Source organism: Centrocercus urophasianus, unplaced genomic scaffold, assembly GCF_019232065.1.
Source record: "Centrocercus urophasianus isolate 14NV4802_14NV808 unplaced genomic scaffold, USGS_Curo_1.0 seq_16, whole genome shotgun sequence".
Taxonomy (NCBI): domain Eukaryota; kingdom Metazoa; phylum Chordata; class Aves; order Galliformes; family Phasianidae; genus Centrocercus; species Centrocercus urophasianus.
This window is the reverse complement of record NW_024884711.1, coordinates 27,440,101-27,564,534: the sequence shown is the minus strand read 5'-3', so window position 1 is coordinate 27,564,534 and position 124,434 is coordinate 27,440,101. Positions and strand designations below refer to the sequence as shown.

General features: G+C 38.1%; 2 protein-coding genes and 1 long non-coding RNA gene across 16 annotated transcripts; 1 reads left to right on the top strand and 2 right to left on the bottom strand.

The window, feature by feature from the left end:
* The first annotated feature begins 3,152 nt into the window (after positions 1-3,152).
* Positions 3,153-22,854, top strand: CROT (carnitine O-octanoyltransferase). 4 transcript variants are annotated; one of them, XM_042817139.1, is made up of 17 exons: positions 3,153-3,232; positions 3,791-3,914; positions 9,563-9,687; positions 10,208-10,389; positions 10,562-10,686; positions 12,700-12,808; positions 14,175-14,268; positions 14,362-14,487; positions 14,947-15,048; positions 15,637-15,720; positions 15,846-15,953; positions 16,205-16,335; positions 17,670-17,793; positions 20,043-20,121; positions 20,646-20,739; positions 20,873-20,992; positions 21,975-22,854. In XM_042817139.1, the coding sequence occupies exons 2-17, from the start codon at positions 3,800-3,802 to the stop codon at positions 22,093-22,095; spliced, it is 1,839 nt and encodes a 612-aa protein (XP_042673073.1). In that variant the 5' UTR covers positions 3,153-3,232; positions 3,791-3,799; the 3' UTR covers positions 22,096-22,854. The 4 variants fall into 4 exon arrangements, with proteins under 4 accessions (XP_042673073.1, XP_042673074.1, XP_042673075.1 ...); XM_042817140.1 differs by having other exon boundaries at positions 3,164-3,182; XM_042817138.1 differs by lacking the exon at positions 3,153-3,232 and adding an exon at positions 3,322-3,440.
* An 803-nt stretch (positions 22,855-23,657) lies between these two features.
* ABCB1 (ATP binding cassette subfamily B member 1) lies at positions 23,658-107,617 on the bottom strand. Of its 11 annotated transcripts, none has more exons than XM_042817129.1 (29): positions 107,464-107,617; positions 107,115-107,147; positions 106,579-106,710; positions 105,781-105,835; positions 103,616-103,763; positions 102,842-102,905; positions 98,478-98,669; positions 97,723-97,894; positions 96,758-96,882; positions 95,854-96,025; positions 93,978-94,091; positions 93,131-93,241; positions 90,923-91,048; positions 90,527-90,730; positions 89,968-90,138; positions 88,603-88,764; positions 87,047-87,217; positions 86,173-86,319; positions 85,752-85,856; positions 85,163-85,240; positions 83,685-83,768; positions 38,884-39,087; positions 36,220-36,320; positions 35,178-35,318; positions 33,748-33,904; positions 29,284-29,481; positions 26,962-27,168; positions 25,475-25,621; positions 23,658-24,028 (listed from the first exon to the last, which is right to left on the bottom strand). In XM_042817129.1, exons 3-29 carry the CDS (start codon positions 106,671-106,673, stop codon positions 23,822-23,824), a joined length of 3,858 nt encoding a protein of 1,285 aa, XP_042673063.1. In that variant the 5' UTR covers positions 106,674-106,710; positions 107,115-107,147; positions 107,464-107,617; the 3' UTR covers positions 23,658-23,821. The 11 variants fall into 11 exon arrangements, with proteins under 11 accessions (XP_042673063.1, XP_042673060.1, XP_042673061.1 ...); XM_042817128.1 differs by lacking the exons at positions 23,658-24,028; positions 25,475-25,621; positions 26,962-27,168; ... (3 more) ...; positions 36,220-36,320; positions 38,884-39,087 and adding exons at positions 73,035-74,096; positions 74,688-74,834; positions 75,639-75,845; ... (3 more) ...; positions 79,366-79,466; positions 81,897-82,100 and having other exon boundaries at positions 107,464-107,592; XM_042817126.1 differs by lacking the exons at positions 83,685-83,768; positions 85,163-85,240; positions 85,752-85,856; ... (16 more) ...; positions 107,115-107,147; positions 107,464-107,617 and adding exons at positions 39,940-40,023; positions 41,743-41,820; positions 43,356-43,460; ... (15 more) ...; positions 65,290-65,387; positions 65,743-65,845.
* Positions 107,618-111,626: 4,009 nt separating this feature from the next.
* LOC122159495 lies at positions 111,627-119,678 on the bottom strand. Its single transcript, XR_006168537.1, has 3 exons — positions 119,483-119,678; positions 113,199-113,338; positions 111,627-112,354 (listed from the first exon to the last, which is right to left on the bottom strand). It is a non-coding gene; the product is annotated as an uncharacterized LOC122159495 (long non-coding RNA).
* Between the last annotated feature and the right edge of the window lie 4,756 nt (positions 119,679-124,434).

Genomic DNA, 124,434 nt, shown 5'->3' with positions numbered 1-124,434 from the left:
GATATTACAGAAGTGATGAAATTTTATTCTGAGTGCAGCAGGCTATGTCACAGAAAATATTTTAAAATTGATTGCAGTGTCATAGAATATCCTGAGTTGGAAGGGACCCATAAGGATCACTGAGTCCAGAGTCCAACTCTTGGCTCTGCACAGGACCAATCAAAAATCAGACCGCATGACTAAGATTCTTGTCTAGACGCTTGAACTCCAGCAGCTCGGTGTCATGACCACTTCCTCGGGGAGCCTGTTCCAGCACCTGACTACCCCCTGGTGAAGGACATTTTTCTGATATACAACCTGACGTGTCCTGACGCAGCTCCATGCTGTTCCCTTGGCCCCGTCGCTGCCAAAGAGAGCAGAGCTCAGCGCTGCCCCTCTGCTCCCTGTGTGAAGCTGCAGCCGCCATCAGGCCTCCGCTCCTCTGCCCTGGGCTGAGCAAACGCAGCGACCTCAGTTGCGCCTCATACATCTTCCCCTCCAGACAATGAACATCTTTGTAGCCCTCCTTTAGACACTTCTAATACCTTTATGTCCTTTCTGACTGTGGCACCCCAGTATTCAAAGGGAAGCCACATGAAAGCAGGGCAATGACTTCCTTTGACCAGCTCATCCCGTGCTTAGGTCCCACGATCCCAAAATTCTGCCAGCGACACCGGCCATGTAGTGACCTCTTGGGTCTTCCCGTTCCTTTTAATATTGATCATCCCTGCTACTGGAAGGACAGAGGAAAAAACTACCTGTGCACCCGTCCTTTAGGCAATCTTCCAAAGTCCTAAAGTCCTTTTTGACCACCCTTGGACTTCTCTTAGCTATCTCATAACTGCCAAAATGAGAAAAACAACAATGGGTAATAATCAGAGGGCTGAACCAGGCAAGTGATTTTTCTAGTGGTGTCTCTTAGCTGGACTCTACAGAAGCAGCAGACTTCCCTATGAGTTTAATCTGGGCGGCGATCCTCAGTTCCCCTCAGATGGGAGTCCCTTACAACAGTAGCTCTTCTCTTCCTGATGAAGATTGCTGTGACATAGGGGTAGGCTGACTTGCCCCAGGTGACCCCTCCAACCTGGATGGACCTTCATCCACATTGTACACCTGGTGTGTAGGGGCACCTGGGAAAGTGACATAGGCAGGGAGAGGGCTAATCTGTCACACCAGGTAGAAACCTGCTTCCATTCCTCCGTCTCTTAGATATCCTCCTTTCTGCTGGTGGCATGAGAGTAGGGTAACCCTTGTTTCTTGTGTTATGACTGGGTAATGAGTCTGCCTCAGGGGTGGACAGTAGAGTATGACTCCACCAATCAAATCCTTCTCTGATTTCCTGAAGCTCCTCAGCCTGCCCACCTTCTCCGGAAGCTCTGCGACCAGGTTGAGCAGTTCTTCAACCTGAACAGATCTTCCACAGGTGTACTGTCATGGTTTTATACTGCTGCTGCTTTCAGGCACTGACTGAAGACCCGGGCACATCCTGCATCTCAAAACTCAGATGGCTGCATGTTCCCTCAGGGACACCCATCTGGGTGGCTGCATCGCTTCCTGTGGCTGGAGAGGCCACATGAGACTCAGAGGACAAGGCTTGTTGCCCACTGGATACCATGGCAGATCTTGTCAACAGGTTACAATCACTGTTGGAAACCACAGAGACTGGTGCCCAGTGATGCTAAAGCCATGAAGAAAGCAAAGAAAGGGGATATGGTTCCTTTTACAACATTTTCTGTCTTTAATATCTCTAGATATGTACAGTTTTAGATTATGATCCTCTTCTGAGGTTTAGCACAAGAGTAGGATTAAGCAGCAATTTAGCAGGTGAACAACTCATTTTTTCCCAATTTGCTTTCACAGTGTCCATGCTAGGTGTGCTCCTGTGTAAGTACAATATTGAGGAACAACACAGAAAACGAAATTCTCCTTGTTTTCATCACTACAGTCTAAACAGAATATTAGCATATCTTGCTGTTATCTAAAATGCGTGGATGGAAAATTTTTGGCTAGGCCCCAACTCAAATAACAGCATAGCAATACCCATTGCTACAACTAAAGGCTTTAAGGCAGCATTTCAAAAATTTGCCATTTGGGATTCAGTTTATGAAACAGTGGTCTCTCTTATTTCACAATTACTAATGCTTCATGGCAAGAATGATCAAGAGATAGTATAATTACCAAGGATTGCAAAAATCACACGCAATGTTTTCTATCACATGCTGACTTCGCCATGTTCCAAGCTCAATTCTCAACTGTGAAGTGAAATCTTAAGTAAGCCTTAAGTTTGCTTAAAAATAACTGTTGCATACTGCAAAACTTCTTCTTAAATTGTTTTGTTTTATTTTGTTTTGAAGAACGAGATTACATCTCCTGCCTCTTGAATGACGCAGATAGCCTAACATGCACCTCAGCCTCCTATCCGCAATAGCAATGTCACATCCAACAGCTTTTTATAAATTGCTGAGAGGCGTTCCTTGAGGCCTCAAGGTCTCAGCAGCTCTTCCAGGCAGTGATGTCCCCCAAGGACAAAGGTGTGGTACACCTGTGTTGAGCCATGGCTACCCGCTGCACATTGCTCATCTCTACATATGGGTAGCAGCAGCACTTCTGGAGGTGCCAAAGGGCAGTCCTGCAGGTGACTTAAGGCAGAAAGCTCATTAACCATAGCCAAGTAGGACTGGGAGGCCTTGTGTTGCTTGCTGAGCCATAAGCGTAGCGCAGCACTTGCTTCCAGGAGCGAGGGCTGCTCTTACTCCCAGTCTTAGCCTTGCTGCCCGTTCACATTCACCCTCCTCTTCTGCAGAGCTGCTCATCGCACCGCTACCCCAAAGGCTCCTCCGCACTCTCCCTGGCTGACCACTCACCCACGGCAGCGGAACCCCTGAGGACCAGCCTGAGCTCCTTACAGGTCCCACAGCCCCGAGCGTAGCCCACGGGGGATCTCAGGAGACGGCCACACACGGCCCCCCGAGGCACACCGCCGGGACCCCTCACGCAGGGCACACACGGCGCACGCCAAGCAGAAGCCGCTTCCTCCTTTCCCTCCCTTCCCCGAGCCCAGCAGCGCCCCCCGAGCCGCTGAGCTCCGCGAAGCCGCTTCCCCTGCAGTTCCACAGGGCCCCCAGCCCCGGTCGCCTGCGCACGGCCGCCCCGCCCCGCCCCACCCCGCCGTGTTTCCGGGCCCGCTTGGAAGTGGGGCAGAGGTAAAGGCGGGCGGGGAGCGATCGGCCGCGGAGGGCGGCGGCTCGGGGAGGTGAGCGGTGCTCGAGAGGGAGCGGTACGGGCCGGGCAGCGCCGTGGTTGGGCTGATTCCGTGCTTCTCCGGGCCGAGGCCCCGAGCCGACGTGTAAACTCGCCGTGGTGCGGTGGCAGCGGCCTCGGGCCTCGCATGGGCCCATCTCGCTCGGGGGCTCGAAGGTTCGGTCGGGTAACGGCCCCTCAGCGGCTGCTCCGCAGCGCGGGTAGGTAGGCGGCGGGCTGGAGGTGTGCGAGGGGTTTGGGGGACATAGCAGGGTGGGTCGGGGGCGAGCTGCTTGCGTTTTGAGAAGGAAAAGGCGTAGTTTTGAGTTTATTAGTTAGAATTAACCAAGAAAGAAGCGGTTGGGAGCCCTTTGGTCAACGTTCCCCTGATGTGTATATGCTTTTGAGGCTGCTGGCCAACAGAATCCTCAAGTTTGGGTGTTGTCCATAGAGATTCCTATGACGTATGCCTTTCACTGTGTGGATGAAATAAAGGAAAATAAAAAAGGAATAGGGAGGCAGTGTGTCATTTATCTGCAGCGTCATTAATAGACCTAATATCGTGCTGCAGGTCTACAGCATGGAAAAGCAAGTGCTCGAGTCCTCTGAAGAGCGAACATTTCAGTACCAAGATTCCCTGCCTCCGCTGCCTGTACCTCCTCTGGATGAATCTTTAAGTAAATACCTTGATTCAGGTAACGATTTAACAGTGGAGTGGTGTGTGCACATGGAACTAGGCTGATATTTGCCAAGCAGTGTTCGTATGCAGCTTGTACCAGCTGCTGTGACTCTGGAGGTTGAGGAGGGGGTTGGAATTTTGTCATGTTTGGGGCACGAAATCACTTTCAAATTTGGAAACTATGCCCAGAGCAACTTACGTAAAAGCTCCCACCTTAACCACTTGTCCTTGAGGGGAATTGGGTGTATAAGATGGTTACCTTCTAGTGGTTTTTATTTTCGTGTTTTTTTCCCCTCCAGAGGGCTTTTTTTTTTTTTTTTTTTTTCTCACAGCTATGTCTAATAAAAAATATTCTGCCCTCTACAAGTTTTGTTTTGTGTCATGACTACTTGGCCTGTTCATGACTGTGTTTGCACAGAATCTTTGTGTTTAAAGATTTTTTTAAAAAAAAAAGGTTAAAAAAAAAAAAAGTTATTTCAAACTTTTTTTTTTTTTGTAATTAAATGGTGTTTCTCACATTAATACTATTAATTACAGAGCAGTAGGAAAAAGCATCAATGGGCATTTTTTGGTAATTTAACTTAAGGAGATTTCTGCTGTGACAAGCCTAAAGAAAATAGCATCAGAGAAGTTTTGAAAACATCAGCGGAAATGTATCTAGCTTTGTTTATAAAACTAAGCTGACTTGTCAGAGCAACTTTGATATACTGGGAAGGGTGAAGGTAGCCATTATCTTCAGATTTCTTTCCTATGCTCCTTTAACCATTTTCAGAACTCAGAGATATTGAGCTTTTCTCTTGAATGTCTGCCATGTCTTACCGTCCTACCTGTAATAGAGAAATGGTAGCAGTAAAACCTGAAGTTTTGTCCCTAGCACGGTCCTTTGTTACATCATAGTCTCTTTTCCCCAAATCAACAAATCCCTAAATTCAGAGTTCTCTTTTATCCTGGGCATAGTAGGAACCTCCCCATCAGAGGAATAGTTGATAGGTTTTCTTTGTTGTTCCTAATTACATAACTTCTTGATGCAGAATGATGAAATAGTGTTTTTCGAGGGGTAGAGGTTGATGTCATAACAAAATGCTTTTGTTCTGTTGCAGTGTAGGTTAACTTAAATTGTGTTGTAATGGTACTGAATGTGCAATAACAATTACCCTTTAGAGCTTAATTTTGTAAATCTATCTGGCTTTCCAAGTTAATAAATGACTCTCTCCTGGAATGATGATACCTGGCTGAATTTGTTTGCTCTTGTTTTCTGCTTCTCATCAGTTTTTTCATAAGTAGCTTATCACACTTTTCCTCAATTGAATTTTTTTTTTTTCCATGCTGAAGTTGTTTTCTACTTTCTGGTCCTCGTACATAAGCCATCCTGTAATTTTGATTGCTGTTGTTGATCTTCTTTAGTCTGTCTTCAAGTTGAAGGAAAGTTATTTCAGTGCTCTTTCAATGCTGTCTCCCATTACATCCTCATAGGTAAGCTCAGGAAGTGTGGGGTGATGAGTGGACAGTGAGGTGGATTGAGAACTGGCTACAGAGCTCAGAGGGCTGTGTTCAGTAGCGCAGAGTCCAGTGTAAGGCCTGTAGCTAGTGGTGTTCCCCAGGGGTTGGTGCTGGTTCCAGTCACGTTCAATATCTTCATCTGTGATCTCAATGGAGGAATAGAGTGCACTCACAGCAAGCTTGTTGATGATACAAAGCTGGGAGGAGTGGCTGACATGCCAGAAGACTGTGCTGCCATTCAGCAAGACCTGGACAGGCTGGAGAGTTGGGTGGAGAGAAACCTCACTGATTTCAGCAAAGGGAGTGTAGGCTTCTTCAGAGGGATTTGAACGTCCAAATGACCCTTCACAGTGCTCTGAATCATTCCTTGAGAACGCTTGTCCTCTCTTGGTCAGAGGAGAACCCTGGGCACTTCACATGAGTCAGTGTGCCTGGTGGTAAAGCACTTATCTGTTTAAAGCCAGTCAACTGGAAAATCTGGATCTCAGATGGTATCCTGCGCAAAGCCTTACAGTAGCTGCCTGCTCTGGATTCAGAATGATTAACTTTGTTTTGAAGAAAGAAGTTGGATGTAACCACATTTTTTAGCCTTTCCGTTCAGGTGAAGTTTAGACTCAGAAACTTCAACTCAGTTCAAGAGTATGAAAACCCCAAGCCTTGGCCTTCTGGAAAGGTTCCTTAACTATACCCAACTGAAGCTGTCAGTCATGGGATACTTATTGTTCATGAATAGAGCTGATCTCTATGCAGAAGTGAAGACAAGATATATGGATCCAGAGACAGTCCAGGTATTTCACTGAAGTCTAGTGAGTGAGGATCTGAGTTTTGCTCCTTCCTTCTATTGCCTTTCTACATCCGACTGAGTTGTTTTTATATGGAAAGGATTCACACGATCATAGAATTGCTGTCTGAATGGTTAATCTAAATCAAATTCCTGTTCAAAGATCATTCAGTTGAGTTTGCTCCAGTGTTGCTTAGCTGTGTTTTGAATCCCTGCAATGCTGGAGATTCCACAATCTCCTTGTGCAGTCAGTTTGATCACCCTCAATTAATGGGGAAGGAGGATGAATAAAAACAAACAAGCACCACCATCAACAAATAAGCCCTCATATTTTTCTTGTCAGAGACTTCCTGTATTGCAGCTTGAGTCCATTTTCCTCTTGTCCTAATCCTGTGCACATGGGAGGAGTCATGCTTTACTTTTGCTATGTGTTGCCATTTGCATTCTCTTTGTAAGCTGAGCAGACTTGGTTCTCAGCCTCATCTGATCATCATGTCCACCCAATCCTCAAGACGTCTTGGTTATACCTCAAATAAATAGCACCTGTGCTGTCCATGTTTTGTTTCATTTTGGTTTTTTTTTTCCCCATGAAATCTGTAAAATACCAATAAGACTTGCACTGTACTGTTCTGGACATAAAGGAGCTAGGATGTAGCTCAAATGGGTCTTTGCTTTTCTCCTTAAGATAGGTAATTCAAAATACTGGAATTCTTTCTAAGATCACCTTAAAAATGAAATCATGTTGAAAGGAAGGCCTAGCCTTGGTGGAGGAGGATCAGCAGAGGGGATGCTTAGAGAAATTGGATATGAGTGATTTCAAAGGCTTGAATGGGGTGGATGTGCCTGTGATTGCTGAGGGAGCTGGGCTTTGTCACTGAGATACCACTTTTGATCATCTTTGAAAGATCATTTTAACTGGAGAGTGTTCTTGAGGAGAAACAGGCGAGTGCCTCCACTGCTCAAGAAGAAAGATCTGAGGAACTGCAGATCAGTCACCCTTGATCTCTGGGATGGTTATGTAGCAAATAATCCTGAAAACAACCTCCAAAAAAGGAGGACAAGGAAGTGACTGGGTCAGCATGGATTAATAAAGAGGAAATCATGCTTACCAACCTCATAATCTTTTATGATGAGATGACTGTCATGCAATTTGCTATGCTACTTGAATATAGGAACCTCACATAGAGCTTTCTTAACCTAAGAAGCTAAATTTGCCAAGGCCTAAGGGTGCATGCAGGCCACTGAACTTCTACCCACTTAGGAGCAGGAGCAAACTGAAATATAAGAAAGACTCCATTGTGCGGATTTAGCAGCCTTGAAGATGAGAGAAAACAGCGTGTCTAGAGACAGTGATGGAAGTCAACCCAGAGCAGAAAGACCCCCAGCCTTGGTATGGCTGGTCTGGACCCCCAGATAAGGGTTGGGGGATATACAGTACAAGGACTGTATAAGTGCCTAGGGATTTCTGTATTTGTGGCCTATCCTCAGAGGTGCCCGGCTTGAATTGTTGCTGTAATGTAAATTCTGCAGAAGAGATATATATGTGGCTTATGTCTTATTTACATTGTAGAAACCTATTGCTGAACAGTGTACATTGCTTATAGCTGAACTGGTAATATACGGCCTAGATAGTGAACAGTCAGGTGGACTGAAAACACTCTCAGCTCCTGAGCTCAAAGGTTTATGATCAGCAGCACACATTCCAGGTATAGGCGAGTCCTGTATCCTTAGAAGCATTAAAAGCCAGGTGGGATGGGATGGGACTTTGGGCCGCTTGATCTAGTGTAAGGTGTCCCCATTCCTGACATGGGATTTGGGCTAGATTGTCTTTAGAGTGGCTTGGATTGGAAGGGATCTCTATGTTGGAACAGAATGCTGTGTTCGTTTCTGGGCTCACAAGGACAAGTGAGACATGCACATGAAGGAGCAAGAGTAGTGTAGGGCCGTGAAGGTGATTAAGGGTTTGGTTTATCTGAGGTGATATTGTTCAGCCTGGAAGGACTTTGCAAAGTGTATAAATACCTGCTGGGGGTGGATAAAGAAGGCAGAGCCAGACTCATTGCAGTGGTGTTAAGTGAGAGCAAAAGGCGATGGGCACAGACTGAAATTCAAGGCATTCCATTTACATGCAAGAAAACTTACTGTACTATGAGGATGGTTGCGCACTGGAGTAGATTGCTACTGGGGAGGTTGCATGTCTATGAAGGTTTTCAAAGCCCATTAAAGCCCTGAGCAGCCTGCTGTGGCTAACTCTGCTGAGCTGGGGTGTTGGACTAGATGGTCTCCTGAGCTCATTCCAACTTCAGCTTCACAGTTTTGTGCAGAAGAAAAAAGTGGTTGCAATCAAGCAGTCATTATTCCAGTGGGATGTAGCAGGAGGACCTTGCCCTGCTGAAATTGCTTTGTTTCTCCCCAGAGGTAGATCAGAGATAATACAGATACTTGTTTAGTTTTTAGTAACTGTGTATCTTTCCTCCTTTCTTTGCGCTGGTAAGCTGATCACAAGTTTATTGCAAGAGAGACAGATGAGAAGGTGATTTACATCGGTGTTCAGCAGCCTCAAATATGGATCAGAACTCATTGTGTAGGCACTGAGTGAGCAGAACTGCTACACCCCCATTCTGTCTGCCTGTGATATGCCAATCTATGTATAAAAATAATAGAAAACATGTTATATGCAAGGTTATTTGTGAGAAAACACTGAGATACACCCATGTACTGACTGGCAGTGTTTGCTGCTGACCATAGATATCATTACTGTCATCAAAAAGCCTCCTAAAACCCTTTTTATCATGACATATTCTGCAAATGTTTACAGCCTATACTATTGTGTATGATCTGAGAAAAATCCAAAAGTATTTTAACACATAAAAATTGGGTAGCACTAACTGCCATTATCATTGAAGTGAGGGGAACATAGGAGAATTGATGAGTAAAGTGCTTGTAGTCTGTGAATGGGCTTGAATATAAGAGCAAGTAGCGTACAGATGGTGCAGTAAGGTAACAGACATGTGTGGCTCAGTGTATTAATTTATAAGCAAAGTTCCCATAAACTTACTTATTATTGAATTCAGCTGGTGGAAGTGCAGGGCTGCATAATATTTCCAGCCAGAGTTCAAAATGTATTGGATGTAGTTATCTGGTAAATATTTCATCTGCTGATCCCTGAATTTGTTTAAAAGTATGCATGTATGTCTTTATTAGAACACACTGTGATTTATTTACAGCTTTTAAAAGGTGTCCTGTCCACTCCATCCCCCCCAAAATGTGTGTTTTAGACAAGTAAATCTTGAGTGCTTTCGTCTACTCCCTTGCCTGTGACATCTGAATCCTGGAATAAATCTCAGCATGCAGTTGTTTTTAAATATATCTCCTTTTTGCAGTGAAGCCATTTCTAAATCAAGAAGAATATCAAAGAACAGAGGATATTGTTAAAAAATTTGAAAATGGGATTGGCAAAGAGCTGCATCAGAAACTACTGGAAAGAGCTAAAACCAGGAGGAATTGGGTATGTATGTAGATATGTAAATATCATAATTCAGCTTATTCCTCAGTTTTGTAGGTGTGTTACTCTGCTGCTAGGAAGGAAGATAGCAGTATCTTTTTGGAGAACAAGTGATTGGTTGCTGGTTGGCATATAATTTTGAGAGACACTTAGCTATGATTTTTTTTTAATCTTACAGTCTTCCTTATGTCTGCCACTTGTCCTGTGGATATGAATGTGTTTATCTGTGTGTGATTTTTTTCAAACGGGGGGATAAGAGTTCCTTTACTAAAATAGTAAGTTACTTACCTTCTATTACTTTAATCTACTTAAGCAGTATTGAATTTTAAGTTCTTGAAAATAAGAGCTAGATGTGACATTAGCATCAGCAATTGCTTTTTGAACTACTGTCCTGCCTCCTGTTATGTAGGAGCTACTGCTCAAAATATTAAAAAAATAAACAAAAATTGCACCTATCATGCCGTGATTATTAGAAAATTAGTGTCTGAAAATTATTCTGATGCTGAACATTTTTCATTTCCAGCTGGAGGAGTGGTGGCTGAATGTGGCTTATCTTGATCTTCGCATATCGACGCAAATAAACTGTAACATGGGAGGCCCTGGTCCCTACATTGAACACTGCTGGCCACCCAAAGAAGGCACTCAGATAGAGAGAGCGTGTGTGAATATATGGCACACCCTGAAGTACTGGGAGCTATTACGAGCGTAAGACTTTTAAGAAGAAGTAATTGTTTCTAAACATTAGCGGTCTGTGTGTACTTCAGTAGTGGAAATGTGCTTCTTGGCATCAGTTCTTTGCAGTGAAATATAGGCTTGTCTTACCGTGATTTACTTGGATAATTACCCCTTGTGCTTAGTTTTGGTATATTTCTTTTAGAGAGAAAGTGATTATAGAGAGATCTGGGAATGCTGTTCTGGACATGAGCCAATTTCGAATGCTCTTTAACACTTGCAAGGTTCCTGGAATTACCAGAGACTCACTCTGCAACTATTTTAAGACTGGTAAGTAAATGCAGATTGTAGGTTAATACAAGCAAATGATTTCGTATTGTGGAGCTAACGGAGTGGTCATTTTAACCATCAAAGTTGTCTTCAAAAACTAAATCAGATACTGGATGTTGTGTCCTTATATAAGGAAGCAATCTAAGCCACTGATTACTGTTTTCTTTTTTTTTGTGCCATATTTAGTCCTTTTTAAATAAGGTTACAAGAAGACTCTACCTCAATTTGTATGTTACCAAGCTGATATCTGTTAGAAGTGTGATTGCATTACAAAAGAGAAGAAGAAAAATTCTGTATGTTACAGATGTGAGCATATTAGATGCATTATTTGGACAGAACATCAGCATCGTTTGTAATTATCTTTTTCCCTAGGTTGCTTTTCTAGAGTGTGTTCCTGTACATTCTATTGGAACAGTTCTTATGTATTTTTCTATCACTGAGTGTTACTGTGAGTGTTACTGTGAGTGACACTGACTGTCAGTTCTTATTTTCTTATTTTCTTATTTTCCATGGTAATTCTTGAAGCCAATTTCTTAAATTTCTAACAGTTTTTTTGGATGCGTGGTCAAGAGATGGAGTAAGTGTAATATTCTTATTTGTCCTTCTTTGAAATGATTGTAATATTGGCAACCAGCAAATTGAAGTCATAACACCCCTCTGACACTTGCTCTGATGCCTCTAGAAGTGTTCAGGCATGCTGCTCTAGTTAATCATGGGAGATATGAATTCCTACAAGACTCAGGAATTTGAGAGGATAGAGGCTCTGCAGGCCTTGCTCCACAGAAAATATGTAAGGAAGTCACTGTGCCACTGGAAGTGTAGCAAAAATGCAGAGCAGAAGGCAAGTTTTGTGGGCTTTTCTTAGGGTTACATTGAAGAGGTAAATACCAAAAGTAGAAGAAACATTCGAGCAGTGAAAATTCAATGTTATGATCACACTTAATGAACAAAGGTGGGGTTTTGTGGATACACAAGCAATTCACATCCCTTTTTTCCTTTAAAATATTACAAAAGCTTTATTAAACAGTCATGTTTATGTTATTTTTCATATCGTACACAGCAGGTGAAATCCGTTTCCCTGCCTCCAGGGGAAATGCTTAGTCCAATTAGTTACCTTTGTTCAGTGTGATTCATGGAGTAATATGAGTACCTCTAGGAAAGGATTTGGGCTTTCCAAATATGCAGATATATAAGAGAAGCAGAAGAAATTGCTAGCTGCAGAGAGATCTGTTTCTCTCCATTGGAGGGAACTGACACAGTCTAAAAACACTTTAAGTAAGATTTAGGACACCTAAGGTTTGACAGGTAATGTCAGGTTGCAGTTAAAGACCACATTAAAGTGATCCCAAGTGACTTTTATCAGTGGAGCCTGGAGAGCTGCTTGGTTTACCGTGCAGCAGTCACCTTAATGAGAACAGAGAGCTCATAGATTTTGGTGTGTTGAGTTGATGTCCCTCAAGTGCAGTGTTAGGTCAGATACGTGATTCTAGGTATCTTAACTTCCAAACTTAATTCTATGCCTTGCTTCAGGCAACTGCACTTAGGAGGATGCTATCAAAAATAGCCCCAGTGGCTCAGTTTCAGAAAAATGCATTATGTTTCCTGCCTGCCTTTCACACTGCCTGTTTTTTAAACAAAACAAAACTTCATGCAAGAGAAAAATGCTTGTATCAACTTTCAGTAACTAACACTGGTTTTGGCAGAGGATGTTTCTGCTTACAAAATGCGTGAGTTACTTAGATTTACTGCTAAGTAATGACAGTGGCTTGAACTAGTTAATAATGGTGAAAATTATGTGCTTGTGTAGATTTGAGTCCTCTTAAAACTTCAGAATTGTAGTAAGGTTATGCAATCAATGTTGGACTTTCTAATGCATTCCTCTTTTTAACTCTATGGAGTCTTCCTCATTTTGAAAAAAGTGGATCTGTAGGACTTGCTGAATACTTTTCCTTTATCTGTTGCTCACTTTCTCCCTAGCGTTGGATTTTCATGTTTTACTTTGCTTTGTTTCAGTGACTGAAGGTGAATGCCCATCTCACTTAGTAGTCCTGTGTCGAGGCCGAGTGTTTGCATTTGATGCTATACACGAAGGCAACATGCTGACAGCTCCAGAGATTTCCAGGTTTTCAGACTACCTTGCTTTGAATACTCTGTTCTATTTGAGCACGTACTAAAGACAGTCTCTGTTTCTTTCCCTCTCACCCTAAAGAAGTAGGGGTGAGAGAGACTGCAGCTGAAGAGTAAGTTTCTGGTAGATTCTGATTTAGCAGGTGGCATCTTCTTGCCATGAATCATGGTGATATACTTCTGTAGTACACTCATAGAATATCACATGAAAGAGCTTAATGAAGGTGTTCCAGTAGGAAAGATCATGTATGTTTGAAGCTTCTTGAGCACAGAATTATCCGTCCTGTAGCATCATTTGTTTAAGGACCAGTCCTCACTGGTCATGCTACCAGTATCCTTTTGACTACACTACAATCCTAATGGTGTGGAGGGACTGGATTTCCTGTTGCTGAGTTCAGCAGCATCAAAAATCTTAGTATACATTGGCTTTTCTTACTACAGAGCAATACAGTTATATTTTGCTTGCATTTCTTGTCTTTTCAACAGAGGAAGAGTGACTGTGGCTCTTTTCATAGTCCTAAACTGCTGCTGAGAAGCAGAGAGAAAGAATCTCGCTCATTAAATAGTAAATTTCAGTAGTGACATTTAATAGGAAAGAGTGCCAGAACAAAGGACGAGCCAGATTAGTGTCTTCAATCTTAAACATCTGTAACTTGCTTGCTTTCTTTCTCTGGAACAGTAAGGGGGTTGAAAAACAGATTTACAAACTATAAGTTAGCTCCCTGTCGACACATGCATGTGATGATTTCTACTGAAACAACTTCATTTAGCCCTTCTGCATTATGTTCCAAGGATGTACTACTGAAGTACAAGATCATCCTGATTCCTATGATGGGTTGATGGCTGGGCTGCGTGGTCTTAGTCTTTCAAACAGACAGTGCAAGGAAAAGATAGGCATTCTTGTGTATCTTGAATGGAAAGACTCAGTTACACACTAACTACTGTTCTGCTGTAAGCTTCTGAGTTTCTGTTAAGTGGAAGTTTTGCCATTGTATACAGTTAGTTTATAAAGGCTGCAAAGCTGCAGTATTGCTGATTTTTGCTGCTCAGGAAAGTTTGATCTATGCTGTTGAAGTCTTAAATTCAATTTTGAGAACATTCATTGCACCTTAAGGTTGTGATTGTTTATGTGTAGGTCTGTAGTGAGCTGGTAGCTGCAGTTGAAGTTAACTTCAGCAATTGAAAACAAAGCAGACTTCCAGTTGCCCTTAGTATCTGACTTGTATTCCTTACATTTCATATTAGCTTGTGAATGTGAAAACAGACAAAAAAAAAAAAAAAAAAAGAGAGAGAGAAAGTGTGATTTTGATGCAGCCTCTGTATGTTCTTTGTTAACTTTAGTTTTTGAAATCTTGTTAAAGGCAACTTACATACATCCAGAAAAGATGCCATAGTGAACCAGATGGACCAGGACTGTCAGCCTTAACAAGCAGTGAAAGGACAAAATGGGCGGAGGTTGGAATAGTTCAACAGTTTTTTCCTCATACAAGTATTGTGACCTCTGGAAAGATGTCATTTCACTTAGCTCTATCACTTCTTGCTTTCTAGACACGTGACTATTTAATCAGTCTGGACCCAAAGAACCTAGCTCATCTTGAAAAAATACAGCAAAGTTTGTTTGTAGTCAGCCTGGATGATTCTAGTCCCCACGCAACTCCTGAGGACTACACAGAGGTAGCTAAGGATTTTTCATAATTCTTCTCTGTTCTTTATATATTCTGTTCTGTGTGTGTGTATATATTCTGCATCTGCTCTTTCTGTGATAAAAAAAATAGCATCTCTTGCTCCTTCATAACAGAGAATGAAGCAGGTAAATGTTCAGGTCACATTTCCTGTTGATCCATAGAAACAAATAGGTTGAATTGTTTGGACTTTGGAAGAGAGAACAGCTAAAATACACCTTTGTGATCTTTTAGATCTCAGTGTTTCAAGGTCCTTAGACATACAGTCAGCAACCTGTTCGGACTCTTGATTTAAACTTTTAGGCTTATAATCATGTTTCTTCTTCAGCTGGATGAAAATGTTTTCTCTCAGGTAGGCCTCACCGTGTTAGTGTAGATTTGGTTCAGCTGACGGAGGTTGGCAATGTGTTTGGGGTTTCTGAAAACCCACAGTGTGTAATTTCTGCTTTAGCTAACGAGGCTGGGCCTAACAGGTGATCCAACTGTGCGCTGGGGAGATAAATCCTACAATAGCATATTCTTCTCCAATGGAACCTCCAGTGCATTCTGTGATGTAAGTATGAAAAAAAAATCCACTTATAAACTTTCCAAGTACTTACTGAATAAGCTCTCTCTTTCAGAGTGTTAAATACTTAATGTGTTCCCTTTTGGTGTAGTCTGGCACCTTGCCTGGCAGGTTTCCAAAGCCAGTCTGTTTTTCCAGTGTTGGATATTACATCATACTTGAATTAAGGTCTTGAGTTCTGAAATCATAATCTTATTTCTGAAACTGTTTAATGAGGGAGTTCCTGAGTAAATAATAATAATGATAATAATTGCAGACAAAGGCTTAAAACGAGCCCTTTCTGTTGAACAGAATTATTTTTATACCGAAGTGGACAGGACAGTCTACATCGTGCTTAAAATCTGCTTCTCCATAGCAGTGCTATAGTGCATGTCTAGCTGCAGAGCAGTCAAAGCAGCAAGATAACTGGCATTAGTTGTTGCAGAAGTGTTGCAGAAGAACTAGAAAAACAAGTCCAACACTGCGCAGTAACACTGTTAGTCTTGGGGGGAATAAGTAGGCCAGGGATTAAAAAAAAAAATTAGATCCTCTTGCAGTCATGCAAATAATGTGCTATCTTGTCCTGTATGATTACAGCATGCTCCTTTTGATGCCATGGCTTTAATCACCATGTTATTTTCTGCTGAACAAAAGATTATTGAAAATGAGGGAAAATGGAAGGTATGTGTTCTTTAAGCTTCTAGATGTATTGGTTAATGGATTTGTGTTTTTTTTTTTTTGTTTTGTTTTGTTTTGTTTTAATGGATAACAGTTTCTCTTTTCTCTCTTTGCTTGTCTACTCCCAGGGATCAGATAAAGTGAGGGATATTCCATGGCCAGAGGAACTTATATTCACAGTAGACCAAAAAATTATAAATGAAATTGAACGTACTAAAGAAATATATAATGAAAAGGTGAGATTTCTTACTGTTTCTCCTAATCGTCACTGAATTTTTCACTGCATTTGTGCATTCTTTACTGACAGTCTTCATGCCAGAAAACAAGTGAATATGTTTTTTGGTTGGTGAATTTTGATTTGACCATGGTTAAATTTGTACCATTGTTTTCTTACATTGAATGTGTTGTATCTGGAGTGAACCAAGCTGTGATATTTGAAGTTACTTGACTTCTGTGGTGTTGTTTTTTTCCTCCTGTGATTTGCCAGATATCTGACCTGCAACTAGCGTGTTATGCCTTCACATCTTTTGGTAAAGCCTTGATTAAGAAGAGGAAGCTTCATCCAGATACATTTGTGCAGCTTGCCCTTCAGCTGGCTTATTACAAATGTCATGGCCGGTAAGAAAAGCTCATTACCCAGATTAGGAATGGAAAAATAGATCATTGAATAAAGGCATAGATCTGGAGACATAATGCAGTGGCCTCTTTGTAACTTGCTGTAGTGATAAAACAGTGAAGAAGTAAGATTTTGTTTACTTTGAATATTGTATACTTTTTTGCCACTGAAATTCAAGGGGCTTTTGCTCTTGACTTCCAAATAATTGTCTTTATGCCCTGTGGAGATGGTGTGTGTACATAGTGTGGAATCCATGAAAACATAGATTTGGGCTGCACAAAGTTAATTGTGGGTTGAATACCAAACTTGTAGTGGGTCAGGACTCTGTAACACTAAGTAGTTGTTCAGGTGGAGAAAAAATCTTTACCTATAGCAAATGATTAAAAATGATCCGTCTTCCAAATTTGTGAAAAGCCTCATGTCTCACTTCCCTTCAGCACAATTAGATGTGAAAGTCAGAGCAAAATAATAAAGAAAGTGACTTTCCAGAAGTTTGGCTCAGTATTTTTGTAATATTTTCATTTGTATTTTTGGGGAGAGACAGCATTCTTCCTGGAGTTCCCAAAGTCCTCTTTGCTGACTCTTCCAGATGGTGCCTCGTGTGAGTCACTACTGGCAAGTACTGTTTGCTTCAGAAGGGAGAGTTTCTTCACAGTCATATGATGCTTAATCACTGGAGGTGCCAGTATCTCAGGATGCTAGATCTCGTTTGCTAGACATTGGAGTAAATGATTTGACTTAGAAAAAACCCTCTTAAGTTTGTTTTAAGCACACTGGTATGTTGCAGTTAAACTGTGTATTAAATGTTAGAGTGGGATAGGACTGAGGACACTCCAGGGAAAAGCTAGCTGGGTATCAGTATGCAGCAGATTCAGCCTTGTCCATATAAACATAAGAGCATTGGGAAACACTGCCTATTTCAAGTATTACTTGATCTTTGAGGGTTTGCATGGTGTAGATGATTTCTTTGATGGCAGTATGTGGTGAGGCTGAATCTTGCATAGATTTAGCTTAATTATATTAAAGCTGGTACATGTGCAGTTAGCAGAAAATAGCCACAACGACCCGAACTTCTCAAGGTGGAATAACAGCACTGGCACTTCTTCAGTCATCTGTGTTATACAGAATCTTGCAGAGCTCCTCCGGCTCCTTTGTGGTTCCTTTTCAGACCTGTAATTAAAATAAATAAATAAATTAGGGCCTTACTGATGCTTGTAACTGAGCTGGGTGGATAGGATACTTCACAGAATATGGGGTTTGTTTGTTAGTTAGTTCTTCCCTGGAGAGAGCAGGTAGTTAAGTTAATGAGATTCTCTTCCTTAATTTTTCTTCTTAGCCCGGGCTGCTGTTACGAAACTGCAATGACCAGGCGTTTCTATCATGGCCGCACAGAGACCATCAGACCGTGTACCATGGAAGCAGTAGAGTGGTGCAAATCCATGCTGGATCATTCTGCCACTGTAAATATGGAAACCCTACTTTAATTGCAGTGTGTTTAGAAGGCCTGTCATTTTAATTGCTAACCCTTTGTTATACTACTGTCCCATTAATGAGAGCTGGCTTGTTTCCAGTGAGACAAACCTGACATACTGATGTTGCTTGAGGTCTGGCTGTGGTCATTGTGACAGAGGTGAGCTGTCACATGTGGGCTTGTTCTGATACTTTTTTTCTGTTTTGTTTTACACTTCAGTTTCAAGTCTGTCTTGAGTGATATTGTTAGAATTGGAAAGATTAACGCGGTGGAAGGGCAACACAGGAATGTAATAGCAAAGGGACCAGCGTAGATAGGATAGTATTTCACAGGAAAAGTAAAGGTGCTCACCCATTTCCGAAGACCTAGGCTCACAGAAAGGACTCCACAAGGGAGGGATCTCCAGAAAGAGGCCCTTCCCCTGTGGCAGTCAGCCCTTAAATGCGATCTAGGGAGAGGTGCACCCAGGCTCTACTCCTGCTAGTCACACAGCTGAATTGCCTTCACCTGTGCTGCCAGGGCTGACCTGGTCCTTTCCCAGATGATCTGTCAGTGGTTCAAGCCATGTCTCAGCAGTTCCCATACAGATATTCACTCTGATTTTCACACCTCAGAAAATAACTAGCTAGGAACTACTATATTCTGTTGTGGAGTGGTTCCTTTGTTTCAGTATTTAAGTGAAATGAGGAAATGTTAATCTAATTGTTGAGTTTGAGAGCAAGATTAAAATCTGCTTGTTGTCCTGAGGGCAACAGGGATGTATTCCAGAGTTTGTCTGAGAACAGCTCTGCCAAGGACCTTTTTCCAGTGACTGACTTGCAGACCCTGATTGGTAAAGGATTTCATGCTGCTCTTGCCAAGTGAAAGTTGTACAAAAACTCTCTGTTGTCCTCACCATGTTTCTTAGAGTTCTTAGAAATGAAACTAGGATATTTTGAAACAAAGAGCTACATATTTTGAAGGATATTCAGAGGTTCTTTATTTTTTTATTATTTCATACTGAGAAAAATGCAGGAATATAACAGAAATAATGTATGTGTGACCAAAAATTTGTCTTAGGTTTTTAAGGCTGGTTATTAGGAAAAATTTCTCAGGAAGAGTGGTGAAACAGGCTTCCTTAGGGAGGTGGCATCAAAGAAATGCAGTGATGCTGCACTGAGGGACATAGTTCAGTGGGCATGGTGATGATGGGTTGCCAGTTAGATTTGATCTTAGAGGTGTTTTCCTACCTTAATTATTCTGTGATGATTCTGTTTCCTGGTGCTGTTGTGGTTTTTTTTTTGTGTGTGTGTGATGAACTGTTGCAGTCTTGGTATGCTCTTCAATGGTATTGCAATTAAGAGGATCAGAAGTCTAGTTTTGAAGTGCACAGCCCCCCAACCCCCCCCTTTAGAATTCATGTACTTTGGATGAAAACCCATTTACACCATGTTTTCTACTACCTGCAGTGAACTCAGTAGCTAGGCTTTTGTCCAAATTGAGTGACTGCTGGCTGTGGTTCACATTCAGTGCTGCTGCCACTCATGAGGACAAAGGAGTTGTTCAAGTACTAGCAATTGAAGTACAAGCCAAGTTCATGGGTGTCTACAGGTGTTTCCCTAGGCCTCTTTTACCAAAACATATCTATATTCTGTTCTCTCTCTTTTTAATGTGTAAGTTTCAATTTAACATATTCATAAAAATCAGACAGTGATGGGCAGAATTATGGTTGTGGAAGTGAAGTTTTGATCAGTAGAGAATAGAGGGGAATGCAGTTGGCATCTGTGTGTATTTCAATTAAAGAGGTAAGATATGCTTCATGTTGGGTTTTTTTGATAATGATAGGCAAACCTGCTAACAGCTGATGTGTTTTCTAAGTAAGTGGTACTGTAGAATTTTGGGTTTCATTTCTGTAGTTCATGATGTCTGCTTTGCATTTGTTTCAGCTTGTATGGGGAAGAGCGTGAGGTTTAGAATATTGTTCAGTACAAAAGTGACACGGGTAGCAGAACAGAGATGCAGGGAACAAATGAGTAAGTTGTCATAAGAAAGGAATTTGGATGTGGGAGAAAAGAATTAGAGAAATTTAAGAAAATGGATGAGTCAGAAGGTTCTTATGTACCTTTCAATTCCTCTGTTTTCTTCTATTGCTAAAAATTGTGAAAGGAAGAGCTTGTTGATCTGTGTCTGCTGATGTGTTACTCATCTGGAATGTTTTCTTCTCTTGTTTCTTAACCTGTTTCCCCTTACTTTGTACAGAATTATGAACGCCTACAGCTGATGCATGCAGCATTTGCAAAGCACAATAGAATGAGGAAAGACTGTGAGAATGGACAAGGTACTCAGGGATCAGAAATTGTTTCCTTATGGGTAAAAAGGGAACATATGCTAATGTGTTTTCTGTCTCGTTTTCAACTGCAGTAAAAACTACCCATCAACACTTCATATTTAAACAATTTTGGAGAGAAACTAAAGGCTAGTCCTTGCATCTTCCTTCAGCCCTAAAGACCCGTTCACTTTAAATATTAATTCACTTTTTTTCTGCCAGTGAGCCAATTTCATGTGAAACTCCTCCTTGCAGAAATATTTTCCTTGGGTTTTGTTTTCTGGAGGATATGTGCTCAATTTGTACCACTTAGCTCATTGCATTTGGGCTCAGTGGTGCAAGCTTAAAGTGATGATGGCATCTTAGACCATGCTTTTGAGAAGTGTTTTTGTGTGCTGCAGTATGAACCTTTTTTTTCAACTGGACTCTGTCATTTTATCTGTCCTTCAGCTGCTTTTCAAGCTTCCAGAACTGAAACAGCCGAAAACCAAGAAATGCTGCTGTTAATGATGCAGAACTTGCATTTCTTTTGACAGGATTTGACCGTCATCTCCTGGGTCTCCTTCTCATAGCACAGGAGCAGGGACTGCCAGTGCCAGAACTCTTTGTGGACCCTGCCTTCACAGCCAGGTAACTGGTGGCCTTGTACTGTGAAGAGGTTGTACCCCTTGGTACCGAGGGCTCACTTTGTTACATGGCCTTAAGTGTGATGATCTCTTGATCTGTGTGACAAAATTCACTTTTGTTTTCTGATGTTTTACAGTGGTGGAGGTGGGAACTTTGTTCTTTCAACTAGTCTGACCGGCTACACCAGATTTAGTGGATGTGCACTCCCTATGGTACATCACGGCTATGGCTTTTTTTATGCAATCAGAGATGACAGGTAAGGATGTTTCATTTTGGATGTGGTTCTGACTGTATCGTGAGGGGAAAGGCAGCAAACACCAGGCTGAGGGAAGGAAAGGATGAACATGGCTGAACATGTCAGAAAAGGTTGAAAGGTGAGATAAGGGAGAACAGGCATTAACGTTCTGAAAAACACAAGTGGGAGGAAGGACAGATGGTGGAGGTGTAGTGACAAGATGCTGACAAGGCACAGAAAGCGAAGAGTGGGGAAGCTAAGAAGAGGAACAACAGGAGGAACCTTTAAAAATAAGTATTGCTCTTAGCCATCATCAACTGCAAAGGTGTTTGTAAAAAGAAAAAAAAAGTAGCTATTGCCTGGGATATGGGATAGACAGCTGCAGTGCAGGAGGGCATGGAGGATGGAGGAGAAGCTAACGCATTTGGCTTCACTTCTCATGAAAGGGTAGGAAAAATGCAACTTTGGCTTACCTTCTGGACAAAAATTACTGCTTGTTCAGCAAATGAAGTAAATGGAATGCATTGAGGTGACCTGCTTTTTTATGATTTAGTTTATTTTGGATGGGTTGTGTCTAAAGCTAACTGCAAATTTCATTGTAAAGTGGGTTCAGTTTGAGCGTACAAACCAATATACTTACACTGTTGCTCTGTTAAAATAAATAGATAAAAGTTGAGATGTAGTGGGTAAATAGAAAGAAAAAGTACTTTAACCTTAAACTAGTTGTAGAGAAGAAATATAATTGAAGCATTTTAAGATACAAGCAAAGCAGTGTCACTGTGCGTGTAGAAATCAAAATACCCTGTTTCAGGATCTGTAAACATTGTCATTACTGAAGGCCCCAGGACCCTGTATTTTCTGGATGTTGAGATAACTTGTTTATTTATTGGCCAGTTTTTGATTCAGAGCTTGCTGATAATTTGATATTTCAGAACAATTTGTATAACGTGTCCAAGACTGTGACAATTAAGAGTGGTAACTCCATTGTTTTCTGTATTGACAGGATCGTTGTTTTATGTTCTTCCTGGAAGTCATGCCCAGAGACCAGTGCAGAAGTGCTGTGCAGAACTTCATTCCAGTGTTTCCAGGACATAATTCAGTTAACAGTTACAGCTCAGCTATAAAATTGATGATGATAAGAACCTTTGCAAGTTCACAAGTTATTTGTAGTACTTATAAGTGAAATGCGGTGTAAGAGAACTGTTATATTCAAGCTAAGACTTCTGATAATTTGCATGAAGTCTTCCTCTTTTGGTGGGATCTACACTAAGTAATGTGGCCATTTGCAACAGCAATGCAAGCAGTAGAACTATGCAATATGATATGCCTCAACAATGCAAACACTTTTGAGAAACACGGTGTTGGAAATGGAGAACTTTTGGGAGATTTGTATTTATGTCTTAGTGGTAACATGTAGTCTAATGGTACTGTTTTTGCCAGTGGAGCACTTAACTGTGTACTTCAGAGCAACCACACGATTGTCTTAAGTGATTGTGCTGCCTGTTTGTAGTGGTTCATGAAGCAGCCTGAGGGGGGCAGCCTTCTATATGCTATTTTCTAAATTCTTTCGTTTCTGCTACCTGGATTGCATAAAAGGAATGCATCTCTGTATAGGGATGTTCCCACTGCATTTATAATATACGAGCACTACAATGTGAAGTACTTTGAATCTCAGTAATACAGAAAATAGCATATGAATTCAAAATGCGTTGGAGTTTACATCATCTTCTGAGCTGTGAATTTTCCTGTGCTTTACACTAGTAATACACAGTAACAGAGAGCACTGAATGCAGTTTGAGATTCTCGGGATTTTAAGACTTGATTCCTCTGTTCGAGCAGTTTTTCATCTTACTTCTCTTAAAAAATAAAATTATTCAAATAAATCAGTGTTGTATTGGTGGGGAACTGATGCTGAACTTGAAACTGAGATTCTAAAGTACCCCTTGCTTTCTTCTCGATTTTGGGGAGAGATTAGGGGTGATTATTTTTTTTACAGCAATAGCTGCATCCCTTCTCCTTGCCCCTCAGAAGCTCTGGTTGGTACAGGGACAAAGACATTTTATACAGCCTAAAATCTGATGAAGGGTGGAAAAACCTAATGAAGGTTGTAAGTTTGAACAAGGAATACATTGGTGCCTTCTGCCTGTGACTGCTGATGCATTCCTATGTGACCAAGAGCTATCCCTTTTCTTTGGGGAACCTGCTTTTCTCAAATTCTTCTGGCTGCCTAGTGGCCTTTGCCTCCCTGCCATAGTTTTCAGGCTGGAGGGCACTGAGAGTAGAAAGCTATAGCATGTAGTTACCATGATCCTGTAGAGACAGCTCCTGAATCCTGAACAGTAATAACTGGTTTTCATCCCTTCATTCACTAGTACCCTATTTAAGAGCTTCCTCCCACAGATCTGGACACTATCTATGTTTCCTTTGCTCTGGAGAGCATCTGTATTCTTTACATATCTCAGTCCTCAGCCCTTCTCCCTATTTTTATAGATAGGGGAGTGTGTGGCAGCAGTGCTCTGCTCAGAGCCCTGTGAGACAGAATGGGCTGTCTGCATCATGAGAGCTGTAGCTGGCAGACTTGACCATTAGCTGGGCTCTTAATTAGCTGGGCTCTTCTTAATCACAGTGTACCTTTAACTGGAGCAGCTATAAATTTTTGCACTGATAGAAGAACAGTCAAAGAATGTAAAGTTATTAAATAACTGAGGTACACTTTTTTTATTAGTCATGGAATTTAAGGAAGCTATTTACAGAATTTTAACAAACTAGAAGTACAGAAATACCCTACCTAGTTTCATACAAAATAATGAACCAGCTGTACAGCTGCACTTCAGCAGATATTGCCCACTGTCATACAACACGAGGCCCACTTTGAACATTGACCAGTGAATAGTAGAAGCCTTTTTCAGCCAGAAGCTGCTGATGAGTCCCTTGCTCTATGATCTTGCCGTTCTGGATCACAGCAATCTTGTCAGCATTCTGGATGGTGGACAGGCGGTGAGCTATCACGATGCAGGTGCGGCCTTCTCTGGCTTTATCCAGTGCTTCCTGGACAATCTGTGCAATGAACAAACCAACAGGAAGATTATCCATGCTGCAGTTCAGGTCTCAGGCTGCAGAGAGTGCCTGGCCCTGTCACTGCTGCAGGAGGGCAGCCAGGATACCTCCTGTGTGCAGTGTGAGCAGGTGGATGATCTCCTCAGCCTGGTGGTAGAGCTAAAGGAGGAAGTAGAAAGGCTGAGGAGCATCCAGGATTGTGGGAAGGGGATTGACTGGTAGAGTAGCACTCTGCCATCCTTACAGGAAGGGTGTGGGGGAGATGCTCCTCAAGCAGTAGGAGATTATCTGCTGTCTTACAGTCAGGTAGGAGTTCAGGGCACTGGGAAGACCTCTGAAGGGATTGGGAGCACAAGTTGTGTTCTCCTCTGGCCTCTCAGTTGGTGACTGGGGTCAGCAAAAAAGGAGGAGAGTGAATACACTGAGTGAATGGCTTTGTGAATGGTGTCACACACAGGGCTTTGGGTACAATGGCTTGGAGCCTTGAGAAAGGGGGAATATTGACAGCAGACAGGAGCCAACTGACTAGAAGGGCCACAGTATTCTTGAAAACAAGCTGGCTGGGCTGGTTAGCAGGGTTTTAAACTAAATATGATGGTGGGAGGGGGTGTACTAGGGGACAGAGAAGCGTGGGGGAACACTGTCACATGGGGAGGCAGTGAGACCTCAGACTTGTCCTGGAGGTGCTAGGGAGGCCTCCTCTGAGAAGGCAACAAGGCCAGCAGCTAAACTGAAGTGCCTCTATACCAATGCACACAGCGTGGGAAATAAACATGAGGAGTTAGAAACCAGGGCACAATTAGGAAAGTATGACCTAATTGCTATCACAGAAACATGGTAGGATGAATCCCATGACTGGAATACCCTGTTTGAGGACTACAGGCTTTTCAGAAGAGATAGACTGGGTAGGAGGGGTGGCAGAGTTGCCCTCTCTGTTAGGAAATGGATAGAGCAAACTTTCAGCTGCTCAATGAACTGCTTAGTGGGATCCCCTGGGAAACTGTCCTTAAGGGCATGGGCACAGAACAAGGCTGGCAGCTCTTTAAGGACCCCCTTAAAGAGGGCAACAGCCCTCCATCCCCCAGCAGAAGTTAAGCCAGGGAGGTAGGTGACTGTTATAGCTGGGCAAAGACCTACAACTTAAACAGAGAAAAGAGGGAAATGAAGAAGCAGGGATGCGTAGTCTGGGAGGAATACAGGGCTGTTATCCTTGTGCTTAGAGATAGGAAAGCCAAGGCACAGATGGAGCTGAACTTGACGATGGATGTGAAAGATAACACGAAGGGTTCTACAGGTACATAGGCAGGGGAGACAGGAAAAAAAAAATGCAAACATAAAATTCTTCTATATACCAGTTGGAGCTTTAACATATGGGTGACAACATCCCAACCACAGGTCACTCAGCCAACTTGCAAATCACAGTTCCAGTTTGCAGAGCCAACGTACCTTTTCGCTTTCTGTATCCAGTGCAGAGGTGGCTTCATCCAGCAGCAGGATGTGGGGTTGCCGTACAAGAGCTCGGGCAATAGCAATGCGCTGCTTCTGGCCACCAGAAAGCTGGACTCCTTTGTCTCCCACACGTGTATTGTATTTCTAAATAAAGAAACTAAGCATCAGTGTGGATTTGGATTTGATCCTGTTAGTATGACAGTTCAGCTGTGTTTCTACATAGGGACAATTCTAGGCAATCCCCAGTAACAGAGCAGGTGAGTGTGAGCAGCCCACATGCAGCACATCTCTCAGTGTACTCAGCTGCAGGGCACACCCTGCGGTGCTGAGCAGGAGCAGTGCTGTTTGGCTTTGGTGAGGGATTGGGATGAGAGGAGGATTGAGTCACTGCAGCCTTGGTAGTCTGGGCCCTTTGCTTGCTTTTCACCATTCCTCTGTAGAGGAGGAAAAAAAAAAAAAAAAAAAAAAAAAAGCAGCCTAAGAGACATTGTGAGTAACTGAGGATGAACTGGAAGCTGCTAAAATTCAAAACCCAATCCCTATTTAAAGCAAATACAAAAAGTTACTCAAGAAACTTGATTCCAACTCCGCACTCCCTTATTTGTTGTAGTTCTTGACTGTCTACTATGTAAACAAAAGTACATCTTGTGTCTGAGAGATTAGACCATGTCTCCTAAGCATGTGGGAATTCACTGCTTCAGAAATATGTCTCCACATTTTCTACAGGAGTAAGGAGACAGGCCTCAGCCTATTGAGCAGCAGCTGGGAGGCTCTCTGCCTGCGCTCACTGCAGCTGCTGCTCAGTAGAACACCTGCAGGTCTGGGATCTTTCCTCAGCATAATTGTTCACAACTAGAACTGTTTTCCCTTCAAGGTGCTGCTTAGTTTATACCAAAATTCAACTTATCAGAGCAAGAAAGGCAGGAGACTGAAGTGGTAACAAGACGATGTCTTTCTGCCCATTTTCACAAGCCATCTCCATGGGTGACTTCATACACTTGTCCATTGAGATGACTGTTGAAGCAGAGCTCTGGGGCTGCCTTAGCATTTTCCCGTTGCTTTCACTTAACTGGAGGAGAGCACTCATCTTCTTTTCCAGCACTACTTTTTATGTCTTCTGCTCTTCCATGCAGTGCATCTGAAACTTGCCAGAGTGCCAATACCAACTAAGCCACTATTTAACAGACACTACTCCTGGAGAGATGAAGACATCTCCAGTACAGGCATCGGCAGCACTGGAATTGAGTAATGCCTACAACCACTAGCACCTCCTAGGTTTCTATGTGCTTTTCAGATCTTCTAGGTGATTTAAAAAAAAAAAAAAAAAAACAAAAAAAACCACAAACCAAACAAATATGAATGTCAAATTCAGTAAACTGTGGGAAAATGAAATTTTTTTTTTTTACAGGTATTTCCTTAGAAAAACATGAATACAGGCACTATACTTTCCCCCAATTTGCAATGTGAAAATGAATACTAATTACCTTTGGTAGTGATTCAATGAAGGAATGAATATTGGCTGCTTTTGCAGCACTAGCAATTTCCTCATGGGACACCTCCCGACTGTTGTCCCCATATGCGATGTTTTCAGCGATGGTGCAGTCAAACAGGATTGGTTCTTGTGAGACAATACCAATCTGAGCTCTCAGCCATTGGATGTTTAGTGTCTTTGTATTTCGGCCATCCAGAAGCTAAAAGGTCAGAAAGAAGATATTATGATCACAATACTTTATCTTTGGCTTTACTACTATTAATCAGATATTTTAATTTTTTTATCTAGCAACACTGCAGCCTTTAGTGGCCAAGGCATTTCATGCCCTCAGTGTTGGATTACACACTTCCAGGCAGCAGCAGAGGTGGGCAGATGAGTGTTAAAGCTTATCTATGTTTACAATCAGCAGAATATTACCAGAAATCTCTATAAACCTAGACAAACTCCAGCTATATGAAGCCATTTCACTGCTCCCTACTTGTTTATCACCCCATCTAGAAGAGCTGATACGGATCTACTTTAGCTGCCAACGTAGTGTCACTACTACAGACATTCAGTACTACAGTCATGACAGAAATATCTATTTCAGAAACCAAAAGAAAATCCATACCACATGGTGCTTCTGCTCCCCTTATTAGCAGCTTTGTCCCATCTCTGTTTTCCTAATCCAGATGTCCTGGCTTCTCAAATGACTTTTAATGGGGGCTGTAATGGGCACAGAGTCCTAACCCCATAACTGAATATCATCTTCGCACCTCAGGGAGAAATCTTCTACTACCATTTGCTTGTGTAAAATGAGATACATGTGAAAGAGTATCTGCACTGGAGTTCCTTCTCTTCTGGACATCAGTATCCACAGTTCTATGTTTAACTGTCTCTGCTAGGGGGATGACTTATTTTGTCAAAAATATGGATCCATATTTCTACTTTATCCTGATGACTTCCATCTAAAGCAGAACTAACAAGTCATGCTTCAAGATCCAAGAAGAAACCTTTAGATTTTCTCTCCCCCCCACACCCCATCTCATTTTCTCATTACTCAGTTTGTACCTGATAGATGAAAAAGGACACTGAACTTCATCACCAAGTGCTGCTGTTAGAGGAGTTGCTGGTGCAGGAAAAACCCAACTGCAGTTCTCCAGCAATGAACTAATTAGTCTGGAACTCAATCCTGAGCTGAAAGCAGAACTTCTCTTACAATACTCTTCTTCCTATAGCCAGAGCTACCCAAATCTGACATAACCATTTCTGCCTTACAGTCAGGAACAAAATGGCTCTGTATGCAAGCAGCTTTGCAGCCACAGCTTCCTGGACTATTAGAAATCATGGTGCATTGAGGTGATTTGTGTACTATCAATAGCAGTAGGTGGATGTGAGTATAATTACTGTCTAGCTATAGCACCAATAAAATCAGAGATCCTTAACAACTCTCTTAGAACCTGTGTGTCTTAATGATTTTTATTTTTTTTTTTAAATCATAATTACCAGGCAGGTAAGAATTGGGAAAGTTTAAGTTCTGCTCTTTCCAGCAGATGCCACGTGCATCTGTGCAGCCTCTTTCTGAGGCTGGAGATGGATAAATAAATGACCCAGAGTACGTTTGGGATGGCTTCATGAATCTTGAAAACAAGCAGTCAGTCACAGATAGAACTGCATTTTATCAGCTGTGCTACTTTCAGAATGGATCAGCTGTCAAGACCTTTGCTACACATGTATGTTGGTAAGGGTGGTGATCATAGAAATGAACAGAAATAAAGTGAGAGAGTCTGCTTATGCTCTTTACAATTAGAACAGGCCTCAGCCCTTACAAATTTGCCTTGGTATCCTTTTCTTTTCTCTTTGTTACAGCACATATTCAGCATTACAAATAAAAGAAACACAAAGATCTGGAGCAAATAGCTCTAGGATACAATATAAAGAAGGGGCTGCTATCTACAAATTGTAACCTGCACTCATCTTACTGAAAACAGCAATTTCCATCAATTAGTCTGGACCGGGGCAAAAACTGAACCTCCATGATACTGCTTCTGGCTCTGGTCAGGTCAATGTAACAATTTCTCTCCACTGGACCTTGTTCTAGTAACTCGAAACAGCACAGGAAATCTAGAAATTTTACTGTACTTTCACCATGATTGCATAGAGAATATTGAAAATCCATGTAAGTGATATTAGAAATACCAACAAAAGTGAGTTGTTATACTAGCAAACACTTAAGGAGATTTAGAAGAAAAAGTACCAAATGAAGTACATGAGTAGAATTCATTAAACATGTACCACATACAACACAGCCTGCACTTCTACAGGGAACACTTACCACTTCTCCACTGAGCGGATCATAGAACCTCTCAAGCAGCTGAATAACAGTGCTCTTCCCACAGCCACTGCTACCAACAAGGGCCAGAGTTTGTCCTTTTTCTACTTCAGTGTTCAAGCCTTGGAGCACTTTGACCTCTGGGCGGGTTGGGTATTTGAATGCCACATCTTTGAATGTGATGTTTCCACCAAATGTTTTCTGATTGAAATGGTAGAAATAAATGAGATGTTTTTAGGATAATCTAACATAGAAACCTATACTGTAACAGATAATAAGAGTCTAAGAAAAGCATTCCTAGGAGAGACCACTGGGAGTTTTTCCTGTGACTCAGGCCTTTCTTTTCTTCATAGAAATTAACATGCAGTGAGAAGCTGCTACAAAAATACAAACTCACTCCTAAATATTCTACTCCGCAAGTATATTTTAATTAAAATTTGATTCCATAAACCTTTAAGTAGAATGGCGGTGCTTATTTCAAGTTAACTTACTATAAAATAGGTATTTGTGATAAGGATAATGCCCACACAATAAGCAATTTAGTTCATATAAATAATTATATGTAAAAAGAAAACATACACACATGCAAGCAACCAATTAACACTTTAGCTTAAATTTATATTTCATGAGACATCATTGCTAGTCTCCTCTAAAACACATATGTATACAAAGGCAAATGCATATATATAGATATATATACATGTATGTGCACGAAGGCAGCTCTGAAAGTAATGCCTTCTATTCCATTGCGTTGGCCAGTGATGTCAGAGGCAGATGTTGACAGCATATTGCAGTAGAAGTTGAATCTTCCCATCAATATCCCATTACATTTCATTGCCATATGACAGATGGTAGCAGAGGGGCAGGCTGACAAAATGGCACCTGACATATAAAGCAAATATGTGCAACTGAATTCCTCCCTGCATAAAAAATTTCATCCATTGACATTCATTGATGCTTGCTGAACATTTACAGAAACAAAACAGTGGATGAGAGCACAGCGAGGCAGTGAGTAGTGCGCTTCAGCATAACTACATGAAAGACAAGCCATCCTCTGGTCATGTACAATTTCCACACCACAAAATGAAGAGTCTCAATCCACACAAGTCAGCAGATTACGAGCAGCAAAATGCATACAGAGCTGAACATCAGCTTCAACGTGATGGAAACGATGGTGACAATGCCACAGTATCACAAAGTTTGTACCAGGTGGGTCCCAGAAGTGTTCACACAGGAACAAAATGAACACCGTATGCAAGTTAGTCAGGACCATTGAACCATTACAAGGCCTCAAGTATGCGTCAAGGTAAGTTTAGGCTGGACGTTAGGAAACACTTCTTTACAGAAAGGGTGGTTAAACATTGGAATAGGCTCCCCAGGGAGGTGGTTGAGTCACTGCCCCTGGATGTGTTTAGAACTGTTTGGATGTGGTGCTCAGAAATATGATTTAGCAGAGGGTTGTCAGAGTTCGGGTACTATGGTTGGGCTGTGGTTGGACTTGATGATCCTTGAGGTCCCTTCCAAGCTGAGTAATTCTATGATTCTATGGCTGAAGATGACAGTTTCCTGGATCATGTATTACCAGTGATGAGACACAGTTATCACCACTATGAGGCAGAGTCAAAACTGCAGACCGTGGAGTGGCAACGTGTGAATTCCCCATTGAAGAAAAAGTTCAAGATGTGAGTAAAGTGATGTGCACTGCCTTTTGGGATAGGAAAGGACTGATCCTACTTGATTTTCTGGGGTCAAAACAGAGCATAAACTCCAACCGCTACATTTCAATGACTAAACTGAAGGCTCCAAGTCCCAGAATCAGACCAGAGAAGAATACAGCCTATCTCTTACAACTTCAGGCCCCATACCCCTTTGAAGACAGCAGAACACATTGCCAATCTTGGCTGGACTGTCCTACAACACCTACCATATATTTGGATTTGGTGCCTACTGACTTCCCTCTGATTGAGAAAATGGACAGCACAGGGAACATTTTCTTAGCAACAATGTCATCATAGCAGCTGTGAAACAGTGGATCACTTCCAATGGTGCAAATTTTTAAGAGTGCAGCATACAGATTCTTCCTTATTGCTGGCAAAAATGACTAGACAACAGTGGCGACTATATTGAAAAACAGCTTTTTATACATGCCTGTATACACATAGGTGTAACATGATGGAAAGTGCAGCAATGACAGCAGAGCAGCAAGATCCCAGATTACAACAATGAGAATTTGCTCAAATGCAACAGCCATGGGCGCAGAAACAAAGAAAAGAAGCTGCTTACCTTCAGAAGGCCTCAGGTATGCAGGGATCTCCAAGGAAATACCTTTCCCTCCACTGCCAACCCTTAAATGAGGTCTAGGAAGGCGTGGATCCCTTACCGTTGATCACTCAGGTACATTGCATACACCTGAGCTCCCTTGGGTTGGCCCTGCCTTCCACCAGGTGTTCAATCATTGGTTCAAGCTATGACTTAGCATTTCCACTACAATAGGTCACTCCAAAAGTAACACAGAATCACAGAATCACCAAGGTTGGAAAATACCTTCAAGATCATCCAGTCCAACCATCCACCTATCACCAATAGTTCTCACTAAACCGTGTCCCTCAACACAAAATCCAAACGTTCCTTGAACACCTCCAGGGTTGGCGACTCCAGCTCCTCCCTGGGCAGCCCATTCCAGTGCCTGACCATTCTTTCAGAAAAGTGGTATTGCCTAACGTCCAGCCTAATCTCCCCTGGCTCAGCTTGAAGCCATTCTCTCTAGTTCCATCACTATTTACACAAGAGAAGAGGCTGACCCCCATCTCACTACAACCTCCCTTCAGGTAATTATAGAGAGCAATAAGGTCTCCTCTGAGCATCCTCTTCTCCAGACTGAACAATCCCAGTTCCTTCAGCCTCTCCTCATATGGCCTGTGTTCCAGACCCCTCACCAGCTTTGTTGCCCTTCTTTGAACCCACTCCAGGGCCTCAATGTCTTTCTTGCAGCAAGGGGCCCAAAACTGGACACAGTACTCGAGGTGTGGCCTCACCAGAGCTGAGTACAGGGGGACAATCACTGCCCTGTTTCTGCTGGCAACACCGTTCCTGATGCAAGCCAAGATGCCATTGGCCTTCTTGGCCACCCAGGCACACTGCTGGCTCATGTTCAGCCGAGCATCAATCAATACCCCAAGTCCATTTCCTCTGCGCAGTCTTCCAGCCACTCCGCCCCAAGCCTGTAGCGTTGCCTAGGGTTTTTGCAGTCAAAGTGCAGGACCTGGCATTTGGCCTTGTTGAAACTCATCCCATTGGCTTCCGCCCAGCCTCTCCAGATCCCTCTGTAGGGCCTCGTTACCCCTAGGCAGATCCACACTTCCAGCCAACTTGGTGTCATCCGCAAACTTACTGGGGGTGCACTACTCCTATTTATTGTATTTGCATGGAAACTACAACAGATACAAAGAGCACATTATTTGATTGAACATTATTTGATTGAACAAATTCTCAGCTACAAAATACTATTTTTGAACAGTCACCACCACTAGCTATGTGTTTTCACCAATGATGGAGACTGCATACTCGTAAACATCTGCACTGCCTTCCAAAACAGAGTTTGTGTTTTATGTTGCAGTTGCCACTGCTGCAATGCACCAGCCACCACCTAACTGTGCTCTCATCAACTGTTTGATCTACATAAACAATCAACAAGATTCAAGGAATATCAATGGGTGATTTTTTTTTTTGTATGGAGCAACTCAGTTCCACATTTTTGCATAATATTCACTTCTGTGTCAGACTCCATGCTGTCAAACTGCCTACCCCTATGCTGCCATCTGTCACACAGCAACAAAATCTTACAGGATACTGGCAGGAAGGTTCAACCTCTACTGCCATACCACCAACATCTGCCTTGACATCACAGGCCAATGCCATGAAATAGGAAGCATTACTTTCAGAGCAGCTCTTTTATGTGTATGTATATATAGTACCATGTTTTTATTACATATATGTGATTGTTTTCTGATACATTCTATCCTCTTCAGTACATGAAAGGCCACATATGAACATATATGTGTTCATACACATTGATGGTTATCAAAATATATGACAATCTATTATGGGCAATTTGCAAATTAGTTAGGGCTCAAAAATCAATGGTAAATATCATGGGCCTATTCATAGGTTCAAGATCCATGCTTAAGTAGCTTCAGACAAGAAAGGCTGTAAAAACTGTCTCTGGTGCATTAATCCTACTCTCAGTGCATCTTCAAGGTGCTTCATCAAGAGGCAAATGAAGCTGAGAGGATGGTAGGTGGTGAGCTAGAAAAACTTAAACCTCAGTTTGGTTGAATGACTCAGATGCTAACGAGCTCACACTGTACTTGTTCTTGGTGGCTTTGATGTGAATGACAGAAAAAAAAAGCAGGCTTGAAATAAAGTAGTGGTGCATGACATACTGCGCATAACACCGTGTTTACTTACAGGTTTCTCCCCTTCCTCACTGTAGCTGTCTATTAATGGTACTCTTTCAAACAACAGAAACAAGTGAGCAGCTGACATCTTGGCTTTGGCATAGTCTGGTGTGAAAGAAGTGCTTTGTCCTAATGCCATTGCACCAAATACAATAGCTGAAAACACACTGTAAAAATAAACAGGAGAAAACTGTTGTTACTGTTACAGCACAGGCACAAAAAGCTTGTATGGCCAGAGGAGGGTCTTCAGACAGATGACTTATCCCTAATAAGGGTGAGAGAGGGTAAAAACCTGAGAATTTTTCCTTCACTGAGAAAATCTATAATTTCTTTTCAGGGAGGGCAGTAGCTTCCCATTCTTGTCTACTCAGCTGGATGTATTAGAAGTTGATATTTTGCTTTCTATTTCTATTCTCAATGCATGAGGTGTGGTAGGATGTGTTGTTCCTTGCAGTACAGTCTCCTCATCCATAAAACTGTAGTTATTAGTTTTGGAGATTTACGGAGAAATTTGTCACTCAACATTTCCTTTGAAGGGCCCACAAAGTCCAGTCCTTGAGTTCAGGAACAAAAGGCAAAGGGGCAAAGGATGCAAGCATGAAATTTGGAGTTAGCAATGAGCAGTACAAGAATAGGCACACAAGAAGGGATTCACATGAGCACATAGCGAAAGGGAGGCTAATGCTTGTACATGAGAAAGTGTTGCTGTAATCAGGATAAGATGAAGGTATAGCTTGAGAAAGTGTTGCCGTAATCAGTGTAAGATGAACGTTTAGCTTCAATAATAATTTTTGCCAGGCAAGAGTGTGGCAAGTGCTAAAACAAAGCATGGGATGTGCATGGAAGACAACGTGACTATTGACAAATATAGATGGGAATTTCATCTGCAGGGAGTTGAAGGAAGACATGGTTAGATGTTGGAGATGAGGGAGGAGAAAGAGTGGAAAGGTGCCAGCTGATACAAGCAACAGCATCAGTTCACTGCTAGCACTTGAAGAAGTTTTTTCAACTCTACCTGGGCATCTTTTAGAATCGGTATTTGTTGAATCTTTCTCCTGCTCTCTTGTCCCAGGGCTCATAATTTCCTCACTTTTGTTTCACTCCTTACTTGCTCCACTTATCTTTTAGTCTTGCCCACCTACGCTCCCTACAGCGAGGCCATGTGATTCTGTTGTTAAAGAAAACTTGTTGGTCATGAAAACAAGGGATGGCTTCGCCTTGCCTAACATCATTTTGCCTTCCTGTGTAACCTGATCATGAGAAAATGCAGTCTAAAAGTGACACATTTTGGATTTGTCGCAACGTGAGAAAGGAGGGGGAGTGTAAGGATGGAAGTATTTAGCTGTTCTTTTTTTTTTTCAGTTGTACTTCATGATACCTATAGGAAAATCAAACATTTTCCCACATGGACCCAAAAGAACCTAAAGAGGAAATACTTACAAAAGCACATCTTTAAACTGCATATGTCCATTTTTTATTAGATATGCACCAAATCTAAAACATCCAGCATAAGTGAAGTACATAATAGCTTGTGTAAAGGCAAAAGTAAATCCGAAGATATGTGCCTTTTTTACAGAATTTCTGTAATGAAAAAAATATATTATTAGAATTTTATTGTGCACTCAGTTGTAGCAACCAAGAATGTGAAGAGTGTTGTATAAAACTCAGAGGAATCCACAAGTCTTTATTAGCTTAAAGTAAAATATCTCCAGTTCTCAGTCGTAACCTAAAACATTACAATTTCTGTTTTCTTTCTGCTTTCAGAAACTCATGACAATATTGGTACAGTAGAAAAAATGACTCAATATTTTGAGCATGCACAATTGGTATTGTTTTCACTGCATGCATTCAATAAAACAATGTAAAAAATAATAATACAGGTGCAATTTAAAGATTTACCTAACATGAAAATAATCATCAAGAAGTTCAGAATTTCTACAGAGCAGAAACTACTTCAACAGAACAAATGATTGTGCTTTTTCTTATGTTGAACCAAAAATCTTAAAATAGGTTGTGACATTCATGAGGTTTCACATGATCTACAACAGTACTTTGATAAAATATCAGAGCGTGCAAATAATTGAACTGCTGTGCAGCTCTGCCATTCAGGTTCCCTCCTGGAAAAACCCCAATGATTTTAACAGGGATCTTACCTAAGCCTACAGGCAAAACGTGACTTTTGGCTTGTTATGCAATGTATTCACTCAGAATGAAGGCCTCATTATAACTAGAAATATTAAAGGTTTGCATTTCAAGAATTATGGCAGCTAATAACCCTACTATCAGGGTTCAAGAAAATTGTTATTTAATCAGACTGCTATCTTGAATAGGAAGATAATCTATATTTTCCATGTTCAAGCTGAGTTTGGAATTAAAATCTTCATGATGCGTTGATAGAAAATAGATGTGATTCAGCTGATTGTGATTTGTGCTAATTTTAAAAAGAAATATTGTAATACCTTTCCAAGAAGCTTTTTATTACCTGTATGACACCTGCAAATTTTGTCCATACATGTACTCAAATTTTCTTTCCCGAGTCAAAGCAACAACAGTTCGAATATTTTCTATGGCTTCAGAAGCAATCTGTAATATCAGAAAAACAAGATTATACAGAAATTTTTAAGCCTAATCTGCAAAATAGAATTTAGAATGACTGTGATAGAAGTGGCAGAACATAACTACAATACTGTTGAAAGAGAATGATTGCAATATTTGTAGATGTGCCTCTGATAAATAAAATCCAAGAAGCATGTATTATAGCAGTGAAGTTGAGACAGCATACATTTTAGTACAGGTCAGCAATGGGAGCTTACTCTGCAGCAGGCCTTTGCAACTGCTATCCAGATTTAATTGCTGTTAGCACCCTGTCTGGCTAAACTGAACAAGCCTCCATCACCTGCAAATGGATTTGGCCACAAATCTTGATCTCACCCTAAAAGAAACAACCTTTCCCAGCTTGCATTCCCAGCATTTTTGCAATACCAGAAGTCTTTCAAAACTCTGACAGGATAAAATAAAATCTACTGCAGATTCATAAAAATATAAATATATATTTTCCTGGCCCATAAGACAGCTTGGCAGCTAATTCCTATTAATTTTACACCTGCAAATCTTCCCATTTTGCCACTGAAAAGATAAATAATAGGGGTAGAAGTTTCCAAAATGATTAATGATGTTATGCACTTGAACTTGACTGAAAACAAGTGAAAGTTCAGATCTTCATTTTCTTAATACTCCCCTAGTGTAAAGGCGAATTACTTGCAGTTAATTAATATTATCAGAAAATGTTTTCATATAGACAGTTTATTCAGGCTTAGACAACAATTCAGCAAAAAAAAAAAAAAAATCAAAATGTAAAACACATAGAAATGTGTTTTTTTCTAAGAAATTCATGAAGCACTAGCTCCAGCTAGTAATTTTGTTCCGATGTACTGATTTCACTAGAAAGAAAAAAAAAAACAAAAAAAACCGATCCTTATCTTTTCCCTAGAGAGTCATCTAGGACTTAAGCTCATCTTTTTACGTACTATCTCCAGTCTGAGATTTGTACGCTGTAAAATCCCACTGCCTCTGCAGAAGCTCTCTGCCCTAACCCTAAAACTAACTCAATCCCAATCCTAAATCAACCCTAATTCAACCCTAGCCTTAAACCAACTCTAACTCAAGCCTAACTCTATACATAAACCAACCCTATCTCTAACCCTAATCATAACCCCAACCCTAACTCCATGTCATATGCTCTTTTTTTGTATAAATGGAGATAATTGGTTCCATTATACGTGTATGAATAACGCTCATGCTGATGAGGAAAGAATGAATATTGATTCTGTACTACCTATCAATAATAGTTTATTTCTGTCCCTGATGTGTGAAGATGCCACTTCTTCCTTGATGTTCTTCCAGGAAGAAACTCTCTTCTAAAGAGAAGATTTTTACCTAGAGCTAAAATAGATGCGTGGTACTTCTTTTCTTTTTTTTCTCATTTGCTTGATATATTGAAAGTGAAACATTTTGCTGATTTGCTGTGGGAATGAATACGTTTTAAATTTTGCCAGAAACTGTGGAGCTGAAAAAAAATATTTAAATTTATAGTCTGTCAAAGGCAGGTATTCAGGTCATCGCCTCACAATCATGTAACAGTTCTTACAAATAGTCTCTAAGGCAGTTGGCATGCAACAATGATAAGCAGCTGTAATCAACTTGACTATGAAACAACTTTAAAATATTCCAGTGCGTAAGAAAGCATAAGGTTACTTGTTTGGCAAGACTGTAAGAGTAATCAGTGACATCATTTTGAATTTCTTCTTGATTGTCCTACCAAGTAAAGAATTAGTTGTTGTTGTTTTCCTCAATGTATGTATTATTTTAAAAATAAATACCTTTTAACTTCGTATTTTAATGTGTAACAGAATATCTCCGGATTTGTGAATTATCAGCCCTTACTGCAAAGGAAGCAAATGTGACTTCCAATCTTCAATCAAAATTCTGTGTCTCTTTCCAGATCATAGAATCACAGAACAGTTTGGGTTGGAAGAGACCCCAAAGGTCATCAAGTTCCATTCCCCCTGCCACGTGCAAGGCCACCAACCTCCAGAACTGGGAAGAGGCCAGGTTGTCCAGAGCTCCATCCAACCTTGTTTTGAACCCCTCCAGGGATGGGGCATCCACAGCCTCTCTGGGCAGCCTGTTCCAGCAAATCACCACCCTCTCTGTGTAGAACTTCACCCTTATGTCCAATCCAAACCTTCCTTCCTGGAGCTTAAAACCATCCTCCCTTGTCCTATCACTGCCTACGCTTGTAAAAGGTGATTCCCCTCCTGTTTTATAATCCCTTTTAAATATTGGAAGGCTGCAAAGAAGTCTCCTTGCAGTCTTCTCATAATGCAAAAATTGCACCGGATTCAAAGGAATACTCCTTTGTGAGACCTTGCTTGTTAAGTTTGAGTTGCACTTAACTTTTAACTCATGTTTTCAATTTTCAGCTTCACGTTTTCTGTACCATCATTTTGTCAGTACAACAATGCTTTGAGAAAATGACTTTGAGAAAAAGTATATTACTGATCCAACACCAATGTTCTATAATTATCACTATGTAGCACAGTATGAAAGTAGGTATTAAAAAAAACAAAAACAGCACTGAACCCACCTCTCCTAAGGTTTCTAGTTCCTTTTTATCTTTTTCTGCATGTCCAGCAAGCATCTTCATTTGAATCATTCCTGTAATAGTAATAATTGGCACGATGGCTAAAAGCAGAAGAGTCAACTGCCAGCCATAGATCAATGACAAAACAATCCCAGTCCCAAGATTAGCTATGTTTTGGGCAACTAATGCCAGTCTGGAACCTGTAGCCTGAAAAAGAACAAAATCATTATTGCAATGGCTTTGTTTTGAAACTGTACAAAATACTTGTCAATTAGGTAATTGTGATTTATTTAACAGAAGACATCTGAAAATACTTAATTTGTTTTTAAATAGTTTGCAAAATTGAATGATTTCTCTTAACTGTTTGAAAACTACTTAAGTATACAGATCATTCCCACAAGTCCTCTATCCCACTCTTGCTCCTGTTCCTATCTCTTCTCTCAGACTTACAGCCCTCATTTTCATGTTTTGCTCAAGAAAAAAACAATGGTATTTCATAACTCTCATACCTTTTGTACATGGATCTGAAATGATAATTTTAAAAACTTTTAAACTTTCAACTTGAACAACACACAGTGATGCAATGACAACAATCCTCATTTAGAGATGTATTTTTATGCATTTTGATGAGCTGGACATTTAGTATGGAAACGTGTGCTGTTTAGACATCTAAACAAGTTGGATAAATAAATAAATGAATGCCTTGGGTGGCTCATTTATACTGGTGTTAACAGGACTGAACAGTATGAACTAAATCTTTACCACATTATCATACTGCGAAGATATCTATCCATCTACCTTAACTATTGCTATGATGTTAAATTTTTGTGTGACACCAAACATAGAATCATAGAATCCTTACAGTGGAAGGGACCTCTGAGGGCCATCCAGTCCAACTCTCTGCAATGAACAGGGACACCACAGCTAGATTGGTATCCCAAACACTTTTTAAATAAGAGTTTCCAAAGAATAGTGAGCAGGATTTCTACCACTTATATCCCCTCTGTAACTTACTCTGTGCTAAATGAGGTATGAAAAATGCCAGTGCATGTTACTTACTCCTTTCACTTGTGAGGCATCATTAGCAAGTCTTGTAATTAATTCTCCAGTGCTATTTGTAGGCTCATCAAACCAGCTGATCTCCTATGATATGAAATACACTTATTATGTTCTCAAAAAATTAAGTCTCTACATCACCTAATTAGGCTAAAGATAACTTAATCACTTTGGCTTATGACTGGATGACACGTGATTCTAGTATTTTCAGTACAGCTATAAATTCAGTAGACCTAAAGGCTCAGTAAAGTTACAGGATCTCCAAACTCAAAGCTAAGCTAACAATATGTATATGCTTTTTGTAAGGACATAAACATTACCACATTATTTCATAATAAACACAGTTTTACAAGATATCTTTGCTTGTGAATTTAATGTATATTTTTTATGATCAGATGTTCACTAAAGAGGAATACCAAGGAATTTGCCATTTGGAGGAAAAATACTTGGATGTGTAACAGACATCTGCAAAGACTACTAACAAAAAACGTATTTTTTCTAATTACATAGCCTGAAGAGCTGCAGCTTGCAGGAAGCCCATGCAGGATCAGTATGGGAAGGGCAGCATTGCATGGGAGTGACCCCATGTGGAAAAGGGGCAGAGGGTGACCGTGAGGGAGTGGCAGAGATGAAGCACTAGAATGACCACAGGCCCATTTCCCTGCACTGCCTGGGAGCAAGAGATAGAAAAGAGTGGGTGGAGGGGACGGGATTTCAGTTTGCTTTTAGTTTCTCAGTGCTCTGTTCTGTTTGTAATAGGCAATAAATTATGTTAATTTCCTTATAGAATGGTTTGAATCATAGAATCATAGGATGGTTTGGGTTGGAAGGGACCTTTAAGATCATCTAGTTCCAACTCCCTACTATAATCAGGGACACTTCACTCTAGACCAGGTTGCTCACAGCCAGCTTGGCCTTGAGTGCTTCCAGTGTGGAGGCATCCACAGCCTTGCTGGGCAACTTGTTCCAATGCTTTCATAGAACCATCATCACAGAATCTTATGCCAAGTCTGTTTTTCCTATGACAGTAAGTATTGTGGCCTTCCTGTCCTTATCTCAGCCCACGAACTTTTATCATTGTATTTTCCCTCCATGTCTTTTTGGGGAAGAAGAGTGAGAGAGCCATGTGGTGGTGCCAAACTGCCCATCAGCACAAAGCCACACACCTTGCCACCACACTGACTGCTTAGCTACTAGAGACTACTGTGTTTGAATTTCAGGCTGGTTATTTTAAGGAGTTTCATTCTGCTACTGAATCTATTTCCACTGACAGCAGAGACCTCTTTCTGCCTCTGCCCACTGCTATGACCATCAGTGTCTCTTTGACTGCTGTGCTGGAGAAGCCACCAGTGCAGCGAGTGCAGCTAGTGAGATATCCTGGTCTTATGGCCGTCAGTAGTATTATTTGTGATCCTACATGGTACCAGATCTGAAGGCAGATCTGAATTTCAAATTTGGCCTCTTAAAGTACAGCCTACTTTCTCTGGGCCTCAATCCAAGGTGGTTTTGATTATATTAAATATGCTAAATAAACAGTACCATCAAATTGAGCTTTCTTATACTGGTTTTAAATGGCCTTCCTTAGTCAGTCACATCAACTAAACATTTAAAAAATATCTACTTGGACCTGTTATGAAGATATAATCCAGTCAGTTTTTAAACTGAATTTTTAAAAAGTCATTGTGAAATCTTTATAGATACGATCTCTGCATGTCTACTTAAACACCCAGTTTTGGCATGTAAACAAACCAGCTTTTCTAAAGCCTTAGAAAGCTAAATATATCATGCCTAGTAATGTACATTTACCTGTCTCAGAATTGCTCTAAATGCCATGGATCGAAGCCTCATTGTGAGGATTTCTCCAGCTTTACCAAATGTGAAACCCTGCATAAGAGAAAGAGTCTTTTTTAAAAAATTACCTAATTACAGTTTTCGTCTTTCTCAGGCAGTAAATCAACTATCTGCATACAGTATGAAGAAGAATATCACTACATAGAATATATTCTAGTTACAACTGAGGTAAACCAAAGAATTTTAAAGCTAAATTTGGAACCTGAAAGGGTACGGAGTATAATTAAGCTTTTCTTTTAAGAAACAAGTACAACTGTTGTGCATCACACAACAGTTTTCAAGCCCCAGTAAGCAATGATTTAATTGCAGGAATACCCAATCGTACCTGATCTCAAACCAAAGCTAGTCACAGGCTCAGTGGTGTAAGCAGTAAACCCCTACAATTATTTTAGGCACTGCACAAATACCAGGGATTTTGCTGCTCTCTAAGACCTCACAGTAAAAAAGCGTAGTGCTACTGGTTATTTTCTAGGGGAGAGCTCTGAGCCTGCAGAGAGCTCAGCACAACTCGGATCAAGGAGTAATGCTGGTAAATCTGTCCATTCTGGGCCAGGGCCATGCAGGATCAGACCATACAGGAGTGAGATGGGAGACATGAGAAGACATATTTTAGTGTGGAAATAACCATAACAGCTACTCCAACATTTTTTTTCTTTTTCCAGTGCACCACAGAAGTAGGAATTTTGAGTTTGGTTCTGCTTGAGGGGAGAAGAGGGGAGGAGGAGCTCAAGGGCACTGGGGTAGAAAGTGGAAAGATGGTGTTCAGACTTGTACAGATCTTAAAGCAAGACTGACACAAGTAGTTGAGCAACAACAGCTAAAGGGATTTGTGCATGTAAATTGAGATATCCATCAATTCACATGACAGATGACTTGATTTATCTATGGACATGGCAGTTTTCCCACAACACGTGTAGTTCCAGACATTGGTAAGCACACATACCCATGGAAAAATGGTGTGCAAATGTGAATTCAGAGTCTGTTTCAGAAAATACAGTCAAAAGGATTTGATCCTGTACAATGGAAACAGGCAACATGAAATATTATTTAACTTCCATGGTACAGAGCTGTAAAAAATCTCATACTAAGCATATGGTGTGTTTTTTTCCTGAGACTTCTGGTGCAAGTTTTCTCGGCAATGGAAGGGCTGAGTGCAGTTCACATAGGGGCACAACCAGCACAGATGCTTACAGCACTGCTGTACAGAACACGGGGCAGGTGATGAAGCATACATTTTCCCAGGACAGAAATGCTGCCCTACATCTGATCTGGGCCTGTGCTGCCAAATTGCTACCTGTATTACCAGTACTTTCTGTACTGTCTATTTTTCTCCAAAGGCTGTGCTAGAGGTGGGCCTCACAGCCAAAATTTCCTTCGCTGGGGAGACAGAGATCAGGCTACACCACAGAATACACTTCAAACCTCTTACAACCTTTTGAACACCTGGTAGTCAAATATCATCAGCATTTTTCTCATGTACTGCTCAATACCAAGGCACGGAGAGCTTAACTCACAATTGTGATACATTGTATGAAATATCGTGAGGACTTATGGTATCAAAAACTTACCTGAAGAAAAGATGTGACAAAAGAAATTAATCCAAAACTTAAAAAGAGCAACGCATATGTGCTATTTGTCTCTCTCATAGCAGCCTTTCCTTTTTCCACAAACATCTATAGGAGAAAATTTTGAAAATTAAATTTTATTAAGTTCACACACAATAGTTTCTCTTGTTGTTTTCACATACGTGCTGTATTCTTAACATACACTGAAAGGAAAACAAGTGCTTTTCCTTTGAAGACCATGGATCTGAAGTGATTATAGATGGTCTGTTTTTGACAAGATAAATCAGTAACATGTCAGCATAGCATAGCATGGACCTTCACCCACTCTTCACCTTTGCAGGCAAATTGAAAAAATGCAGCATTTAATTCAATAGTGCTAAACCAATTCAAGGTTTATGAAAACAATAAACAACAATGAAAGATACAGCAGATAAAGTTCTTGATTTTATACTTACCCCTATAACATCTGAAATCATGACTGAAAATACAGGTTGTAAGGCGCCATTGATAACTGCACATAAAGTTCCAACAACAAAGTAAGGCCATTCAGTTTTATTCAATTTCATAATTTTAAAAAATGAAGATGGAGGTATATTTTTATCCTAGAATAAAAAGATTCCATCAGAATAAATATAATACATCAATGGAGAGAAATGAGAGTTGTGTGTAATACTTCTGGTCTGCTCTCTGTCTCATATTCTTCGTAGGGAAAATCCAACCTATTAAACTTTAAAAATACATTAACTGCAGAACTTCTGTTACTCAGTAACCAACACTGATAATAGAAAAAGTAGAAAAAGATCAATGAAAGAATACATCCTCTCAAAGGCTTAGTCACAAGCTCCACCTACCCTTCGTGAGACCATCCTGACAAAGAAATTGGGAGTTTTAACTACTTTTTCCATTTGATGGTATTGAATGTTGTATAAATTGCTCCTTACTGCTGGAAATAATGTCTTGTAGTTTTAGCTCATTCATCAAAATGATAGCTGTACCTTCACTGTCAATAACTTATTTGCTAATGCATATTCATTTTAGACAAAAATAGTAAGTATTCACTATTTTTTATGACCGATTTCCTGTTTCTGGTTTGGTTCCACAAGTAAATAAATTAACTTGACACTTAAGCTATTCCCACACTGAAGTAAATTTGTTTCATAATATTGTTCAGTTAAACTGTTCTAGAATCACAATAGAATAGATTTCAGTTTCAGGGGAAAAGAGTGTTTCCAGAACCCTTGATTCTGTCATTTCATCAGTCCTTAGCCGGATAGGTAGGTTGGAGGTTGTGGTTTTTAAAAGATGTTGTTAAAAGTCACTTCCTGTTGAGTGGGATCATGCTTCTTTCTTGTCCCATTAGTTATGGAAAACATATGCAGGTAAGAATACACAGACACTCACAAGCTGATCAGCTTTTTCATCAAGCTCATCATTCCGTATTCTGAACCTTTTTACGCTTTTCCGAGTGGACTGTCTTTTCTGTCCAGTCAGTACTGATCCATTCAGTGCCCCTTCTGAGACACTTGATGAATTACTGTCTTCTTCCTGTAACTGATCTTCAGTTTCTGATGTCTGAAATGAAACACAGTGTGATGCTAAAAATCATTTCTGGTCATATTGTCCTGTACATTCAAATGTTGATCTGTTCTAAATAAAAACAACAGTTTTCTGTCAGATAAATGGAAGATTAGTGGGAACTGTGCAATTTTACAAAACCACAAGCAAATACTGACGTTTTATTAAGTCCTCTCTGTAGTCACTGGAAAAAACGTCATTGTGCTAACACTTAAAAGGAGAAAAAAAATTAGCCAGAATTTTTTTTCTCATTTGTTATCATATTAAACTGTTCTGACAACACATAGCTGGGGCACTCCCTAGTATTTATACAGACTGGGGGAAGAACTCCTTGAGAGCAGCCCTGCAGAGAAGGACTTGGGAGTCATTGTGGAAGAGAAGCTGGACGTGAGCCAGCAGTGTGTGCTTGCAGCCTGGAAGACCAACTATGCTCTGGGCTGCATTAAAAAAGGGGTGGCCAGCAGGGAGAGGGAGGTGGTTGTTCCCTTCTACTTGGCTCTTGTGAGGCCCCATCTGCAGTACTGTGCCCAGGCCTGGGGCCCCCAGTACAGGAAGGACGTGGAGCTCCTGGAGCAGGTCCAGAGGAGGACCACTAAGATCATTTAAGGGCTGGAGCATCTCTTTTATGAAGAGGTTGAGGGAACTGGGCTTGCTTAGCTTGGAGAAGAGAAGGCTCCAGGGAGACCTCATTTTGGCCTTCCAATAGTTGAAGAGAGCATATAAACAGGGGGAGGAGCAACTGTTTACATGGGTTGATAGTGATAGACAAAGGGGAATGGTTTTAAGCTGAGACAGGGAGGTTTGGGTTAGATAGTAGGAAGAAGCTTTTCACAAAGAGGATGATGAAGCACTGGAACAGGTTGCCCAAGGAGGTTGTGGACTCCCCATCCCTGGAGGCATTCAAAGCCAGGCTGGATGTGGCTCTGGGCATCCTGGTCTAGTGGCTGGCAACTCTGCACATAGAAGGGGGGTTGAAACTAGATGACCACTGTGGTCCTTTTCAATCCAGGCTATTCTATAATTCTATGATTCTTAAGTTCAATAAGAGAAGTCTTCAGCATGATGAAAGAGACATGAAGACTACAAGCTATTTCAAAGTTAAGACCTGATAGAAACAGATGTTCAGAAGACAGTTTGAAAGAGAACAAAAATATTCTAGATAGACTTGTCTGAATGACAAAACTGCAGGAGCCTGAGTCAATATAATTCTGGTGATTTGGAAAAGTACTTGTGTAAGAGTTTCTATTATCACAGTGAGGGTGATGAGGCACTGGAGCAGTGGCTTGCAGAGGGTGTGGAGTCTCCATCCTTGGAGGCATTCCAAATCCAACAGAACATGGCCCTGGCAACCTTGGACCTCAGATTCTTCCCTGTATTCTTGGACTAGAGAAAATATCAAGATCCATTAACCTGAGTTATTTCATGATTCTATAGGTTGGAAAAGGAATCTGAGAAGTTATCAGTTCCAGAACTTTATTTTTGTTACCACAATCTTTATTTTAATTTTCTCATATACTTTGCTTTTAATGTCATACTTCTTAAAAACTTTTCTCTTCATAATTACTGTAATTCAGAGCTTTGAGTTAAACTTGCACATTTTACCTTTATTTCTTTTTTCTTATGAAGTTCAGTACTCCTCAGGAAAGGTTTTTTTCCCTAGAGTTTTTCTACTGAGAAAACAATGCAATGTTGGAAGTACAATTCAGCACCACACAACATAATGAAAGTTATGGAAAAAAAATAATGAAAAAGCTACCTGCATATTAACAAGTTTGTAGTAAACTCCTTTCTGTTCCATCAGTTCATCATGAGTCCCCTGTTCTGTGATGACACCATGTTCAAATGCAGCTATAAGATCTGCGTTTCGAACTGTTGACAAACGATGAGCAATAACAAGTATAGTGCAGCCCTTCCTGATCTGCAGACATTATAACGATGGCTCCACATTAGCACTGTCAGGTACATTTAATATTTCCTCACTTCATATTAAGGTTAAACAAAATATTTTAACTGAAAAGAATTTGGTGTTCTAATTAGGATCAGAATTTTCAATTAAGAAATATTGAATTTCAGACTACCTTTCAGTTCTGAGGTAATCAAAAACAAAAATGTAACAAATAAAATACTGCAAAACATATTTAATATAAAACCATATTTAATACAAATCAAAGTATTCTGGTTTTCCCTGCTGGACTATTACTTTTTAATCTTCTAAGCATTAAGATCAAAAGGTTTTTTTTGTTTGTTTGTTTATTAATTGCTCATTCACTATTCTTCCAGGTTAGGTATCCAATTTTACTAGAAAAAAAAAAAAGACAACCACTTAGCATGTTAGTAACAATTATATTGCAGAGCATTTCACAAGTATTACAAATTAGTCCCTTACAAAGTAATTCTAATTGCTCTTGGAACCGGCTGCCCAGAGAGGTGATGGATGCCCCATCCTTGGACACAGTTGAGGTTGGGCTAGACAGGGCTCTGGGCAATCTGATCTAGCTGTAGGAATCCCTTCTCACTGCAGAGGAGTTGGACTAGATGACCTTTAAAGGTCCCTTTAACAAAACAATTCTGTGATTCTGTAAACTACATGTTTGCTTTTTTGGAAATACTAATCTAACATTGTGCTTAAAATCATGCTTCTATTACCAATCATTAATAATAAAAATAAATCCCATAAATATCTAGTTTGACATGTCAAAAACAGTTTTCCAGCACATTTTGACAGTGCACTCTGAAATAAATTGGTATTAATATCTAATAACTCAGTGAGTTAATCCAAGCTTTATATAGTTAAGTGAAAACTGTTATGGATGGAATATTCTTGACAGACTTTCAAACTACATCTGACAGTTTGATATTGTTGTACGATTTGAGAACTGGAAATTACACCCATTTAAACCATCCTATAACAAATCGTATATCTTTTCTTGGTAGTCTGAAAGCTTTGCTTTACTAAGGCAATCTTAAAAGGGTAAGAATCACATCAAAATGTAGAAGAAAATCAAGCTATTGACCTTAGTCATTAAAAGCAGAATGCTCCATCCATACAAATGGTAAATGAAGATGCAGCAGAGGCTTGGTAAAGACTGTAGGGAAAAGTGGTCTATGTAGTAGTCTGATGTAAACCTTTTATAGAGGTATGCATTCAGCACAGAAAGAGAAAAGAAAGTAGGTAGCAGGAGGACAAGTACATACTGGGCACATAACAGCTTGGCTTCCTCTTGCTTAACATTAGCAATTTCAGAGCTAGTCTAGTTGGAGCAAGCTTTTCCGGTATGTTCTGCCAGACACATCAACAGGGAGCGTCATCTCATCATATGACATTTTAAAGATAGGTTGGAGAGGTTAGAGGTATGTAACTTGTTTAAACTAGCTGTATAAGTCTTACATTGCAACAATCAGTTGGGATCCCATCAAATGTGTCTTAATCAGCAGTTCTCTGACCTACTGTCCCTGGGATTCACTTTATAGAGCATGGTTTGGGGGAAAGATCACTGAGCACGCCACATAGCTTAACAGAGCAGTGTGAACTGTCAGAAACTAGGACCAGTAGAAAGAGCCTCAGTCATTGCAGCTAATGGCAGTTTGGTGTTCAAGCAGAAATTATCAGAATAAAAGATTATCATAGATGAGAACTTGGATTCTGTTGTCTGATTCTCCCAGACATGACCATGTAGAGCAGGTAAAGCAAGTTACTTCTTCAGAGGCAAGAGAGTACAGGGAGAGGAAATCCTTTCTGAAGATACTGTCCACAGATAAACTGTGGTCAGTACTGGAAATATTTATGCAATGTTGATAATTTGTGTTTGCTTAGAGGATGATAAGCAGAGATGTATAATGAGAGAGAGAAATGGAATTAGAAAAAAAAAAACAGTGATTGATATGCGATTGATTCAGCCTGAGGAATAGGTGGAACTACTTTGTAAACAGTTCACATGATTGTTCAGAACAGGCGAGGATTGGCTATTTTTTTTCAGTTCTCCAGGTATTTTAAAAGGCATGTTTAGATGGCCTTCAACAAAAACTACCACTCTTGAAAACCCAACCAACCAATTACTTTGCTGTTAATAAGAACATAGCCCATGTGGATTCCTGCTTGGGAATAGTAGTCTGCATTGAGCACTTCCAACTTCCAATTTCCAAAAGTTTGTTTGGGAAAGCCTGGTGAAGTTCAGTCTGGCTCTTAACATCATTAACTTAATTCCATGGGCACATACAAAGTGCTTCCAATTCTTTGAATGAGCAGTGAATATTTGTAAGTTCAGGTTTATTTTAAAGTTTTTAGGAATTGCAACTTCTTGCAGCTCTTCAAATAAAAAAGCAATACTGACCTTATCCAGCGCTGCCTGCACAACAGATTCACTCTCATTATCCAAAGCTGATGTTGCCTCATCAAGCAGAAGAATTTTAGGATTGCGAACCAGAGCACGGGCAATGGCTATTCGCTGCTTCTGCCCTCCACTCATCTGTGCCCCTCTTTCTCCAACCACGGTTTCAAACTTCTGCAAGACAAGCACACACATTTCCACCAACACTCAGCTTGGTCCCTTCACCAAGGAAAGGCAGTGTGCAGAAAAGGCACCTCAGCATCTTCTCTTCCTCTAAAACACTGCATGTTAAGCATCTGCTTAAATATGCCTTCCTGTTTGTGTCCCTAGAACTCTCTCCGTTTCCTACATGCTCATCCAGCCATCATTTAATAATTTAAAGTTTACATTAATCTCAAAAGTGGTGAGGAAGCTCTGCACATCTCTGCATATTCACAGCTCCGGGAAGAGGTTCCTCTGTTCAGGAGACGCCCTTCTGAGAAACTCTTTGCTAAGTGAGTAGGTTGAAAAGCAATTGTTTCAGCAGGACACCTGGCCTGCTTACCTTGGGGAGCTTCATGATGAAATCATAAGCATTAGCTTCCTTGGCAGCTTTTTCAATTTCTTCCATGGTGACATCCTCGCGGCCATAACGAATATTTTCTGCAATAGTTGTAGCAAACAGCACGGGCTCCTGGTTCACCACACCAATAATCTCCCGCAGATATCTTACATTCAGGCTCTTCAGATCCTGCCCGTCGATGGTAATCTACAGCAGGGGAAGCAGACAAGCACCATTTACTAAGTGCTGTTGTCAAGAACTCTCTCCCCAGCCCAAAGCCTGTCTTTTTTAGGGGACACTTGGCCATGTCATTTGAACAGGGGCAGTGAGACCAGAAGCTGACTTCTTACAGCTGTGCCGTTAGAACACAGAGCAGTCTGCTCACTTGAAGAGTCTTACCGTGCCTTCCTTGGGGTCGTAAAACCTCTGGATGAGCTGAACAGTTGTACTTTTTCCACAGCCGCTGCCACCAACCAGGGCTACTGTCTGGCCACAATTAATCTTGAGATTCAAGCCTTTCAGTATCTGTGCTTGTAAGAAAGGTTGCCAAAAGCCAAACAAGATGTAAAACATCAGAGTAAACTTGCAGAAACTTTAAAGACTCCAGTGAAACATCCTTCACATTTACCAAACTGAGCAGAGATAACCCTGTATTCTTCATTTTGAATCAGGCTCTATTCCACTGATACATTATTAAACATCTTTAGTCATTTTTCTCTCATTGTGGCCCGTTTCTGTTCTATCAGTGACTATAATACTGATAAAGTTCGTATATGTCTGCAGTCATAACATTTGCTGTAATGTGATGATTGCCTAAGTTTGAACAGGCTCACTCAACATTTAAAAATGACAGCAGCCTCCACCAATAGAATTCTTAACTTTCAAGATATTATCAAGATATTAGAACTAGCATTGGAAATGTTGAATTCTTTTGTAGAAGATCTGTGAAGTAGATAATGCCATGGAATTAGACTGCTGATCATCCAAAAATTCTGGGACATTTTGTAGGAGAGCTCTAGCAAGGAAAGGGAAAAACTGCATGTGAAACTGTGGAAGGGAGGACTCTGTAGTTTCACTGCATATTGTGAAGATACTGTTCCTTATACTGCTAACTTCAAAATTCAACATTTCACATGTGTTATAAAAGTGAAGGTCTGCTTTCCATGCAGATGTACTTTCTCCTCCCTCCACTACTCAGCCTCAGGGAGGTGATGAAGGTGCCAACAGTCACAAGAAAGAACTTTTCTTTCCCACTTACACTGCTGTTGGCCTACAGGAGCTTTTCTCTGTAGCTTTCTCTAAAAGAAGATTCTCCAAAAGAAGAAAGATTTGTAAACTTCTGTGCAATGAGACAGAAGGAGACATTTTCTTGGATATTTCTTTTTCAGTTGTCAATGAAAAACAAGTATTTGTTTTTGTATATTTGCATAAAACTTCACATTATTTCACTACAAGTAACCCAGAAGGAAGCCAATGTAAGGAAGTTCTAAACTTAGAAGGCCCAGTGCACTACATGATGTTATGGTGCGGAATGCTGAAAAACCAAAAAACATAAAACCATGACACACTGATATTCCATTTTAACACACTTGCCAAGATTCTTCTTGTTTCAGATGAATAAGGCAAAGCAAACATTCCTCTATTTCAGTAATACTAAAATTCCTGAAAAGTTTCCATTTTGTCAAGAATATTTTGAATTTTGAGATTCCAGTGACATGAAAATGAGCAAGTATGAATGGAGACAATCTCTTTCAAACCCTCAAGATATCTGAGAAATCAGTCTTTGATTTAAAAGTTTTTACATGGAAATAAACTCATTACAGAGGGGTCGTTTACAGGGAAGCTCGCTCTGGGAGTAAGATGAAAGTTAAGAGCCTGGTCCAAAACCTGAAGATTCAAATGGAAACACCACAACAATTTCAGCTTTGGGCCAAATGCTGTTCACTGAAGTGAGAAGGATAAATTCTCTTCATGATATTTACTTACATATAAGCTTGCAAGAAAGATGTAAATTCTTTCATATTAGAGACAATTATCTTACAGGAAATCTGTATAAGTTCCATGCATAATACCTTAATATCTGGCCTAGCAGGATAACTGAAGTAAACATCTTGGAATTCCAAATTCCCCTTAATGTTGTCTGGTTTATAGCCAGCATTGGATGAACTGTCAATTTGAGGTTCCTGTGCAGATAAAAGAAAAAAAAGAAAGGAAAACACACATTGGATTGCTAACAACATTTTAGCATAATGCAAGGCTGTGAAATCTCTGAAGTTAACGTTACCATACATAAAGGCATACACAGAAAGCCTCACTGCAAACAGCAGACTGAAAATAACCACTTAATCGACTCACGAAGTTACCATTCCAGGTCATTGTGAATCTGCCAGTGACTTGGCAAATTACTTGTAAAATAGTATTTCTGTCAGTGTGGTTTGATTGTACCAAAATGTCTGCAGTCCTTGCCAGCCACTCCAGTGCGCACCAGAAGTCCTGTAAGTAACTGTTGTAGCTCAAATTAATTATTTTCAGTCATGCTACCCTTGTCAGCGTTATTCCAGGTAGTTAATTGAGTTAGCATGAATATAATTACTATTTCTTCTTTAATTTGAGTTTCTGAACTACCAAGTAAAACAATAACAGGTAGAAGTTCTCATCTTGGTCATTTACAAGCTCACATCCCAGTATCTAGACACTTGTCCCGCATACATAACTCCGTTAGGTAGAATTTCTAAATGTTATGACATTGAATGCACAGTTCTTTGGGCTTGCTCATTTTTCATTCAGAAGTGAAGTCTGATGTTCAATCATCTTCAAATGGCAGTGACATCCATGGCAAAGATACTTACATTGTCTATAATACTAAATATTGCATAGGCGGCTCCTCTCGCATTGGCAAATGCTTCCATACTTGGCGCAGCCTGTCCAACACTAAAAGATCCAACTAAAATAGAAAAAAAGACCTAAAAATAAAAACGAAAGGAAAAGATAGACTGAATACACTATGCATCTGGTATTCATAGCTCTATTTAGACAGCTTAATTTATCTGAGAAGCTCTTTTCCAGCTGCTTTCTGTGATGTTAGTGCTCCTCAAAGTACCTGGTACCTGACTGTGATGGAGCTGCTGAAATAACACAGATGTAAACTTGTTAGCTAAGAGGCTCTGATAGAGGTTAAAACTTCAGCCATATTGTTGCATTCCAACCTTTTCAAAAAAGGTCCACTCTGATATCAGCGCAGATAATGACTTCAGGTCAGTGAGCTGCAACTGAGCATTGAAATAGTTACAAAGGAAACTGTACCTGAAGCGTGCCTGGTCTTTCTCTCACGCTTGCCACCTCCTGGCATGGTCCTAGACTCCTATATGTCAAACCTCAGCCCCCTAGCAAAGATCCAGTGAATACAAAAAACAACAACTTCTACTTATTATTGATGCAGGCTGGCTTTTAACAAGGCACTTTGTGGTGAGTGATTTTTATGTTGCTATCAACTTGGAGAAATATATCCATTACACGTAGAGCTGTATTTTCATCTACTTCGTTAGCAGGGCTGAGAAACTGAAAAATGCAGTTTGGATAGCTAACATCAACCAGATTCAAAATTTAAACACGTTTACACAGGATCAGCTCAGAACTTTTCATAAACATTGTCCAGCTACTGGTGAATACTTACTGTAAAGACTTTTCCAATTGTATAGTCATCAGAGAGTACCAAAATGGTTCCATACCAGAAGGCCAGTGCATAGGATCCATATATCAAAAAGAAAGAAATACCCATGGAAATATTGGCTGAAATAGCTTTCTGGATACCAATACGTTTGGCATCTTCCAAATTTTTTTGATATCTGAAAGATAAAGCAGGAAAAAAGCAGAACATGCAGGGAATTACTCTTCTTTCTTTCATTGTGTATACTCATAAAATCCCCAAAGCATACATCAAAGCTAAATGAAGCATTCCAGTAAACAGAAATCAAATCCTGAAAAGATCATGTTGCAAGTGGAGGAAAATGTACTGACTGCCCTTCATGCTATGGCAGATTGAGCTGATCAGCTAAAGCTGGACCAAGTCCTGGATGAGTGGAAATGGCTGTGGTAAGATGCTGACCAGCTGCAAACTTGTGATTTTGCAGTTTTCCAAATGCCAGAGAACATTTTTGATGTTACAAGGAAAATGATGTTGTGTAAGCATTGAAGTATATCATAAAGAAAAGAGAGCTAGTGATATGAAGAAGATGGGATAATTTTCTGACAGTATCTCTTTGGAAAATGTGGAGGAGATTATTGGATTGGTGCTTGGATTTTTAAATGAACAGAGGGAATACACACAGTTTCACATGTTTAACAGTGAAAGACTAACGTAAATACAAAGACTAAAGAATCAAATGCTAGTGGTAGCTACATGACCCGTGTGCTCTTGGAGGTGATAACTGGCAAGTCTATTTTAGAAATAATTACTGAAAAAATAAAAGGTGTTCTAATTTTTTATTTAGTTCAAGCTTATTCACTTTTTTTCATTTTGTTCTAATTAGTGAGCAGCTAAGATAAAGCTGGTTATAGATGAAAATGAAGGATTTCAGGTTGAATCAGTTACAATAATTACAACTGAATGCACGCACACAAATGCCAGCAACAAAGGTTTTTCATCTCATCAATCCTGGAAATTTAAAAGTATTGAGATTATAACTGCACAAGCAATAGATTCAAAATTGTATTTCAGTCTCAACTTTCAGTAGAAACAAACACACAAACAAACCTACAAAATGTGAATGATGCCAAAAGCAGGATGGCAGTGTGAATCAATGTGTTTCCATTATCACACCTGACCTCAAGGTGAAAACAGTAAGAAAGAAATGATGAAGAGGGAGTCTTGACTCCAGAGTAATGAAAATACTGGCAAACCTAACAGTGGCCCAGTTGTGAACATCATTATGTTCAAATTGTGAACAAAGCCACAGGACTAAAGTACCGTTAGACAAATAGTGACCTGAGAAATTGCAAGCTTGTGTATGGACAAAAAATATATACTAGGTTAGAAAAAATAACTGCCAGAGAAAGAATAAAATAATAAATAAATGAAAAATAAAGTAAAATTACAAAAAATGAAATTTGTCATAGGCTTTGAAAGTGAAGAGTTAACCCAATTGATTTTCTTTAAGACTGTCTTTCCCAGAGAGGGCAGACACAGTAAAACGAATCCATTGGGGCTTCATTAATGCCATCTAATGCCAATTTATTCTGGAGGCATTAGATAAATCATTCATTTAACAGTAGTTTTAAAACTGTGAAAGAATTGTAAGGTAAGGAATCATTCGAAGGAAAACAGCGGTGTTCAGTGAGGAGATATCGTAGCCAAGGGAGTCAACATGAACTCTTCTGTCCGACTTGGGATTTGTTGTTTTCACACTTTTAGACTTGGGCATGTAAGTAATGTTTATGATAAATGAAATTTCCTGATGGTAGAAAAATGAGAGGATGAGATCAATACAGAGGATGAGTGAGAGGACAAAGGAATATCAGAATATCTTACAGAACTAGACACGTGATGTTAGAAGAAAAGGTGACATTGAATAGAGATGATCATTGAAATGGAAAGCCTATATTGTGTGAGAAAATGAAAAGAAATTAATTCAATTGGGCTAGCATAATGATACCTAAGAGTCTTTGGGATTTATTTCTACAAATAACACAGGAAAATAAAACTATGGGAGGCAACTACTAAAGCAAAAGTTCTGTGCTGGTACAGGAACAAACTAGTAGACAGGGACTCTGTGGATGTTCTGATGGAAACAGATGCCCAATCTTTGTTTAAGCAGTAGAATAGCCTCCCAGTATTTTTTTGTTTACTTCTTGAATCCACAGTTAATAGAAATGACCTTTCTTTCCCCAGTTGGTATGTCGTATATAAGATTTGCAGGACATGAAGAGGCCTATTCTCATCTCTCTTAACAAGCTTTACAGAAGCGTTAAGTGAAGATATACAGCACCATCAAGGTATTATTTTTTTTATTCCTCTTATTATTTTCCTCATTAGCAGCCATCAGCCCAGGGATGAGATGAGTTTGAGATGTAGAATATCAAGAACAAGATGGTCTCATTTGACAAAACTAATTTCCAATTTATAAATATCTATCTCATTGCCATAGATTCAGAATGCTTTGCAGTAATTTAGCATTTCACCATCACAACCTATAGTATAGTGTTACACTGATGGAAATGAGGGGTGGAAACGAAGGATGTGTGGCAGAAAGTACTTTAAGGACAAGTAGGAAAAAGAGCTGATGAGAGGTGTAAGGGTGATGAACAGCACTGGGTAACAAAGAAAAGACGCTGAGGTGAACTGGAAAACAAGCCATAGACATCCAAAGGGCTTCCTTTTGCTGACCAGGGAGCAGTGATAGCTGAACACAGGGGAGAAGCAAGCCAGGGAAGGGATGGTGTATGTTCTCAGTGGATGACACAAATGTTACTGAACTTTGCATCTGAAAAACTTCTGCGAACTATGGCAGTCACGATGGTTATCTGTAGATAAAAGATAAAAAAGAAGGCAAGCATGATGTTCCATGGTATAAATAAATACACCTGCATGCCTTTGGTTTGTGCCCTTGGTTTGTGACCTTTGCATTATACTTGCCTTTTCAAGTCACATATCTGTCCTTTTTTGCTTACAACTCTCACTATAAGTATACAAAACCTGAAATAGCATATATTTTTAGGGAAAGGGAGTCCATCTCTGCATCATCTTATGAGGTTCTTTAAAAATGATAAAAAAGAAGAGAAAATAAAAATTTCAGCAAAGACAAAACCTTTTTAGATACCGTTATAAAACAGCCAAATAAAGGGAATTTTTTTCTCACCTTTCAGTTTCTTTTCTCTGTCCTCCAAATGCTACCACAGTTCGAACTGCTGCCAGAACTTCCTCTGCCACAGCTCCTGCTTTTGCATACGCAGTTAGCTCTTTGCTAGTGAATGTGGAAATTATCTGTGTGGAAGTAAAAAAGAATTAACTCTCCTGCTCAAAGAAAAACAGAATGTGCTCAAACTTCATTCTGATGTCCATGGATACTTATTTTTTTGGTACTGAATTTCCTTTCTACTTTATTATATGTATATAGACTTTTAAAAGACAGCACATATTAAATAGAGTAACAATTTTCATTCAAGCTCTTAAGGGCAAGGCTGCCCAGTGTCACAATTCAATAGCCAGGCTGACTACTAAACATCCTGATGTCTCTGAAAGTTCTAGCCAAAAGCAGAAGCAGTTCTACAGAATCCATTTCTCTCTCAGAGGGGTTTGCATTTACTTCTCGTGTACTATTTTCACTAAGTTATTGGAAGCTGAGCAGATGGCAAAGAGACGACTGGAGCAGGGTTCATGGAGTGCTGGCTGTCTGGCTGTGTCTGCCTGTGCCCATACTCTGACCCCAGTGTCCTCCTCACCTTAACATCAGAGCCCACAGACAGCCGTTATCACAGAAACCTAATTTACTGCAGTTCCATACCAGAATTTACCTGACATAACCTCAGTTGTGCAACCTTATCTCATTTGTATACTTATTTATATTAACTGTCATTACTTTGTTATTTTGGTTCAGTTGTCATGGAAATCCAGTGAAGGAGGGGAAAGTACAGATTATTTACCCTTTATAGGAGCATATTTTATATTTATAAAAATTTTACAGCAACAAATGTCCATGGCAGATGAACTGCACTTCCTCAGCTATACCATTCCATGAACCCATACCTACAGCTTTCTGCATGTAGACAAGGTCACAGGTCTCTAGAAGCTAGATTACATTTATTCTTACAAATTCCAAGCAGAGCTGTAGGAATTACAGTCTTGATGTTTTTAGGAAAATTCCCACTTTTTGCCTACCTTTGCCCAGAGAGCTGAGGAGAATCCCAGAACAGGGCTGAGTGCCAGGATCACAAGTGTTAATTTCCAGCCTTTTGTAAAACCAACTATAAATCCAGTGAAAAAAGTAGCCACTGCCTGAAAGAACATTGCTATTTTTTCCCCTATTCCTTCATTAATCTTGGAGATGTCACTGAAAAAAACAAATGATATTCAAATAAATAAGGAAGTGTGGACACCATATAAATGAATTCTCTGGATACAGCACACTCTGGCAGTATTTCTTCATGTTTCTAACATCTTCAGTTCAACATAGCTCCAAGTTTGCGGCCACAGAGAGCATGGAGCAGCATTCTCCAACATCTCTGTTTCTCAGGATCCACCTAAACGAGCCCAGGATCTATCTACATGACAGTATGAGATGTTTACACTTATAGAGGTGTTCAATAAGATAAAATAACATTGTTTGGAAGGAGATATTACAACTGATTTGCAATAGTTAAATGCTCAGCAATTAACTGATATTTAATACTTACTCTACAATTCTTGTGTTCAGTTCACACACATCATTTACATCAAACCATCCAATCTCCTGTCTCATTACAGCATGAAAAAATTCTTGTCTGATTCTTTTTATTTGCCTGCCAGCAGCTAGTGTCCAAAACGAAACCTGAATGTAGGCAGCAAAAAGAACACCAGCTCCTATTCCAGAATAATAATAAGCATATCTGAAAAAAACAAAAAGATTTACAGCTTAATTCTGCTTCAAACAGGGCTCCCAGAGATAGCTTATTATTCAGTTCTTTACGTGTGCATTCAAAAAAAAATGAAGACCATTACAAGTATCTGCCATTTTTCTTTCTTCCGTACAATGAATATTTTTTAAGATCTTTCAAAATCAAATTTCAGCCTTTGTATTTTGCTACTTATTATACAAATTTCACAAATCAATATGAAGTTTTTAATTTAAAAATTAGTGGCTCAAAGTCCACGAAGACAGAGATTTATATTTAAAAAAAAATGCTTAAGTGATGTAAAACGTAAACTGTTTGTGCAAGTAAAACAAAATAAGGCCCCATGCTTACAAAAAAAAGAAAAAAAAAAAAAAAAAAAGAGGAAACAACTTCTATGCTTCTGTTAGAAACAACTGTCAAAGACCTTCTAATCATTATTACAATTAAACAAAATATATTGAAACTGAAAAATATTATTGCATTAATGAATGGCTTAAAAATACATGAGTGCTGAACATTGCTTGTAATCCTTGCTGCATAATAGAGAAGCTACAAAAAACAGCAAACCTGGGAGAAAAATGTTTGTCTGATCATGTAATTAATGGCAAAACACAAGGAAATGAATTCTGGCTGAGAAACTCTATGATTTATGGTTATTTTGTAATATCTTTGGTAAAAATTAATTGGAAAATAAAAATACATTATATTGTGAATTACTTCTGCAATGACAACTCAGAGAAAGTTATACCTTCAGTGTTGCCACCTTTTCTGCATGACAAATATGCACAATATTTATATTTAGATTCCAGTTCCAGAATGTAGCCATCTAATTGTGGGATCAGCAGTTCCTAATTCTTATCCTGCATGCTGACATTTGTGCAGAGTAGAATTTGCCGACTGTCGTTAGAGATAGTTTACAAGGAGCAGGCTGCCATGGCTTATTTTTCAAAACAAACACCATTCCCTGAGGTTGAACAAAAAGACCAAGTTTCTTTTTCCCCCTTCATTAAGAAGCATGAATGAAGTTTAAGAACTTTTTTTTTTTTAAAGTAATATAAACAGAGTATTAAAAAGAAAAAAGAAAGGACAAGTGAAGTGGAAAGTAGAGAAAAACCTGAAAAGCACAAAGAATGAAAATAAAAAGAGATAAGGCGTAAGGGGAAGAAAGAAAGCAATGACTCCAATCAAGTGTAAGCTCAGAGTTGCCCAGATGATGAAAGCATGTACTCTGACAGGCTGACTTCAAAAATTAATGGTGCTTACTACCTTATAAGACTGTGAAAAACACTGTTAGATTAACATGAAAGAACTTCATGAGAAGACAGTTTTCTCAGACCACATATTGAATCTCAGTCCCTACTTCAAATTTATCCACTCAAAAAATGTGAAGAATACACAATCATTGTAAGTACTTGACCCAGTTTATATTTCTGAGTTATGAACTCTGCATATTTACTGGGAACTATATAAAAATAGTTATTGAATCCATTTCAAATTTGTTCTCTCTGACCTTCATTGTTCATTCTTTTTCCCAATAGAAGGGTACAAAAGGATACTTGGTTTACGCTCTCAAGAGGCACTCATTGTTTGATTGACCTTAAGGTGGACAGACTTCCTGTGCTTGTGGTGGCAAAGACTAAATGGGAACTGAAAAATGGTAATTTAATGGAAATTCCATCATGCATGACTTCATAATCATCTCATTTAGTTTTAATTTCTGGTAGAAAATCAAGGTATATAAGCAATGTCTCAGAATTTCATATCATTACAAAAACAAACTGCCAATTCATTTATTGTGTAATGCATAATATTGTGTATTCTTACAGTGCAGTAGGAACATGGAGCCAATAAATGACTTGCCTAAGTCATTGCCTGAACTTTTGATGATGAGGGGGGAAGAAAGGGAGCAGGTTCTTTGAGTTACAATAAATTTGTTTTTTCTTTCTTTCATACAATTGGCTCTGAACTTCATTAGCTAATGAAGTTATGTAAAAGCAGTATCTACAGTTTCCATGGATGAAGGACCTGCGAGCAGGAGTGAGAGAGGTCATGAGAACAAGCATGGGAGAAGAAGCAATCCCAACGTGTGAGAAAAGGAATAATAAGCCTCTCTCTAATCTTAAAAGCTGTAGGTTTGCAGGACCATCTGGCACAGATTTGGATTAGTGAGAAACTACAAGATTCTCCTGACTCGTGCAGTGATGCTGGCCTAAAGACATAAAAAAAATGAGCTCCTTCAGTTGCACAAAGTATTTACAGTGAGATTAAGTATTTTAATCTTTAGAGGACAATTGCTAGAGATCTTCAGTACAAGGAAAGATTAGCCACAAAGTGAATGAAAACTTTCCCATTACCTGGTCATCTCTTCTTCCAATTCTCCCAAAATAAGAGAAGAAAAAAATTCCATGGAAAAATTCACCAATGTGCTGTTCAATAAAGAAAAATTTGCTAAAGAAAAAACAATAGAGAAAATCTTGTTAGTTGTTTTTACTGAAAGAGATAATAACTTCCTTCTCTAAAATCCTATCCACACAATGCTGAATGAAGATTAAGAGCTGTCAGCTTTCTAGTGCCTGAACACGATTAGTTTAAGATACACTCTACAGTACTAAGAGTTTTCTGAAGCCAGCAGTGAAAATGTTACCACAGATATAACCAGCAGTAAAAACACTAACTAAATTCAACTACTTTACAACCACTAACCACAGCGGAAACATCACCACCTAGGGAATTTTTACCTGGATAAGTGATGTTTTCTGAAGCAATAAAAGAATCTGTCATGTCACCAAAGACAATCATCATAAGGGGTAGGCTTGCCCCATGGAGTACTGCCATGGTAGTGCCCAGCGCCATCAGGAGTTTATCCTGCCGGTCAGAGTATCGAAACTGAAAATGGAAATAAACTGTGCTGAAATCTTCTCTTACAACAAATGCATCTGAGTGACAACGCCGTGTTAACAATGCTCAAAGAATGTGTCAAAATAAATGAATAAATTTTTAATATATAAAATAATAAAACTAGAGCAAACCAGAAACTTAATAACGTTTTTAAGAATAAAATAATGGTTTTCATAAGAAATTGTTCCATTACAAAACAAATTTTTTTTTCCTAAATCTATCTTAGGTTCTAGAAGATGCAGATTTGAGTTAAATCTGAATCAAACCCAAGTCTACCAAGAGTTACAGTTAACTGTTAAACTGAATTAACTTGTTAAATCTTATAGCAGTTATCATTGAGAGTGCAGCACTGAAGTTGCCCAATCCTCTCTTTTCCAAGCTAATTCAGATAGCTCATGCATTTTCAATTCCCCAGCAGGGGGGGAACATTGTTCTAAGCAAAGGTATAATGTTAGAAATTGTTATGGTATCTAATGAAAACTTCTTCAAATGATTGTTAAGCCCCAGGACTTAATTCTGGAATAGTCACTGCTGGGGATTTTCTAGACTTGCCTGGACAAGGCCTGGAGCAGCTTGCTCTCACTGTGATGGTTAGCCTGGCTTGGGGAAGGGCACTGGGCCAGACAACCTCCTGAGGTTGCACATAAAATGCAAAAATACTGTGGCCTGTGTATAAACAAAGAGATCGCAAAAATTAAAATAGTGTGCTTCTGAGTCATCTGCTTAAAAATGAGTGCAATTACATTGTAAAATCTGCTGTGACCCTCCTGTTTCTTGCTGGATGTAAATTTTGGATTTGAGTGATGGAGTGGCTGAGATACGACTAACAATTCATATAATAATGATAATCTAGAATCAATGGAGAAAGAGTGACTAGAATGTAGAAGCTCAAATTTTCTTGTTTCTGGCATGTCTTTTAAAGGCATTTCATTGAGCAGCTATACCAGGTTCTTAAAGAAGTACATCTAGTTTTGGAGACATTTTGTCTGGCATATGTTATGCTTACTCCTCATTTGGCGCTTTCATTTTCCTTCTCTCTGTGCTTCCAACCAGTCACATTTCAAGTATAAGTTACAACCCCTCCGTGCCTATCTACAAATACTGCTCTGTCTGCATCTGTTGGATGTAGCTGCAATAGTAAAAATTTCCAACACTGAGAGGACTGGGATTGCTAAATACACAAATAGCATTAAACTTACCACTGTTAATGGACTGACCATATTCATTTTTTCAGGTTTCCTCTTGTCCTCGCTGCTAAAAAATCATGATTGTATTTTAAGAAGGAAGAGCACTGCAAACATCAAAGCAAGCCTCATGCATTGTTAATACAACTGCTGTCTCTTAATTGTGTTCAGATGTAGGGAGGAGCCAGAAGAATATAAAGTCAGGATTTTCAAAGCTCTTTTAGTGCGTGTCTCTGAGCATTATCAAAAATATTCTCAAGAAGCCTTCAGGTTTCATATCATATTAACACAGTGTCTATCTGGGTACACATCCAATGGTTTACAATCTGCCTCTGAGACTTTTGTTTAAAATCACCACTTTTTAAAAAAAAAATATTAAGAATGACTGTAGCTAAATCTACAGTAGAACTCTGATAATGTAGCAAAAGTTTCACTGCAGACTCTACAAGTTCACTCCTATCTATTACACCCCTTCCCTAAAGAGGAGAATGGGAAGATCTCTGATTATTAAATGCTACCATTTGAGTCTTTCTAGCCTAGGCTAGAGCCTAATGGTAGCTACTAGCCATACTTCTAAGTAGCTTTTGAAAACAAACCTACTGTTAGTTCTGGTTGACAAAGGCCACTCATATGTAACTCAGTACTTAGATTTCAGGCCACTAGATTGCATTATAACAGACTGGTCTCTCTCATCACAAGACTCAATGTACAGAATTGATCTTGGAAGAAACTGCTCTATTAAAATGAGCAGTGACTGCAAAGAGGGGAAAAGGAAAAAAACTCGGAGAAGGTGGAGGTGGAGAGAATTCAATGCTTTGTAGTGATCAGATTCCTTGCACTAGCAAGAAACAATGAATAGATGGAATTTCAGAGAAATCACTGTGAGTTTGCAGGGTAGTATCTTGTCCTATCACAAGATAACATGTGAGTTATTAATGTGTCTCACTGAGCTGCAAGGTCAATGGCAACCAAAGAGATAAAATTATGCAGAAATTTTACTTCCACTTGAAAAAGTTAAAGGCTGTTTAAAGCACTAACCTTCTCCTAAGCCTATTAAAGGGAAAACTATGGGTTGATTGACTTGTTTGTTTTCATTAATTTGTTTGTTTGTTGTTTGTTCTTTTTTTTTTTTTTATAGTAAGCCTATATTCACTGGATTGCCTTTATGGGTGGCATTGGCCACCCATTTTCATCAAAAGATGAAAATAATTTGTATTTACCTATACGTGGACAAAGCAAACTGCTCTACTCATAGTTGACACTTTTGGATTAAATTGTGTACCTCCAACCTCCAACTGGGATATTCCCAACAACTGGAAGGCTCAGTAAAATGGGCAGTGTAATTGTCAATAAAAAAAGGCACTTTGTTCAAACAATAATGCTTAAGACTTCCATACTACCTCCCTTGGAGAGAGAAATAAGGCTGGTGGGTGTATTTTTTGTTGTTGCTTTTTTTGTTTGTCTGTTTTGTTTTTTTTTTAAGCTTCAAACAGAACAAAAGTTATTTTATTTTTACCTGACATTTTTGCAGAATTTGGTACAGTATAGCCAGCAGTGATAACATGCAATGCAAAGAATGCATGTTGGTGAACACTGAAATGTCAGAATACTATACTTCCATCCAAGGGCAAATTCAGGGCAATTCACTGAAGTTTTAAAACTCCTTGTCTAAACTGAACTTAAATATCTCCCCTTCAGCAAAAGAAAACAGGAAGATGAGCTTCAAAATTTGTCTTTGACTTAGAAACCATCTGACCAGTGGCATGAGAATGCTCTTATCTGAATAACCTAAGTTTCCCCTTCAAACAGTCCAGGTACAACTAAGCTCATGCAGTTCATTTCAAAGATGTAGGTAAAATGTCACTCTTACCCCTGTTTTGCAATGGGGATTCTCTTGACTTACAAAGTTCAATGTTCAATCAAATACTGATCAATTTCCACTGTAATGGGTGCAAGTTATTTTAAAGGACATGAAAAGGACAGTGCCAGTCAACAGTTTCATAAACTCTCATCAGTCCTAACTGGAAGAAGACTCTTTTTCAAGTGACCACATTCAAAGACATGTTTCTGATGACTGCAAGTCCTACTCAAACCATCTTAAATCCTGTCCTATAAGCCATGTGGGAATTAAGTGATTTCTACTGCATATGATGGCAAACAGTAAATTACAGTATCATGCAGTTCTTTAAATCATGGAATCCCTTTTCCACTACAACCCTTTTTTTGTTTCTTGAAAGGGATGAATAGGACAGAGAGGAGAGCATGCTGGACATCTGACCTGATTTGGCCTTTGATTCTAGTAAAAAAAAAGTTACACTATTTTCAGAGAATAAGCTACTCTCATTTCAGTTTTCTCAGTATTTTGGCTCAACCTTTTAACAAAGCAGGACAGATATGGCTGCCACTACCTTTCTGTGAAAGAATGATTGTAGCAACCAACTTTTCAAAAACCCCAACAGAAAATCATAGCATCAAGGTAAAAGCAAAGCTTCTACCAAAGCAAAGCTTCTACCAAAGCAAAGCTTCTCAGACAGCCTCTCCTGACCTGGATGTGTCAACTGCATGTGTCTGTTAACAATTCATCTATGTTTAGATGTAGTGAGATACATCGATATAGTGAGATTTACCTATATTTAGATATAGATATTTATACACTTCTACACCTATACTTATCTGTACTCTCTAAAGAGAATAATGGAAATCAAAGACTACTCCAAAGACAGAAAACATTGATTATTTATGTGTTCTTTAGCAACAAAATTTAAGCCTATGCATTTAAAGGTAAAACATTAATAGAATATTTTGAAATCAATGAGTGTACTTACCATTTGCCTTCAGATCCATAATTCTGATATGATACAGCAATATTATCATCCCTTCCATTTACATAATGCTTTATTTCTTCTTCAGAACCCATTTTAATCTGCACAAGAAACAAAGTACCTCAGGAAAAACTATCAGTAATACTTATTTGAGAGGATGTAAAGAAAAGAAATTGAAAATGTTTGCCCTGATTTGCTGTTTGAAACTAGCCTGTCATCAGATTTGAAGCAGGAACCCAGTGGCATCCTCTGCATAGGGTGCAAATGAGATACTCCTTGGAAGTATCTCATTTCAAAGCATGTGCATTTCTGCAAGGTAACATAATAATACAAAAGAAACAGTAGAATGCATTATAAAGTACAATGAAATTTCACTGGAAATTTTTGCTCATTTTTTAAATATTCAGTATCAGACACTGATCATTTATCTCAGACGAAGTAAATGTACTGACTTACCAGGAGGGCAGATTTTAATGTTTTCACCTGTTCTGGAAGGTTAATCAGCAGTCAGTAGGTCTAGCTTGGCTAGAACTGTGCAGTGAGGTTGGACTTTGTTCATTTTGTGTGAAACTAGTGAGTTTTGGGTGCTTGCAGGATAATGGGCGTGTGCCAGGATTTCCCCTGGAGTTGGTTAGGGTTGTGAGGGAGTATGTGCACTGAAATCCTCCCAAAGGCAGTCTCCGTATTAATGTATTCTTCACTCCTTCTATGATTACCTTCTATGGTTAGTGAGCCAGGCTGGCTGTGGAGCAGCACCCAGGGCATGCCAGCACACTGCGCACCGAACCCCACCTTCTCTCTGAGGCTGAAGCGATCAAACCAAATGGGAATCGCTGTGGTGATTGAGAAAGAATAGAAAGGCTTAAAAATGGCTCCTCCCTGCCTGCATAGCATGTTGTCCTTTCCCACAGGCTCTAGCTTAGCTGGGGGACTCAGCTGTGTCCTGCAGCACAGCTGTTGGAGCTGCCTGGAATTGGCTGGGTCTGGTATGGGGCCTCTCCTCACAGAGGCTGCCTCCACTTCCAGAACTGTGCTACATAAACCCACTGCACCATCATTACCCATTCCTGTAGCTATTTATTACTTGTATTGTTTTTTCTTCCACTGTGGAGCAGGGTTAACCTCCACAGTGTTGCTCTCTGTGTTGCCATTTGGGTATATGCCATTATGGGATATGCACAGCTGCTGCCCCTCCCTCCAAGTCCCATCGCTATCCTGGCTCTCTAAGAACACTCTCTTCATTTTCTTCAATTTTTCATGTTGCAGCTCTTATCTGATTGCAGGTAGCACATGAGCAACCTCTAAATACAGATGCTGGTTTACCCTTCTGCTTGAGAAACCTGTGGTCTTTTCATGGCACCAACTCACTAGAAACGTCATTTCTGTGTGGTTCTGGATTGTTCCTCCCTAAATTTTTTGAGAATTGGAAGGGAAAATGCACTCCAAATAACAAATAAGTAAAACAAATAATAAAACAAAGCAATCAGTGGTTGGAACAAGGGGAAAAGGCAATTGAAGATGGACAGGTAAAGAAAAGGACTTCAAACCAGAAGACATTTGAAGGAATGAAGAGTAGCATGGCGTCAGGCGAGGACTAGCTGTGAACAGCAAGTGGTAAGGGGAATTTAACACCAAGCCCTGCACACACTGTACTGTAACCTCTCCAGGATTCTGAGGGAATTCTGCTTAAGATACTGTTACTGGCAGATTTGGTAGACCCTGCTGTAGCACTGATCTGAAATCCAGGATCTCCATTAAAAGGTGGGGCAATTCATAAATGGAATTTATATTTTTCCTTTGATAGGAACTGACTTCACATACGGCACAAGGTTTCAGAGTGGAACTAATACACAATAAATGGAGATGACTAAAGAATGCACTCAGAACCATATCACTGATTCAAACCAAACCAATAAACTAGAAAATTGTAGATTAGTCTCTGCGTTTTTGAACTGAGTTCTGTAAGGGTAAAATAAATTAAACAGAAAAGGCCCTCTTTGCCTAAATCTCTAATTTATACCACTTCATGAGTGACACGAGTGATTTCACATTTCTATTGCTTTTTTTCCTGTGGAGAACCAGCACAGATTTATGGCTTTGAACTAAAGCTGTTAGTCCTACCAAATGAAGAAAACTGAACAATCTTTGGGACAAATACACACTATGATTTTATTACATATGAAATAATTATATGTAATTATTATATAATATATATATAGTAAGCAATATGTTTGTATGTTATTTATTATATTGTTATGACAAATGGAGTAATAACTAAAAGTGGATCAATTAACTTCCTCTTAAATGACGCACAAAGGTTAAACACAATCACACACAGAATCACACATCATCTGTTGATGATACTTTGATCTGAGAGGTAGTAAAGTATTTCTAACTTTTTTTGTTGTGTTTAAAGTTAAGGATATTTTTTGGGGAAAAAGCTGAGAAAGCAACTTTCTAGCATTATTCTCGTAACCGTTTTCCTCTTGTGATGAATTGATTTGTTTTGATATCCTGAAAGCTACCATAGGGAATGGATCTATTAATTGGTTGGATGGTTCACTCTAACTTTTCCTGCAGTCAGAGAATGGCACAGGTTGGGAGGTTTTTTTAATGCCATGTGTAGTCTGGTTTTGAATATCTAAAGGGAGGGACCGTACCCTTTCTGAGAGATCTGTTGTAGTGCTTAACTGCCCTCACAATAAAGAAGTATTTTCTCGTGTTAAAATGCCTGTAATGCTTATTATTTTGGAAGGGAAAAGCTTTAATGTAACTGTAGCATTTTATTAATAACCTATTTTTTACATTTTTATAGCTGTTCTTTAAAGACAATAGGCTGTCTGAAGGTCTATGTAGGATTAGAGCAGTGTTGAATATGAAGCTTTTTAAAGAAGTAATTCACTCAGGAAAATGGTACCTAAATTCTGTATCTCAAATCACATTACTGAAGCTAAAAATACTGAAGAGGACAAGATTCACATTTTGTTTATTTGATACTTCTCAGTCAACTTTTGTAGTGGAGAAACTATGACAGAAATAGGCTGAGGCTTGATACTTGAAGGTACTCATATGCTGTAACCCGATTTATGTGACTACTGTGTCATCACTTGAAGCACAATATATTACAGGCCATTGTTACTCTTGGCTGAAAGACTTGCCCGATAAAGGAAATTAATGGCAAAATATTGATGGCTGCCCCAGCAGTACCCAACTGTGGATCAGCAGCTTACATCTAACCATTTCACACACAAAAACATTTTAATCTCCTTTAAATGCTAAGATAAACTTTCTCTGTCCTTATTGCTCACCTTCAGTAGGAATACTTAACATAGTACAAGCTTGGAAGAGCAGTTAATGCCTGTAGTTCAGTTTAACACTATCCCAGATCTTATGAACTCCAACTTCAGTCATAGAACTTCCAGGACTGTAAACTGATGGAAAAGAGGAAAGAAAGGAGTGGAACAGAATAGGGTGGGGATCTTGGTCCATGACCAAGAGATCTTAAGAATATTGCTCTTTAAGTTCAATACAAACAATGTCTGCATAGAGTTGAACAAAACATGAAGAAAATAAAATCTAAAAGAAGATGCAGTTTAAAATAGTTGTGTCTGAGTAAATGAGGCCATCATGTGGCAAATTAAGATACAGCTACAGAGAGAAAAAATGATTAATGATTAGTTTTGATGACAGTCGGGAAAACACCTTCCTTCATGAACACAAAGGAGGCTGGTGTGAAAGTTCAGACATAGAAATTCCTCCAATCTTTCCTTTTTTTCATAAGAAATTCTAGAGAAAATGTGAATTATCTCTTAGAAATTCCTTATTGGTGAGAGATTCTTGGAAAGCACATGCGTTTTTTCTAACAAGTCTCATAAATAAGAATGAGAGAAGATATAATTACATCTTCAAAAGAAAAATAATAAAAATCTTCAAATGAAAACCAAGTGAAAAATTAAGTTTCTGATGATTTATCAAACTGCTGAGGAAACTCAGGAAGTAAAATTATAAACATCTGCAAAACTAGATTGTTGTTGTTGTATGCTTTATTGAATCTACTTTTACAAAGATAAAGCTTAAAATAGTAGCATCCTGAACTATGATCCTCAAATAGAAATTACATGGGGAGTAAAGTCTGAGTTGTTTATGATTTAGTAAATATGTTGGTAATTTTCATCTCTATTTACTCTTCTTTTACACTGAAGAATAGACATGCATATAGAGATAAATGATCTGTAGGTCTACCCAACAGAACCTCTGAGTTTGTGGTCGGAGAAACTTGTCACAGTTCCACTGTGCATTCTTCTATCACAGCCTTGGTAAGTGCCCATAAATTTTGTTTGTTTTTTGAACAGTATGAAAATGATGTGTTATTATGTATCATACATCACTATGAAGTATATGAATGTCAGGAATGACATAGGGTACAACAAATACAAGATAAATGTTGTAAAAGATGTCATATATCTACAAGCAAAGGTGAGAAAAAGATCGTATCGGAGAAAGTCAAGAGAAAAAATCATGTTTTTGACCAAATTAGCCACTAGCAGTAAATAGCAGATAAAGCTGACCTGTTGGTCTTCTCACATCTCTCAGTTCTGCCTTGAGTTGATTTTTTAAATATTTGCTGTTAACAAAACTGACTTAATTATGGGCATTTCAAAAGTAGGAGAGAACAAGAGGAAACTCTGTCAGACAGATCTCTATTCCTTCTCCCTCAGCATTGCTTCATTTTATCATCTTATATATTCTGCACTTACTTTTCTCTTTTCATAGATTACACGTTAATCTTGTTATTCAGTTGTCCTGTTTTCATTAGTACTTTATCTGAGAACCAATTCAGTCACATGGAAATAAAATTTCCTCTTGTTTGAGGTAAGAACCATGAACTTAAAACAACTCTTTGCTGTATTCAAAGATTTGTTAACATATTTGTCTTCTTTATTAAGCAAATGAATGATGATTTCTACCTATGAACACTTGAAATGAAACTATGAAGAAACAGATTATATGCACCTTGATATGGACAGAGAGCCTTTGCTTTTAAGTTACATAAAATATCAATGACCTTAAATATTTAGGCATTTTAAAGCACCCCACACATTTTCTAGTATTTCTATAAGAAATGTCTGTATCTTTGGAGAATACGAAGCTACAATCAAGGTTAACAGATTTTTTTTATGAAACATAATGTAGTCCAGGATGTAAGAAACCTATTTTAATGCCCTAGTCATTCAACATATCGCTCATTTTCTCTAAGTTATGGCATTGACAATGTAGGCAGTCATGGTAATCAACCTCATATCCTTCTATGAAGAGAACAGATCTTATTTAATTGCTAATCTGAGTTGCTAGTGACAGTGATTCTAGAATGGAATGAGCTGTGCCCTGGGCTTCACTGATCAGACATTTGTTAAACAAAGGGTAGAAGGGAAGCTTGCTTAGAGAAACAAGCTCAGGCATAAGCATTTACTTTTAGCTGTTTGCAGTCCTGTCCCAGCAGCAGTATTAGATTACTACCTCCTTAGCTCACAGATAGAATGAAGCATACAAAGACAAAAGGAAGTATGCTCACTCTACAATATAGGGACTTATAGACAGTTGTACTTGTGTGATCTTTTTCTCACTGTTCTCTACTATTGATATCTCTACAGTCTGTGCAATTCACTGCAAATTATTTGAAATGGATGCTCATTCTGTTTCTCACTTTCTGATTTTGGTTTGCTGCATTAGAATAGCTACAATAAAAGAAACCATCCTGCATTAGAAATATCTAATGAATGAGGAATTAAAGGGGAATTAAGTAATTCTAGACTATGTATCCAGGAAAAAAAAAAAAAAGCCTGGCCACTTGCCAATAGCAGTTATTCATGGACAGTATGGCATGTTTTTCACCTGTTGAAAGTTGTCTTCCTTTCAATGACAAAATCTGCAAGTTAGATTGCATTTTCAGGGAGAGGAATAGGAGGATGTTTTATAAATGCAGACTACAGATCTTGAGGAAAAGATTGGCTATATGTCTATTTGTACGTTGAATAATCACAAGGAATACTCATTAACAAATCTTTCAAGATCTGTGGAATTTTGCAGATATTAATGTTCTGTTAGACAAGTATAATAGCAAGAAACAGATGAGCATGTTAAAAGGATTTGCTTATAAGGAAAGGGAATTGTTTCCATTAAAGCTAGATTGACTGGGAGTCAACATCAGGATCACTGATCCCAACATGGGATAGCTAGGGAAGGAATATCTGATGAAGAGACTAGTGGAGATCCATAACTGTTTTACAGTCATTGTTTGAAGTTGAGACAGTCTGTGATCTTTGGAACTGGTGAATGATGCTCTTTCAGAGTTCTATGAGGAAAGAACACTAGATATTATTGGTGTTCTTTCTATATCTCAGGAATGAGATAAGGGCTTGTTAGTAAGGTATTTATTGCATGAAGAACAGCAAATTGCCATTGTAGGGGCAAGTATGCTGGTCAACGTTGGGCAATAGGATGATAGTATTCAACATACTGACAAGAATTTGCAGTTGGAAAAAGCTTGTGTACCTAAGACACCTTTTTCTTTTGAGAGCACTCTTTGGAGGACTAGCAGGAGGCCCATCATCAGGAGACCCATCAGACTGGTGAACTTAAATGCTTCTTTCTTGTTTTTTCCACAATCAGTGGCATACGCTTTGAAAGTCATTAGGATTGCTGAGGAGATGTCAATCCTTAAAACCCTCTGAGAGCTTGTTCCAAAGCTAGTGCAAGAGGCAGAAATCTGACATAAGAAATGTGTAGAAAAAGAATTCCGGAATATTTTCTTCCAGAAGGGGAATTTGTGCAGGTGTGTAAATACTCAGCATGACAGGGAAGAATGGCATCTTACTCCATAATAAGAAGACATATATATATCATCAAGTATCTTTGATTATTTCAGTGGGTATCCTACCAATGTGTATGAAGAGAAGGTGCAAAGAAGATGGGCCCAGGCTCTTTCCAGTAGTTCCCAGTGCTAGGAAAAGAGACAGTGGGCAAAACTGGAACACAGGAGGCTCCCCCCAAACCTCAGACAGTACTTCTGAGCCATTCAGTTTCTGAAGTACTGGCACAGACTGCCAAAAAAGGCTGTAGAGTTTCCTCCTTGGAGGTCTCCAAAAACCATTGAACATGGTGCTGGGCAAGCTCTTCAGGGTGATCCTGCTTGAGCAAGTGGGGGTTAGGCAAAGTAACATCCAGAGGTGCCTGCCTCTGCAATCTGATTCAGTAAACACTAATCCAAACATCAGAAATCCTATCATTACAAAAATAAAAAGCCTACTTTTAAAGATAAAATATTAAAATTCAAAATTTAGTCTAAAAAACAGCAATCTAAATATGTTACCACTTGAATCCTCGAAGTGTAATGTTAAGAAATATCAGTACCCTTCTTGCAAATTTATGATGTGTTTATATTATGATGCAGACTAATAGCCTTTCTCATGGACAAGGAGTTATTTTTTCAGGTTGCAGGAAACAAAAAAGTTTGGTACTCAAACTGGTGTTCAGTCCAACAGGCACAGAAGAAAAGAGATTGAAGAATGATCACATTAATCAGTATTCTGGAGAGCATTATTAATATAACGACCAACTTATCCATCAGCACGTTCATATATGTGTGTGTAAGAGTAACTATCTACATGTACCTAGGCAGGTTATATATATAAATCTTAGAGAATTAGAAACTGCTGACAGAAATACACAAGACTGATAAAACAGGCCAGTTTTAAATTTTAAAATAGAACTTTACTTCAGAGATATTCATTAACAATACACATTGCTAATGGTAAAATCTTAATTGCTATTATAACATATTCAAAGCAGTTAACTCTTAAAATTCATATAATAAATTAGCAGTTGATATACAGAACCACAGAGCTCATGCTGTGTAATTATAATTTCTTATCTGCTGCTTCTTTTCTGTAATATATTTAAAGCAATTTTTCCCAGCATTTAGTCACATTTCTTCCACAGTGAGTAAGTGATCACAAGTGAGATACTTCTTAATAGTTCTGGGGCCTTATTTTTCAACATGTACCCATATTTCCAAGACCATATTTGCAGTAATCCCAGGCTAAAGCTCCACAAGAGATATCTGGCATCAAGGTCCAGTTGGCCTGCAAGTTTTCATAAGTTGATAACAAGCCATAACTTGTCCTTGACCCATAACTGGGTCCCTACACAGTCAGCATAAGGCACTGTTAAGATAAGGCTTAAGGCTTGTTCCTAGCAATAGCAACACTGGTTTTAATGTGTACTACCTTGTTTACATACTGTTTACCAGATGTGCCTGAATAGCATGATTTTGCTAGAGTTCAAAGCAACTAACATGAATTAAATTTGGCTTAGCAAGCTTCTACTTTTATGGGTGTAATAGGCTTCTACTTCGGGCACGCAGTAAAGTAGTTTGAATAATGAAAACTAGTAGTGAGAAACTGGTACATTGTTATTTCTTGTTTTCATAGGATTTATAAAAAGTCTTTAGTTTTGGAGAAAAAAAAATATCAAGACTGACCAGTAATATTATGTAGTATTGAAATAATTTGAGTGACACTTTGGAGAGAAGTACTGCCTTTAATTTACATGTTGCAAGACCCACTTTGAACATTGACCAGTGAATAGTAGAAGCCTTTTTCAGCCAGAAGCTGCTGATGAGTCCCTTGCTCTATGATCTTGCCGTTCTGGATCACAGCAATCTTGTCAGCATTCTGGATGGTGGACAGGCGGTGAGCTATCACGATGCAGGTGCGGCCTTCTCTGGCTTTATCCAGTGCTTCCTGGACAATCTGTGCAATGAACAAACCAAAGGGCAAATTAGAATCAGATACCCTTTCCCCCTATGGTGCAGTCTGGGGACACCTGTTGAACTATGTGTAGTGCAGCAAAGAGTAAGATGATAATTCTATGGCCTAGGAGGCAGTGATGGGACAACTATTCAGGAAGTTGTATTACTTCAGTTGCTGTCTGGAATAAATTACAATGTAGTAGTGAGAGAAAGGGAATAGCTATGACTTTAGATTCCTGATTTAAATTTAGCCTGTGTTGGCAAGGAGTGAAAACTGTTGTAATGGACAATTTCTTCAAACAATTCAATTTCTGAAGTTTGTTCCTCCTAATTCAATTTTGGCAAACAGTTTCTAATTGAAACCAGAAAAATTCCAGGCAGAGAAAAGCCTTCTTCACTCACTGCTGTACAAAGACAGTGGTGTTTTGGGGGCAAAGGAGGACCTTAATATTTGTCTTTGACTAGTACAAATACATAATTTGCACAAAACACCATACTTCCAGCTTTAGGCATTAATCTATGGGGACAAAATCAATAATATGAATACAAACAAACGCGTTTAGATTCCGCTGCAGGCTCACAACCAAGTTACCTTTTCGCTTTCTGTGTCTAAGGCAGACGTGGCTTCATCCAGCAGCAGAATCTGTGGCTTACGTACAAGAGCTCGAGCAATAGCAATACGTTGTTTCTGACCACCAGAAAGCTGTGTTCCCTTGTCTCCTACACGAGTATTGTATTTCTAAAAAGAATACATTAATTTCAGTATATGAATGCAAATCCATCCTGAATTTAAGCTTATTGGCATCAGTGATCTTTAAGCTGTTTACTCTACGTCAATATATTTCTCAAAAAAGATGACCAGAAGTGCCATGCACCACAGATCTATAGATTTTTCAATCCAAGACTTCTTAAAGCAACAACCCTTTATTGTTGAAAAGAAACACTGTTCTTAATTCAGAGATTGAGAGCTACTGTAGGTCAGTTGAAAGTCTATGACTGGGGATAAACCCCTGACCTTAAACACCAAGCAGTCCTCCTAGCTGATCAGTCTAACCAACAGTCTAGCCAATCTAACCAGCATTTATTCATCCTAAAGAAAAAAACAGCAATGTCTAATATGTTTCAGGCCAAATAATATGCTGTTAATAGACACAGATATTTATATGCTGTCTCTCTATACGTATACTATGGATTTGGTCAGTTCTGCTGTTAATTTAGGTATCTCAGGGAAGATCAACCAGACCTCTGGACAAATTAATGTGTTGATCACAGTAGTCTGCAATGTAATATATATTTAGTTGCAAAAAGCACTAAAGTTTATGAGACATCAGTATATATTGCGACATTTCTTTACACAGGTTAGGAAACAGCATATCTTGATAAGAGTCATTAGAAACCAAAAGTGATCTGTAAAAAATTGACACTCTACACAGTTGTATTTTCTCTGTCATTGCAAAAAGCAGCTAGATGATGTGAAGTCAACTTCCAACAGCACCATAGGTTGCATGCAGTTCTGAATAGGAGAGAAAAAAATATCACTTACTTCTGGCAGAGAGTCAATGAAGGAATGAATATTGGCTGCTTTTGCTGCACTAATGATTTCCTCATGGGACACCTCCCGAGTGTTGTCCCCATATGCGATGTTTTCGGCGATGGTGAAGTCAAACAGGATTGGTTCTTGTGAGACGATACCAATGTGAGATCTCAGCCACTGGATATTTAGTGTTTTGGCACCTTTGTCATCAAACTCCTGAAAGTTAAACATTTTAAATTGAAAACGTGAATATATTTGAGACTTGCTGCAAATTTACAAAAATAATACAGTTGGAGCTTTCCCAAGAGATACCAGATTGAAAGCTCACACAATCCCTTACCCTTCTACCAAGGGTTCAGAAATTTCTAATGACTATTGTATGCAAGTGAGGCAGCTAGCCCCTTCTGTTTTCTCCATCCTTTTCTTTGCTTCCATCAAGATTTTGAAGGCTGCAGAAGATACTGGAGCTACTTCAAAGAACTTTAAGTTAAATTCTTTCTTTTTTTTGTTCTATTTTGCATATATATTCCCACTGAAGGGACAGATGGACAGTGATATTCCTTTACAAATAAAAAGGGGATTTGGATTCATTCATTCATACATTTTTAAACCACGGAAGCAATAATAAATTTAATGGTAATGTAATGCCTAACAATGGATAAATTTACTACTGGATTCCTGAAGATGTCATTTGTTGACAGTTGAGAACTGGCAACCTTGACATTTCTGCTAAACTTTGCTATGGGTTGCTATCATTTTCTGTTAGAGAAATAACAGATTTTTTTCTACTGAATAGATGAATTTCAAAGCTATATCATTCTTTTCAATCTGAATAAAAATATACCAAGAAATCTGGTATCTCTGAACACATAAACATCAAAGAGAAAATGGCAATAAATGATACTGTTACATGAAAAAAATATTTAAATTTGCTGAATAAGAAGTGTCATAAACTCTAGTAAAATTTTAAATCCAAATTATTGAAAACACTGCTACATCATACAGTGGCATATATACTTACTAAGCAACCCTTATTAAGCAACCTTGTAAATGTTTTTTTTTAAATGTTTTAAATAATGTTTTAAAACCTTACATAATTTGCTCTGTATTGAAAGCAGTCTTCCCACTGCCATCATTAGGCTGTGGATCAAGCATATTTTTACCACACAAATTTTGTTGCATTAATTCAATATAAAGTGAGTAATCAGGACTTTTCTTATAATACTTCACTGCATTTATACATCAAACACAGAAAATCCATTTCTTGTCCATAATAAAATGCTTTTAAAAGCTTTTAATCATCTGTTATGCTCTATCACATGACGTGAAATAAAATGAACATATCTTCACTTAAAAAATTGGTATAATCTCACAAAAATACTTACAATTTCTCCACTGAGTGGATCGTAAAATCTCTCAAGTAGCTGAACAACAGTGCTCTTTCCACATCCACTGCTACCAACAAGAGCCAATGTTTGTCCTTTTTCTACTTTTAGATTCAAGCCTTGGAGGATTTTGACCTCTGGTCGGTTTGGATAGTTAAATTTTACATCTTTGATCCTGGTGTTTCCCCCAAATGTTACCTATAGTTGAAACAGTATCACTGTTACATCTTTAAGACAGTTTCACAGATGAGAAGGATTTCAAATAGAATTTTTTGTCCACTGAAATTAGTAGAGTTTTGCACTTTCTGCAATGCTGGCTTCTGCTCTGTGGTCTGAATCTTTGTGACAATATAAAACCAAAGTGTAGCACTGAAATAATTTGAATATGCTTGTAATTGTGCTAGTTGAATTCCACACAAATTCTAATGTAAGATCAGATTTTCAAAACAAATAACCTCTGACACGGTGCGGGCAATAACGGGGCTCACAATGAAAAACTTGCTCCATGTTGTGTTTGGATAAAGTATCAAGAATATATCAAGACAAGGAGGTAATCAGAAGGAGAGGAGAAATCAGCCTGGAGTAAGAAGGGTACTGCATATACTGCCAAGAAATAATATATGATAAATAAAATAAAATAATAAATAATAATTGAATTTTATACATTGCTTACTTACAGGTTTCTCTCCATCTTCGCAGTAACTGTCTATTGAAGGTACTCTATCAAATAGCACAAACAAGTGGGCTGCTGATATCTTGGCTTTGGCATAGTCTGGTGCAAAAGAACTGGTTTGTCCTAATGCCATAGCACCAAATACAACAGCTGAAAACACTCTGTAAAAGAAATCAGAAACAAAAATCAACAGAGAATGGAGAAAGGAAACGGGACTGTGTCAACTTTAACTTAAAGAAAAAAGGAAACTACGTTTAAAAAAGAATAAAGCAGTAGCCCACATATTATTGCTTTAATTACCCATTTAGTTCCAGAAATTTGGTTTTGTTCTCTTCTAATGAAATGAGAGAAGTGAACCTTGATTCAGAATTCGATGTTTTCATTACTTATTAACATAAATTTATTTAATTATTAATACTGGCCAGCTATTAAATTTCAAACGAGGGGAGGAGAAAAGTGGTCAATGAACAGCAAAATTGATACAATTCTACTATTTCTGTGATTTCCCCTCTATAGTTCAGTGACTCCTTGTAGCTAGTGATTTATTTTTAAACCATAAAAGAAGTAATCAAGCCTGCAACGAGGTGGCAATATCCTCTGTAGTGTTTTCATTATCTTTAAGTAAAGAAAAAAAAAATCTGCATATATTCTCATAGCATAGATTCATAATATCTCTGTGCAGTAAACAAAGTTCTTGACAAATGATTGCAAAAAATACTTACAAGAACACACTTTTGTACTCCATGTGCCCGTTAACCACAAGATAGGCTCCGAAGCGGAAACAGCCAGCATAGGTAAAAAACATCATTGCTTGTGAAAGGGCAAAACAAAACCCAAATATATGTGCCTTCTTCACAGAATTTCTGCAAGAAAGAATGCATGTTTTCATAAAAGTGTGCTATCATACTAAAGAATGCAAAAAAATGCCAGCAATAAATTGACTTCAGATGCTGCTGCTAGGAATGCAAGTGTACTCATGCTTAATTGGTGTAAACCTTTATCTCCTATTAGTCTGTGTCCAAGGTTGTTTTGTTTCCATAATTTTATTTCCAAGTATGGCTGGGAATACGGGTGCAGAAAAAGGTGACATTTTAGCTACTATGTCTATTTATTGTCTTACAATATCATAGTTTTAAAACACTTTACAGTTTAGTCCATGTACTACTGTATCACATAAGAAGGAAAAAAAAAGAGCAGAATTTTTAGCTTGTGACCTCTAAATTTCAATTAAACAAATAACAGATTTTACAACATTACACACTTGGGAATCTGCTTCTTTTCAATGTAAGCAGTCAAAATTCTTCTCTCAAATAAAATTAAGCCTGCACTTCTGATGCAGAAATTAGATTTTGGATAATAAAACTAAAGGTATAACTGAAAGTAAGGCAGAGAGAAAAATTCTGGTTAGTATGTATTTTTTCAGGAGATAGCATTTATAAAAAGAAATAAAAATATTTTAATTATATTGACATCATTCATGAGTCATAACTGTATGTTTCCTTTTGGCACAAAGAACAGGAGCCAAACTCACAAGTGTGCTCTTTTGATCTTTTCATTAATTTCATTAATTAAATACAACATGCTAACAAAAAGTTGGTAGCACAAGTAAAAATGTGTATTTTATTCTATACTTCAACTTCAGATTTTACTTTTAGTTCTTCAGTTACTTTTAACATACCTGTATGGTACATGCAAATGCTCTCCATACATCAACTCAAACCTTTTTTCCCGTGTCAAACTAGCAACAGTTCGAATATTTTCTATAGCTTCTGTTGCAATCTGCAAAAGAAACAAAATGTTTCAGTTGGAAGTAAAGTTCATGTGGCATTTCCTTACCATAACTTCATAAGTATCTACTAGAATACAGTTCCATTATTTTATAATTGTTTTTAAAATTGTGGACCTTTGATATGAAAGAAAGCCTTCTCAGTTTTTCCTTTTTAGTTAGATGAGATTTTCAGGTGATGCTCAGAACTTTCTGATGCGACTTCTCTAGTGTCTTCCAAACAGAATGGGAAAAACTTCTGGACAGTGACAATTAAAGCAAAGATATTGCATAAGAGAAATAGAGACATAGCATTCAACTTCCAATCTACTCAATTTGGGCTACATTTGGACTGTCTCAGTTATTTATACTTTGAAGGCCTAACTCAGATCACAGCAGTAAATGTTTGATCTGATCAGTAATACCTTTTTTAAGCTTGCAGGTTCTTCACTCTTGTCATTTGTGCACAGAGGTATCTAGGAACGCTTCAAGGCAATAGATACAAGGGTTTCAAATAATCTGTTACACCTATGTTAGTGCCCATAAAGCCTTCTTCAAAGAATGCACAGTGAGGCTATGAGCCTGCATGGCCAATTCAGTGCATATGCATGCATAAGAGGACAAAGGAACAACAGAAAACACCTGGAAACAGAAAACAACACTGTAGCTAGTGTTATATCTCTGTTTACCCCTGCTTGAAACACTGAGCTTGAATCCATGACCCACACACTGCATCCAGTACAGTACGTGGTGTGTTGAGCATTCTAATTTGGCCTCAGCTGCTGTTGCTGGGAGGGCAATAATTCCTCACTATCTTTATCTAGCTTATCGAAAACACAGATCTGTAAGCATTTTTTTTTTTCCATAAACTACTATCAAAGATTTTTAAATTGTGGTCTTCTTATCTTTGTTCCAGTATGTAATTATTTTATAGCCTGGGTAATGTTTGCTCCACTGTTTGAAAATCTGTGCTTAAATAAGTAACATTGATTTGAATGTAATAGGGTTTTTCCTTAGTTACATTCTCTCACCAATACGCAAAGGAGTAGTCACATATTTTCGTTAGTAAATCAAATTCAGTAAATTTTCCAAATAGAACCCTCTTTACTATGAACAAAACTAATTTTAAATATTCTGGTAACTGAATAAAATGCCTGTGTTCTAGTGTTTGCTTACCCTGACAGGGGTCACTCATACATGCTAAGAAAACTAAGTTTTTTCTTAAGTATTCCCCCAAATCATTAATTTATGTAACATTTATGCTAACTTTTTCACAGTCTGCTCTACTAAGAAATTCTCGAGGGCCTATTCCAAATATTGTCAGTCTTTTTCCTGTGATATCTTATAACAAAATATTGTTAATTAGATGCACAGAAGAAGAAAGAAGATGTAGAAGTAATCAGTTGAAAAGAAAGGAAAAGCATTTCTGGCAGATGCTTTTCCTTTCTTTTCAACTGATTACTTCTACATCTTCTTCAACTGGCTATGTGCAGAAGCCCATGAAAAGATCATTACACAATCATTCCTGTTGACTTGGAGGGTCAAAAATGTTTTTTCAACAAGTTTATCAACAAATGTGATAGTTGGAATTGTAAACATTTTAGTAGATAGGAATTAATGGGGGATTTGGATCCAGATTAAGATAGATGTCTAAACCTATTCATTAGACCCTTTCTCAAGGATCATTAACTAAATAAGAGCCTAATTCACCTGCCCACACGTCGGTGTCTTGTGTTGTTGAAGTTGCTCTTAGACACCCAAAACACTGAGTGAACTTATGTCAGATGGCAGCAGAAGGCCTCAAACATGACATCTCCTACAGGGGAACTTTATACACAGAAAGGAGTTTTCAAAAGTTTTGCTGTGAAGAAAGTAAAATCTAGAAAGTGACAAAATAGTTGTTCTGTCTCAAAAGTATTTTTGGAACGAAGTAACATTAAATACCTTCCTTTAATTTCCTTAACAAGAGTCTAGCCTTCAACTGTCATCTTTCTCTTCCATTCAAGAAATAAATGAATGGCTGACAGACCCAGGAACTGGTGGATATACATGTATTATCCCTAGCATCATTAAGATGAAAAGGAACAAAGAAAAAAAAGCAATAAGACAGATGGCATGACAAAGAATACCAGAAAACAAAAAACATCACAATGAAGAGTGTTGCAAAATAAGGAAAATAGGAATTGTTAGAATAGACAGGAAAAACAATGTGTCTGAGCAACGCTTAACTGTATTCTAGTGTTAATCAGTTATGAAAATAAGTATCAGTTCATAACTTTTACTGAAGAGCTGCTGTGTCTTATGGGCCTACCAGTGTAATTACAGTCTGGCTATCTTTTGAAGTTATACATGAGGTTATTATCTCTATTTATAAGTAACATGCCCATTATCAATGGAAACATGACTTGTATTACATAGAAATAGATGAAATTCACTGCACCCACCTTTCCTGCAGCTTCCAACTCTATTTTATCTTTTTTTGCGTGCCCGGCCAACATCTTCATTTCAATCATTCCTGCCACTGCGATGATTGGTACAACAGCTAAAAGTAACAGGGTCAGCTGCCAGCCATAAACTAAAGATATAATAATACCAGTTCCCAGGTTAGATATGTTTTGGGCAATTAATGCCAATCTGACGCCAGTTGCCTGGGAATAGAAAAAAGACTTTTTTTTTTTTTTTCCAAAAGAACAGCATTTTAAATCAGAAAAGCATTTTTACCTATTTTCTGACTCTCCAAAGATATTTAGAACCTCCTACTGCAGGTTCACAACTTTCAAAATGGGAGATTCTTAAATTACTTTGTAACAAATTATCTGGTTCACAATTCTTCTCTTCCCATATTCTGGGCACTTAAATTTGCACAGTAATTTTTGATTTGGCTTATGAAGCTAAACAGACATTAAACATTTCAAGTATTTACATTTACAACTAAACATTAAAATCTGTCACACTTTTTAGATCATGAATATATATATATGTATGTGCATATCTATCTATCTATATAGCTTTATTATATTCTTACATTTATATATAATATATATATGTTATATATAAAATTATATATTTATATATATTATTTATATATTATATAAAAATAAATAAATATATTATATTATATATATTACATTTATTATATTTATAGCTTATAAATCATCACACAGAGCCCAATGAAGTAGAAAATTTAATGTTTAACTGATATGGTGTAAATAAAAAAAAAATTGAAGTTTGTCAAACTGAACAGATTTAATATATATAACTTAAAGTAAATAAAACGTCTCTAAACAGACTTCTTCAAAAAAGCAATAAAAATTCCTGATGAATTTGTTTATTAATTAAAAAACACAACACAGAATCACAGAAACACCAAGGTTGGAAAAGACCTTCAAGATCATCCAGTCCAACCATCCACCTGTCACCAATAGTTCTCACTAAACCATGTCCCTCAACACAAAATCCAAACGTTCCTTGAACACCTCCAGGGTCAGTGATCCCACCACCTCCCTGGGCAGCCCATTCCAGTGCTTGGCCGCTCTTTCAGAAAAGCAGCATTTCCTAACATCCAGCCTAAATATCCCCTGGCACAGTTTGAAGCCATTCCCTCCTGTCCTACCACCAGTTACACGAGAGACACTCACTACAACCTCCCTTCAGGTTATAGAGAGCAATGAGGTCTCCTCTGAGCCTCCTCTTCTCCATTACTGAACAATCCCAGCTCCCTCAGCTGCTCCTCATAAGCCCTGTGCTCCAGACCCCTCACCAGCTTTGTTGCCCTTCTTTGAACCCGCTCCAGGGCCTCAATGTATTTCTTGTAGTGAGGAGCCCAAAACTGAACACAGTACTTGAGGTGCGACCTCACCAGAGCTGAGCACAGGGAGAAGCACAATAGTAAACCTAAAAGGTTTGCTCATATTTGTAAGCATATATTATCATTACTGTTGGGAAATGCATCAGCGCACTCTATCATAGAATCACAGAATCATAGAATGGCCTGGGTTGAAAAGGACCACAATGATCACCTAGTTCCAACCCCCCTGCCATGGGCAGGGTCACCAATCACTAGACTAGGCTGCCCAGAGACACATCCAGCCTATACAAAATGTCAGTTTACCACTATGAAAATACTGGATGCTGTCAAAGTGCAGACTGTTAATCAACTAGTCAAATTCCTGCTGCAACTTTACTATGCATTAAATCAAGTATGAAAAATTGCCAAACCAAATTTTACTTACTCCTTTCACTTGTGAGGCATCATTAGCAAGTCTTGTTGTCAGTGCTCCAGTGCTGTTTTTAGGGTCATCAAACCAGGCCATGTCCTATAATAGGAAACGTTTTTCTTAGGACCAGTTTTTGTGTGCTTAATATAAACATGAAAGTAAAAGTGAAATTTTTGTAATACAACTGAGCACAGTGTTAGAAGAGTGTGTATCTGGCAGTATATAATTTCTGTATATTTAAGTCTAATACCTTCATTGGACAATGGATGTCTTAGGAAGAAGTACATGTCTGTGGATGACCTGATGCGTATGCTGCTACTAGGGAGGAAGATGGAAAGCAACCTGTGGGATTCTCAGAACTAAAATACATTCTCCTCCACAGCTGTTGAAACTGCACCTTCTTGAGTTATATGGCTCATCAGTCCCATTCCTTCCAAATTGCAAAGCTGTTTGGGGAAATGTTAAGCATTTTAAAGGTAAAAACTCCTAATTCATTGCTTTGTTTCTCTCAGTTTGGAAAAGCTTATTTGGAAGCTATGAAACAAAATAAATAAAAACAAAACAAACAAGCACTACAACCAACCCTGGTCTATCTGATCAAAGTCATTTGTTACATAGTTTATAACTTTTCCACCATGAGATCAAATATCTAATTTCAACATCAAGGTGTAATACTAATCATATGAAAACCTGGTGATGCAGCACATGCCTCTGTAAATAGCAAGACCCAACTGCAATATTGCAATTTCTTCAGATTTTCAGTGAAGCTGACCAATAATTCACAGTTATTCATAATACAACAGCTTTCTGTCCATACTGCAAATAGTTATGTTTCACATGAATCAAGTTCTGTCTGTAGCTTATATGCAAGACATAAAAATCAGAAACATATTCTCTATTTTAAAATCAAGATAGTGATCCTGAAATCATGCAAAATAAAGGCCAGTTTGGTTAACCTCAGGAGTTACTTAAAATCATTATGGAAATATATATCCCTTAATGCTCTGAAAGTGGATTAGATTTCATTGTTATTGTATTAATAAACAATAAATATACATTTAAGAACTCTTTGAAACAGACCTTCAAGACATAAATAAAAACATATCTGTATGTATCACAATTTAAATCGGACATTTGAAGAAACAGTTTCATAGTAAGATACACAGGGGACAAAGAGCACCAAGAAAGCAAAGCATGCATGTGAAAATATAATAGGATTTGGCTGGTGGTAACATCAAGCAATAGTAATTTGACTGTGAGTCTAAGGCTTTGCATGGAGTACACAGAAAGTTCTTACATTGACTTAAAACATTTTCTCTGCAGATTATTTTCTTAATCCCATACAACTAACCAAAGAGTGTTTCTAAAATAATTGAAAGAATCTCCTTTGTAGATAAGTCATAATATGGTAAAATAGAATACGTGAGGCTACAGTACTAACACAATTAACTATCTTCAGAAAAAATGGAAATTAAAATATTTGTTTTCTTTACCTGTCTCAGCATTGCTTTAAATGCCATGAATCGAAGCCTCATTGTGAGAATTTCTCCAGCTTTGCCAAATGCAAAACCCTATTTGAGAAGAATTACAGTACTTAATGTGCATCAGATTGTTTGTATTTACTCAGTGAGTGTTTTAGATATGTTATCTCTACAATATCAAAATACAAAATATTGCTGTTGTGGTCTCACAAAACATGTAAAAGTACATTTCATGTTCACAAGTTCTAGTAGGTTCACAGCAGAAACATTCCATTCCATTCATCATCTGAACACTTTTAAGATGAGCAGATTTGTCGTATCTATCTACAACTCAGTCCTCTACTCTCGAGGTGTTTTTGCATACACGTACAGCAAGGCGGTTCCACAAAATGAAGTTTTTACAAAAAAAAGTTAGTGCTGCTCTTCTAACACTTTGCCTTTTAACTATGTATGCTCATTAAATGGATAAAGCTACACACATATATTCAGAAATCATGACACAACATATCATGATAAATCTAAAAGTTGCAATAATTTTTATTATAAGATAACTACAATGAGGTCAGAAAAATTATAATGAATCTATAACAATAATACATACCTGAACAAAGAAAGTAAAAAACGAAACAATCCCAATTGCTAAAAACAGCAGTGAATACAAGTTGCTCTTTTCTCTCAAAACATTTTCATCTGTTTCTGAAAAAATCTATAAAATAATATTTAAAACACCATCTGTTAAAACAAGAAATCATCTAAAATACTCCCATGCTTCTAAATAACTATTTTTGTCAGTCATTTGCATTAACAGAAAACTTGACTAAATGCTGCATTTGCTTGCGGACAGAAGAAGAAAATTGCAGATTATAAAAAGATTTTTAATATTTTGTAAATTTCATATAGTCGTTAAGTTTTCTGTAACAGTGCTTCATCCACTCCTCAGTTTCATAATCCTCTGATTAAGACCTTATTGAAAATAAATCTTATGAGCTGCATAGATTTTTACAAATTTTATTTAAACTTACCCCTATAATTTCTGAAAATATGACTGCAAATGCAGGTTGTAAAGCTCCATTGACAACTGAACACAGAGTTCCAGCTACAAAGTACGGCCATTCTTTTTTGTTCAACTTCATAACTTTCAGAAATGAAACTGGAGGTAATTCTTCAGCCTTAAAGAATGAGAAATTTGGTAGAAAATATATGTATGCATTTGGAGAAACATGGAGAAAAAATAGGAATTGGCATTCAAATTCCTACTCCCATGATCAATTAAAGGGAAGTCAATGTGTAAACTTTTTAATACATAAATAATTAACTGATTGTATTTTTATTTTTATGATGTTAGTACAAGAAAGAAAGAGCTGTTAGAATATATCTGTGATTTCTTTTATAATATTTCAGGTTAATTATTGCATGTTCGTTGATCAATTGGTATCAGTGTTTTAGTGGCAGCTGAATGCATTGCTCACAATGTGTAATCCATAAATACAGTAATTCAATTCTCCACTGAGCATTTAGAACAGATGGCAAAGTATTTGCGGACGTTCATCTGATAATCATCTGATATTCCAGACTTGCTGAAAGACTTGCTGGCCCAAAAGTATTGTTTCTAACCTAAAAATGAATTTTTAACTCATACTGACAAAGTCTGTATGTTGTACAAATATATCTATTTGTTTTATAGCAAATCATTAATGGTGAAGATAACAAAACTGGTTTGGAATATTACTACTTAAAGCCTATTTAGAATTAGAATAATTTAGAATATTTCTATTTTGTTTCACTAGAGGCTATCAAACGCTAGCTTCTTTTTGCACCTTTCTAGGGCAGAAGTAACAATTAAGTTGTAATACACTGTTGGAAGGAATTCACTAGCAGTTCTGCAAAGACACTTACAGGTGAACCACCTTTCCCATCAGTATCATTTGGCTTTTTCATGCTTCTCCGAGTTGATCCTCTTCTCAGTCCTGTCTTAAAGGATTCATCCAGATTGGACGGAGATCCATTTCTTTTGATGCTGACTGTATTCTCATCTTTTTCTGATGATGGATCTTCAGTCTCTATTGCCTAAAACAGGAAAGAATATAATGCTAAGATTAATAATGCATGTAGAGTTTTTAACTTTCAAAATTATGAGAAAATAAAATTAATTGAAGTCACTATTTCAAGGAAAGAGATAAGGGCAGAGTAATGCATAATGTTATAAGCAGATATGAAATATTGTATTATATTTGAGTAGATCTCCATATTCAGAGCTAGACTCATTTATGAGTACACAACCTCTCAAGAAAATATTTACAGTAAGTGGAGGTAAGAGAAGTGGAAGTATGAAATCTTAACAATGTTTTGAATTCTATGAACCATTTGCATTTATCTTGGGATTTAGGGACATGCTGTTCATCCATGAAGTGAGAAAATTGCCTACCTGTCAGTACAGAACACTGTGAACAATTCTTGATTTTAACTTAAATAGAGAAGTCCAACAAGAAACAAGTCAAAAAGAGACTCTGAATGAGAAATCTGAATAAACTGAAAAAGTTTTGGTGGTATTTTATGCAGTGTCTTTGGCAGAAGGAGTAAGCATCTATGTATTCTTATTGGTTCTTGTGCTATTAACAAAAACTAATTTTTTTATTTTGTTCCATATTTTTCTAAAGTATTCCAAGTTATAGAAATTATTTTATTTTTAGTCCATTTTAAATTTCCTACCTTTTTCTCATTATCACATGGACCTGAATACAAAATTACTTTGAATCTAAGATGACTAAATGCCTTCTCCTAGATATTTTATGAAGAAATGTTTTAATTGGCATTGTTTAACCTTTTTAGTCTGACAAAGTGAGATATTTATTTCAGTCTCTTCAGTGGGTGTGATGGTTATGTATTAAGATACCATGTCACACAAGGCTAACAACCTAATTATAAGATGACACTGGGATGTAATAAAAGACTTTTTCTTCACTTCTTAATACATTTTTTATATTTATGTTTGATTTTTAATTTCCAATCTCTTTGTTTCTGGCTATGTAACATTGTAAGTGCACCCATTTTTGTGCTCATCACAGCTGGATTGTTTTCCTTTTATTCCTGTTTGTTTATTTTGTTAAAAAGAACTTCAGCATAAAGGGTTGTAATCAAACACTTTAAATATGCATGTCTTATCCCTCCAGTAATCCACTACAATACTTTACTTTTTATCATAGGCTATTGATATTTCCTTTTTAATAGCTGAATATAAAATAACCTTGTAAGTTTCAAACCCTGAAAGGTTTTAAAAATGTAATATCCTGGGTTTAAATACCTCTGGTGTGAAATGTAGTTGTTTAATCTCTGAAATATTTTTGCTCTTGAAAAAGCAGACTGCAGAATTCCTACAGAATACTTCTGAGAGCACATAATAATTATGGGCACAGAACACATAAAAATAAAAGGCAAAGCAGGGAAAAATGTACCTGCATGTTCACAAGTTTGTAGTAGATCCCCTTGTTTTCAATTAGTTGAGAATGATTTCCTTGTTCTGTAATAACTCCACTGTCAAACACAGCGATAAGATCTGCGTTTCGAACAGTTGACAGACGGTGAGCTACTACAACTGTGGTCCGTCCTTCTCTTGCCTAGATATAATAATAGTTACAATAAATATTTCCAAGTATGTTCAAAAGAGTTGATCTTCACATTATGGTTGAGTAAGACCTAAAGGAACTATTAAAATAATACAGAGGAAAAAATGTAAGTTTTAAAAGTTTGAAAAAGCAGATTTTAAGAAGTATCTTACAACCCCAGGTCTTCTGCAAAGGCTTAGAAGGAGCCATTTTTATAAGGTAATCTGACCAATAAAAGCTAAGTAACTAACTTTTACTGTAATGCTGTTAACTGTATTTCCATCAATATTTTTCCAGAAATTGTCTTTCTCTGCCCAGCACTATTATTCCAAATGGCACCAGCAGAAAGCATTACAGTACAGGCAGCTGAAATAGAATCTGTCTGGATAAAATTAGAACAACATTCGGTAGTCTGGCCCCAGAATAAATGTAGAGACTTGTGTCACATGAGGGATCAGCTATCTCTTAATGAGATAGCTTACCATGAGAACAGAATGAGAATCTAGAGGTATTCACATTAACAGAAGGAAATGTTTCCTTGGAGTGTTTACTAATGGGTCACTGCTACCAATGTTACAACACGCTGGTAGCTTTTATTCTCTCTGCCAGGCTTCAAAATAAATTAAGCAGGTCACTGACAATTACATGCATATCGATAGGACAGATGATGGCAGGGGATGTTATTTACACTGAGATTTTTTTTTAATGTAAGATTAACAATGCAGAAAATATAATTCCAACTCCTCACTTGAAACAAGATTCCTCTCTGTAATACATGTAGAAACCAAAAAAATTATCTATACAGAGAATATTTGCGAAATCATTGTTTACCTTTTGCATTTTAAAGGTACCGATGCGATTCTTTCAATAAAAATGTGAAGAAAAGTACATCTTAGGCTCCTACTTACCTGCTTTATTTCTATTCTTGAAAACCCAACCAACCAATTACTTTGCTGTTAATAAGAACATAGCCCATGTGGATTCCTGCTTGGGAATAGTAGTCTGCATTGAGCACTTCCAATGAATGAAGTTTGTTTGCGAAAGCCTGGTGAAGTTCAGTCTGGCTCTTAACATCATTAACTTAATTCCATGGGCACATACAAAGTGCTTCCAATTCTTTGAATGAGCAGTGAATATTTGTAAGTTCAGGTTTATTTTAAAGTTTTTAGGAATTGCGACTTCTTGCAGCTCTTCAAATAAAAAAGCAATACTGACCTTATCCAGCGCTGCCTGCACAACAGATTCACTCTCATTATCCAAAGCTGATGTTGCCTCATCAAGCAGAAGAATTTTAGGATTGCGAACCAGAGCACGGGCAATGGCTATTCGCTGCTTCTGCCCTCCACTCATCTGTGCCCCTCTTTCTCCAACCACGGTTTCAAACTTCTGCAAGACAAGCACACACATTTCCACCAACACTCAGCTTGGTCCCTTCACCAAGGAAAGGCAGTGTGCAGAAAAGGCACCTCAGCGTTAGGAGCCCCAGCAGCATCTTCTCTTCCTCTAAAACACTGCATGTTAAGCATCTGCTTAAATATGCCTTCCTGTTTGTGTCCCTAGAACTCTCTCCGTTTCCTACATGCTCATCCAGCCATCATTTAATAATTTAAAGTTTACATTAATCTCAAAAGTGGTGAGGAAGCTCTGCACAGCTCTGCATATTCACAGCTCCGGGAAGAGGTTCCTCTGTTCAGGAGACACCCTTCTGAGAAACTCTTTGCTAAGTGAGTAGGTTGAAAAGCAATTGTTTCAGCAGGACACCTGGCCTGCTTACCTTGGGGAGCTTCATGATGAAATCATAAGCATTAGCTTCCTTGGCAGCTTTTTCAATTTCTTCCATGGTGACATCCTCGCGGCCATAACGAATATTTTCTGCAATAGTTGTAGCAAACAGCACGGGCTCCTGGTTCACCACACCAATAATCTCCCGCAGATATCTTACATTCAGGCTCTTCAGATCCTGCCCGTCGATGGTAATCTACAGCAGGGGAAGCAGACAAGCACCATTTACTAAGTGCTGTTGTCAAGAACTCTCTCCCCAGCCCAAAGCCTGTCTTTTTTAGGGGACACTTGGCCATGTCATTTGAACAGGGGCAGTGAGACCAGAAGCTGACTTCTTACAGATGTGCCGTTAGAACACAGAGCAGTCTGCTCACTTGAAGAGTCTTACCGTGCCTTCCTTGGGGTCGTAAAACCTCTGGATGAGCTGAACAGTTGTACTTTTTCCACAGCCGCTGCCACCAACCAGGGCTACTGTCTGGCCACAATTAATCTTGAGATTCAAGCCTTTCAGTATCTGTGCATGTAAGAAAGGTTGCCAGAAGCAAAATGTCAGTGTAAACTTGCAGAAACTTTAAAGACTCCAGTGAAACATCCTTCGTATTTTCAAAGTGTATAGTACAATATAACACTTAAAATCAAGTGAGTTTAAATTTTGTACCACTGATGAGTCGTGCTAAATTTTCTTCATGATTACAACACATCTGATTCCATATAAATACATTGTACAACACACTTCACAGTCAACCATATAATGAACCAATTTATATGACAGAATAATAATAATATGATTACTCCCTGTACCTACAATACAGCAATATGAAACAATATTCCCATATTATGTTGCTCCAACTTTTCATTCAGTGCACCATGTAACCTATAGGTATGGTACCACTGCTCAGCAAAAGAGCTTAAAACTAATAGAATACACCCATATTGTTCATTTCTAAATCTGAAGTATTTTTAGTTTTTCCCCTGTGGATTGTAATTTCTGGAAGGGCTTCTCTACAATTGTAGAATTTTGTTGCATAATGTATAACTTTTGTGTACCATAAAATATTCATTTCACAGGCATGGAAGATACAATATTGACCTGCTTACCTGAATAGTGTGAATATCTAACAATGAAAAATAATATATTGTTTTAACTTCTACTTTTACTTTATTCAGACAACAGCTGTAACAAGTCAGCACAGCTTTCACTACTTTATATAACTTCTGTGGTTGGAAATACTTGTTGAAATGGAGAAAAGAGTATTTTTTGCTAGTTTTATGGAAGGACTAATCTGCAATGAACTGTTCAAATCTGACAGATAGCATCCACATTAGGGCTAAGTGCATTTTTCCATTCAGAATGTACAAACATGCACATTCCAATACTCCCCAGTATGCTGCAGCCCGGTGTCCTCGTCAGCATCTCTTACTAATTTTCTATCCCAAACACTACCACTGCCTCTTCACCGTTGGTACCAATATCTATGTTCTCAAGTGAAATATACCTCATTCTTTCAGGACAAGAAAACAGATACATAACTTCTAGTACGTCTTACTTTGCTATAATCATTCTAGATCAAAAGAAGAGGTCCTTCATAAGTAATAATGGTTAAAAATGCATGAAAGTGTCGTATTTAACCTTCTGGCCATAATGCTATAAAAGATTTAGCCTACAGACCTTACCTAGAACTCAAACAAACCTAATGTAGGTAAAGCAAAATGCAATGTAGCAAAAGAAGTTGCTCTAAAATGTTTGTATTACAACTGATTTCAGTTTATGATTGATATGATCTTTTTTCCTATTTTAAAACAAAATCAATTTAGGCTGTTTCTAAGAAAAAACATAGAAGAAGTAGTAAGGGTGGTTGAAAAATCTGTCTAATGAGGTAGGAAGTATCTTGCAGTCTTCATGCCTGACAGTTATTTTGCTGTACTTAATCCTGTTGCAAAGAAGAATTAACTTTACCTCAGGTAGCTTAAACTTAAGCAGTAATGAACTCCTCAGAGTTATCTGACATCCCTTTCCTTCTTTACAATAATTAATTTATATGTCACTTTTTAATAGCTTGCTGTAGCCTTTACTCTCTATAATTTTGTCTGACACCAGAGGGGAGAAATTTCTCTGTTCATATCATACTTGCAGTACGCTATGTATACTGGTATACTATGCAGTATGCAGTATAAACTTAGAAATGAGATCAATAGATGTCCGTTCACTTACATTTCTATATGAAGAACAATCAAGCACTTAATTCATTTTCTTGATAGAAGGAAAAGCCAAAGTCTTTTTATTTTTGTTTTAGCCTACCAAAGTAAGAAAGATCCCATTCCCTACATCAGTGATTTTCCTTTGAGGTAGGGAAGGAAATAGTTACGTAGTGCAAATACACTCATTATTAAGGTATTTTCAGAGTTCATTCTAAGTCTCTGAGTTATGACAGCACTTTCTAAGATGCAAAAATTCTAGGTTAAGTCATTATGATGACAATATTTTTACACGATTTAGAAAATCAGCCTGGAATTGTTACATTTTCAAGAAAATTTTATTTATTTCATTTTTTATTTCTTAGCTTATTATCTACATTTCAAGTTGCATTTACAGTACCTCAACATCTGGTCTGGATGGGTAATTGAAGAAAACATTTTGGAATTCCAAGTTCCCTTTAATGTGGTCTGGTTTGTGTCCAGCATTTGAATAACTGTCAATTTGAGGTTCCTGTGAGAAATAAATCAAGCAGAGGAAAAGCTTATTTCCTAATGACTTTTTTTTGTTCATAGGGACGTCATACAATGTATCATTGTTCTGTAGAGATATTAAATAGAATTTTAAACTGATTTAGAGGAGACTTGTGAAGCACGTAAATTGCATTGTTGACTGCCTCATTACTACCTTGCTGAGTTGTTAATGCAAAAATAATTTTTATAATTTTTCCTTTTAAAACTTCATGTGAATTTAACACATCACTAAGAGTATATCCATTACCAGCTGTGCTTTGAGACTCATTCCACTGTCTGATTAACCTGAACAGATCACCTCGGATGAGCTGCTCATACTCTGTTCATTGAGAGCTTTGCTCTTTCTGCTGAAATCATCTTTGTGGGAAAGAATTGATCCACTGACTATTAAGTAGAAATTATTCAACAAAGTTCTTAATTGCTACTGTTTTCATTATTATCAAGGGGTAGGTCTACAACTCAAAGTATGTCTTCAGAACAATTCAAAACCTGTAATTGCATTTACATAACTTCATTAGCTTATAAAATCATAGCATTCTGGATTTCAGACTCTGAAAGCACATATCCAGGTTAGCAAGTAGTTTCATAGATTTGCAGACAATCATGCTTTTGTTGGTGCCACTACTGTCCTTCAAACTTATGGTCATATGCACTTTAAAAGGAATGGTCTCTGAGAAGTCTTTAAAAAGGTCTCAGAACAATGGTGGGATACTCACATTGTCAATGATCTTAAAGATTGCATAGGCTGCTCCTCTTGCATTAGCAAATGCCTCTATGCTTGGAGCAGTTTGTCCAATACTGAAAGCTCCAATCAGTACAGAGAAAAAGACCTGAAAGAAATATTCATGGTGACATATAGCAAGACTTATTTAAGTAGAGAATTCCATTTATTTATATTAGATAACTTTGGGTCAGTTCAAGTAATTGACAATTAAAGAAAAAATGAAAGGCTCTCTCTTAAATAGAGAATAACATTAAGAAAAGGCCTTTTTAAGAGTCAGATGAAAACTACGATTCTGCCCAATGTGAATATTGCAAACAAACTGATGACTGAGAATAAATCTTCCAAAATTTATGGAAAAAAAAAAAAAAAAAAAGTTCTCTTGATGTTTCAGGATTTATTGTACTAACACATTATTTGGCAAAAGATGTCCCAAACACCTAACAGTATATCAAAACTGATCTGCAAAGCACCTTCTGCTTTCACAGTGATAGGGTTTATTTCTCCTTTCCCGCCACAAACAAATAAACGTTCATCCTGTTGGAATTAAAGAGAGGGAATGCAAGCAACCAAGAAAAAGAAAACAAAGCAAACAAATGAACAGAACAGATTTACTAGAAGTATACTATCTGCTTGGAGAAACATACTAGCTTTTAGCTGGTTCCAAAAGACACACCTCAAAGAGAGGTCATATCAATGCCCATGTTAGTATGTTAAAGCAGAGATCCATCACATCGGTCATTTCTCCCCAACAGTGGCCATTCACAGATATGATACCTAAAATAAGGCATGCAAGAACAGAGCAGGATGCTGTTCTACTTCTCCCTGCTATTCTGATGGACTCTAACTGTATTTGGATCAGAAGATTTCCTAAGGCAGTTTGTTCTTCTATATTTAATATCTTCAATGAATTTTACTGTGTATATTTTGTCCAGCCATTCTTGAACACGTGTAAACTAGCATTCAAATATTCTTTGGCAAAGACTCCAACAAAGCTCTACTGCTTACTACATGAACTTACAAAAAACAACATGAGTAATTGTCTGAGCATGATTGAAATGTTTTGTATGCCAGCCTGCCTTTACAAAAAATTGGCCTTGCTTGGCAAAGATTCCAAAGAGTCAATATCTCTTATCAGATATCAGGGTTTGTTTTTTTTTTGCAAATCAGAGTGATTCATAAGCAAAACAAACTAACAAATAAACAATAAAGCAGGTAGCTTTTAAGAGATGTCCTGGCTGGGCTTCCTCATGGTTGAAGAAATTGTGTTTTTTGCCGCATTCCTTTGGATAGCTCACACAAAAATAGAATGGTTGCCTCCTCAAGAGATGAACCGAAGTAATGATGAAGTTATGCTTTTCTTCTTTTGGTTGTAACACGGTGACATATTTCCTAGTCTTATATTACTTCCCCTTGCATTTTATGAATATTGAAAAGAGATTCCAGAGGCTTATGGAGCAAAATATTAGTATCAACAAACAGATCTATTTAATCACACCACACCTCAAAAAAATTTTTTTCTTTCTGCATCCTGAAAAACACATTCAGTCCCACAAATCTGAAAACAGCAACTAGGCAGGGTACCATACTTCAGTTTCTGATTGAGCTGTTTCTATATCAGCGTGAGCTTATGGAAGTCAGAGAAGATGTAACAAATGAAAATAATATATATTTAACTTGGTTTGATGGAGATTTTGAAATACTATCAAAAAAACATGTAGACATATTTATGACAATCTTCTTTGGTAAGAAGAAAGGAAACTATTTTACCAATTTGAAACATCATTCTGAATATACTCAATTAAGTTCCCAAAATACACTTCAGTGTAAAATTTCTGAATATAATTGAAAAGTTACTGATAAATACTTACTGTAAGAACCTTGCCAATAGTGTAATCATCGGTTAAGACCAAGGTAGTTCCATACCAGAAGGCCAGTGCATATGATGCATATATCAGTAAGAAAGCAGCACCAATAGAAATATTAGATGTAATAGCCTTTCTTATTCCAATGCGTTTAGCATCTTCTAAATTTTTATGGTATCTGAAAAAAAAAACCCAGAAGCTTGAAATAACTCAGACATGGTACACAGCACCCAAAACTGTGGATGAATTACTGTAGGTATTATAATGTATGCAATGTATAATATAATACCCTAAGGAGGCACAAAGGCAACTCTGGTAGATAGACAGGCATAGAGATAACTTAAGGTAATAAAAAAAAATGCCAACATCAGTAGATCTGGCAGACCAACAAAAAAAAAAAAAAAGGATTTTGCACTCATAAAGAACGTGTGAGTTCCTTAAATAACCCCAGGTTGAGTGAACTCTGTGAATCATTCGCGACACGTTTTGAGATTCTTGTTGTTAGCTTAATAAAGGTTAAGACACATCACAATATTTTTCTGCAGTACAGTGGAAATAGAAATATTGTTTAAAAGACCCCTACGGTATAACCAGATTACCAAAGACACCATCATTGTTTCTCACAGCAGGACTTTTTCGTTTAAAGCTGTCACTTACTGTTTGAAGTAGGTTATGCAGTTTCCAGAGTAGAGAAAATACCCCAACTTAATTTGTCAGTTTCTTCATTTGTCAGTGTCATTCAACACATAGAAGTCAGTAACGGACAATTTCCAGCCCCAGTGCCCACAAGTGCAGGAAGTGCAGTGTTTACTCATTTGGGCAGACTTTCAGCAGTGAAGATGCTCAAAAATTTGAAACTATCTGAAATGAACAGTTCACAATAGCTGATGAAAGTAAGCGTTGCTCTTACCTTTTAATTTCTTTTTCTTGCCCTCCAAAAGCTACTACAGTACGGACTGCACCCAGAACTTCCTCTGCAACAGCTCCTGCTTTTGCATATGCAGCTTGCTCTCTATCGGTGAATGCAGTGAGAATCTAATACAGGATCAAATATTCTGACTTAAGAAAAGCAGAATGATCTCAAGCACTTAACTGACAAAAACCACTGTGAAGCCTTTTGATTATATTATGTACAAGTGCAGGAGTGTTCAATATAGACAGTCTTAATTACATTATGAATTCAGTCAGATTTTACAGTCTGCTTTCACCCTGTGCAAGAGAGTAGACGACTGCTTATAGTGAGCTGGTGGGTCTCTTCTCAGGCAGATCTCCTCAGCCCATTCTCATCGCTCGCTACCTTAGCCAGAGGGCTCAAGACTTACATTAATTGGCCACACTCCGCAAAGACTCTCAGCTAGAAGATATATGTGGCAAATGCCTCTCTACTCTGACATCTTCCCTAACACACTCACTTGGAAAAAATAAAGCTTACCTCATCTTTGAAATTTAAGGAAAGTACTATACAAACTGAAGGCACTCCAATCCCATGTTACTTCTCTCATTTAAGTGATCACAGCTTGGCCTAATTTATGTGAGTATTATCCAGGAAGTGCAATTCCTTCATATAGAAGGAATGAATTTTTAACTGTAAGAGATCTGTGTTTTATTGTCTGAGTTGCATCCTTCTCTGTATAAAATATGCTATATTGACATAAACTGCTACAAATTAAAGCCAGTGTGTCCAATCCACCAGAAGTATAAAATTCAAACTACTCAAGGGCACATACACACAGTCCAGCTTATGTTCATAGATGTTCTCTAAAGCCATTGAATTTGCTCCAAACAATACATTCCAACTGTAAGAATACACCTATGTGGATTCATGTAATTATTTACCCTGTATAAGAACCTAACATTGAACATATATCAACCTACCTTTGCCCAGATGGCTGCTGAAAGTCCTAGGACAGGACTGACTGCAAGTATTACAAGGGTTAATTTCCATCCTCTTACAAGACCAACAACAAATCCTGATATAAATGTTGTTTCTGACTGAATAAGCAATCCAATTTTATCACCTATTCCTTCATTAATCTTGCTGACATCACTGAAAAACAAATTACATTTAGACACAAAGGTAAATGTACAAACCGCAGAAAAGTTTTCAGTTTTGTTACATGGGCACCTGTGTAGAGAAAAGCCTTTATTGTTCAGTGAGTTACCAACAGTTTGCTTAAAGATAGAGAAGTATGTAATGTAGTCATAGGAAATTTCTTATTTCATGTGAGAATGTAATTCTGTTAGACTGTTTTCCTCCAAGAAGGTTGAAAATTGCTCACAGTGGAATGTTACTATCATTTTTTTAATCCTAAAGTCTGGATCTACTTGGAAACTGTGAGATATCTGGGAGGAGCAGCTGAAGCCATTCATGTAAGCAAGGAGAAAGCTTGTCAAATAATTAAACTGTTCATACTACTGGTGTCAGTCATCACCTTGCTCAGCTCCCAGTGTGAACAGAACTTTGTATCTTTTTTCATGATGTTAATCTCAAACTATGCAGCTCTCACCATGAGATAACTTGTATGAGATTCACAAATAAATAAATTCGAAAAATCAAAAATAGAAAATTCTTACAAGCCATACATACATATTAAGGTGAAACAACACTGCAGAAGATATAGTATACTTACTCTATGAGACGAGTGTTCAGTTCTCCTGCATCATTTACATCAAACCATCCAATCTCCTGTTTCATAATTGCGTGAAAAAAATTTTCTCTAATTTTTTTAACTTGTCGGCCTGCTGCCAGTGTCCAGAATGATGTCTGGACATAAGCAGCAACAAGAACAGCAGCTCCTATTGCAGTATAGTAGTATGCATATCTGCAAGAAGAAAAAAATAATTACCTTGCTAGTCTGTATTTAGCTTGGTGATCACTGCCGCTGGTTTAAATCCAAATTAGAATTTATGCGTTTATACTTTTCTTGAAAATTTCCTAAATTTCTATGAGAAGCAATTGATAATGGTTTTCAGAGATGCAGTAAAATAAATCATGCTGCTATTAGATAAGAGTTATCTTTTCTTCTTAGCAGCATAGTATAAAAAAAACAAAAGAATCTCAGATGATTATTTTAGAACCGTATTTCAGACACAGTATCCTTTTTGACATTTCCATATCATAGCAATCTTTATTTAATACATACAGGCCTATTCCTACATCCTGTCTGTTATATTCTCATGCATTTATGTAATACAACATGCTTGTCTATAAGAATATATATATGCATGCATGCTATAAATTTTTCCCCATTTGAGAACACATCTATTTCAAGTAAATGCCACTAAAAACATCAAAACAGATATTTTATTTCTAAGTGAATTCAGTTCTCTGCCACGAGCAAGGTATCACATGAAAACTAAGGAACATTTAAACCAATGTATTTGTCAAGCTTAAGTTGATTTTGATCTACAGTTTTCAGATGTTCAAACAGAATCAAATCAGATCTGATTTGAATCAGAAATGGTATCAGAACCAATTTCTGGTGTACATAAACCAGAACAAAACCAGAAAAGTCATGGAATCATAAAATCACAGAATTGTTTGAGTTGGAAGGGACCCTTAAAGGCCATCTGGTCCAACTCCTCTGCAGTGAACAGGGACACCTACAGCTAGATCAGATGCTCAGAACCCCATCCAGCCTGATCTTGATTGTCTCCAGGGATGCGGCATCCACCACCTCTCTGGGCAACCTGTGCCAGTGCCTCATAACCCTTATTGTAAAAATCTTCTCCCTTATATCCAATCTAAATTTCCCCTCTTTTAATTTGAAACCATCTCTCCTTGCCCTGTCACAGCAGACTCTGCTGAAGAATCTACCCCCTTCTTTCATATAGGCCCCCTTTAGGTACTGAAAGGCTCACTCTTGAGCTTGGGGTCTTCTCCAGGCTGCCCAGCCCCAGCTCTCTAAGCCTCATAGTGCAGGTGTTCCATCCTTGCTTTATTTTTGTGGCCCTCTCCTGGACACGCTCCAACAGGTCCACATCTCTCCTATGCTAAGGACTCCAAATCAGGACACAGTACTCCAGCGCAGAGTAGAGGGGCAGGATCACCTCCCTGACCTGCTGGGTGTGCTTCTTTTGATGCAGTTGGCTTTCTGGGCTGCGAAGGCACAGTGCTGGCTTATGTCCAACTGCCATCCACCAGTACAAGTTCTTTTTGGCAGGGCTGTGTAATTGAATACAAATGAATGTAGCTGAATCTAATTGAACTGACTCCTGCACATATGACCAAAGATTATTGCTAAATATTCATGGTGTATATTACATGTATTTATAAAAAGCTACATCCACACAAAAGAGAATAATGAGGGGGGAAAAAAAGCTTTGAAACCTTTGGAATTTCACTCACAAGTAGTAAGTCAGCCATACTGGTTCTCTAGAACTGTAGCATGAAACTTGGCAGAAGCTAGTTGCAGAAGTCTGTGTTTGAATGCTCTGCTCAGGGAAGAACAAGGGTTTATAACTGAAACTTTTCAAATTTTAGTCCATTTCCAGTGACTAAAATACTATACATTTTAGTCAGGGACTTTGGAACTACAATCATGAAATGAACTGTATCTAAACTGATTAATAAAATGGGTTAATATCTAACCCATTTGAAGACTGATTAGTTGAATACTGACCTTGATCTTCTTCACAGAAACTACCTAAATTATGATATCTATGATACTGCAGGAAGACTCAGCAGTAATTACTTCAGATAATTACTTTATGATGTTACATCACATCACAGGATGGTTTTATGCTTAGACTTTGTTTCATGATAAACTGTTAGAAAAGGGATTGATATCTTTACAACATTCACATTAGTGAAAGACATTCTGTAACTTCACTGCTGAAACTCACAAGAAAGTATGTGCTCACTGCATTCTAAATTGATTGTTCATTTTCTTCTGTGAAACAGGTGAACTATTATCTGAGTAAAAGCCATAACCAAATATGCACATACAGTTGAATACACGTGTGCATGAACTTTGTTCCTGTAAACAGTGTTTACTGTGACTTTACCGGCTGGCAGGCATACGGAGACACAGGAGGTGGGTACAGCTTCTTCTTCAAACTAATGAACATAATTCAAAGCTCTATTCAGAAAGCTTGGAGAACTCAGAAAAGTGAATTTATACCTATGCTGTTATAAAGCCATACAGGGGCAATTGCAGAGTCCTACACCCAGGGAGGAATAACTGCATGCAGCAGGACAGATTAGGGGCTGAGCTGCTGGAAAGGAGCTCTGTGGAGAAGTACTTGGGCGTCCTGGTGCACAAGAGGTTGGCCATGAGCCAGCAGTGTTCACCTGTGGCCAAGATGGGTGCATGAAAAAGAGCACGGCCAGCATCACAAGGAGGTGACCTCCCCCTCTATTCTGCCCTGGTGAGGCAACTCCTGGAGTACCGTGCCTGGATGTACCGTGACGGGCACATCAGTTCAAGGAAACTTTTAGAGAGAGTACAGCAGAGGGATGTGAAGATGTTTGGGAGCATCTCCCCGATGAGTAAAGGCTGAGAGACACAGGACTGTTCAGCACGGAGAAAACTGAAGGGGAGTCTTGCCAATAATTACAAATATCTAAAGGGCAGGAGTCAAATGGATGGGCAAGGCTCTTTTTGATGGTGTAAACCACTACCAAAGGAACAACGGGCACAAGGGGCCCATGAGGAAAAACTTTTCACTGTGAGAGTGACAGAGCACTAGAACAGGCTGCCCAGAGAGTTTGTGGAGTCTCCTTCTCTGGAGATACCCAAAACTGACCATGTCACCTTCCTATGTGACCGGCTATAAGGAACCTGCTTTAGCAGAGGGTTGAGATTGATGATCTCCAAAGGTCCCTTCCTACCCTTAAAATTCTGTTGTTCTGGAAGCCCTTGCTCCACAATTACTTCCTGATGAGAAGTCTAAGCTGCTCTGAGAGCACTCGTACCTGCTTTCAGACTTACTGCTTAAAAGACAAAGTAACATGCAGGATGCTAACAGATAATTCCCTCATACAGACCATCTCTTAGGGCCATGAGAACAGGTACTCCTCAACATTTAGTTACTGAACTCTATACTCACATTTACACTCTCTGTCAGTTCTTTGATATGTTTTGACTCCTAGATAATAGCTTGCTGAAGATGAAGGGAGGGCTCCTATTCCTTTTAAGTGAGACATGATATGAGTTCAGAAATTAAGATTTTTTCACAGGAAAAAGCAATTGCCTTGAAGGCCACATTAGACTACCTGAAATCTCAGATGTTTTGCGTTATCTAATGAGGAGTAAGTTTCAATCAGAAGAAAAGAAGTTGAAGTGGTACAAGAAAATGCATATAAACTTTAGACATCCTTCATAAACCAAGTCCTCTAAGAGCACTTAGTAAAGACCATGAACAAAATGCTCCTATTAGCAGCTGATGTTTCTGCTTGTTTTCCATTTTCTGCATTAATCTCTAGTATTACTCTTCTGCAGCAGAAGTGCTAACTGACTATTGTCTTCTGCTATTGACATGTCTCAAATGCTATGTTTAAAATTGCATTTAATCCAAGCCTGTGTTTTCTTAGTCCAGATATTTTAGCTGAACTTGGTGCTTTGGCAGGAAACTATCTGGCAATTTTAATTCTGCTTTCTATCTCTGAATCAACATAGCTGAAGGAATTGATGAATGACAATAAGTTAATTTTTAAGCATAAAAAATACTGCTTAAAAATTCAGAGGAAGGGAAAGAGAAGTGAAGTAAATGATGAAGCATTAAAACACAGAAAACCACTGAATTGTTAAGATTGGATGGAGGTGAGTAAAAGATCACAGAGAATTTTTTGGGAATGGTTGTGGATGTTCACAAACCTTCAATGTCTTCAGTAATCTCATATGCAAATCTTTAGTTGCATACATTATTCCAAACAACCATTGCCTTTATGCTGTTTCAAGTATGCAATACATATATGGGAGAAGAACATCTTAGCAAGAAATGTGTACCTACAACAACAACAACAAAAGAGGAAAGAACAATTTCTAATTACCTTGTCATATCTTCTTCCAGCTTGTTAAGCAACTCTGAAGAGGAATTCAGTGAAGAAAGGTTTCCTTAGAAAGGAAAAAAGAGTAAATAATTTTGATAGAACAAGTTTAAACAAATTCATTTCCCCACATGATTTTCAGCAATATTCAGTATCTTCTTATTTTTCTTTTCCTTTCTGCAAACAGAGGGCATTTGTATAATGCCAAAAAACAAGAGGCAGCACGCCATATTTCTGTCTTACACAATAAAAAATAATAAAAATAAAAATTGATTAAAAAAAATTGACAGAAAATAGCCACATGTTATTATCCTGTATCACCATAGAAATATATTTAAATGGTTAATATATATATATTATTTTCTTTAATTGAATATTCCAAACAACAAGACTGTTCTCAAGTTTAACATCTAACATTTGATTTCAGAGGACAACCAAATTTGATCCAGGAGTGAGTTGATACCAAAGTGGAAGTATCACCCCTCACTTTGGTATCATTCAGTGCACGCCTCCTACTCTTTTTTATTTTGTACTTCTGATTTAGCAAAGAAGGCTATTGAGCAAATGAGTCTTCTTTTCTTGAAAAAAGAAAAAAATGAGTACTTTCACTTATGATAGTATGTTTTCTGTTGGATCAAATAGAACAGTTACTAATTTACAACATAGTATGTTAGCAAGTTGATGTTGCTGACATCAATATGACAAGTCAAGATGCTCAATTTCCCCAGCTGTTTTCTAAATATGAGTCATTGTTCTCTGCACAGGATGTATTTTTACCTGTAAAATTTGTGTCACCAGAAGTAACAAAACTATCAGTCATTTCACCAAAAATTATCATTGCTATAGGGAGACTGCTTCCATGGGCTATTGCCAAGAGAGAGCCAAATATCATTAATAATTTGTCTGTGCAGGTGGAGTATCGAAACTGTGAACAAGAAGAGAAATTCATTTTCATTGAGGTACTAGAATGTTAACACGTTATGACTACAATATCATGAAAGGCAAGAAAAAGCTATGAATTGTATACCTGGTTTTATCCACTTTTACAAATTTACAAATCAACTTACATGTATAGAAATAAATCATTCTAATATAAGAACTTCTGTATAATGAACTTTCCAATCCAGAGGTCTGTACTATTTAAATTTATCAATATAACAAGATATCAACAAAGGGCATAGGGGCCGCATAAAATCAATGCCATTTGTTCTCTTGAATTTTGTCATTTGAAATTCAGAATATAGAAAATTTTAACAGCATTGTGATAATTAAGGCAGCAATTATTTTTTATTATAAATTCATTATTATAGAGTTTAAAAAAATTATTCCTAACGTACCATACATATTATCAAAGGTGACTGAATTCCTAAATACCTCTTGCTATTTAACTCAACAGCTCTTCTTTTATAGAATGATGGTTTGGGTTGGAAGAGACCTGGAAGATCATCTAGTTCCAACCTCCCTGCTACAGGTGGGGACACCTTCCTCTAGACCAGGCTGCTCACGGCCCCATCCAGCCAGACCTGGAATGCAGGAAGGAGGCACCTACAGTCCCACTGGGCATCCTGCCCCAGTGTCTCACCACTCTCACTGTAAAGAGCTTCTTTCTGATATCTAGTCTAAATCTACCTTCTTCCAGTTTAAAGCCTTTTCCTCTCATCCTGTCACTACCTGCCCTTATAAAAAGCCCTCACAGGGGAGGCGCCGTCTTCATGGCTCTCCTCTGGACCTGCTCAACAGCTCCACATCTTTCTTGTGCTGGGAGCTCCAGAACTGGAGACAGTACTTCAGGTGGGGTCTCATGAGAGCAGAGTAGAGGGGCAGAATCACCTCCCCAGACCTGCTGGTCACACTTCTCTTAATGTAACCCAGGATACGGTTGGCCTCTGAGCTACAAGCACACATGGCCAGCTCATCTTGAATTCTTTCGTCAACTGACACTTCTCCTCAGGGCTGTTCTCAAGCCATTCTCCACCCAACCTGTATCCGTGCTTCAGGTTACCCTGACCCAGATGCAGGACACTGCACTTAGCCTTGTTGAACTTCATGAAGTTGGCATGGGCATGTGTCTCAGAACCTGACCAGGTACCTCTGGATAGCAGAGAAAAGTCCCTCTCCCAAGGACCCTCCCTCTATGTAGCATCTAGAAAGCCACTGAATCGATTCTTCACTATTCTAGTTGTATTGATTTAAATTACATTATTATTGCAATTATACAAGCACAAACTGGTACAGCAAAGCAGAACCGGGTCACTGGCCAAAACCTTGGGCTGTAGTTTTATTAATAGTAATTTCTATATAATTCTTGCTTTGTATACATATTACATCCACAAAATGTAGAATATTTCAGTTTACCAATAGAGCATCTGGGATTTACTTCGATTAAACATTAACAAGATATTTTAAAATATAAAGAAAATTTAAGTTTTCTGGAACTTTAAGAACTTTTATTGTCTGATTTTTAATTTTTAAGTGTAATGTGAGCCATGGTACCCTTTATTGCCAGCTCCTGTGACAGCCCAATGAGTAATGGGTGAGATATATGTGATTAGAGGGTGACTCAGGTAAATTAGAGGACAGGATGACATTTGTAGTCTTAGACATAAGGACTCCATTTTCATTTAGTTGCAAGAAACAAAAGAACATGGTAATCGTAACTAATAATAAAAACAAATTGAGCACAAATTTAGCATGATAACTTCCTACGAGAAAGCTTCTAAGCATGCGTAAGTAGGATCATTTCTTTAATATAATCACTTCCACCAGAGAACTGCTTGGTTGCCACAGTATATTCAATATTCTGTAATATCATAGTGTTTGGTAGAGACAAGACCGTATATGTTGTACTCTTAACATTATTTTAAGCATTTAAAACATTAAACTTTAAAATGTGCACGCATGTAGAAATATGTACACGTATATATGTATAGCATAAATCTTACCAGTGCTAACGGGCTGACCATTTTAGGCTTTTCCCCTTTCTTCTTCTTTTTATTCCTTAATAGATGTGACAGTTTTAGTGCATTTAAAATCCAACAATATTTCACAAAAATAATAATGCAATATATTAATACTATTCAGTCAAAATATAATTAAGAAATGATTTTATGGGGAACAAACCTGTGTAAAACAAATCTGATTTATTAAGAATTCTTGGATTTTTGTATTTAAGCCTCCAGGTATGTAAGTAGCATCAGCTCCTGACTACTATAAATTCAAATCATGGCCTTCACTGTTCTCCCATTTCAATGCTACAACAACCCCAAGAGGGGCTCATGGTTCTCCTTTCCAATCAGGGAAGTTGTGAACTGAAGTGTTATATAGATTTCAAAACAAGAAAAAGAAAGACAACTTACAGAATTAGATGTTCTCATGCAAGGGGAGTAGAATAAATTAAAAGTATGTAAAACATCAATTCCCTGACATACTTTTACTTTTAATACATTTTTTATCTGATGATATCATATCCAAATGCCCGTTATAACTTCACTCTTATTTTGGAATTGCTTTTCAATAAATGATAGTCAATCCAGTGGACAATTTGTGTTTAATAGAAAAAGAGCTATCATCCTTCTGCACCAAATGAATATGTCAATGAATGCTAATCATAAGCTGTGCTTTCTGCTCTTAGGCTACCTCAAATTAAATTAAAATATGAAAGTCAATAAAATACAAACTAAGATAATGTAATCTTATATGCTTCCATAAAGAACATGTTTACAGTGTATAAGAATACTTACTTTTTGTCTTCTGTATCTTGATCCCGGATGGAGGTAGCGATCTCATGTGTATTTCCATTGACAGTATACTTCCGCTTTTCATCTTCAGGATGCATTTTAAATTGATTTAGGATAGTTCTCTGTAAAATAATACTGAAAAACATACAATTCTTAAGCAAAGGACAGGAATTTCAATGACCGCTTGTTTGACAGAAAAATACACTTACTGAAATCAATAAAATTATTAATGTCACACTTTGCAAGTGAATTCTAGCAAAGGGCAAATATAGACCTGTTGAAAGAAGCAGAAGTGTTTTGAATTTGCTTACAAATGCGTACTTTTTTTGTTTTAACTACTTGATAGCTGTGGATCTTTCATTTAATTTCATTTGAATGATAGAAGCATATTTCCTGTACTTCAGTATAAATTAAAAAAAAAAAAAAGAGAGAGAGAGAAAGTATATGCTTATTTAGAAAAGAATGAAGCTATCTGGAGTTTTAGATGTTAGTGAGTTTAATAAAATATCTTAGGTTTAAAAAGAAGCGCAGTGACTCACCATGCAAGTCGTTCTTAGTTTGCTCCTAGCTCTCTGAAAGATCATTTGAAAATCAACAGATTAATATGACTAGGACAAGCAGCATGGGTGGACTTTGTTCTTCTTATGCAAAACAGAGTTGATGAACAGCTTTGGCTCTTTTTTTTTTTTTTTTTTTTTTTTTTTTTTTTTTCCCCTCTCTCGTTGCCTCATCTACACTGGGAGTAAAGTGTGTGCACTTTGGACCCTGCCTCCCTTTCCTAAAGGGAATATTTAACAAATAGTCACCTGTGAAAACAAATCTGAATAGTTACTTCTTCACAACTCTGCTTAATTATGCCCCTCAAACCTTCCAGAAATCCCTGCTTACCTTCTCATATATGGCGCCGAATGTTCCAGGTGGCAGTGACACTTGAAGGTAAATCCATTCTTGAGCACCCAGAGAGAATGAAACTGAGTAACGCAAAAAGAGTGAGCTGATATATTTTTTTTTCTTTTCCCTTCTTATAATCCTAATTCAGGGAGTAATATAACCTGCAAGGAAAATGCAGATTAACAGAATTACAGGGACACAGCATGGCTGATGTTGGTAGAGACCTTTAAGTACAGGTGGCCTAGCACTTGCTGCAGCAGGGGCACCCAGGCCGTGTCAAGACAGCATCTGAAGATCTCCAAAGGTGAATCCACACACAGCCCCTGGGTACCTGTGCCACTGTTCCGGTACCCACACAGCACAGACTGCTCCCACGCTTCAAGGCAAACTTCCTGTGGTCTGGTCTGTGCCTGCTGCCTCTTGTCCTGGCACTGGGGACCACTGATAGTAGCCTGGCCCCATCCTCTTTGCACCCACCCTTCAGATATTCATACACCTTGATAGGATAATGCCTGAAGTGATCAAGGGCACTTGACTATACACGTCCTGGTAGTAACTAGGCTAGTGTGTACTCTTTTTGATTTCAGTAATTGCAGAACAAGATAGCAAGATGAGTCACAGGTACAATTTTAGAAATGGCTTTGAAATAGTTCTGGCCAGCAGAAATTTTCTCAGGTAGAATTCTTCTGATTTTTCAATGCACATTTATTAAAATAGATATGTTAAACACCTCTACATATGTGAAATGTATAAAAAGTCAAATAAAAAACCCTGTCATAGAAAACAAATACATTTTTAAGAATTTCTCTGTAAGTTTCATACCAGCTTGTTCAAACAAAACTTACTTAATCTGATAATATCAGTTTTGTCCCTTTTATTCATGCATTATCTGTAACCTCAACATTAAAAAAAAAAAAAACCAAAACAAAAAACAGTTCTTTTAAAAATGTTTTGGAATGCAAAGACTTATCAGACTGAGGATTACACTAGAAAATGTAATTTGCAACTGTAAGTCAAAAAAAATGCCAAAGGTTAGCAAATAAAAGTACTGCCTGAGAAGTACATCAGTACACTGATATCTGTATAGACTACATATCTGGTATGGGTCATTCAGAGATGTCTGTACAGACCACATATCTTGTATATACAACTGTATATACAAAATGTGTATACAACTGTATATGCAATATCTGGATATTACTTTTTTTTCAGGACCTTCATTGTCAAATATTTTTTCTATGTGATAATACTTATAAATATTATAAAGGTTTACTCAACTCTCTATTTACTAAGGCAGTAGCCGATTTCCACTTACAAGTTTTCCATTTTACAGAATTTCCACTTCCATTTTACAAGTCCTGGATGATATTTATGAACCATTATCTAGAATTTTGAGCAGAAGAACTTTTGGGGTTTTTGAAAGATGACTATTCAGATCTCGAAATATCCTGGAGAGACCCATAATGGTTAAATTAAGGCTGTGATTTTCAAACACGATATAAACGCAGGATTTCAGTCATCTTTTGTGGGCGCACTGCTGCAATGACAGATTGTACTGTAACAATAGTCTGTGATAAGCATTAAATCCTTCTCTAAGTGATCATTTGCCCAGGTTATTCCCAAGTCTTGTCAGTAACATTCTTCGTATTATAGCAATTTTTTTGACTGCAGATATTTGGGAAACCCAGATTATTCTGTATTGAAGCTCACTATTGGTTTATCTCAGGTTAATTTCACACATTAACTTACCTACATTTATTTATTTAAACATCTTTTATCATTAAAATGTCTAATATTTTATGAGTAAATTGATAGTCAATTTACTTCTGGAATAGCAAAAAATAAAAATAAAAAAAATAAAAAAATTATGAGTCTTATGATTTCTGGTGAAGTTTCAACTGCTTATGCCTCCAGAAGAGAAGTTGTGTTGAGAGATTCCCATCTCAGAGATTTCACATTGGTGCAATGTATCCTTGTATCTAGTGCAAGCCAGCAAAGGGAAAACCCAATTAACATAAGATTTGGAGAAGACAACTGACACAGAAAGTTAATCTAAATTTGAAACCAGATTCAAAACACTATCACGTGATGGCCTATTATCTTTTTTTGGAGAGATTTATTTTTTAAAGATCATTTTGAAGATTTTCTTCAGAAAGATTTTGTAATAATATCAAGAAATCCAACCTTTTTAAATGTTTATCAATAAAAATAGGGGAAAGAAGAAAAGAAACTGGAACAAATAATTCAAAGCCTTTGTGCATTATCATCAGAAAAAAGGACACATTATTTTTTATTTTCCTTTAAAGATGGAGATTTGGATTTTCTAATATACTCCAGGTAGATGAAATGGTGGAGAGTGTCCCAGAAATTCTATAAACATTCTAGGGCATTGAGCCCTAGAATAGATTAGAACAGCTGTGAATGAGCTCTGAATTGCAATACTCAGGAAAGTATCATGTTCCATTTTAGCATCCTCTCTCCTGATAATCATGCTGGAGAAAATTACTATTTTATACAGGAACTGTAAAGGAATTCCGCCAACTTGGCCACTGCTCTATCAATCAGATTTGTCCTATAAGAAGAAAACTGTCGCACAATCAGGAAATAATAATTTCATGCTTCCAAAACTGTTTCATATGCTCAACTACAAGATAATTCCTTTTTTCCCAGCCAATGATGTGCCTAGTAAGATCTTAACAGTGTAATTAATTAATCAAGGACTGTGAATTTTCATGCCTTCCTCACTGAATCTCTTTGCATGGATCCCTTTTCCCACGCACAAAAAACAGCGTACGCACAACTTCAAAATGTACAGCAGTTACTGATTAGTTACTGCACACAAAAGTTAACTACTGTGTGTTAGCGCTATCAACACCCTGAATAAAAAATGAAAGAACTCTTTATTGGTGAGGTGGGGTAGGGCTAGTTTTCATTGCTCTAGAATGGATCTGTGATGTGGCTGAATTGCCATCTTCCAAATCCCTTTTTCCCTTCATATTTTATCCTTTTTCATGATAATTTTTTCCCTCTCGAATCCTTGAATTGCTGCCTATCTCGATCTCAACAATCTCACCTTTGTCTATGATTTTCCTGTTCTTATCTCGAAGGATTCCACTCTATTAACTCTGTTAACTTTTTTTTTTTGCAGCTCTTTCACAGATTCTGATGATTTCCTCAGAATTCTGAGAGGGTTATGCAGCATATCTTGGATTACAGACAGCTGGACTTCCATAGAGGAGGGAAAGGAGGCTACAGAATCAAGTTATTACACACAAAATGTATAATACTATTAATATCATATCCTATACAGAACCAAAGCTATTCATATTGACTTACTCCCTTCTATAGCCCTATTTAAATTGCATTTTATAAACATTTTCACTCAATTCCATGCAATTTGTGAAAAGTTTAGATTGCATAGGATATGATCAGAATAAAAAATTTTGTTGTTGAGCATCCCCCTATGAGCACTGAAGTCCAAAGATCCATTGCTTTGTCCACTCCACAGTCAACAGTTCCTGTTTATCCTCTTTCCATCTATCATTCTTGACAGATGTTTGAGTTTTGTCACTTCATTGGTAATTTCTAAAAGCAAACATGAAGACTTTCAGACTAACTTAAACTGCCCTTGAGACACATTGGACCTGTCACCCCTTTCCTAATCACAGCAAATAGGAAGAACAATTCCTTCCATTCCACTTTATAATACTTCTGAAATTTTAATGCTGCTTTGGTAAGTGCTGTCTGTCCACTCTATCTGTCACAAAACAACAAATAAACAAAAATTTCCTATAACTTTTCTTAACTGAGTTTAATTTATTAATTTTTTTGACACTGCTATTCTCTGGACTTCACAGTTTTACTGGGGAAGTGTGAAGTTTCCGTATTTCTCACAAGCTAAATGCCTATCAAAATCATGAGAACTGTTTATTTGCACCAGAAGCAATGAATCAGACTTTAATTCACATTAAAAAGAGCCCTTTCCCCTGCCACATGCAGGGCCACTGACCTCCCCATTTAATACTAGACTAGGCTGCCCAGGGCCCCATCCAATCTGGCCTTGAACACCTCTAGGGATGGGGCATCCACAAGCTCTCTGGGCAGCTTGTTCCAGCACCTCACCACTCTCTCTGGACATAGAGCCATTGATGACCACCCTCTGTCTGCGGCCTTTCAACTGGTTTCCTATCCATCGAGGGGTCCACCCATCAAATCCACATCCCTTCACTTTGGAGATCAGGATGTGGTGGGAACCATGTCAAAGGCCTTGCTCAAGTCCAGGTAAACGACATTGGTCACCTTTCCCTTGTCCACCAATGGACAAATAAGTAGCTTTAAACAGCCCTATCTACAGACACTAGGGTTAATGCTTCCTGTTATCAGTACTATCACTTCTAGAAGCATACTGCCAAGTGCCATGGCTCTTTACATTCCATATACCATGACAATCGTACAGCCCTGAGAGTGAATCCTGCTATATTCTTCAGGGAAATGCCAGTTATGATATCAAGATGTGCCTGCATATGATCACTTTGCAGTAAACAATGATAAATTATTAACTGTAATGGTGCTAAATTATTAACACTACCACCAAAGAGGAATTAACTCATCATGCAGATCTCTATCCATTAGAACATAAGATTTTTGCATATGATGGCCAGACACATTACAGCTACAATTAGCAAAGAAGCAATTATCCACAGACATTCTATTGACCCAGACTAGGTGCTCCAGTCTCTCTTATTCCATAAAGGTTCATTAATCTTAATTGCCATTAATTCATCAGTCAATTAGAGCTTCTTATCTTCCCCAACGCTCTCTGGCACAAGCTCCTTGTCCACTTGCAGCTTTAAGCCATCTTTAGCCCAGGGGCTGTCAACAGCTGTAGCTGGTGGCAGAGAGGATGGAAAATGGAGGTCAGAAAGAGGAAAACATATTGACATTGATCCTAAAGAAGATACATTTTTCTAATCTTACTCACTACAAGTGTTAGTCTCCCTGTGGACTGGTTCTTTACCAGCTATCATTTTCATTTTCTGCTGCTAGCTCCTGAGTACCTGAAAGTTTCTGCAGTGTTGATCAGCTATTTATAAATTAATATATAATAGAAAATGTTTCTTATGCATGAGAGAATTTACCCTCTGTTAGAATGATTTGTGAGTATGCTCTTAGAGAAAAAATGAAAAATTGAAGTGTGGCTCATCTTTGATGCCAAAAAATGCTTTCTTCATGGAGATACCAAAATGCCCAAGACTCATAACTTACTCTGGTTTCTAGTCTGCATGAAGCATGATAAATTTATTCCCACACTACGAGTCAGATCATCTCTTCTGCAAGCCACAGCTTCTCAAGTAATTACTGAGCACAATTCAAGTTGCCTCTTCACTGGCCAAACATGACACAGAGAGGGATAGCTGTATAGCATTTAAATGTCAGTTTTTGATTGCTGATCTGCCTTATCCTATATACTTCACGTTTTAAATAAAGTTCTCTTTGCTAAATAATATCACATTTTTGCTAATTAAAAACTAAAAAGAGTGGCAGTCCTAGGAAAAAAAAAACTAAGCACCATTTTATTAACTCTATCTTCTCTTCACAGCAACTACCTCAAATACTGTTGTAGCGGTCTCCTTAGGGAACATATAGACCTTAATACAATTTCATTAATATCTATACTACAATAACTTAATTGTTTTACTTAAACACTTCAGTGTTTTAAGACAATTTCTCACCTTTGAAAATGCCATTTTTCTGTTCTTTTATTTTTTTTTCAGTTGAATCTCATTCAGCTTCTAACAAGATGGCACACTGTAAGTTCAATAAAATGTACTCAAATTCCAACAAAGTTTATTGTTTTATTCCAAAACATTATCTGTGGATCAAGAAAAAAACATCTTTTTCCCGTGTGTTTATTATTGAAACTTCAATTCATTAGATTTTTGCCTGCCTTGCAAATTTAATTTCCACCTTTTTTCTTGTTCATTTAATACTCATTTCTAAGCAAAAATTTTAAAATAAATAAATTTTAAAATGAAATTTTAAAATAAATATAAAAGCAACATTTCATATTAAACAACAAAAAGATCAATGCAATTTAAGAAGTGATAAGCACAGTCAAACTCAGAGAGTAAGGGCGGTAAACAGAGACCATCCTACCTAATAAACAGTGGAAAGAAGCAATACAAAGAGCCACTACAAAGGATTCATCTAATCAGTATGTCTCACAAGTCTCTCTTAATGCTTTATCCCTTTCCCTGTGTGGACTGTGAAACCACAAGATGATTTCTTGCCTAATTCCCAGGCGGAATGTGAGTCAGATACTACAGCATTGAGCAAGAAGCACTGGGCAATGTCCCCACAAAAAGTCATTGTTCACAGGGACCCTCAAACCATGAGCCTTAGAACAGTGCTGTTGTTCCATCAGCAATACCTGAAGGAATGCTGTCATCTGCTCATAGCCAGTTACTTCACCCCCTAGGCTTCCTGCTTTGAATAAACTCTGAGTGACCTGCCTGCACCCCAGTTTACATTCTGTTTGCACACAATGACATATGACACTGTAAAGTTCATGACCTGAGAAAGATCCTTCAACTTCCTTTTATAGGCAGCAAATAATGAATGATTAACAGCTCATCTTGTCTAAAGAAGTTGTTCAGTGCAGCCCTGGTTCCATGTCACAGTTCAGTGAGAGCAACATATTCATTCGCTATGCAACAATGCTTCAAGCAGCAGTTCTCCAGTCATTTGAATACTTATGTCAAATAGTGATACCTGCTACTGTAAGAGGAGGTCTCTATTCCACCTTCAGTGTATCTCTGCCGTGCACCCTAGGAATGCTGTTCCAGTAGAAATCAGAGGTCCTAGGGCTCGTGACCACAAAATCACAGAATCATAGACTCCTTGAGGTTGGAAAAGATCACTAAAATCACCTCCTCCAACCATCAACCCATTCCCACCATGCTCACTGAGTCGAGTCCCTCAGTGCTACACCTACACATTTATTGAACACCTCCAAAGTTGGTGACCCCACCAACTCCCTGTGCATCTTGTCCCAGTTTATCATCATTCTTTCTGAAAATAATTTTTTTCCCAATATTCAACTTGAAACTCCCATGGCACACTCATGGCTTGTAATCAGTTCACAAAAAAAGTCCATTGCATTAGCAGTGGACTACAACAGGGCTGGGTCCTATACCCAACACTGATTCCATGGTTTTGTGTGCATGATGGAAGAGAACACATCTGACTGTGTCATTCCTGAAACACCTTGCCAACAGATTAGCAAATCTGCCTATTACTGTGTGCGGCAGGACCAGGAGGAGCCTCTCACACACCAACTCAATAGTCAAATTCTAACATATGTGTATGTAAAATCATATGTTTACAAGGAAAAAGAAATGAATTGGTTACCGTGATATTTCATCTTGTTCCAAAAGCACCCGTGACTAGTATTGCTTCTGAACACTGTCCTGGTGGGTCACTTCACAGGACAGAATTACCACCTGTTTTCATATTTCAAATAGATTTAACTGTTTAAGAGTAGTAGGTCTCTCAGAGAAGGTATACAAACATGCTTATGTCTATAAGTGAAGATAACTGTATAGCATCATGACTGCCTGAACGGTATCACTGTATACCAGAGGTTAATTTACACAAACAGTGTATTACGGATTTCACTTTTCCTTGATTGGAAATTGATTGACCTTGATTGACCTCTGGCAGCCATATAGTTCATTTTTTCTGGGTTCATGCAAGTGTAAAGGTAGGAAAGGAGAGTAATGCCTATTCCAAGATTTCAAAGTAAGATGTTCTCTATAAATATTCTAACCCCAACAGTGAGTCAAATTTATTATTCTGTTTTCCTCAATGGATTAAAACTGTGGCAGTGATCAAAACATACTTTTAGTGGTATGGCAATAAAAACAGTGTCTTATTTTGACAATGGTTAACGAAGTATGATGATCTCCTTCCAATGGATTGCATGGGTAAAGATAAGAACTTGATTATCATGCCATAATATATGAGTCACAGATGTGCTAAACCATGATAAGAGAGAGGGAAAGCAATAACATTGCTTTTCACTGAAGAAAACCCTTTCTTCTTCATATATAGTTATAGGAACAATATACATATATACATGTAAAAATAGTTGTAAAAAAAGTATGTATGTAAAAAAAAAGTATGTAAAAAAAATGTAAAAAAAAAAAGAAAAATGATAGCAAAATATGAGTAGAAACAATAGCAAGTAACATTATGAAAACCCTCTCTTGTACATCAACTTTGATCTGGATGCTGCTAAAGATGGCCTTGAGTCCCTCTTTTGATCTGTATACAAAATACTGTCCTAACAATGTTTAAGAGTGAGTCCTCAGTTTCTAATAGCTTGGTTTACCTTACAGTTTGTGGAGTGAGCCATTTACAAAATTGAGGACAGGTGCTGAAAGCTGTTCTCTGCAGATGGATTTCTGCACGCTCTAGGAGCTCTTTTACTTCAGTAACATTCAGCCAGGACACAACTGTCAATTATTCAGAGCAATACACATAATGAATATGTTAATATTTCTCTTTCCAGAATAAAACAGGATAACTCAGACGCCAACTGTCTTGAAAACTATGTTACTGTGAAAGCAAAATAGGCTTCTGTGAAAGAGTGACACTACTGCAAACAAACCAATGGTAAAAAACAGACTCCCAGCACTGCCTATTCCTTGACTGCTGCTAAAACATGGGATAGGATAACAATAGCAACTGACCTGACTGCAGCACAAACGAGTCATTGCTTAAACCTTGGGGCCAGCAAATTCAGAAACTTGCATAATGTAGCTCGCAAACACTGAGAATTAGCTGGCCTTATCTAGGAAAGATTACACACCCCTTAAATGTGCAGCATCAGAATGAGGTATGATTATCCACTACATGGTAGGAAGAACCTCCTGTATGAAATTTACTAAGTATCATCTCCGAGCAGTTGCAGCATTTTATCCCACCCTGAAGAACACTACGAGAATGTAAAATTGCACGCATCCTTGAAAAATTGTTGGGATTGGCATACAGACATTGATCCAAGCATGCCGTGGAGTTAACAGAATCACAGTACCTTCACAGTAGTATTTGTGCAAGGGATAAGTCAGCAAGATTATTCCTGGGATGTGCGAACTGAGAAGAAGGTACAAATAAGAGAAGCTGCAAGCCCAGCCTCAAGAAATGGGCAAGGTAACGGAGGAAAAAAGGAATGTAAAAAAAGCTCAGTCCTGAGAGCCTGGCAGCAGCTCTGTCCATACTGTAATTTTCAGAAATATGGTAGTAGGGACACACAGCCTCCGTTTAAGAGTAAAGATCAAAAGAAAAACAAAAAGGAAACTAACACCCAGTGTGGCTTTATCTCTGTGAAAAAAGATGTGGAATGGTAATTGCAAAACAGGACACCACAATAATATCCTTTAGGGAGCACCAGTGGAAGTGCAGGAGAGCAACAGGGTCACATTTGAGAAAAAGAAGTCTAAGATATGAGAAAATGGGATAGAATCCATAAATTCTTTCCTGGTTTGCTTTGTCTGTTTGTAGAAGAAAGGTAAGGAGGAAGAATGTAAACTACAGAATATGACGGCTCCTTTCAGTGAAGCCCACAGGCATCCCCTCAGTAACAAAGACTAAGGACAGCCTGCACTAGTGCTAACATTACATACGTGACCAATGGGAACGGCCAGTAACAATATTAGCGTTGTGATCAGGGAGAGAATGTTAACTACCTCTATTGCTATGATGTTCACTGAGACTATAACGCCAATAAATGGCCTCCAAAGAAAATATTTCCCTTTGGAACTCAAGAAAGCAGGAAAATTATAAATGTTGTTTCATACACATGAAAGAATGTTCAAGTACCCGTAATTGAGGTCTCTGCCTGCAGTAACATAGCTGCCAAGTTCTGGAGTACAGGAGTTCCTTTGAGCCCAGGAGTGGGAGGACTGCTCTTGTAAACAGCAGAGAAATATTGGCACTGTACTGATGAAACAAAATGCATTAGCTACAGATTTTGCTACAGATGTTTCTGGAATTGGTACTGACCAGTGGGAGGTGAGGGTGGAGCGATTCCTGCAGGTCATTGATGCATTGTTATTAGGAATCCGGAGGAAGTAAAAACACTAGATATTTGGGTAACAGAATTTCCTTAAGTTTTGTATGCCTGTAAGTTAAAATGTGGAAAAATAGAAGCTGTGTATTAATTGAAGGTCCAGATCCTCCTTCACACTGAAAAAATACCAACTTCGTCAAGAAACAGAGAAAAGACACCAGTTTGCTGTCTACAGTTTACAGAAAGCCAAGGTATGAATACAGAGGTCTATATTTTTAAATCTCATTTTTTCTCTGTATTGAACACTTGACAAAAAGTCTATCAGTGGATTTTTAACATTTAAATGAGTAGTCATTTCTCAGGTTGTTTGTGACAAAAAGGGCACACGAAAATTTTGTAGCGCTAAACAGAATTTCTCAGTAATACTGATATCTCACTTACTGACTTAGCCAATGCTCTCTTTTAATTCTGCTATCTGAACAAAGACAGTACCAGTGAGGAAAGCAACAGTGATTTGTTCAAATATCATAAGACTTTTTAGATCAATAGCAGGGCTACTCCAAAAGTAATGCCTCCTATTTCGTTATGTTGGATCACAGTGTCAGAGGTGAATGTTGGCTCTACAGCAGTAGAAGTTGAACCTTCTCACCATCCTTTTACATTTTGTTGCCATACACTCCAGCAAAATGGCATCTGACACAGGAACATCTATGAAGCAAAGGCATGGAACTGAATTCCTCCATGCAGAAAAAATGAACCTGTCGACATTCACCAATATTTGCTGAATGTCAATGGAGGCCAAACAGTGCATGTGAGCACAGTGAAGCAGAGGATGGTATGTTTCAGCAGTGGTGACAGTGAGCCACTTATGCTAATGCAGATGTTTACAAGTGGGGCATGAAGGTTCTTGTTCATTACTAGTGAAAACGCAGAGCTAATGGTGGTGACTGTGTTGAAGTGTTTTGTAGCTGAAAACTTGCTCTATCAAACAGTGTTATTGTGCTCTTTGTATCTATTGCAGTTAACATGGAAATAAACAGGACATGTCACTTTCACAATGACCTATGTAAATCAAGTGTGAATAAGTTATTATTAAAAAGTGTCACACCACATCATATGTGGATGATACGTTGGTACACGGAAAATGATGTGAAAATATGGGAAAATATCAAAGAAGTCATCAGCATAATACAAAATCTAGGTTTTAATGATAATCATGATAACATTTAGTTGGGACAATCTGAAATGAAATATTAGGAACGGTATTAGATGGAGAAGGGAGAGCAACATTGGTATCATCAAAGAGAAGAACTTAGCCTACAGTTCAATGCCCACAGGAATAAGTGAATAATAATCACTTTTGCAAATTCTTAAGTTCTCATGAGAACATCCTTTTTCTTGCATAAATCAGTAAACCATTAATCAACTCAGTGAAGAAATCTCATGACCAGGCATGAAAGAAGAACAGAAGGAAGGAAAACCGCAAGTTCAAACCCTGTCTGCGGCCACCTGAATTATTTTAAGATGTTTCATGTTCAGCTAGACATTGCTGATCTAGATCTCAGGACTTTACTGTTTCAAGAACACCCTACAACAAGAAGCACGTTACAATCTTTGATATTAGAGTCTTAAGATAAATGGGAAAGAAATTCACTGCATATGAAAAGACAAATTTAACAGAGATCGGCATTTGATCTTACAGGATGTATCACTAGAGGTGGTTTTGCAGTAATATATATCACACAACATACTCTGCTAAGCTACATAATCTGTTGAAAAGTAGAAGCCAGACATGTATCAAACCCTAGGTTAGACGGATAAACATTGGCTTCTATAAACTAAGAAATTTCTGTAGAAGACAACAAGGTTTTAGAACCAGCTCTGTATAGTCTGTTAACTAGGAAACGAACAAAAGTGCAATTTCTCTGGTTACGTATCTCTTACCTGTCAACTGTTATCAGATAAAAGCTCTGTTGCTGACTTTGTGCCACAGAACATTCAGGGTGGTTCACAGATGGGTCCAGTTTTAAGGGGAAGATCAAAATCCTGTATTAGATATGCAGCAACTCTTGTAAAATGTAAGGTGTTTTCTTCTTTCCAAAGAGTAGCTCCGCAGAAGCAGCAGAGCTAATAAGCTCCACTAACAACATTAAAAGAGGAATCCAAAGGAAATGACTTGGCTTTGTACGTAATTTCAGATAGCGTATGACAAGGTTTAACTATTTGGCTACCAATTCAGAGTAATAAAGACCTGCAAGCACAGTATTTTAATCTAAGAGGCACTAATCATGAAAAGGAAGTCCTAACAATAGTTCCAAACAAACAAACAAAAAATGGAAAAAAAAACCCTAACAACTCACTGAGGAAGAATATGCATCTTGTGTAAAAACATTACCAAAAGAAAAAACACAAATGCAGAGGAATTGAAATAGTCTCAAGGAGATACCCTTATACCCTTGCTAAGATTGCAGTCATTCCAATAGTCATAAAATTTGAATATCCATATTGAAAACAAAACAAAATAGTACAAAGTAAGTTATCAAAGACCTAACTGCTTTACAGCACACAAATGAGGGAACTGAGGGGTGATTACTAAAGAAGCTAATAGATGGGTGAAGCAAAGAGAAGGGTCCTAACTTCTATAGACTAACAGATTGGTGTGGCCAGATAACAAACACTTGGAATCACAGAATCACAGAATCATTAAGGTCAGAAAAGAACTCACCAGAGCTGAGTATAGAGGGATGATCATCTCTCTGGTACTGCTGACTATACCATTTCTGACACAAGCCAGGATGCCACTGGCCTTCTTGGCCACCTGTGCACACAGCCAGTTATCAACTAATACCCCCACGTCCTTTTCCTCAGAGCAGCTTTCCAGCCACTCTGCCCCAAGACTGTAGCATCGCGTGGTGTTGTTGTGACCAAAGTGCAGGACATGGCAGCTTGTAGATAAAGAGCACTACATACACACCAAGCAGATATGTTACAGTAGATGTAATAGACGCATGAACAAAATAACCCAGGGGCTGCTTAAACTCAAAAGGGGGTATTAGAACATGGCTGATTGGCCCAATATTAAGATAGATGAGTACATAATTACTTAACTTTTGCAATTGTGAATAACCCATTCTGGATAATAAAGAAAAATGGTATTAAAATACTTGAGAATTCAAGAATTACAAGCTGGGATACAACTAGAGTACAGGCAGTCTCAGTTTAATCACACCCACCACCATGTAAAAGGGGGCTAAATATTGTTCTAATACTGATAATTCAGTGATAAAATGCATTGAGACAGTGCCAGTCCAGAAAGCTAAAGCAAAGTCTCCCAAAATGTAAGTATTTAATATTCGGTTTTCCTGATATGATTTAAACCAATAAACTGATTTGGAGCGAGGAACGTATTTTCCAGGGGTAATCATGAAATTGGAGACCTGGAAATAAAACGAAGATTTCACATTGCTGGCAAGTTCTAATTCATGGTAAACTGAATCAACCAGTGGACCTACTCAATTAGTGCTAAGTAAAAAGCTGAAAAAATACGGAAAAGTTTGGGATACCACATCACCTTGGCATTTTAATGCTCTGTGGACCAAAACAGCTTCTTACAATGTAATCTAGAGGTATGCTTTGGAAAAAAATAATAATTCAGCCTAATATTTTAAGTGACGAGCAGATACAGACCCTGAGCAAACACTGGGAAGAGATTAATGTTGTTATATTAATCAACGGGGAAGGAACACTCAATGCATGGATAAACAAAAAGGAACAGACCACTACTCTGCAGAAAGGCAAGTAGGATCCATATTTTCCATGCAAGAATTCAACCCTAGCAGTAAACTGGATGGATGGACCAGCCCCAACTACAAATAAAGCAGGACCTTAATTGTATCAAGTAAGATTCCAAATTAGAAAAGTGCCTAAACAGTTTTAATGTAATTACAAAAAGGCAAATGAATGAAAAGCAAAGATATTTTAAATGTTGCTATTTTAATAATCAATCATTGCTTATGTTTAACTGCCTTTTATATATATGTATATATATGTATATATAATATACACACATATAAATATATATATAAAATATATATATATCTCCAAAAGATCCTGAAGCTATGCAGTTGCAAAAGACCAATACAGAATTTGCACAAAAACCATGAGACAAGATTGGAGGAGAATGCACTCTGGCTTCTTGCTCAGAGCCTTCAGTCAGCAGAGTAGGACACTGTGGATTCAGTATCAAGGCAATGGGAACTGATTTTTCATCCCATTATTGATAGGAACATTTTCCAAAGAGACAGAGATCTGGGATATGGTTTCACAAGAAAGATAAAAAATATATATATTTGCAAGTCAGGAAAATAAAAATGAAGGATGCAAAATAAGTGGGAAAGATCCATGGCAAAAGCAGAACAAGGTATGATCTTAAAAATACATTAAACAATGCTGGTAGTAGATTAGATCTTGTTTTGAGGGAGAAAGGTCTAAGGAATATAAAAACATCAGAGAGTTGCAAGGAAGAAAGTGGAGAAAAGTCATCCAGTTCAGTTCTGTCCCTGATTGAAGAGCTTTCAGGTCTGATCATCTCAATATCAGCAATTCAGGCCTCCAAAAACCACAGCAATCAACACAGAATGCACACATCAGTTGCAACAAGTGCTGTGCTGTTCTTGCATATATAGGAAGAAAAACAAGATTTGAATTGCACACCATTGGAAAAAGAAGAGATCTTAACTGAGATTTTTATTGTTTATTGCCTTATCAAATGAGGCCACCAAGTGGCAAAGTAAATATTTGAAGACAAAGGAAAAGTGCAGTATCTTATAATAACTGCAGAACACGCAAAAGGAGTAATCATGAGAAGTAAACCTTAAAATTGATTTTATGTGTCCTGACATAAAGAAGTGATCTCATTTATGATCTGTAAGTGCGGCTTTCAAAAGCTGTCTTCCTGTATTTAAATCATGATACCTTCAAATATTGCTTTCCTATTAATTTCAGGCAAACAACCTCCAACTAAACTTCAACAAATGTTAAAACTCATCAATTCACATCCTTCCTGTCCTTAATCATAAACATGCTTCATACTTCAGTGTCTGAAGTGATTGTTTTTTCTTGGCTAATTCTAGTTTGGTTATGTTGTTTGGTAGAATTTAGGTCTTGGTCTTATTCTCCATCTGTTCCAGACTGTCACACAAGTATGCACTAAAAACGCATATGGCATTCTGGTTTCTTCAATTTCTTCTACCTCTTCCACAGAATTAAATATCAGTAGTATGCTAGAAAAAGAAAGCAGGTAGGAATCCATCTTCTAAAACAACCCCAAGCATTAATTTTAAAGGATCTTGTACATTTTGTAAGACATAAGAATAAGCAATAATGATGAAAAGCAGGATCTACAAATAATCTGAGAAATGTACTGATTCTGTGAATTCATGTAGGAAACTGGTTTGCAAAAGTGACTGGAACTCCCAGTGATACCTACCAGGTTTCTGCACAAAGATATCACTTGATCAAACACTCCCAGATTTCCACAGGATGGTGACAGCAAAACAACACAGAAACAAAACACAATAACAAAACTCACAAAACTTCAGAGTTCAGCCTTCAGAGTTCAGATTGTAAAAAAACAAGCACAAATGCCTCTCCTATGTATACACAGAACAAAATCTAAGAGATTTGCTCCAAACTATCAGTAAACTCAAAACTTCCCAGCAGTACAAGTGTATAATATATCACATCTTACAGCAACTGCTTTACAAGCAGTTTTTATTTTGCTCCAAAATGAACAAGTCTGATCTGCAGTATTGGTAACAACTTCATTTTCTCCTACTGCAATTCTACTTGTGGGTTAGTCCCAATAGGCAGTTAAGTTCTGCTTGCTCACACTCTCCTACAGTGGTGTAGGTGAAAAGAATTGCACAGGAAAAAAGCAGAACAAAAATTAAATACATTGCATTGAGTTAAAGACAGCTTAATGAGTGAAGCAAAGCAGCACATGCGAACAAAGAAAGCAAAATAAGAAATGTATTCACTACTTCCTGTTGGCAGGCAGATGTTCAGTCATTTCCAGGAACACTAGGCTTCATTACCTAACAGTTACTTTAGAAGACAAACAGCATAACCCCAAATACCTCTTGTTGCTCCTTCTCTTCTGAGCTTTTATTGCTGGATGTGTCACACGGTGTGGAGCATCTCTTTGGTTGTTTTGGGTCAGCTGGGACAGCCGTGTCCCCTCCCTCCTTCTTGTTCATCCCCAACCAAATTGCTGGAAGGCAGTGAGAGAAATCCTGATGCTGTGTAAACACTGTCAGAGTAGCTAAAACGTTGGTTTGGTCATAAAAACTGCTTTGGTCACAAATCCAAACTGCAGCATACAGGATGCTCTGAAGAAAATTAACTCCATTCTAGCCAGTCTCAGTAAACAACTCCATAGTATGCTTGTTTAAACAGAACTGAAACTTGTACGTATTTAATTTGTTTAGAACTGAAATTCCAGTCACAGAGTGTTAAGACACAAACTCACAGAGAATGAAGTCTAGTTTGTATTTTTCAGCATGTTTATGCCTTCAGAAAATAATTCCAGTGAATGAATTCTGTCAAGTTTGGAGATCACAGCCTTTTTGATTAAGAAATATCCATAATAATCTACTTAAAAGGTATCTTTTCATTGACTGAAACTCATTTAATCCAGAGAAATATTTCTGAGTCTTTTACTTTAAGATGTAGTGTCATGCTGCTCATGAACCTAAATTGACTTTAACCAATTAATATGCCTCTTTGTTTTTACACCAGTCATAGCTGTTGTATTTATTCATGGTGACACTTCAGTAATATTTTCTGAATGATTTAAATAATGCATTCCAGTTTCACATTGTTAAAATGAATGAGGA

What these genes read in the sequence shown, in the direction of transcription:
- CROT (XM_042817139.1), top strand. Translation starts at nt 3,800, where the DNA reads ATGGAAAAGCAAGTGCTCGAGTCCTCTGAAGAGCGAACATTTCAGTAC. An exon ending in CTAAAACCAGGAGGAATTGG is followed by an intron (nt 9,688 to 10,207) that starts GTATGTATGTAG and finishes TTTCATTTCCAG; the next exon opens with CTGGAGGAGTGGTGGCTGAA. An exon ending in TATGCAATCAGAGATGACAG is followed by an intron (nt 20,993 to 21,974) that starts GTAAGGATGTTT and finishes CTGTATTGACAG; the next exon opens with GATCGTTGTTTTATGTTCTT.
- ABCB1 (XM_042817126.1), bottom strand. Translation starts at nt 65,381, where the DNA reads ATGGGTTCTGAAGAAGAAATAAAGCATTATGTAAATGGAAGGGATGAT. An exon ending in TCATCATGAAGCTCCCCAAG is followed by an intron (nt 49,430 to 49,799) that starts GTAAGCAGGCCA and finishes CTTGTCTTGCAG; the next exon opens with AAGTTTGAAACCGTGGTTGG. An exon ending in ATGCCTCACAAGTGAAAGGA is followed by an intron (nt 39,088 to 39,939) that starts GTAAGTAACATG and finishes GTTCTTTTTCAG; the next exon opens with GCTACAGGTTCCAGACTGGC.